Here is a 143,307-nt window from a genome sequence, read left to right as displayed (position 1 = left end):
ACATTATTATGACTACTTGTTCATCTCACAGCAGGGATATTTCTGGTTTTAAGAGCAGCAAAAGGACAGCGGCCGGATCAGAAATTGTAACAACGCATAAAACTGCAATATAAATTTAAGGAAAGGAACAGAAATATGTTCAGTACAAACTGAAGGTAATACTAGAAAAACACTCTACACTCGGAAATCTGACATTATGTACAGATAAATTCAGTAAATACAAAAACAACTTAAATAGTGTGACAGAAAACAAATTGAACATTATTTTTAAGATTTAATTTAATTTATACATGGGAAGCAACAGACACAGAGACAACAACAACATCGGGTTAGAGCCCATTTCTGTTTCAGGGCCCATATTTGATGTTTTTTTCTTGTTTGTTCACAGTTCTTTTGGTATGCATGGTGCATCTGTCATGCCTCAGTATTACGCCTCAGAGACGCGTTGCCCAGTCGGTGGTTCCACCTGTGTGTGTGTGTGTGTGTGTGTGTGTGTGTGTGTGTGTGTGTGTGTGTGTGTGTGTGGAGGAAATTGTTCACTTGTCTATTTAAGCTCTATGCTTCCAGTGATTATCAGGTGTGTTTGGTATCGGCGGAGCATCCTAGCTTTGACCGTCAGGTGGGATCATTTGGACAGGAAGAACCGTTTTGGATTGTCTGAATTAAGTCGTTGTGTAAATAATCACACATTTCATTGCAAACGGACGTTGTGGAAGTGGATTCTTTGTCTAACAAGTTGGCTGCATGGACGCGTCAGGCTCCTGCTGAGCCGGATCAGCCTGAGCTTGTTGGTTGGGTTTTGGTTTGTAGCCTGCCAAGTCAAGCCATTGCAAAAGGGTTAATTGAGCAAAAGATAAAACTTGCAGCAGTAAAAGTGACGTTCAAGACTGTGGGACGTTTTCATTCTCAGCATTTATAAAAGGTTTCCTCTAACAATATATCTCTTAATATTATTATTATTATTATTATCGTTATTGTTATGAGTTCTGCTTCACCTATGTAGCTGATTGCGCTGATTATCTGTCATCACTTGTTGCATGTAACCGGTGTCGTCACATTAATCTTCATTGGCTGATGTGGCATTCACACGACCGATCAACGTGTCGCTCCACCAGGCCTCGTTCTCTTACAGGTTCTGAGTCCTGCATGAGGGGCCCAGCAGCAGGAGCACACCGATCGCTCTCCCCTACCCTTTGGGCCGGTTTCAGACATTTTCGGCACTTAACTGATCAGGTCTGTTTCTCTTCCAGTGAGATGCAGCTGAACAGGTGAGACTGGAATAAGCGTCAGTTGGAGGCTCCAGGCTACACCTGAGTGGAGGTGGTGGAAACCCCCAGGACTTCACTCTCAGAATTCAGAGGGAGAAATGGAGAGATGGACAAGGACAGAGAGATGGACAGATAGAGATGGATGAGGACAGAGAGATGGACGAGGACAGAGAGAGATGGACAGAGAGAGATGGACGGGACAGAGAGATGGACGAGGACAGAGAGAGATGGACAGAGAGAGATGGACGGGACAGAGAGAGATGGACAGAGAGAGATGGACGGGACAGAGAGATGGACGAGGACAGAGAGAGATGGACAGAGAGATATGGACGGGACAGAGAAATGGATGGGGACAGAAGGACAAGGACAGAGCAAGATGGACGGGGACAGAGAGATGGACGGGGACAGAGAAATGGATGGGGACAGAGAGATGGACGGGGAGAGAGAAATGGATGGGGACAGACGGACAAGGATAGAGCGAGATGGACGGGGACAGAGAAATGGATGGGGACAGAGATGGACAAAGACAGAGACATATGGACGGGGACAGAGAGATGGACGGGGACAGACAGATGGACGGGGACAGAGAGATGGACAGATAGAGATGGATGGGGACAGAGTGATGGGCAGATAGAGATGGACGGGGACAGAGAGACGGACAAGGACATAGAGAGATGGACGGGGACAGAGCGATGGACAGAGTGATGGATGGGGACAGAGAGATGGACAGATAGAGACAGACGGGGACAGAGAGATGGGCAGACAGAGATGGACGGGGACAGAGAGATGGGCAGATAGAGATGGATGGGGACAGAGAGAGATGGACGGGGACAGAGAGATGGAGGGACGAAGAGATGTGGCACACAAAAATAATCTGGCCCAGCCCAAGCGCCACCTCTTTTCTTATCCTCCAATCACAACTGTGCTTGAGGCTGCAGCAGCTCAACAGTGACCCGCCCACTTGGGTTCCAGGAGGTTAATTCCTGGTCATATTCTCCATAGAAGACTTGATCACCACTTGTGATGTCATCACCATCTGACTCAGCACTAGCGAGCAGGGTGATGGGGTCTGCTCCAGCAGGAGACTCATCTTCCTCTGATGTCAACTTGTTATTCAAGAAAAGAAAAAGAGGTACTTCACGAAAGTGTATTGGCAACATCTTTGATTGGTGGAGCAAACTGTTACCATGGAAACAGATACTGAACGAGTGACTGTCCACCATTTTTATTTTCAGGACTTCCTGCCATGATTTGAGAGGAAACTTTGTGTTGAACATCAACTGTTGACTGATGTCAGTCACAAGCTGGCGAGTAGCACCAGAACGGCGAGTGTCCCTGCAGGCTGGTTTTGATCTGCTTGCTGTCCTTGTGGTGTTGAATTTTTTATGTCTTTAATGTTCAACATTGTGATTTCACCAATGTGTGTGAGCTGGACTGGGCGGGACAACTGTGCCACACCTTGAGACATCATCAACCTGAGTGAGGGATAGGTGTGCAGACGCCGGCTTTGATCGGAGTCCCTCAGGACGCAGGAAGCCCGCGAGATAAAGAGGGGCGACGCTCAGCTGCTAGTGTCCACAGACCAGCGGTCAGAGGCAGGCGCCGCCAGTAGGAGGACATGGACATGTGGACACGGACGAGTCACTGGCCCTTAAACGTGAATGGGACTTGAAAAAGTTATTTATATTTGCACTGGTTTTGGAGTTAGGCTCCACCCCCGTGACCATTAACAGGATAAGCAGAAGAAAAGGGATGGAGGGATAGATGGATAGATTTAGGGAGGGATGGATGGAGGGTTGGATGGATGGATGAATTTAGGGATGGAGGCAGGGAGGGATGGATGGAGGGTTGGATGAATGGATGGATTAAGGGAGGGATGGATGGGTGGTTTTAGGGATGGATGGATGGATGGATGGATGGATGGATGACGGAGGGATGGAGGGTTGGATGGATGGATGATGGATGGATGATGGATGGAGGGATGAATTTAGAGATGGAGGGAGGGATGGATGGATGGAGGGTTGGATGGATGGATGGATTAAGGGAGGGATGGATGGGTGGTTTTAGGGATGGATGGATGGATGGATGAGGGAGGGATGGAGGGTTGGATGGATGATGGATGGATGGATGATGGATGGATGATGGATGGAGGGATGGATGGATGGATTAAGGGATGGAGGGAGGGAGGGATGATAGATGGATGGATTTGGGGTTGGAGGGAGGGATGGATGGATGGAGGGTTGGATGGATGGATGGATTAAGAGAGGGATGGATGGATGGTTTTATGGATGGAGGGAGGGATGGATGGATGGATTAAGAGAGGGATGGATGGTTTAAGGGATGGATGGAGGGCTGAGGGAGGGAGGAATGGATGATGGAGGGAGGGATGGATGGAGGAAGGGATGATGGATTGAAGGAGGGATGATGGAGGGAGGGAGGGAGGGAGGGATGGAGGGAGGGAAGATGGATGATAGAGGGAGGGAGGGAGGGAGGAAGGGATGGATGGAGGGATGGAAGATGGATGATGGAGGGAGGGATGGATAATGTAGGGAGGGAGGGAGGAAGGGATGGATGGAGGGATTGTTGATGGAGGGAGGGATGGATGGATGGTTTTAGGGATGGAAGGAGGGAGGGATGGATGGATAGATGAGGGAGGGAAGGATGAGGAAGGGATGGATGATGGATGGAGGGATAGATGATGGAGGGATGGATGATGGATGGATGGAGGGAGGGATGATGGAGTGAGGGAGGGAGGGATGATGGATAATGGAGGGATGGATGATGGAGGGAGAGAGGAAGGGAGGGAGGGATGGATGATGGAGGGAGGGAGGAAGGAAGGGAGGGAGGGATGGAGGGAGGGAGGGATGGATGATGGATAATGGAGGGATGATGGATAATGGAGGGAGGGAGGGAGGAAGGGATGGATGGAAAGAGGGATGATGGAGGGAGGGATGGATGATGGAGGGAGGGATGGATAATGGAGGGATGGAGGGAGGGATGGATGATGGAGGGAGGCAGGGAGGGAGGGATGATGGAGGGAGGGAGGGAGGGATGGATGGAGGGATGGATGATGGATAAATTTAGGGATGGAGGGATGGATGGATGGATGGATGGATTAAGGGAGGGATGGATGGGTGGTTTTAGGGATGATGGATGGATGGATGAGGGAGGGATGGATGGATGGATTAAGAGAGGGTTGGATGGATGGATGGATTAAGGGATGGAGGGAGGGAGGGATGGATGGATGGATGGATTAAGGGAAGGTTGGATGGATGGTTTTAGGGATGGAGGGAGGGATGGATGGATGGATTAAGAGAGGGATGGATGGAGGGTTGGATGGATGGATGGATTAAGGGATGGAGGGAGGGAGGGATGGATGGATGGATTAAGGGAGGGTTGGATGGATGGTTTAAGGGATGGATGGATGGATGAACGGATGAGGGAGGGAGGGATGGATGATGGAGGGAGGGATGATGGAGTGAAGGAGGGATGATGGAGGGAGGGATGGATAATGGAGGGAGGGAGGGAGGGATGGATGGAGGAAGGGAAGATGGATGATGGAGGGAGGGACGGAGGAAGGAAGGGAGGGATGGAGGGAGGGAGGGATGGATGGAGGGATGGATGATGGATGATGGAGGGATGATGGAGGGAGGGATGGATAATGTAGGGAGGGAGGGAGGAAGGGATGGATGGAGGGATTGATGATGGAGGGAGGGATGTATGGAGGGTTGGATGGATGGATGGTTTTTGGGACGGAGAGAGGGATGAATGGATGAGGGAGGGAAGGATGAGGGAGGAATGGATGATGGATGGATAGAGGGAGGGATGATGGAGTGAGGGATGACGGAGGGAGGGAGGGAGGGATGGATGATGGAGGGAGGGAGGAAGGAAGGGAGGAGGGAGGGAGGGAGGGAGGGATGGATGGATGGATGGAGGGTTGAGGTGTGGAGGGTGGTGGAGGGTGGATGGATGGATGGGTGATGGGTGGATGGAGGGATGGATATGGAGGGTGGAGGGTGGTGGGATGGATGATGGAGGGAGGAGGGAGGGAGGGATGATGGAGGGTGGGAGGGTGGATGGATGGAGGGAGGGGAGGGATGGATGATTGATGAATTTAGGGATAGATGGATGGATGGATGAGGGAGGGATGGATGGATGGATTAGAGGAGGGTTGGATGGTGGTTGGATGGTTTTAGGGATGGATGGATGGATGTATGGAGGGATGAGGGAGGGTGGGTGGGATTGGTGTATGGAGGGTTGGATGGATGGGATGGATTAGGGTGGATGGTGGGTGGAGGGATGGTGGATGGATGGATGGTTAGGGAGGGTGGATGGAGGGTTTTAGGGATGGAGGGAGGGATGGATGGATGGATTAAGAGAGGGATGATGGTTTAAGGGATGGATGGATGGATGGATGGAGGGATGAGGGATGGATGATGGAGGGAAGGATGGAAGGAGGGACGGATGATGGAGTGAAGGAGGGATGATGGAGGGATGATGGAGGGAGGGAGGGAGGGAGGAAGGGAGGGATAGATGGAGGGATGGATGATGGAGGGAGGGATGGATAATGGAGGGATGGATGGATGATGGAGGGAGGCAAGGAGGGAGGGATGGAGGGAGGGACGGATGGATGGTGGGAGAGTTGATGGAGGGAGGGAGGGAGGGATGGATGAAGGGATGGATGATGGATGATGGAGGGAGAGATGGATAATGGAGGGAGAGAGGGAGGGAGGGATGGATGATGGAGGGATGGATGATGGATGATGGAGGGAGGGATGGATGATGGAGGAAGGGAGGGAGGGATGGATGATGGAGAGAGGGATGGATGGATGATGGATGAGGGAGGGAGGGATGGATGATGGAAGGAGGGAGGGATGGAGGGTTGGATGGATGGATGGTTTTGGGGATGGAGGGAGGGATGGATGGATGGATGGATGGATGGAAGGATGAGGGAGGGATGGATGATGGATGCATGGAGGGAGGGATGATGAGTGAAGGAGGGATGGATGGAGGGAGGGATTATGGAGGGAGGGATGGATGATGGAGGGAGGGATGGATGATGGACGGAGGCAGGGAGGGAGGGACGGAGGGAGGGAGGGATGGATGGTGGGAGGGATGTATGGAGGGATGGATGATAGATTATGGAGGGAGGGATGGATAATGGAGGGAGGGAGGGAGGAAGGGATGGATGGAGGGAGGGATGATGGAGGGAGGGATGAATGATGGAGGGAGGAGGGAGGGAGGGAGGGATGAATGATGAAGGGAGGGATGGATGGATGATGGAGGAAGGGAAGGATGGAGGGAGGGATGGATGATAAAAGGAGGGATGGATGGATGATGGATGATGGAGAGATGGATGGATGATGGAGTGAGGGAGGGAGGGAGGGATGGATGATGGATGGAGGGATAGATGATGGATGGACAGAGGGAGGGATGATGGATGAAGGGAGGGATGATGGACGGAGGGAGGGAGGGAGGGAGGGATGGATGATGGATGGAGGGATAGATGATGGATGGACAGAGGGAGGGATGATGGATGAAGGGAGGGATGATGGATGGAGGGAGGGAGGGAGGGATGGATGATGGATGGATGGAGGGATGGATGAAGGGATAGATGATGGCGGGACGGAAGGAGGGATAGATGATGGAGGGAGGGATGATGGATGGTGGGAGGGATGGATGGAGGGATGGATGGAGGGATAGATGATGGAGGGATGAAGGAGGGAGGGAGGGAGGGAGGGATGGATGATGGATGGACGGAGGGATGGATCATGATGGGAGGGAGGGATGATGATGGATGGAGAAAGGGATGATGGACGGAGAGAGGGAGGGATGATCGATGTTGGAATGGAGGGAAGGATGGATGGAGGGGGGATGGATTATGAATGGAGGGATAGATGATGGACAGAGAGATAGATGATGGATGAACGGACGGATGGATGATGGATGAGGGGGGATGGATGATGGAGGGAGGGAGGGATGATGATGGATGGAGGGATGATAATGGATGAGGGGGGATGGATGATGGAGGGAGGGAGGGATGATGATGGATGGAGGGATGGATGATGGATGGAGGGATGGATGGAGGGATGGATGGAGTGAAGGATGATGGATGGAGGGATGATGGATGGTGGGAGGGATGGATGGATGGATGGATGGAGGGAGGGAGGGAGGGAGGGAGGGATGGATGATGGAGGGAGGGAGGGAGGGATGATGCACGGAGGGATAGATGATGGAGGGATGGAGGGATGATGGAGGGATAGATGATGGATGGTGGGAAGGATGGATGGAGGGATGGATGGAGGATGGTGGGAGGGATGGATGGAGGGAGGGATGGTGGAAGGAGGGAGGGGGGGAGGGAGGGATGATGAATGGTGGGAGGGTTGGATGGAGGGATGGATGGAGGGAGGGATGATGGATGGTGGGAGGGAGGGAGGTAGGGATGGATGATGGAGGGATGGATGATTGATGGACAGAGGGATAGAGGGAGGGATGGATGATGGAGGGAGGGATGGATGGTTGATGGAGGGATGGGGGTATGATGGAGGGAGGGATGGATGGATGATGGATGCTACACGGAGGGACGGATGATGCACGGATGGTGGCATGGATGATGGAGGGAGGGATGGATGATGGATGGACGGAGGGATGGAGGGATGGATGGAGGAAGGGATGGATGATGGAGGGAGGGAGGGATGGAGGGAGGGATTGAGGGATGGATGGATGAGGGAGGGAAGGATGAGGGAGGGATTGATGGATGAGGGAGGGATGGATGATGGAGGGAGGGATGGATGATGAACGGAGGGAGGGATGGATGATGGAGGGAGGGATGGGGGGATTATGGAGGGAGGGATCGATGATGGAGGGAGGGATGATGGAGGGAGGGAGGGATGGGGGGATTATGGAGGGAGGGATCGATGATGGAGGGAGGGAGGGTGTTTTGTGGTTGGAACTCTTCCTCCATTTCAAAAAGCATGAATCCTGATTTTAAATGTATCCTTTTGTGTCCTGTCAGGTTCTTCACTCTGTTCCTGACTTCAGGGACCTGTGGGCCTGAAGGGTCCCTGGACTCTTGTGGTCTCTTGTGATCTAACAGGTTGGGGTCCCTGAGGTCCAGAGGGACACTGAGTTGGCTCCGTCCCAGCTGGAGGAGGAGGGTTTTGGTCGTGGGTTTGTTCGCGAGCGTTCGGACTAAAGCTCGCCACTGTCATTGATTAGTGAGTGTTTGAACAGTCGTTCCCCCAGAGAGACTTGGGCTCAGCAGAGGGGGCCATGAGGCTGGTCTCCCACCACAAACCTCGTCGCTCTGTCCGCTCACTGAATGTGCAAGTTTCTACGTTGTGTATATGAAGAGATATTTCAAGTCTATTTCGTTAGACGCTGATTGTTTTTGTCCCGGTTAAAAGGGTTTTGGTGGGTTGTTTTTCTCCCCCCCTCCACACAGGGTTCATACCCAACAGACGGGTGGGGGCGGGGCATTCATCCCCTTCTCGACCTCCTGGAAGAGGCACAAACACGTTTCTCCCACTTAAATTTGTAATGAACTTCCAACTTCTCAAACCAGCATCAGTGCTGCTGGTGATGTCAGCCATGTTCAGTCCTGTTCCTGTTTCCAAGCCCCAGGCTGAAGTCTCTCTGCTGACTGGAGATGTGAACTTGAGGCTCAAACTCTTGGTGGGAAGAGGCAGTGACGTGTAAACGGTGGTGAGGCGTGTGGTCGGCCTCCTGTTCTGATTATTGTCTTATGATCTGAGAGAGATTGAAACCCAGGACTGAAGGAAATCAGGGGCTGGACAAACGTGTGGGAACAAAGGCAGGAAGTCACAACTACTAACTTCCTTACTACAGGGAAGAAAAACCTATCAAATGAAGCTGGACGTTCAAGGGAGCATCAGTGTGTTGCTGGTTGCTACATGAATGCTCCTTGACGGAGAGCGAAACACGTCTGCTTTAAATGATTCAAACAAACACTGAAAGTTCTAGAAGAAAGTTCCAGGTGAAGCTGTAGGTTCAGAAGCTTCAGTTTGACCCTGCAACTTTTAAGATGGATGAACTCACTGTGCTGAGGTCACGGGTGTGTCCACGCCTGACAGATGACCTCATCGACTACACAGCCCCTGGTTTCCTGGAGGACACGCTCAAAACGCTCAGAGGAGTTTGGTTGGTCTCCTGATGCCTCTCATTTCACGATGGCAGTTCTGTTGTGTAGCACTGATGCGTGACACGCAGGCACGGAAAGGAGCCTGCACACAAACACACACACACAGACACACACACAGGAACCTTGTCAAGAGACCTATAGTGCCAGCTGGATGATTCTATGTGTGCCACGTGTGTTGGGGCGTGTGCAGCTTCATTCTGGTGTTTAAAGGTGAGAGAGCTAACGGGCCGTCAGACACCTGAGCACTCACAGGTGTGTTCCAGGTGTGACATCACTCAGACCAATCAGAGAGCCTGGTGTCGTCCCCTCCAAAGTCCAGGCTGATCCAGGACCTGGGGGGTTTCTGTTCCACTGGTGCGCACATCTGACCTCAGGAGAAGAGAGCACTCCTCACCTGGAGAACCAGACCTCCTCCTGCTCCAGGTGAAGGAGTGAGCATGTCTGATGTTTATATATGGAAGGAGGAGGAGGTGGAGCAGGTCTGGGAGGAGGAGGAGGAGGAGGTAAAGCAGGTCTGGGGGGAGGAGGAGGAGGAGGAGTTAGAGCAGGTCTGGGAGTAGTCTGGGTGATGAGTCTCCAACATCTCCTCCCTCATGACTCCACTGATCAGAGACCAGCCTCAGGAACACGCTGGAGCAGCTGGAGTAGGAGGAGCAGCTGGAGTAGGTGGAGCACCTGGAGCAGGAGGAGCAGCTGGAGCACCTGGAGTAGGAGGAGCAGCTGGAGTAGGTGGAGCACCTGGAGTAGGTGGAGCACCTGGAGTAGGAGGAGCACCTGGAGCAGGAGGAGCACCTGGAGCAGGAGGAGCAGCTGGAGCACCTGGAGTAGGTGGAGCACCTGGAGTAGGAGGAGCAGCTGGAGCAGGAGGAGCAGCTGGAGCACCTGGAGCACCTGGAGCACCTGGAGTAAGAGGACTACCTGGAGTAGGTGGACCACCTGGAGTAGGTTCATTAGCTGGTTAAAGACGACGACGATGTCGACGATGCCACAGACGATGACGCATGGCGTGATAAAGGAGCCTGACCGAGCGCTGTGATAAAAGTAGGACCCGCACATGTTCACATCTCTCACACACACACACACACACACACACACACACACACACACACACGCCATATGAAACAAGGCCCCACATGCTGCACTTCTACTAGAAGATGCAAATGTTCTTACCATGGGGGAAATAAGTATTGAACGCATTAACTTTTTTTGTCATTACATTTATTTCCAAAGATGCAATTCATGTGACATTTCTTCCAGACACTGGTATGAACTCAAATAATCCACACATGAAAAGAAATCACAACATTCAAATCCATAAAGAATGATTATGTGGAATCATGTGCAACAACACAGGAACAAAGTATTGAACACACTACCTGAGACTGGTTTAAGACTTTGTGGAGAAGCCTTTGTTGGCAATGACAGCTTCCAGACGCCTCTTGTATGTATTAACTACTCGCCAACACTGCTCAGGTGGGATTTTTGCCCATTCCTCCGCACAGATTGTCTTTAAATCTTGAATATTCTTTGGTGCCCTCTGGTGAACATTTTTCTTTAGTTCTTTCCACAAATGTTCAATCGGATTTAAGTCAGGTGATCGACTGGGCCATTCTAACACATTGATTTTCTTATTTTTAAACCATTGGAGAGTCAACTTTGCCCTGTGCTTCGGATTGCTGTCCCGTTGAAAGGTCCAGCCTCGTCTCATCTTCATCATCCTGGTGGATGGCAGCAGGTTCATCTCAAGAATTTGCTGATAGATGTTTCCATTCATTGCTCCTTCAATTATATGAAGTCTGCCAGTACCAGGAGATGAGAAACAACCCCATGCCGTGATGTTTCCACCACCAAACTTCACTGTTCCTATAGTGTTATTTGGGGGATGTGCAGTGCCATCTCTCCTCCAAACATGGTGTGTAGTATGACAGCCAAAAAGTTCAACTTTGGTCTGGTCTGACCAGACAACGTTCTCCCAGTATTCCACAGGCTTATCCAGATGCTGTTTAGCAAACTTTCAACCAGCTTCAACATGCCTTTTTTTGAGGAATGGAGTCTTGCGGGCTGAGCGTCCATAGAGGCCATGGCGGTGGAGTGCATTGCCTATCGTTTTCTCTGTAACACTTGTACCTGCTGCCTCCATGTCTTTCTGGAGCGCTTTCCGGGTGGTCCTTGGCTCTTTGAGAACTCTTCTGACCATCTTTCTGACCCCCTGGTAAGAAATCTTGCGAGGAGCTGCAGTGCGTGGCCTGTTGATGATAAGGTGATGCTTCTTCCACTTGCGGATAATAGCCCCAACGGTGCTTACTGGAATACTCAGATGCTTGGAGATAAGTCTGGAACCAGTTCCATTCTGATGCTGAGCAACAATCAGGTTGCGAAGGTCTTGAGAGAGCTCCTTGCTTTTACCCATCATGAGATGTGTCTTGTTTGACCACTTGGTGAAAAAACAACCTGTTTATAGGGCCATCAATCAGCACTCACCCAGCTGATGTTGGTCTGCACTTATAGGAAGTACAAAGACTACTTACTTTCAGATTTGAGATGGTACGGTGCCTTTCCTTGCCAAACTATGCAGCTTTCCCATGGTGTGTTCAATACTTTTTTCCTGTGTTATTGCACATAATTCCACATAATCATTATTTATGGATTTGAATGTTGTGATTTCTTTTCATGTGTGGATGATTTGAGTTAATACCAGTGTCTGGAAGAAATGTCACATGAATTGCATCTTTGGAAATAAATGTAATGACAAAAAAGATAATGGTAAAATGGACTCAATTTTATAGAGCGCTTTTCTACCTTAGCGGTACTCAAAGCGCTTTACAGTGTCGTCTCATTCACCCGTTCACTCACACACTCACTCACTGATGGTGGAGCTGCCATGCAAGGCACCAACCTGCTCATCAGGAGCAATTATGGGTTCAGTATCTTGCTCAAGGACACTTGGACATGGTCACCGGGGTCCAGGATCGAACGAGCAACCCTTCGGTTGCTAGACGGCCACTCCAACCCTGAGCCATGCCGCCCACAATGCGTTCAATACTTATTTCCCCCATGTATAAACTTTCCAAACAACCTTTGAGGTGTTTGAGCTTCAGCCTGACGCCAGGTCCCAATGACCCAGGCTCCAGCGAGGGTTGGTCCCCGCTGACATCACACCGTCACGGCACTCTTTGACATCCAGCTTTAATAATTCATTCAAACAATGACAATGATTTCACATGATTATTTACCAGTTGAAGTTTGACAAATGTTGTTGACTTGCATCTCATTTACAATTTCATTTAGCAGACGCTTTTGTCCAAAGCATTTAATATGTCAAACATAATCAATTAACAAAGTATATACTTATACAACTTTAGTAATCCCCCAAGGAGCAGATCGGTTACAGCAAACCACAAATATTCAAACTCACATCAACACACAACAGACAAGGAGGTCAGCTGAGGTCTCACTTCAACATCTGGTTCAGGGTCCACCAACTTAAAGGACTTTTGCTCTTCAGCCAGAAGTGGTTTGTTAAGGAACTCTGGCCCTTTAAACCACATCCTGTTGGTAAGTTGTGAGGCAAGATCAGGGGCCTCATGTATCACTACTTGCAAGGATCTCATACTAAAAAACTGTGGTCGCAAGAATCGCGAAAGTTGCGTACGCACAAAAAACTCCGGATGTATCAATATGTGCGAGCACCGGAATCCACGCACGTTTCCTTGATACATCCCGATCAGCGTGGAATTGAGCGCAGATGTTGGAGGATCGGGCCCGCCCTCGTTACGCCCACCTATAAATACTCAATTTCATTTAAATAGGGTCTCCGCTGTCTGCGCTCTCAAAACAATGTCAAAGAAAAAGAGGTTCACGGCGTGGAGCTGGAGGTGCTGGTAGGAGAGGTGGAGGAGAGACAGCAGATTCTGTTGGTCAGCCTGTCCAGTGGTGTCAGGATGAACAATGAAGGTTGAGAGTGGAGAAGAAGTGAGAGGGTGAACCAGGTGGGTTCAGAGCCACGCCCCCCACGAGATGAAAACAGTGGTGGGACCTGTTATTGGCTAAAGTTCCCTTCTCATCAGCAGTGTTGTTGATCGTCATGTTCATACATCTGAACCTCTTCTACTGACGGAAAGAATGAGTCGCTACGTGTTTGAGGTTTGATGACGACGGTAGAAAAGTGTTGGCTCCTCCTTCACTGAACATCAAAGTGATACAAAGCTCAGTTTTCCTCTCTACACCTGCGCCAGCATCACTACGTCATCAGCTTGCACCTCTGCTGGCGCTCTGAAAGATTTCCTCTCTGTTTCTAATGCAGGTCTGCAGTTCTAACTTCCTGAACAATGCAAGCTAAAGTAGGACTACATTCAACACTGCACAATCACTAAATGAACAACTACAATCATCAACTGGCTTCACTTCAACATGGAAAATGGCACTAACAGGACCTCAAGGTGGAGGTCAAGCGGCGTGCAGCTGCCCTCCGGAGGAGTGCGGGCCAGACAGTTGGGGGTCAGGGAGAGGGGCACCTGACGGAGTTTGAGCAGCGGGTGGTGGCAGTCATGGGCAGCACCTCTGTGGGGGGATTGTCGCCCCCACCCACGCTGACTCCGAGAGCCTGGAGGGTCAGTGGCAACTCCATTTCTTAGCAACATTTCCACCTGCTTTGCCACAGACGTGAAGGCAACAAAGACACAGAATCAGACATTAAATAAACCAACATGTTTAACAGAAACTGATCTGTCAGCCATGCCGCCGACGAGCAGCACCCCTGCTGGCTCCCGCGCCAGCCCGTCCACTGGCTCAGAGTCATCCGCCAGGACCAGCGGCATTCGGGCCAGCCCGTCCACCAGCACCAGCACCAGTACCAGGCCAACAAGCGGCGGACGGTCCTCCAGCCAGCAGCAGCGCATCCTCCGACCCACACGGACCCAGTGGGAGGGTCCTCATACAGGCAGTCCTGCAGTCGCAGGAGGACATAACGGGGATCAATGAGCGGCTCGACCGCCTGATAAATGTTCTGGAACGTTTCGTGGACCAAATAAATTAATCTGGCTTCAAGAATCGTGTAGCAGCTTCTCACCCACTCACACTGTGGAAATGAAATTCATGCACGGGCGAGGACGGCTGCCCGGCCGGGATCGGCGTCCATCCCTTCAGCCTCTGCGCATCGATGATCTGCACATTGATGGAGTGGAAACCCTTACGATGAACGTAAGCGTGTTCCTCATGGGACGGTGCTTTTATGGCAACATGAGTGCAGTCATTGGAGAATCAGACATTAGAGAATCCGGCGTTTGCTGCAGATTAATATTGGCCTGTTCAATGATCAGGTCCACCACCAAGGGCCTGGCCCGGCTGAGGGTCGACTGACTCACCCCTGAACGGTCCACTATCTCTCGCTGGAAGGCTTTTTTGTACCTGATGGATGTGCGGTTATCAAATAATGTCAGTTACCAAACACCACCACAGGGTGTCGCCAACGGACCAAAGTGCAGTCAACGCAAGAATCGGCTTTCCGCCAACTTCTACGGCACCTCCAGAGTTGGCGTGAAACAGAGCAAGAATCGACAAACTTTTTGCGTTGATACATCTGAACGTGAGCGCCGATCCTGGCGTACGTACGTTTTTCTTGCGTAAACCACGTTGATACATGAGGCCCCAAGTCTGCAGCCTCCTCCAGCAGCACCAGGATCTGGGATGAGGGGAGAAGAAGAGGAGTTAGTAACACGTATGAGGACAGGAGGAGGAGAGAGAAGCCCAGTGCATCATGGGAGATCCCAGCAGTCTGAGCCTATAGCAGCAGGTCTAAGGGCCAGCCTAAGCAGTCCTGACTATAAGCCTGATCAACAAGGAGGTCTTAAGTCTGCTCTTAAACCTAGAGAGGGGGTCTGGGTCCTGGACTGAAACTGGGAGACGGTTCCACAGGAGGGGAGCCTGATAGCTGAAGGCTCTGGCTCCATTCTACTGTTAGAACTCTAGGAACCAGCAGGAACCCTGCATCCTGGGAGTGAAGGGTTCTAGCTGGATCATAGGGGACTAGGAGCTCTGTCAGGGATGAGGGAGCCTGACTGTTGAGGACTTTGATGGTAGAAGGAGAATTTTAAATTCTGTTCTGAATCTGACAGGGAGCCATGCAGAGAAGCAGTCCAGGAGAGACCTGGTCTCTGCTACCAGTTCTAGTCAACACGTGGCAGCAGCGTTCTGGACCAGCTGGAGAGTCTTTAGGGACTTATTAGTCCAGCCTGGTAGGAGGGAGGTGCAGTAATCCAGCCTGGAAGTGACAAAAGCAGGGACTAGTTTTTCTTTTTTTTAAGTGTGCAAAGATCGTTCAATCATTGGACAAATGGTCGCGGGCAGGATTGAGCGTGCGCGGTAAAAATCAAAAAGCTGGGGAAAGCCAGTGAAAAGAAACTGGAGATCTTGAAGATTGAGTATATTGCATTTGTTGTGCTGATACTGACTTGCTTCATAGAATGACAAACAGAGGGGTTTGGCACAACGTCGATTTTGTGATGTGACGTCAAGCGTTTGGCAACACCGAAGACGATCAAGAAGGCTACAAAGGAGATCTGTGCCCTCATAGCATGCTGACAACTAACCTTTTGTCCAGAAGACAAAAGGTTAGTTGCTAGATGCAAATGTGTGGCTTCAGCAATTAATGGGAATTTGGATGTAATGTAATGTTGGTGTGAAGGAGAGTGTGTGTGTGTGTGTGTGTGTGTGTGTGTGTGTGTGTGTGTGTGTGTGCAAAGAACACATGAGGCCATGCGAGTTGGTTGATGAATGAAATGAAGTAATTTTAAATGTTAATAAAGTTGTGACAGTCATTTGGTTTCTCTGCTGATCAGGAGAGATGCCTGGCTGCTTCTCTGAGGCCAAATCAGAAGTTTATTCGTCCCTGAGAATGTAGAGTGGATGAATGTTATTATATTGTTGTATGCCAGTGGAATTTCTCCCACAGTGGAATCTGTTGCATCTCAATAAATATTACAGATAATACAAGCAAATTTTCACGATCCCTGTCTTGTGTCTCTGGTGTTAGTTTTGTTATTTCCTGTCTTATTTTGTAGTCATGTCCGGTCTTCCTGTCCTCCTTCCTGTGATTACCTTATGTGTCTCACCTGGTTGATTTCCACACCTGTGCCCCATTTACCTCCTTGTATTTAACCTCGGTGTTTTCCCTTGTTCAGGGTTAGGGTCATTGTCTTTTGTCCTCGTCCACTCCACTCCACTCCACTCCACTCCTGTTGATTTGGTCAGATGTTTCACGGTCTTTGTCACGAGTCTCTCTCCGGTCGCAGGTCTCTGGTTGCAGGTCTCCGGTCCTCGGTCTCAAGTTGCCAGCCTCACATCTTCGTTCTCAAGCTGCCTGCCTCAATCATCCAGCCTCAAGTTGCAAGTCTCCACCTGTCTCTTCAATAAACATCCTTTGTGCACCTCCCATACTTAGTCTGCTTCTGGGTCTGCCGTCATCCAACTCATTCCACAACACAAATACCCTTAAGCAGCTGCAGGCTGTTTGTTCACTTACTTGCTAAACGAATCTTCCAACATTTCCTCCAGAAATGTTCATTGACATGAAAACCAAACAAGGTTGGACACCTTTTGGAGAGAGCGACTTCAACCAAACCACCTGGGGAAAAAATGGCCAAGCTACGCCTGCTACACCTGCCAATAAAGCTAACTATGCTACAGTAGTTATGCCAGTTACACAAGCTAAACCTGCTAGCCAAGCTACACCAGCTACACCTGCCATGACAGCTAACCATGCTTTGGTAGTTATGCCTGTTACACCAGCTGAATCTGCTACACCAGCTTATCAAGCAACACACGAGTTATGAGTTATACTGGTTACACTTGCTACAGCAGCCAGCAATGCTACACAAGCTACACCTGCCACCACAGGTAGCCATGCTGCATAAGTTATGCCTGTTACACCAGATACACCTGCTACACCAGCTAACCATGCTGCACTAGTTATGCCTGTTACACCAGCCAAGCCTGTTACACCAGCCAAGCCTTCCACACCAGCTAACCAAGCTACACCAGCTACACCTGCCTAAACAGTTAACCATGCCACACTGTTACACCAGCTAAACGTGCTACAACAGTTAACCATGCTACACCATTTTTTTCTGATTACACTCGCTATAGCTGCTATACCAGCTAACCATGCTACACCAGTTATAATGGTTTCATCTTTTACTCCCTCTGAACTAGCTAACCATGCTACACTTTACATAACAGTTACACTAGCTTCACCCGCTTAACCAGCTTACCATGCTACACCAGTTACACCGGTTACATCTGCTACACCTGCTAAACCAGCAAACAATGTTACACCAGTTATTCTGGTTTCACCATCTACACCTGCTTCACCAGTTACACCTAATACACAAGCTAACCATGCTACACAAGTTATACCAGCTACATTTGATACAATAGCCAGAGCGTGGACATTAATTAAACCAGCTAACCTTGCTCCACCAGGTAAAACTGTTGAACCAGGTTGTGCCTGTATCTGTGTGTATGTGGTTTTTGTTTCTTTCTGTTTTTATGTACATCTGCAGCTAATCAAGCGAATGCAGTAGTTGTGTTGTTGTAGCTGAACATAGGAACTAACTACAATCTGGGAAGATTCCGTTCGCCCAGAGTTTCTTGACATAATGGGACCTATATGGAACTCAGCATACTGAACTTACAACTTCCATTCAACCCTTCACATGCTGATAGTGCAGGTTGCCATGACTCCTCATCAGGAGCACTCATGCTGGGATGCTAGCATCTTGCCCAAGGACCCTTTCTCCAGAGGAAGAAGGGATCAAATCTCTGACCTTTCCTGAACTACACTGCTACCTCCTGAGCCATGTTGCCCCATAACCACAACATCAGCACTGGCAGGCAACCAAAGCATGAAGCAGGTCTTAATCAGTGCCTCTGGGGGGTGAAGATGTAGAGGTACCAGCACAGAGTAGTAGTACTACTTCAAACGCTTTGGGACAACAGTAGTCTGGTTAAACCTGAGGCCCATTGTTCTGCACAGTGAAGCTCAAACATGCTTCTGAGAGGATTAAATCTGAGTCCCACTTTAGATCTCTGCTATGGTTCTACAGGCTGGATCTTTAGGCCACCAGCCTAATGAGGTGGAGGGTCCACTTGGTGTAGAGGCTGATGACAAACCACTGTGACCTTGGGAGACTCCGTGGTAACAGAGTCATTCAGCACAGCTGTTGCTGCCGCATCCACTGTGAATGATGCCTCATCATGCACATTAAACACAAACATGTATTACAAAGACACTTGGTAAGGGGTTGCAGCAGATCTGCTGCCATGGTTACAAATTTTCTTAACACTCAGCTCATGAATATCCCTTATATGAATATTCCACATGTATTTCCATGGAAACAGACATATCAAGCAGAAACGAGACAAACATTTTATATCTGAACATTGTGTCCTATATAAATCATCTCTCGGTCCCACAAATGTAACTCTGGATTTAGTCTATTTATAGGACAGATATCCTGTTTAGGAAGAAGAGCAGTCAATTATATCATTGTACATTGTGTCCTAATCACTGCAGAGCTTTTACTGCACTCAAGCTATCACCAAGAATGATTTTCAGAGGATTTTACACTTGAGGTGAGGTGGCCATGAACATGTTAGCAAGTCTTTTCTGAAATAAACTACTGTCTGTGAAGGTTCAACTCAATATTACATGAATTTGGGTTTATCGAACAGTCTTTGCTCTCGAGATCAACAGTTTCCAGGCAGAGTTAATCTTCAGGGGTTTTGGGGAAGTGCAGTGTTACATGATCTACCTTGAAATCTGGCAGTTTCATGAAGAACATGGGTCAAAATGATGTGAACCACAACTCTCCTCTCAAGCGCCAGGCACTCTAGCAAGGGAACTAGTGGTCAAAACGAAGTCGTATAAAGGCAAAGACATAGACTACAGATGACATCATCAAAACTGGCAATGTTTACATGCATAAATAAGCTGGAGCTGGTTCACCTCTCAGACTTGTCTGCAGGGTCCTGGACAGTGAACGAGTGCAGCAGGATCCCAAATGGCGTCAACAGTTGTTGCGTTCAGTTTGGCTGTTGTTTTTGTTGTTGTTCCAGTACATTCTAACAATGAGAACTTGATAAAGAAATGATAATATTTTGGTGAAGTATCACTTTAAGATGAAGAGAAACAGTGGCATGACACATTGTCAGAAGAAGAGATCTTTTTACCCAAAAGACCCACTAATTTCTTTGAAAATGCCCTCTTGAACTCAGCTGGTAAAATCACCTCTTAGTATGGCAACACAATAAAAAAAAATGGACCACTAGGACAGATGAGAGGGTATAAACCCCCCCAACACACACACACACACACACACACATGCACGTGCGCACACACACATAGAAATACACACGCGCGCGCGCACACACACACACACATAGAAACAGACACACACACAGACACATAGAAACAGACACACACACAGACACACACACACACACACACACACACACACACACAAGCCAGCCGTTTTCCCTCAAAGAATGAACAGAGAAATCATAAATCCAGTAGCCATTCAGTGTGAATTGTAATTATGACTAACGGAGGGAGTCACATGACGTCAAAGACAGGATAATCAGTGTACAGAGGTGGCGGTAGTGCTGGATGGATGGATGACTACAGAAAAGAGACTCATATTGGAAGCTACTGAGTGTTTGGAAAGATATTTGGCAACAGTAGCGCCGTTCATGATGGGTGGGGCAGCTGCACCATGAGATCACCAGTTGTTGATTCATGTTACCAGTGGTGACTGTCGGCATCCTAACCAGGCTGTACTAAAATCAGTTGTATAAGAGAGTCTGCAAAACATGGAGGACTTGTTGACAAGAGCACATAGATCCCATCATTTCTATTCATGTCCATGTTTCTCAGTACTGCTGAGAAACATGGATGTGTCAGAAGCATGTAGGCTAACTACATACATGGTTTTAAAAAGGAATATATAAATGAGTCCCGCGGTGATCCAGACTCACGTTTTCTTCACTCCTTATTTATTTACTCCTTCTGGTACATCTCAGATCCTCAAGTACTTGTTCTGATGTCATCACTCAGTTCTTTTGCTTCTTTGCACATGCGCTGTGTTATAATTATGTTTGGCTGTAATACAACTTGTTAACGCTTTTACTTGAAAAGCACCAATAGACTTTTGTAAAGACCTCAAAGACTCCAGAGCTCCTACAATCACTCCAGCACAGAGTCATGCCTCTACAGGTCCCCTTGTTCTTCATCTGGTCCCGTATGCAAGTCTGAGGTCTGCAGCCTCACTACAAAAACACTAACCACACTCTGTATATAGTTGGGATGCACATGTCCCTGGGGACCTGTACAATTAATCCATCCATCCATTTTCTTCTGCTTATTCCTGTAAAGGGTGGTGGGGGTGGAGCCTATCCCAGCGGCTACGGGCGAGAGGCGGGGTTCACCTTGGACGGGTCGCCAGTCCATCGCGGGGCCAACACATAGAGACAGACAACCATTGGCTCTCCCAGCCACGCCTACGGTCAATTTAGAGTCTGGATTAACCTGGTCCCCTCTTGATGTCTTTGGACTGTGGAGGAAGCTGGAGTACCAGAGACAACCCAGCAGGAACAGGGAGAACATGGAGACTCACACAGAAAGACCCTGTGCCCGAGCCAGGACTCAAACCCGGAACCTTCTTGCTGTGAGGCCAAAGTGCTGACCACTGCACCACCGTGCCGCCTACAATCAATGTCAAACATTCTTTCTAGTTTCCCTTCATACAATTCCCTAAACAACACTTGATCAATCTTCAGCAAACATAGCTAATTTCACTTCTTTGGTACTTTACAAATGTCATCTATATGAGGCAAAATTAACATTGGTCCTATTACTAAACCCTGTGGAACACCACAAGTTACTTTTAAGAATCATGATCCAGTATTACTGATTTTTAGTTACTGGACTCTGTTGAAGCAGTGTCAGAGGAATACATTGGTGTGCTTTTGGTCAGAGGTGCTTGATGTGGGGTTTTTTGTGTTAGCAACACCAGTTAAACCTGCCACACCAGCTAAGCATGGTGGGGTTATATTCAAAGGAATTATTTTCTTTGTAGTAACTTAGCAGTGATACAATACATCGGATTTGCAATGACTGCTGTATCAGTTTGAACCTTTCAAGAAGCCAGTAAAGTTCCCTAAACTGCACGCCGCTTTCTCTGTCCATTTTGTTGATGAGAACACAACAATTGGCGACGAGTCTCGAACCTGACGTGGCGTGGATGTTACATGGAAGTGGAATTTGTCTCCTTTCAACTTTCCACGGTTGTGAAGTGGAGCAAACTACGAGAAAAAAAGTGTCCGGCTCGCGTGAAGGGAGGAGAAGAACAAAGGAGCCGAGGTCTTGAGTGACCTAACGGAAAACGAAAGCAATTTAACATGAAATAAAATTGGACTGTGTTAACTGGTGCAACCGTCAGCATTTCAAGAAAATGGCAGGATTCGTGGGACAGATGGATGCGTTTGATAGTACAGTGGAAGATTGGGCCACGTACATTGAAAGAGTTGAACAGTATATCCTGGCTAACAAGATCGAAAACGATAGGAAAGTGGCAGGAACAAGAACAGTAAACTGCTGTTGATTCAACATAACTGTCTCTGAAGTCTCATTCATAATAAGAATAATAGAAAAAGGATTTTATTTAAAGGTGACACTGACAGCAAAAATTGTACAAGAGGAAACTTACTGGTGGTCTACAAGTCTAGTGGGCTCATTCCTGTCTTCAGTATATCTTGTGTGCTGATCTGAGTTGTGGTTAAAGGTTTGCGTTGACACCAGAGGCCACGGCATGCCAAAGTTTAGGAATGGTTGCTGGTCTACTAACCACTTCTTGACATGTTTATGGCAGGTTTTATATAAATGGTACTGTGACATTATGGACAATAACATTAAACTGCAGCTTGTTGTTGTGTTGTTGTTTTTTTTTGCAGTTATTACATTACATTTTAAACATATATCAGTTTCAGTGACAGCATATAAATAAAGAGTGACCCAAGGAATCTGCTCTAGTGAAGGTTCTGAAATGGTCTCGGACATGTCGTCATGTTAAACTCTGTTTTACAGAAATAGCTCGTTTGTTGTCCCTGTGTTCCTGAATAATTTATTTTGAAGCGTCTTTCCAGTGTGACATTTGCTCACTTGGTCCCCAGGTAAGCATGAATCCCTCACCAGAGCTCTCAAAGGTCAAACCATATTGATCTCACTTTGTAAACACACTCTTTATTGTTAGTATCTCCAAATTTGGGTTAAGGTCCAAAACGATCAGGTCGGCTTGGACTCATGATCACATTAGAGGTTTATGGTCCCTGATACAAGCTGGAATAAGGAAATTAAAAAGATGTGTGGCATGGTGATAAATGGACAGGAACAATGAACAGTTATATATTTAATACTTATTTTATTACAAACAGATATGAAGCTGTATCTTAATCGTAGGTGATAGAAAAATCAAATCATTATAGTGTGGAGGATTTTGTCACGACTCCTCTGTAGCTTGGATCGTTAGGTTACTGCTGATAAATGGTGGATACATTTTTCTCAAAGTATCACACAAAATCACTCATTCACTGTTAGAATATAATCAATTTGGTCCAATCACATTTGGAAATTCCATACAAAGGCAAATTATATTATTACACTGTAACCTACGCTGTAGCCTACGCTGTTACCTACGCTGTAACCTATGCTGTAGCCTACACTGTAACCCGTATTGTAACCAACACTGTAACGTAAACTGTAGCCTACGCAGTAACCCGTATTGTAACCAACACTGTAACGTACACTGTAGCCTATGCTGTAACCTACAATGTAACCCGTATTGTAACCAACACTGTAACGTACACTGTAGCCTATGCTGTAACCTACAATGTAACCCGTATTGTAACCAACACTGTAATGTACACTGTAGCCTACGCTGTAGCATACGATGTAAAAACACTGTAACCTATACTGTAACCTATGCTGTAACCTACGCTGTAACCAACGCTGTAACATATACTGCAACCTATGCTGTAGCCTACACTGTACCCTATGCTGTAACCTACACTGTAGCCTACGCTGTAACCTGTATTGTAACCAACACTGTAACATACACTGTAACCTACGCTGTAACCCGTATTGTAACCAACACTGTAACATACACTGTAACCTACGCTGTAACCCGTATTGTAACCAACACTGTAATGTACACTGTAGCCTACGCTGTAGCATACGATGTAAAAACACTGTAACCTATACTGTACCCTACGCTGTAACCTACACTGTAACCTATGCTGTAACCTACGCTGTAACCTATACTGCAACCTATGCTGTAGCCTACACTGTACCCTATGCTGTAACCTACACTGTAACCTATACTGTAGCCTACACTGTAGCCTACACTGTAACCCGTATTGTAACCAACACTGTAACGTAAACTGTAGCCTACGCAGTAACCCGTATTGTAACCAACACTGTAACGTACACTGTAGCCTATGCTGTAACCTACAATGTAACCCGTATTGTAACCAACACTGTAACGTACACTGTAGCCTATGCTGTAACCTACAATGTAACCCGTATTGTAACCAACACTGTAATGTACACTGTAGCCTACGCTGTAGCATACGATGTAAAAACACTGTAACCTATACTGTACCCTACGCTGTAACCTACACTGTAACCTATGCTGTAACCTACGCTGTAACCAACGCTGTAACCTATACTGCAACCTATGCTGTAGCCTACACTGTACCCTATGCTGTAACCTACACTGTTACCTATACTGTAGCCTACACTGTAGCCTACGCTGTAACCTGTATTGTAACCAACACTGTAACATACACTGTAACCTACGCTGTAACCCGTATTGTAACCAACACTGTAACATACACTGTAACCCAGGCTGTAACCCGTATTGTAATCAACACTGTAACCTACGCTGTAACCCGTATTGTAACCAACACTGTAACGTACACTGTAACCTAGGCTGTAGCCTACGCTGTAACGTACACTGTAACCCGTATTGTAACCAACACTGTAACGTACACTGTGGCCTTGGCTGTAGCCTAGGCTGTAACCCGTATTGTAACCAACACTGTAACGTACACTGTAGCCTATGCTTTAGCCTACACTGTAACCTGTATTGTAACTTACACTGTAACCTACATTGTAACCCGTATTGTAACTTACACTTTAACCTATGCTGTAACCTGTATTGGAACTTACACTGTAACCTACATTATAACCCGTATTGTGATCTACTTTGTATCTAACACTGTAACCTACACTATTCTACACTGTATTGTACACTGAGCCAACAGTGTAAACCACTGCTGCAGCAAAAACTGTTACTTAAACTGTACATGAAATTTAACTACAGTTGAATGGATGTCCATTTGTCAGCTAATAGGAACTCGGGGCTGAGTGCTTCTCTGTAAAGGTAACCAGCTCACCTGGTTCATGCTAACCCTACTGAGCAGGTGTTCAATAGCAGCTGTCCTTATATTGGCATTGGGGGCACATTTCCCTCAGAAACATTTGCAATGAGTTTGACCACACACACACACAAAATTGTGGTCCTGACTGAACAGTTCTTTGCTTGCAGTCTTTTATTAATAATAAGTAAAAGGAAATGTCGTTTGTTAGCATAACCTATAATTTACATCTTTGACTGCCCCAAAATAAGTTTTACCTTTTGGTTTCAACCTGACAACTGGTTCTACTTGCTTCAAATCTACTCTGTGGCATTCAGTTAAAAGCATCAAATCAACTTCAATTTTGGATTAAGTTCATTAGTGAGGTCAGTAACACGGTGATATAAGTAGAGGTAGTAGCTCAACAGGATGGCGGCGCCGCAGCGCCCTCTATCGGCCGGTGGCTGGCTGAGAATGCATCCATGTGGTGGCGGTGCGTAAAAGGCGCGCTCCGCTCCAGCTGGGGGGGCTGGTGCGCGAGTCTTCCACCACAGGTGGCTGCGCGCATCTCATCTTCTTCTCTCACATCCACGCGAGGACCGCAGGAGGAGAATCAGGATCCGGACGCACCAGACCCGCCGGTCCGGGCCACTCCACTGTAGCCGGACTGACAGTCTCGATGAGCGCCGCGCTTCTCCTCTGTCGGGAGCCCACATCAGGACGGGGCGTGTAGTGAGCGAGTGGCATGTCCCCGCTGGTCCCGGACCGCAGCTGCACCGCGGGGACCAGCACCAAGTGATGGCGTCCCGGGCAACCTGCTGCTGCGGCTCCGGATCTCTAAACGAAGACACGGCGCGGTTCCTGCTGCTGGCGCTGCTCATCGTCGCCTACCTGCTGTGCGGAGCCGCCGTGTTCTCCGCGCTGGAGCAGCCCAAGGAGCACGAAGCCAAGGAACGCTGGGCGCAGAGGTTCGAACGGTTCAGCCAGACCCACAATCTGAGCGAGGCGGACCTGAAGGACTTCCTCCGGAACTACGAGGAGGCAAACGTGGCGGGGATCCGCGTGGACGCGGTCAGACCTCGATGGGACTTCCCCGGCGCCTTCTACTTCGTCGGGACGGTGGTTTCCACCATCGGTGAGCAGCTTCAAGTGTAGTTGGGGTGTAGTTTGCACGCGTAGCGCGGAGCAGGTCGCTCCTCCGGGGCGCTCTGCTCGAGCACGTAATTTTCTTTCCGCTTCACTCACAGACTCGCGCTCCACCACCGGCTCACTCTCCGCACAACGACCGAACGTTTCTCTCGAAGGATAGCAGGTGTAGCTGGACAGAGGGTGACGTCGACACAGCAGCCAGAAGCAAACCAGCGTCACCTGCACACACAAAACATCTCTTCTTTTCTGTCTGAACGTCACGTAGTGATGCACGTGAACTTCTCATCAACATGAAGCAAAAGTTCTGCCTAAATGAATAAATCCGCCCATGTTCCACTGCACGCGTGTCACCGGGATGAGAGCGCGTGTACCGATAGTCGGTGCTCTGCACGGTAATCATCCTCTGAGTGCACTCATCTGGCTCATGGTGATTAGCAGAGGGGGGCTCTGATTGGCTGACTGCCTCAGACCTTTAATTAGGACAATCAAGTTCATTTTCTAACTGAAATAATCTTTTTCTTCTTGAAGGTGAGAAGAAAATGGAGGTGACCAAAATACGTGCAGGAAATATTGGCTGATTTTTGTAAAGAATTGTGTTTCTTGTCTATTTGGAACCTAACGTTGTGTTGCCAGCAGGTTCTATGTGTGACTGTTGAGGGTCACGTGTTTCAGGTTCCACTTCAGGGATCTCCAATAGTCCTGCAGAGCTCCCACGTCCATGATGTTTGTCTTGACTTTGATGAGAAAAAGGGAATTTGTTGCTGTGGGAGACCACAACAGCACATTAGCACAAATGAACGAAGCTGCTACGAGTGAGCTAACAGGCTGTTGCTGCATGTCTGCAGCTAACTGTCCCAGTCGCGACACAGATCCCCAACATGCACGGACGGTGCTCGCCAGATGAAGCTGCCATCTTAGATATCCACAGTCTGTGCATCGATAGAACAAGCATACATAAAAGTGTACAGCCGAGCTAGCTACCTGCTAGCATATGATGCACAGTTCAGTCATGGTATTACATTAACAAGTTAGTTCGTGTAATTTCTTGTTGGGGAAATGGGAATTATGGGGTAACAAACTTCTTTTTCAACAACTCAACAAGTACTGTTTGAGTTGTTGAAAAAGTAATGTTTGTTATATCACTCAATAATTCAGGCTTTACAACCAGGATGGTTGGAGTCTGTCTGCTCGTGTGCTGACTGTGGGCGACCAAGATGGCGAGCACTGGCTCACACACATGCATAGACCTTTAGTGTATTGCAGCTGGGAGAGTTTGGGCTCTGACACTCCATGCACCTAGTCCACACACACAAAAGACAAAGATACATTCTCACCCCACAAATCAGCTGGTGTCTCTGTCCAGCAAACAAATGCAATTCGTTGTGTTGAACACTAGGGGGCAATATCCATTGCTATACAGAATCACTATCTGTATTGTCGCTTCATGCAGCCATTATGGCTGGAGAAGAAGGTTTGATTGGGATCTTACTCGGCTGCCAAGGCCTGAAGAATCTAGACATACACCGCCAGGAACAGTTGGTTGCTGCATTTGAGTCAAACAGCAACAGCAAAAACATGGAAATGAAAGTTGTGTCCTTGTTTACAACAGAACGCTGAAAAAGACTTTACAAGTGCGCAGAGCAAAGTGAACGAGTGGCCTGTGCCAAAGACGGTAAAAGGTTTGTGTTACAGTTGAATGACAAAAGAACCATAGTTTGCACATCTGACCTGGAGCTCAGTTGATGTTAAACTCACAGTGAACCAGTCGCTCCCCAACGGATCTCCTGTTCCTCTGTGGACTTTGGTCTGGTTCGATCCTCGACCCCGGTGTCCATGGTGACCATGTCCAAGTGTCCTTGAGCAAGATACTGAACCCATAATTGCTCCTGATGAGCAGGTTGGTGCCTTGCATGGCAGCTCCACCATCAGTGAGTGAACGGGTGAATGAGACGACGCTGTAAAGAGCTTGGAGTGCTGCTAAGGTAGAGAAGCGCTCTATAAAACTGAGTCCATTTAGCATTTACTCTCACCTTTGACCTACAGTGTGTTGGCTACTTCTCCATGAGCCATAACATAGTCATGGCGGGTGCTGATGAACACGCCCACCTCTACACTAAAGTTGGTGTGTGCCTAGAAACCATCATAGAGCAGAATTCCTTGGTGCTGACTTGCCAGTTACAGTCTACCAGCTTATCTTTAGTCATCATCATAGTGTCTACGAGGATCACCATGCTTACAGAGACAGAATGACCAAAGCCGTTGTCCAGCACCTCATCCCTGACAAAGCACTCACCTACACATGTTGGAGTCTGCTGGTGTGACAGACGCTCAGCCGGCCAATTGGGAACCACTGGCAAAGTGTGCATGGTACTTCAAGACGGTGAGGAACCATAGCTATGCCTCAGAGATTTATTCCAAGATGGGAGACCAGCAGGCCCTGGTGCAGCTTCTCACACAAACCCAGCACCAGTATGAGGCTTTGTCACTGGTGGATGAGCATCCCCAGTTAAGAATTTATGTTCTTGTGGCCTATGTCTAGTGGTTGGCTGACATTTTGAGAAGGCACAAAAAGTCCTCTACAAAGCAATGGACCGGCTTCCACACAATGCAGCGGAGTGTCAAAGGTCCAGTGATGCAGTTCTTTCTGGATGCTGTTCATTCAGGGTCTTGCTGTAGAACACCGAGAGCAGAGGGATGAAATGCCAAGGAAGTTTGAACATTTTCAGGATCTTTATGAACTCTACCGTCTCTATCGTGCTGTCTACTGTTACACATATGCACCTTTTAGTTTCCAGCTGCCACATATGAACTTTAACAGTTGCAGGTTCTTTCTGATCAACCTCACATACCACATCCCACAAGGAATCTCTACAGTTCATATCTTACATGCTTCAGCCAAGGAGAGGAGAAACCTGGGTGCCTACGGATTTTGCTACAAGACCCTGCAGAAGCTACAAATATACACTCTCTCTTCTGGGAAGACATCACCTGGCCAAGTGCTCCAAACCCTGCCATAACAGCAAGGACCTGACCAAGGGTATTGGGGGTGGGGTGGGGGTAACGCTGCTGTCAACTGCATTAATTCAGCTTCATCATATGAGGTGGTGCCTGTGGTGCTGTTCTCCCGGCGTCCTCGTGTCATCACACTAACCCCAAATGCCACTTCCTGCAGCTTCAAGAACTGTCATCCTCTGTCACTCTTGCCAACGCAGTGAATTTGACATCTTGAAAAATCTCTGATTGAGGTTGAGTGTGCAAACATTGCACTCCCATTTTTTACTACAACTAGATATGCCCAAAAGTCACATTGTACCAGAGGAGCACATGTGCAGGTAGAAAAATCCAGCCCAATCAAACACAACTTTTCAGGGCATCCCAGTAGCAGCTTGGATTCGCTCAGCGCTTTGGTCTACAGAGAACACGCGACATGGAACAGATTTAGCTGGACTTGAGACTAGAGAAGAAAAAAACAGAGGACATTATGTAACCATGTACTCAGCAATACATGTAGAAAGACATAAACAGAGAAAATGACCAAGTAAACTGAATATGAGCAAGTTAACAAAACCGCCAGGTAAAATGCAACTCATCCTTACATTTTAGAAGTAAGAAGAACGATAGAAATACAGACACATAGCGTGTTTATGTGTTGTTTGCATATAGATTTTACTGATTTATCTGTTCTTATCTCTGTATATTCCTTTACTCAGTAAAAACATACAGTTTTTACCCTATGTTGTAAAATACATGTGCTCCTCTGTTCTCCACCCTCCTCCTCTGCAGCAGATGACCGCTAATGCTAGCTTTGCAGCAGCTAACTTCTAATGCCTGCAGGATTTGAGTATTTGCATTGGTGACGTTATCTTTTTAACACTCAAGGCCTTATTTACTAGCTGAGCTACTGCAGGTGTTGCTGATGATCAGCTGACAGCATTTGTGGGAGTGTAAACAAGACCAAACTTTTCTGGAGTTGAGAGAATTGAAGTGAGGGTTTGCGTGTGTCAGGATAGGCGATGTGTTTGGATTTGTTTGTCTGTCATACAAAAAATGTTAAAAAAAAGGTTTGTTCATGCAGTCTGTCATTTCACCTGTGCCTCTTCCTTCTCCTCCTCCTCCTCCTCCTCACAGTAACAGCAGCCATCTTCCCTCCAATCGTGTCATATACAGGCTTGGTATATTGCAAGAAATAACCAAACGAATCCTTGCCAGGTTACATGTCCATGAGGACGGAACAACTTTAACACAACACACAGCAAAAGCATTGGGCCTTTCAAACCCTCTGTGCTGAGCCCACTGCAACGTTTTTGTCCTGCTGCTGAGGTTCTTTCTGTGGCAATGACTCAGTGCTACAGTGAACGAGCGCAGAGCCAAAGTGTTCTGGTTAATTAGTTTTCATCAGAACAAAATAATATTTCCTTCCAAAAGTGTAATCAGAATATTCCATGTAATCTTCTCAGAATGAAGGCTTAGATTTCAAGCTGGGTATGACTCGTCCTTGGAGGGTGAATCCAGTGTGGAGATGGTTGATGAACCCGTTTGGCCTCTCATGGAAGCCTGTCGGCTGCCTCAACAGGAACCGGGACCTTGATGCCCTGAAAGTGGCCACCATCAGAACCTGGCAGTATGCTACCTCAGCTATCGCGCTTGGTTGTGTGAGAGTGGGGTCTTCCTGTTCTAACAGGAAGTGTGTGAATGGGTCACGACTGTGTAGCGCCGCCCAGCATCCTCATCATAGTCAGACTCACATTTTCCATGTTGCCTCCATCTCATTACGGCTCACAGACATCAGATTCTACTGAGCTCACCAAACAAGCAGGAACACAAACACATCTCCATCTTCCAGACCGTTGGGCTCCACTGTTGTGTTCCCATGTCGTGAGCCAATCAAATCCTGCAGGAGAGCTTCTTGTCCAGCACTGTGGCTGCTAGTCACGCTGCTGTCTGGGCTACAGGATGCAGATACAGTAGTGCCTAGCATGGAGTAGCTAGCTACCTAGCTCCCCCTGCTGGAGGGAGAATATCATCTGTTGTTCTCGTGAATGATCTCAGCAGTATGAGAGCGAGATGGAGAGGGACAAGGGTGGAGAGAAATATGGAGGGGAGGCATGGATGATGGAGAGAGAGAGACATGGATGGAGAGGTAGATGGATGGATGGAGAGATGTGGATGAGAGATGAATGCAGAGAGATGATAGAGAGATGTGGATGAAAGATGGAGAGAGATGGATGGATGATCCTTGATGAGTGCTGGAGGTGTGAATCTGTTCTAACCTTGACAGGACGACGACTCGTATGAATGCTGTTGGTTCCTCTGAGACTGCGCCTGTGGCCAAAACACAAGTTCAGACTTGAGAACATACCGACATCATCCACCCTTCCATCCACTCATTTATCCACCCATCCTCCCATCCATACATCCATCCACCCATTCACCCATCCGTCCACCCATTCATCCACCCATCTGCCCTTCCACCCATCTGTCCACCTATCTATCCACCTGTCCGTCTATCCACCCATCCATCCACCCATTCACCCACCTGTCCACCCATTCTTCCACCCATCCATCCGTCCGCCCATCCATCCACCCATTCACCCACCTGTCCGCCCATCCATCCATCCATCTATCCACCCATTCATCCACCTGTCCACCCATCCATCCACTCATCTATCCACCTGTCCACCCATCCACCCATCCATCCACCCATTCATCCACCTGTCCACCCATCCATCCACCCATTCACCCACTCGTCTACCCACCTGTCCACCCATCCATCCACCTGTCTACCCATCCATCCACCCACCCATTCATCCACCTGTCTACCCATCCATCCATCCTTCCACCCATCCATCCACCTGTCTACCCATCCATCCATCCTTCCACCCATCCTTCCACCCATCCATCCACCCATCCATCCACCTGTCCACCCACCCATCCATCCATCCTTCCACCCGTCCATCCACTCATCTATCCACCTGTCCACCCATCCATCCACCCATTCATCCACCTGTCCACCCATCCATCCACCCATTCACCCACTCGTCTACCCACCTGTCCACCCATCCATCCACCTGTCTACCCATCCATCCACCCACCCATTCATCCACCTGTCTACCCATCCATCCATCCTTCCACCCATCCATCCATCCATCCATCCACCCATTCATCCACCTGTCCACCCATCCATCCATTCACCCACTCATCTACCCACCTGTCCACCCATCCATCCACTCATCTATCCACCTGTCCACCCATCCATCCACTCATCTATCCACCTGTCCACCCATCCATCCATCCTTCCACCCATCCATCCACCTGTCCACCCACCCATCCATCCATCCTTCCACCCATCCATCCACCCATCCATCCACCTGTCCACCCACCCATCCATCCATCCTTCCACCCATCCATCCACCCATTCATCCACCTGTCTACCCATCCATCCATCCTTCCACCCATCCATCCACCCATCCATCCACCTGTCCACCCACCCATCCATCCATCCTTCCACCCATCCATCCACCCATTCATCCACCTGTCTACCCATCCATCCATCCTTCCACCCATCCATCCACCTGTCTACCCATCCATCCATCCTTCCACCCATCCTTCCACCCATCCATCCACCCATCCATCCACCTGTCCACCCACCCATCCATCCATCCTTCCACCCGTCCATCCACTCATCTATCCACCTGTCCACCCATCCATCCACCCATTCATCCACCTGTCCACCCATCCATCCACCCATTCACCCACTCGTCTACCCACCTGTCCACCCATCCATCCACCTGTCAACCCATCCATCCACCCACCCATTCATCCACCTGTCTACCCATCCATCCATCCTTCCACCCATCCATCCATCCATCCATCCACCCATTCATCCACCTGTCCACCCATCCATCCATTCACCCACTCATCTACCCACCTGTCCACCCATCCATCCACTCATCTATCCACCTGTCCACCCATCCATCCATCCTTCCACCCATCCATCCACCTGTCCACCCACCCATCCATCCATCCTTCCACCCATCCATCCACCTGTCCACCCACCCATCCATCCATCCTTCCACCCATCCATCCACCCATTCATCCACCTGTCTACCCATCCATCCATCCTTCCACCCATCCATCCATCCACCCGTCCACCCATCCATCCACCCATTTGTCCACCCACCCACCCATCCACCCATTCGTCCATCCATCCACCCATCCTTCAGACTATCCTTTTTTGGTTTTGGGTGGAGCCTGTACCTGGGTGGGGCAGGTCACCCATCACAGGGCTGACACATGGAGACAGACAACCAAGTCTCCAAGTAGCTGAACATGCATATCCTATTGATGTGTTGGAGGAAGCTGGAGAACCTGGAGGCAACCAATGCAGACATGAACAGAACATATCCCTCTACAGAGACAGTAGTCAGCCAGCCATTGGGTTAGAAAACAGAACCTTCTTGCCCTCCAATGATGCTGCATGCTTCGATCAGCCCCGAACGGGCCTGGTGTTCTGCACATCCTCCATTGGTCCTCAGGCAGTGTTTCCCCCAAAAGTCAAAGAGCAAACAGGTGGCCTGAGCCCCGGTGAGAGATGTGGTTTAATCACACATCTGCAGGGGAGGGGGATGCTTGTTCTCTCCATTTCTTCACAAACATGTTTTGAGCAAGAGAAATTATTCAGCCGGTCATTCAGTCGTTCACCTTCTGGTACCATGAGAACCAGTATAACTGATTGTTTTGTGTACTGAAGGGTTTGGGATGACCACTCCTGCCACCATTGGAGGGAAAGTCTTCCTTATGTTCTACGGCCTGCTCGGTTGTGCAGCCACCATCCTCTTCTTCAACCTCTTCCTGGAACGTGTCATCACTGTCATCGCCATAGTCCTCAAGTCCTGCCACGAACGCCGCCATAACAAGGCTATGCTCCCGCAGAATGGCAGAGGAACCTCTGAAGGCAGAGGACGAGGAAAAGGAGAGGATCTTGCTGGCTGGAAGCCTTCCGTCTACTGCGTCATGCTTATCCTTGGGGCGGCAGCCATCTTGGTGTCCTGCTGTGCCTCGCTCATGTACTCAGCAGCCGAGGGCTGGGGATACTTGGACTCGCTCTACTTCTGCTTTGTGGCCTTCAGCACTATTGGATTTGGAGATATGGTGAGCAGCCAGCGGATCGTCTATGAGGGCCACACCACGGTCGCATACCGACTTGGCAACTTCTTGTTCATCCTGACTGGCGTCTGCTGCATCTACTCGCTCTTCAACGTGATCTCCATCGTCATCAAGCAGGTCCTCAACTGGCTGCTGAGACGACTTGAGGCCCCCTGCCGCTGTTGTTTTCCCAGGCAGGGTCACCACCCACACCGGCACCCCCGTCGGAACGTGGTAGCCCCGGGCCACTTGCGCACCCGCCGAGACCCCTCGATCGAGACAGATGCCATCAATGAGAGTGAGACGGACACTGGGCGCAGGATGTCTGGGGAGATGATCTCCATGAGAGATTTCCTAGCAGCCAATAAGGTGAGAGCATCAGAACATTCTACCTGTGTAACATTAGACGTGCCTGTGCCGGTGTGATATCAGCTCTAGGACGCATGTGAATGTCACAGCGCTGATAGCTGGGTGACCGAGGGTTGAAAATCCTTTTCAGCCCTTCAGCATTTAAGAAAAGTCCTTAATCACATCTTAAAATTGCAGATGTATCAAGTAGCCCTAACCCTACCAAGAAATAACAGTCTCAGCGGTCATGTAATTTATAGCTGATTAATTAGCCACTGATACTGTGTCAGTGCTAATGCAGAGGACACCTGATCAGGCACTGGTGCCTGTTTAAATCTCTTGTGCATTTATAAGAGGCAGCTTCCATCTTCCTCTGCTGTTAACCCTTCGCTGGCACTTGCCCTGGTCAGCTGTCCATACACGTTCTGCTCCACTCCTGGAGTGAACAGCGAGCTGTCGATCAGCTACATAGAGCTCAGTCCCACATTCACCTTTTGAATGATCATTGAAAATGAGCAACACGAATGTTTGGATTGAAAGAACCAGAAGATGATTGATGGATAACAGATCTTCTCCCTTAGGATGCAGCTGAATAGGACTAGGATAGTGATGGACACCGACACATCAGACAGGTCTTTGACGCTGTCTAGGTAAAGCACTCTTCTGTTCAAGGCCGCGCCCCCTCCAGTTTACTATCTAGACACAGACACCTCACTGGGCTCAAGTTCAGGTGTGAGTGCAGACTGCAAACATGTGATTATTATTTTATGTTGAAGTCCAGAATCCAAATGCTTTATGAGGACCAAAATGATTTGGCTTGAGCCAGAACACTGGGACGTCACACCACAACGGCTGCAACATGGCCAGTAATGTTGGGTGTGGATGCAGGCCAAGGCAGCTCTGGTGGAATGTGCATTTGATAAAATTTGACAGATCAATGCTAACACTTCTGGCCCAGAACTCTTAATTGTGCTGAGCTAACTATTGTGGGTCTCAGCCCCTGAAAACAGCAGAGAGGACCAAAGGTCTGTGTCTGTGGGGGTGGTGGATAACATGTATGTGTCATGGATATGTGATGAGATCTGGATGCAGGTAGAGGGTTTACTGGCCCTAGACTGCAAAAGAAGCAGCTGTAGAACCAAATGATCTTTTTCTTTACAGCCTTGCAAAATGACTCATAAACTATCAAAATTTGATCCATTTGGTCCAATAATTTGGACAGTCTGGAAGAACCTTGAGAGTAAATCATTCACAGAGGGTTAAGAGATCGGGCAGCTGACACCTCCAGTCCCTTGGGGTGTTCTCCTGAGTGTCCCATAGAGCAGTGTGCTGGTGTTTCCTTCAAACCTGTAGCTGAGCATGTGACAGAGAGCAGCACTCATAGGAATGTTCTCTTCACACACACACACACACACACACACACACACACACACACACACACGCGCGCGCGCGCGCGATAACAAACCATTACAACATTCTTTTCTATGAAACAACACTGAAATACCCTCCCCAGGCTTGTGGTGCTGTTGGAGCAGGAGACACTTTTGGTTTGAACTGTGTTTAAACAGCTCTGGCCACTTGATTTAAAATGGCTCCACACATCTGCTGGGTGGATGTTGTGCTCTGGGCCTTGTGGAGAAAGAAAAGAAAGGCTTGTAGTGAATGAGTGGGGAGGAGAATACTTCTTCATGGCTTTCACACTTCGCATTTGTCATCTTGTTCACTCGACTCAACAAACAAAAGCAGAATAAAACAGAGCATCTTCTTGTATTTGTGACACCTGTTCAGTCTCCTTCTGCAAGGTGGCACCTCCACACACAGACGGGTAATATGGGCTCAGCTGTCCATGTCTTTATCTCCGGTCTGCTGCAGGTGAACTTGGCGATTATGCAGAAGCAGCTGTCGGAGATGGCCATTGGGAACACGCGGCAGTCCACCTCCTGCTCACGTCAAAATGGTTTCTCAGGAGGAGTGGGCGCCCTCGGCATCATGAACAACCGGCTGGCTGAGACCAGTGTGGACAGATAGGAGGGCAAGCGGGGATCATTGTTGGAAGACACCAAAGTGAGGACACTGATGACTGACGTCCTGGAGACGGGTGGGTGGTGCAGCTGCGTGAATGAGTGACGAGCATGGCCGACCTGCAGCAGTGTAGAAACCATCACTGCACTTTACCCTCAAATTCTCGTAGTTTCGCACGAGAATCAAGCTCCATCTGCTGGAATGTTCCACTTATGAGGACCTCAGTTTCCATGGTGATAGAAAAGCCTGCCTAGTGCCCTTGTATCAGAGCTTCGCAGACCCAGTTTGCTGTAGGCTACTTGACTATCTGTCTCCAGCGCCAACAGCTCACGGCCTCTCTGCACACATGCATCTGTCACAGGAGAGAAATGAGAGAACGAAGCTTTAATAAAATGACTTTCTTTCCTTGGTTTTGTCTTCTTATTATATAACACAGGGAAAATGACTGTCATCACACAGACATGACTCTCTTCCTGCAGAATCATCAGAGGTGTGTGTGGGTGGGTGTGTGTGTGCGTGTGCAGATCCAGCTCATGAGGTTGCCCGTGGTGACAAAGGTCAGCATGGCGTCATGAGAGACAGAGTCAGAGAACATGTGCGATGACACAGCAGCTGCCTGCAGACGTCTGTGGACGACGTTGGTGAACTTGCAGAGGTTTGAAGCCTCTTTTTTACATCACGTTTCAGAGCCACGACGGCTCTCATAGGGTGAGCGCCGCCACCGTGTCCACTGCTTTGCGGGATACACAACAGACAATGCCTACAGGGATGATTGCTTTGACTTGGTTGAGTTTACGTAGCTGCAGTCATCACTGACAGGCAGTTTGGTGTGAAGGGCGGAGTCAGCCGCGATGAGAGGAGGATTGACGAAAGAGGAAAATAATGAGCACGTCAGCTTGTAGGTTCCTCAGGACTCCCATCATGGATCCGACCATGTGACTGCAGCTACAACAGTCGAAGGGTCAAATGTCCAACATGGCTGTCTCCTTGCCACGGTGACCTCTGTGGTCACCATAACACACCGCCAGGTTGTTAAGGAGGCTCTGACCACATCTGAGAGGATCTAGGTGAAATACCAGGAGTCACACGGTAAAATAATAAATAATATGTGAGCCCCTGTTGCCAGCAGGAGGCGCTGTGACTCATCTGAGATGAACAACCAGATGACAGTCACATCTGGAGTCTGTCCAGGACAACCACTGCTCTGCTCCGGCACAGCCGTCGGGTGAGGGGCCTCACTCAACTCCCATCCATCTATCCGTCTATCTATCTATCCATCCATCTATCTATCTATCTATCTATCTATCTATCTATCAAACTATCTATCTATCTATCTATCATCTATGTATCTATCTATCTATCATCTATCTATCTATCTATCTATCTATCTATCTATCTATCTATCTATTCATCTATCTATCTATCTATCTATCTATCCATCCATTAATCCATCCAAAATGACCAGAATCTCTCGCACTGATCGCTACTGGATACAACACTCCCTGTATTTCTTACACTTCACCACGATTGTTTTAACCTGCTCAGATGTTTATGGAGGCTTTGAATTAATATTCTACTAGGCCCAGCCTAGGCAACACCACCACCTGGAGAAGCAGGCCAGCTACTAGGCCCAGCCTAGGCACCACCACCACCTGGAGAAGCAGGCTAGCTACTAGGCCCAGCCTAGGCACCACCACCACCTGGAGTAGCAGGCTAGCTACTAGGCCCAGCCTAGGCACCACCACCACCTGGAGTAGCAGGCTAGCTACTAGCCCAGCCAAGGCACCACCACCACCTGGAGTTGCAGGCTAGCTACTAGGCCCAGCCTAGGCACCACCACCACCTGGAGTAGCAGGCTAGCTACTAGGCCCAGCCTAGGCACCACCACCACCTGGAGTAGCAGGCTAGCTACTAGCCCAGCCAAGGCACCACCACCACCTGGAGTAGCAGGCTAGCTACTAGCCCAGCCAAGGCACCACCACCACCTGGAGTAGCAGGCTAGCTACTAGGCCCAGCCTAGGCACCACCACCACCTGGAGTAGCAGGCTAGCTACTAGGCCCAGCCTAGGCACCACCACCACCTGGAGTAGCAGGCTAGCTACTAGCCCAGCCAAGGCACCACCACCACCTGGAGTTGCAGGCTAGCTACTAGGCCCAGCCTAGGCACCACCACCACCTGGAGTTGCAGGCTAGCTACTAGGCCCAGCCTAGGCACCACCACCACCTGGAGTAGCAGGCTAGCTACTAGGCCCAGCCAAGGCACCACCACCACCTGGAGTAGCAGGCCAGCTACTAGCCCAGCCAAGGCACCACCACCACCTGGAGTTGCAGGCTAGCTACTAGGCCCAGCCTAGGCACCACCACCACCTGGAGTAGCAGGCTAGCTACTAGGCCCAGCCAAGGCACCACCACCACCTGGAGTAGCAGGCCAGGTACTAGCCCAGCCAAGGCACCGGCACCACCTGGAGTTGCAGGCCAGCTACTAGGCCCAGCCAAGGGACCACCACCACCTGGAGTAGCAGGCTAGCTACTAGGCCCAGCCAAGGCACCACCACCACCTAGAGTAGCAGGCCAGGTATTAGCCCAGCCCAGGCACCGGCACCACCTGGAGTGGCAGGCCAGCTTCTAGCCCAGCCAAGGCACCACCACCACCTGGAGTAGCAGGCCAGGTACTAGCCCAGCCAAGGCACCGGCACCACCTGGAGTGGCAGGCCAGCTTCTAGCCCAGCCAAGGCACCACCACCACCTGGAGTAGCAGGCTAGCTACTAGCCCAGCCAAGGCACCACCACCACCTGGAGTAGCAGGCTAGCTTCTAGCCCAGCCAAGGCACCACCACCACCTGGAGTAGCAGGCCAGCTACGAGGCCCAGCCAAGGGACCACCACCACCTGGAGTAGCAGGCTAGCTTCTAGCCCAGCCAAGGCACCACCACCACCTGGAGTAGCAGGCCAGCTACGAGGCCCAGCCAAGGGACCACCACCACCTGGAGTAGCAGGCTAGCTACTGGGCCCAGCCAAGGCACCACCACCACCTAGAGTAGCAGGCCAGGTATTAGCCCAGCCCAGGCACCGGCACCACCTGGAGTGGCAGGCCAGCTACTAGCCCAGCCAAGGCACCACCACCACCTGGAGTAGCAGGCCAGCTACTAGGCCCAGCCAAGGCACCACCACCTGGAGTAGCAGGCTAGCTACTAGCCCAGCCAAGGCACCACCACCACCTGGAGAAGCAGGCCAGCTACTAGGCCCAGCCAAGGCACCACCACCACCTGGAGTAGCAGGCTAGCTACTAGCCCAGCCAAGGCACCATCACCACCACCTGGAGAAGCAGGCCAGCTACTAGGACCAGCCCAGGCACCACTACCGGCAGAATCAGGTGCAGCAGCAGGTAGGAGCTGCTCTCCTCACTCCTGACAATGCTGCCCAAAAAGCCTGAAACTAAACAAGAGGACGAGCAAGTCTCACTGGAGCAGGTAAGTGATCTACTTTCTAAACAGAAAGAAATGTTCACAGCTCTGCTCCAGCAGCAACAAGACAGTTTTCAATGCTTTGTCAAAATGATCCTGGACTCATTAACAAGAGAAGTGCAGGATATTAAAACCAGCATTCAGTTTACACAAAAGGAGGTTGATTGCAGCAATGCCCTACGAGCAGATATCATGAAAATCTGTGACAGCCCCCTAATGCTCACAGATAAAGTCGAGTATTTAGAAGGGCAATCAAGAAGAAACAATCTGGTGATCAATGGCATTGTAGAGTCACAAGGTAAATCTTGGACTGAGTCTGAGGAGAAAGTGAAATAAATCTTCTCAGAAAAGCTGCAGTTGCAGAGAGAAACTGAGGTAGAGAGGGCACATCGCACTGGGAAACCAGCGATGGGAGAGCGGCCCAGGCCCATCCTGGTGAAATTCTTCTTCTTCCTCAGGCATGATAAACGGATCATCTCCCCTCGCAGCAGCACTCCCAAGCCCACCATGACCACTTCATGACTGAGCAGAGATTCTTGCTCCGGTCTCTCTTTCACATTCCATGGCTGTAACTTCTACAAAAAAACACAAATTACTGAGCAAAGGACTAAAGATTGCACATGTAAACATAAATAGCATCCATCTGTCCATCTATCTATCTGTCCATCTATCTATCATCTATCTATCATCCATCCATCTATCTATCATCTATCTATCTATCTATCTATCTATCCATCTATCTATCTATCTATCTAGCTAGCTAGCTAGCTAGCTATCATCCATCCATCCATCTATGCATCCATCTATCTATCTATCTGTCTATCATCTATCTGTCTATCATCTATCTATCTATCTATCATCTATCTAGCTAGCTAGCTAGCTAGCTATCATCCATCCATCCATCTATGCATCCATCTATCTATCTGTCCATCTATCTATCTTTCTATCTGTCCATCTATCTATCTATCTATTCATCTATCTATCTATCCATCTATCTATCTATCTGTCTATCATCTATCTATCTATCTATCTATCTATCTATCTAGCTAGCTAGCTAGCTATCATCCATCCATCCATCTATGCATCCATCTATCTATCTGTCCATCTATCTATCTTTCTATCTGTCCATCTATCCATCTATCTATCTATCTATCTATCTATCTATCTATCCATCTATCTATCTATCTTTGTATCATTCATCATTGTATCATTTCCCGCCGGAAAAAAGAAGATGGCGGTAATGTTCTAATACTGTACTGTTCCAATCCCTTCTACCTCAGAAGAAGAAGATGTTTGTCCTCCGGACTTGCCGTACCCTCTGACGTCACTACAGAGCGTCAAGCAACAATGGTAAGTGAGCAAGCAGTTTTCTCTGCGCCTCATGTCTTTCTTATTCTGGATATTTTCTCAATGGAATTAACACCGGTTAGAACACTCGGTGGGTTTAACTCGGCGCCGCCATGTCGCTCCTCACGGCCTGTTCTTTCTGGATAACCATTCGATGGTCCTCGACCCTAGCGTCAGCCCGGGGCGAGCCGCCGTAGCTTTGGCTTCTGCGACGTCGTCCCTTCCACACTTTTGGCCAGTTTGGCGATGTTTCCTCTTTTAAACGCATACTGTTGCTTTTCTGGACATTTTTTTACATTTAAAATCTTCTTGAATTTTACTAATCAGACGGTTGTCGAGGCCGCGTTAGCTAACTGAACATTAGCTAACCAGTTAACTTCAAAGCAGGATGCCATGAGTCGATGACATGTACCGATAAGCGTGACCGTACAGATGTTCCATGCTGTTGTTGTAGGGTCAAAGCCAGAGTGGAGGTCACGGCCCGGGGGGAGGCAAGAAGGATGACAAGGTAAGAATGACACAGCGCCTGCTAGCTGTCCAGCTAGCCGCTTGTTTTGGTCAGCGAGCCGACCTCCATCATGTTTGCCTTCTTATCAAACCGCGCTGACTTCAGATATTGTAGCAAATCATCGGCCATCAAAAAGCCTCAGGTAATGTTGAGGTTCTGTATTTGGAGTCGTTGATGATCAGGTGCCAGGTGAACCTTTCATGTAAGTCTACATCCTGCAAGAGTTTGACATTTGGACATTTGCAGGACAAGAAAAAGAAATATGAGCCTCCGATTCCCACCAGAGTTGGCAAAAAAAAGAAGAAGACCAAGGGACCAGATGCTGCCAGCAAACTTCCCCTGGGTGAGAACCAGCTCCACATCTGTTAGTTGCCTATTTTGGCAGCTTGGTGAGCAGCTACTGGACTGCAGCCCACTGACCTCGATGGAGGTCTGAGGAGGGTTACACCCAACAGCCCCCCTCCCCCCCAGTGTAATTGCTGAATATTTCTGTAAGAGTCACTTTTCCATCTTTTCTTCACTTGTGACTCCTTTACCTCCATTGCAGTTTTGTGAGTTTTTGATGTGATTGTCCAACTGTGTGGACATGTGATTGGGGGCGGGGGGGGGGCAGTCTGAGTAAGTGGCGTGTTAATGTGCTTCCCATCTGTCCTGCAGTCACCCCTCACACTCAGTGCCGCCTGAAGCTGCTGAAGCAGGAGCGGATCAAAGACTACCTGCTGATGGAGGAGGAGTTCATCAGGAACCAGGAGCAGATGAAACCCCTGGAGGAAAAACAGGAGGTCAGCCATTCTTGCATATTTGGGAAAAGAGAAATGCTGCTATCAGATTTTCATACAAAAGTTATTTTGGCAGTCAATATTGTACACAGTACCATTGTAACGCTTGGTTTATGCTTCTGCGTCGCGGCGATGGCGTAGACCCTACGCCATCATTGAGCATTCGAAGTTCTGCATCGAGGGAACGCGTTGCTCTGCAATTCACTGCCAATCAGCTATGGGGTGTAGCTGTGTCTTTGTATGGTTTCAGGGGCTCTTGTCGGATTCCAAAACAAAACTATTTACAACAGAAAGTCCAGTGCTTTTCTTTGAATGACTGTTGGCTTTCAAGAATCAAAATGTAAACTTTGAACATGACAAACATTAGTTTATTTTGTTTGTTTATTTATTTAGATCCCCATTAGCTACTGCCTTAGCAGCAGCTATTCTTCCTGGGGTCTGCAAAAAAATCAGTACAATACATACATAAAAACATTTTACATGAGTGTAAGAGATAACAAAAAAAATAAGAAGAAAAGAAAAGGTAAATCAGTTAAAATACACCCCACTGGAAAAAAAACCCCCAAAGAACTAGTAATAATAATACTCACAAAAATCAGTCTTAATTTAAAAGATGATTACATCAGTTACCTCACATACATCATTGTATAAGAACTCCTATTAGGTTCGCCAATGCAGTCAACATGATCAAAAGTGATGACTGCTGAGTGAAATCCATCCATCGTCATCTTCTGCTTATTCCTTACTAGTAAGGGTCGTGGGGGGGTGGAGCCTATCCCAGCATCTACGGGCGAGAGGCGGGGTTCACCCTGGACAGGTCACCAGTCCATCGCAGGGCCAACATACAGAGACAGACACTCACTGTCTGTCACTCATTCACACTCACATTCATACCTACGGTCAATTTAGAGTATCAATCAGCCTCGTCCCCAAATTGATGTCTTTGGACTGTGGAGGAAGCTGGAGTACCAGAGAGAACCCAGCAGGAACAGGGAGAACATGGAGACTCACCCAGAAAGACCCCGCGCCCGAGCCGGGACTCGAACCCAAAACCTTCTTGCTGTGAGGCCACAGTGCTGACTACTGCACCACCGTGCAGCCCTGCTGAGTGAAATATTTCTTTAATTTCTTTTTTGGATACAATGATGCCTCTGACAAATGACACAAGGGCCGTACGAAGTCTGTCTTCCACCAACGGCCAACCCAAAATGGCATGCATTCTGTTGGTATTTGTCCTTTTTGAGCAGCACAGGGCAATACGTGCTGCTCTACTTTGGACCAATTGAAGTTTCATTAAATCCTTTTTGGCAGCACTAGACCAGACCATTGGACAATAATCCAAATGAGTGAGGGCCAATGTTTGCACAATTTGGGGAATACATTGCTGTGGCATATATTTACTGCATCTCTTGATGACAGCCAGACTTCTTCCCATTGCTGCAACAGTCCTGTCAATCTGTTACATGACTTCTTGTGGCCATTTTCTTCCGGAGACGCACATATTTGTCGCAGAGGTTCTTCCACCTCTTCATGCGTTCGGCAACCTTCTCTGAGCGGACCAATCGCAGTCCTTAACGTTTACGTGACGCGTCGTCAGGATTTTTTTGAGGTGCACGTCAGGCTTCGGCATAGGGTCTGCGTCAATGGCGTAGGTACAGCATCGACGCGACACAGAAGCATAAACCAGGCTTAACAGTAACCAAACTTTTCTGAAATTCTTCAGTTCGTACTACAACATGGGAGTATACTGTATCTCACGCCTACTGCCTTGACTGAAGTAAATGAACAGCAGTCAGACGTAGCAGCATCGTCACCATCAGTCCTTCACTGTGGTGTCCAGTCATGTAGTGGCACGTCTCAGGGCGGAACCTAGTGAGGGAATGGAATTCTGGTCCTTTTTTTTTTTTTTTTTTTTATTCTGGTCCTTTCTTCGTAGGAGGAGAGGTCAAAGGTGGACGATCTGCGAGGAACCCCCATGTCTGTGGGCACTCTGGAAGAAATCATCGATGACAACCACGCAATTGTTTCCACCTCTGTGGGGTCGGAGCACTATGTCAGCATCCTGTCCTTCGTGGATAAAGATCTGCTGGAGCCAGGCTGCTCGGTCCTGCTCAACCACAAGGTGACGATGCCTAATGACCAGATGAATATTTGAGAACGATACACGACTTCATCAACATGCTGTCTGTGTGTGTGTCCATCCGTCCAACAGGTCCATGCTGTTATTGGGGTGCTGATGGATGACACCGATCCTTTGGTGACAGTGATGAAGGTGGAGAAAGCGCCACAAGAAACCTACGCTGACATCGGTGGACTTGACAATCAGATCCAGGAGATCAAGGTACACAAGACCTGAAATCAGCCTTGACTGACTCATCGGGATGCACAGTAAGTTTAAAGTCCAGCACAGGGGGCCTGGGGGGCTCCCGAGGCCAGAACTTCCCTCCTCGCACCTGAAACCTGATGTGTAGAGGTTTCTCTGAAGGTCTTGGAAGAAGGTTGAATAAAAGTGCCAGGAAGGTTCAAGCAGTAATTCCATGGATGCCCTAGCCAGACCCCAGTGGGCAGACAGGTAGCAGTTGTGTTGTATTGATGTGTGCATGTGTTTGTGTGTGTGTTCTACCAGGAGTCTGTGGAGCTACCTCTCACACATCCAGAGTATTACGAGGAGATGGGCATCAAACCTCCCAAAGGTGTTATCCTGTACGGCCCACCTGGCACAGGTGAGTCCTGCCATTCATGTCTTGGTAAACCTTCTCTTGATCTCCACTAAATAACTAACTGTGACAAAATCCTCCCATGCTGGTCCCAGATCAGCTTGATTCCATTTATATTGATGATCTGTCACCTACTGGAGCCAGAGCTCCAGATTTGCCTCCGACCTGTGACAGACTGGCAGAGGCAGAGACTGAAGCCTGCTGCTGTTCCATTTCACAACTTTTATAGCAAATCGTCATCTTCGTTGTCTTCCTCCTCTTATCCGGTGGGTCCAGGTCGCGGGGGCAGCAGCCTCAGCAAGGAAGCCCAGACTGTCCTCTCCCCAGCCGCTTCTACTAGCTCTTCTGGGGGAATCCCGAGGCGTTCCCAGGCCAGTGGAGAGATATATCCCTCCAGCGTGTCCTGGGTCAGTCCTTAGGCCTCCTCCTGGTTGGACATGCCTGGAACACCTCCTGAGGGTGGCGTCCTCACCAGATACCCGAACCACCTCCACTGACTCCTCTACCTGGAGGAGCAGCAGCTCTATTCTGAGTCCCTCCTGAAGGACGGAGCTTCTCACCCTGTCTCTGAGGGAGAGCCCAGCCTCCCTGAGGAGGAAACTCATTTCGGCCGCTTGTATTCAGGATCTTGTTCTTTCAGTCATTACTCAGAGCTCATGACCACAGGTGAGGGTTGGAACCTAGATTGACCCGTAAATCGAGAGCCTCTCCTTCTGGTTTAGCTCCCTCTTTACCACAAAGGACTGGTTTAGCACCCGCATCACTGCAGACGCCGCCCCAATCCACCTGTCAATCTCCCGCTCCATCCTACCCTCACTCATGAACAAGACCCCGAGATACTTAAACTCCTCCACCTCCCCCCTGACCTGAAGTGGGCAGGCCACCCTTTTCCAGCTGAGGACCATGGCCTCAGACTTGGAGAGGCTGATTCTCATCCCAGCCGCTTCACCTTCGGCTGCGAACTGTCCCAGCAAGAGCTGAAGGCCATGACCTGATGGAGCTAAGAGGACCACATCCTCCCGCCACCAAACTCGACCCCCTCCACCACCCGGCTGTGCCTAGAAATTCTGTCCATAAAAGTTATGAACAGAACCGGTGACAAAGGGCAGCCTTGGTGGAGTCCAACCCTCACCAGGAACGAGTCCGACTTACAGCCGGCAACGCGAACCAGACTCTCACTCCTCTTGTAGAAAGACTGAACGGCCCTTTGTAAGGGGCCATCCACCCCATACTCCTGGAGTACCCCCCCCCCCCCCCCCAACAAAGCACATGTGGACTGGTTGGGCAAACTTCTATGCCCCCTCCAGCACCCTAGCAAGAGTGAAGAGCTGATCCACGGTTCCACGGCCGGGATGAAAACCACACTGTTCCTCCTGGATCTGAGGGTGGACTATCGCCCTGACCCTCCTCTCCAGTACCCTGGCGTAGACCTTTCCAGGGAGGCTGAGGAGTGTGATCCCCCCAATAGTTGGAATACACCCTCTGGTCCCCTTTCTTAAAGATGGGGACCACCAATCCGGTCTGCCACTCCAAAGGCCCCCGATGTCCACGCAATGTTGCAGAGAAGTGTCCACCAGGACAGCCCCACAACATTCCGAGCCTTGAGATACCCAGGGAGGATCTCATCCACCCCCGGAGTTCTGCCACTGCAGAGTTGCTTCATGGCCTTGGCTGCAGTGAGCGTGAGGACAGGACTCAGAGAATCATTTGTTCAGGGAGCCCCTGTCTGTCAGCGGCAGAGTCACATGCTTTGACTGCTGCTGACATGAAGATGGACCAGAGCAGCACTTGTCCATCATAACGGAATAGGGGACAGCAGCTGCCCCCCCCCCCCCCCACACACACACACACACCAGCTACAGGAGAGCTTGACAGAACCTGCAAGTAATGATCAACACATGAGTAAAACTAGCATTTATCTACTAGTGTAGCTAGTACAGGTGAGCCCACCATTACCTTTACCTGGGCAGCCCAGTACCGACTCAGGAAATTGAGCAGTAGTTCCCTGGTGTGACGCCACAGCTCTTGAGCTCCCATCTTCCTCTGTGGTTGCACCTCATTGACATCGCACCAAAGCTGTTTTCTGACTGAACCCTCCAGGGAAGACGCTGCTGGCCAAGGCCGTAGCCAATCAGACGTCTGCCACCTTCCTGCGGGTGGTGGGCTCCGAGCTGATCCAGAAGTACCTGGGAGACGGGCCCAAGCTGGTCCGGGAGCTCTTCAGGGTGGCAGAAGAACACGCCCCCTCCATCGTCTTCATTGATGAAATCGACGCCATCGGCACTAAGAGGTGCGCGTGTGCGTGCGTGCGTGTGTGTTTGTGTGTGTGTGTGAGAGACGTCCTGCCTCATCCTCTCTGTGCTGCTGCGATTCAGACTCAATGTCAGTCTTTAACTATTCAGCATATGTGGCTGGCATGGCTCAGAGGTAGAGTGGCTGTCCAGCAACTGAAAGGTCACTGGTTCGATCCTGGACCCCGGTGACCGTGTCCATGTACCCTTGAGCAAGATACTGAACCCCTGATTGCTCCTGATAAGCAGGTTGGTGCTTGCATGGCAGCTCCACCATCAGTGTGTTTTTGTGAGTGAACGGGTGACTGAGACGAGACTGTGAAGCACCTTGAGTGCCGCTAAGGTAGAAAGGCGCTGTATAAACATGAGTCCATTTACCGTATCTGTCTTGTTAGCACTGATCCTGGATCAGATATGATACTGCACCTTCAAATCACTTCCTGTGCTGTGATCTGGCCTTCAAAATAAAAGCAGGAAGCTTTTCTAAAATATTTTTGTCAGGCCTGGGTTTCCAAGCAGATGTCAAGTAATTTTGCTGATAGTTGGGCTGAGTGGTTTACTACCGTCGTGCTTGTCCCCCATCAGAGAGCTGGATCCACCCACTTGTTTGAGGGTTACTGAACCAAAGGTCGACTCAGATAAACGTGTCATATTGTGGTGTAGTCCCCGTCTCATTGATAGCAAACACACGTTCTTGGTTTGGTCAGCACTGGTTGAGTAGCACTACACCTCCTCCTGCTTGTAGTGGGCGGGGATTGTGGGGCCTTCATTCGTGACAACCTTCTAATTCTCTCTGGTGAAGAACATTTCTCAATGTTCTATTTCAAATCCTCCTGGTTCTCTGATCTGCTTCTGGGTTCTTGGACCCCGCAGCAGGTTTTCCTCTGCTGGTCTTGTTTTTCCCACCTAAAGTTGGTGCTAGCCATTCTTGCTTCCTCTGCCTCCACCTGAACTGAGACCTGCCCTCTGACTGGCTTATGCCTTTAGAGTCTTCAGATAAATGTCTGTCCTCTGTAGGTATGACTCCAACTCTGGTGGTGAGAGGGAGATCCAGAGGACCATGCTGGAGCTGCTCAACCAGCTGGACGGCTTTGACTCACGGGGCGACGTCAAAGTCATCATGGCCACAAATCGGATAGAGACGCTGGATCCTGCCCTCATCCGCCCTGGTCAGTTGGCTTCTGACTCCGCTTCCCAAGATGTACCTGACTGATGTGAAGTTAATCCGAGTCAGGGCAGGAAAGAGATTCTCATCTTTCCTTGTAAAACTTGATTTTTACATGTTAATGGATGTTTCACAGCTGATTTTGGTTTGACTTCTAATCTACTGAATAAAATGTTGTCACAGAAATAGTTGATCCAGTGCAGGCAGGCATGCAACAGCAGCAGTTAGTGATATAATTTTTTTTCCTCCATAGGGAGAATTGACCGCAAGATCGAGTTTCCTCTGCCGGACGAGAAGACAAAAAGGAGGATCTTCCAGATTCACACCAGCCGCATGACCGTGGCAGATGACGTCACCCTTGATGACCTCATCCTGGCTAAGGACGACCTGTCAGGGGCGGACATTAAGGTCAGACAGTGATGGTGCTGCTCTGGTCCTGGGCCTGAAGGACCTGAAACGTCAGAGCTCCTTGTTGGCACAAGACTCTGCTGCCTCCATGTGGCAGGTTACAGAATAACACTCAGAGCAGAGTGAAGTCAGTTTGCTGTGCATTTCATTTGAAAACGTTGCGACACTGAGCGGCGTCTGTTGGGAGCAGCTGTCACGCTCCAGCTGACCTGATGGTAGCTCAAATATAGGTGAAATACGACTCACAAGATTTGATGCTGAACCAAGTTTATATGATCATTATAACCTGAGAAGTCTTAGAATGGCACCATGACATCAAACCCAGGCGAGGTTTTATAGAAGATAAATTTGGAAGGCTTTTGAAAAGCTGGGAAAGACACAAATGCTTGTGTAGTTGAAGCTGAGGAACCTGTCCTGGTTCTGTGAAATGAAATTCAGTAAATCTTTATTAAACGGTCACAGAACTGGTACTGATTCTTATGGCCTGTAAATATACTGCAGTGGTCATGTGATCAATGGCATTTGATCGTCATCAAGATTACATAAAAACGTTGCCCATTTTCCCTAAACGTGGTAGAGGTAAAGTTGGCGCCGATCCACTGAACACCAACCCTGAAATGTCCCAACTGCTGTGGTGGAGGGACATGCTGCCCCAGTGGAGAGAGGATGTACTGCAGCTTTGAGGATTATTGTTAAAAACCTGGATAAATGCGTAGTAAACACTGGGCTCTTCTCTGTCCAGTACTCTTGTACTTGTGTGCCACAGGTGTGTAGCAGTGAATTGTGGTTTGCATCACACCTCTGCAATGGTGCCAAACGTGAAGTTGATCTGCTTCCTGTCTCTGGGTCTGTCTCCTGCAGGCCATCTGCACCGAGGCCGGCCTCATGGCCCTACGGGAGCGCCGCATGAAAGTCACCAATGAAGACTTCAAGAAGTCGAAGGAGAACGTCCTGTACAAGAAGCAGGAGGGCACGCCAGAGGGGCTGTACCTCTAACCCCCCGCCGTGTGAAAGTGGGGGGCCAGCAGCTGAGTTTTGATATATTTTGTGCATGTCGTGTGTGCTTCTCCCGCTTGTGTCCTGTTACTTGTTTTAGGCCCTGAATAAAATAACAAAGGTGTGAGGGAGAAAGGGCTGTGTGGTTGTTGATGATGTCACGTGAATCACGCACTCATTCGGGGACTTCACGTCAACTTAGGAGCCAGAAACAGCTTCAGCCTGTGGTGACACCAGCTTATTTCAGGAGGAACCGCCAGTCCTCCCCAACAAGGTTCTTCTCTAATTACACAAATAGTTCATGACTCCCACACGTGTGGTGACTGCTGCAGCTACAGGAGGAGCAGGCCAGGAGGAGGTCCAGGTGAGTGCTGCCTAACAGCAGCAGGGTTACGGGACGCCACCGGCACCCTCGCCGCAGTCTGACATGCTGAGAGCTGCAGCGTTGATTTAACACCTCGATGTGGAACTGTGGGCTCAGCAGAAAGTGGCCATGCAGCAGGGCCATGCCCCCCCCCCCCCCCCCCGGAAACCTCATTAAATCAGTTCAGCCGCAGCTCACGTAGTCGCAGGTCCAGCAAAGATGAGGTGCCGGCCGGTCGGCTCCGGGTTGGGTTCTGCTGCTCCGCACCGTCCGCTGAAGCATCACAAGTGGCTGCGATGCGCTTGGGCTGAAAACCTCCTGAAGATCAGAACACACCTGGAACACCTTCCAATGTTGGCCAGCGACATGGAGCCAGACGTCTTTGAAAGGAACTCAGAAAAGCCAAAGTTGAAGTGAATAGAAATCATTGCTTCATCCTTGGGGTTGGCAGAATAACTTTGTTTATATACTAAAAATTAATAAAACTTCTTTTTTTTTAAGTAACTTGCAAATACCTTTGACCCCATGCATGGCTTCCACCTGTGAAAGGAGAACTGTGGGAAGCAGGTAGCTACTGCTGCTGCTGTGGTTTAGTTCTCCAGTTTTAGTCTTCTTTAGTCCTCATTCACTGACTGTTGAGTTGTACCGAGACCAGGACCCCCGCTGCAGTACCGCGCTAAGCCCGCTGGGGGCGTGCTTGTTTACGAAGGCAAACTCCATGTGAAAGTGAGTGAGAGTGTGAGTTGGCAAAATATTGCGACGCTTCGAGCTCCTCCACATTTTGCGTAGTCACTGTAGTAACGGCAATGACTAAGTAACTACAGTTAAACATAGTAACTGAAGGACTGCAGTAACAATAGTAACTAATAGTCGTAACTACAGTAACAACAGAAACTAGAGTAATTATGTACATATCGTAACAATAACTAAAGTATCTAATGTAACGACAGTAACCATAGTAACAATAACTAAAGTATCTAATGTAACGACAGTAACCATAGTAACAATAACTAAAGTATCTAATGTAACGACAGTCACTGCGGTAACTATGGTATCTACTGCCTATGTGCCGGCGTAAGTGAAAAGGCTCCGGGGCCTCTACACCAGAAGCCAGTAGGGGGTTCGACGCGCTTCCTGAATCATTAACTCGGAACCGAGCCAACCAGGTTCCGTCAGTCCCGACCGGACGTCTCCGGATACTCGGAGACATTAATAAGGCCAGAAAAACACGCCGCGCTGGTGTGTTAAGTTTCCTGTGTTTATATTTTTAATATTTCCAGCAAGCGCCGCTGCCTGGTGCAATGCAGGTCCCAGGCAGCCAATCAGAGGCGCCGACACATGGAGGAGAATATTGCGGGTCTGCAGCAGCCAATCAGAAGCGCCTGCACAAGCCGGCACAGCAGACTCTCCAGTGTCAGCCAGGCTACTTCCAATTCCAGCAGTATCCTTCCGCCCAAGCGAACTAGTGCCGCAGTGGCTGCGACAGGGGGAAAATGAGACGCCACGCGGACAGGCGGAGGTGTGGTTGGAGGTGCGGAGCTTTAACCAGCTTCTGCGGGGATGTGCGTGAAGCTCGGGGCGTCCAGTGACGTCTGCTGCAGCACGTCCATTAGAGTCGTCAGGTGGATGTCACCTGAGCGGGCTGAGGCTGACCCGGGCCAGTGATCCCTGACGTGCGACTCTCCATCACACGTCCGTCCCGCCGCGACGCGGGCGGTACTGGGCCACGAGGGTCCGAACCAGTCACGTGACACTCGCTGCTTTATTGGAGACTCCGTCGATTTGAGGTCAAACTCGAGTTGGACGATATAGTTAGGAACGATCACCCCCCCCCCCCCCCAACACACACACTGCTGCTCCATGGGTCACGTGTTGACTGATACTGGGATGACACTGGGATTCAACAAACTACATTTATATCATGACGAACCAACAAAGGTCGGATCTCGCCGGCGTGAGTCAGGAGCATCGCGCGGGTTGGGGGAGGGGGGGCGTTCACCCCCCCCCCCCCCTCCCGCTGCAGCCCTGAATCGAAATAAGGAAGTGAGTGATGAGTGCGTTGTGGCGGAGGGATACACAAGCAGTGCCCACTCCGGCCGTGGCTAATATACCCAGCTAGCCCGCCGGTGCAGCTCCATCTACGGATCCCGCTCAGTCCTCGTCCGCCGCCGCTGACCGACCAGCTCCGACCCGCCCGCCATGGTACGTATGGTTCTTCATTCTGCTCGCCAGGCGACACGAAAGCTTTTAAATGTGGATCCCAGGTCAGAATGTTCCGGGTTTCCGTCCGTCTGTGTATCCAGCGGCTCCTCTTGCTGTGCGTTTTCGCGGTTTAGCTACTTTACCGGATGACGGCCAGCCCGTTAATGGCGGGACTCGGTTGTTTCTTCACCGTTTGTCTTGCCGTCGCTGCGAGTTTTACAGTTCGCGTCTGCATGGTTTTTCATTCCGGGACCAGGAACGAGTCGCCCGTTATTCCGGGTTATTACAGCGTGACGGTCCACCGGGGCGCTGGCGTGCTGGAAGCCGCCCGGATGCTCATAGGAGGCTCGGACGCTGTTCTTCACACCGTGGACCGCAGGAGTGAACTGGTCCCTGGTCCGGAGGGGAACCAGCAGGTAGTGTTCTGTCTGTACCGTCCCGCTGCCTAGCCGCGCGGCTACCGGGTCTCCTCAGTGTAAACGGGCAAATCCCGCTATTCCCAGGCAGCACCTGGCTGGTGCCGCCTGGCCTGTCGGTCCCCTCCTCAGCCTCCACCTGCTCCTCCTCAGCCTCCACCTGCTCCACGTGACGTCACCTCTGGTCCCCTTCTGCACAGACCAATATGGAACTGCAGCAGGTTCTGGTCAACAGACTGTCTGTCTGGTTCCTCCCCAGAAGTAGAGGATCTTTTCCTTAAAGACCAGTCGGTGGTAGCAAGGCCATTGTATGGTGCTGATAGACTAGAACCAGGAGGGCCCCACCATCATCCTCATCACCGTCATCCTCATCACCACCATCCTCATCAACCACCATCATCATCTACCATCACCGCCACCACCATCATCATCTACCATCCCCGCCACCATCATCATCATCTACCATCACCGCCATCAACATCAACCACCATCACCATCAACTACCATCATCATCTACCATCACCGCCACCACCATCATCATCTACCATCACCGCCACCATCAACATCAACCACCATCACCATCAACTACCATCATCACCAACCACCATCACCATCACCGCCATCAACTACCATCATCACCACCAACCACCATCACCGCCATCAACTACCATCATCATCACCAACCACCATCACCATCACCGCCACCATCGCCATCAGCTACCATCACCGCCATCAACTACCATCACCGCCATCAACTACCATCACCGCCATCAACTACCATCACCGCCATCAACTACCATCACCGCCATCAACTACCATCACCGCCATCAACATCAACCGCCACCACCAACTACCATCACCGCCATCAACATCAACCACCACCATCATCAACTACCATCACCGCCATCAACCACCACTGCCATCAACTACCATCATCACCACCAACCACCATCACCGCCATCAACTACCATCATCATCACCAACCATCATCAACCACCAGAATCTACCATCACCGCCATCAACCACCACTGCCATCGCCGCCATCAACCACCACTACCATCACCGCCACCATCATCATCATCTACCATCACCGCCATCAACATCAACCACAATCATCATCAACCACCATCACCATCATCAACCACCATCACCGCCATCAACTACCATCATCACCACCAACCACCATCACCGCCATCAACTACCATCATCATCACCAACCACCATCATCAACCACCATCACCACCAACCATCATCATCAACCACCATCACCACCAACCATCATCATCAACCACCATCACCACCAACCACCATCACCGCCACCATCACCATCAACTACCATCACCGCCATCAACTACCATCATCATCACCAACCACCATCATCAACCACCATCACCGCCCTAAACATCAAACGCCATCACCAACTACCATCGCCGCCCTCAACATCAAACGCCACCACCAACTACCATCGCCGCCCTCAACATCAACCTCCACCACCAACTACCATCGCCGCCATCAACATCAACCGCCACCACCAACTACCATCGCCGCCCTCAACATCAACCGCCACCACCAACTACCATCGCCGCCCTCAACATCAACCGCCACCACCAACTACCATCGCCGCCCTCAACATCAACCGCCACCACCAACTACCATCGCCGCCCTCAACATCAACCGCCACCACCAACTACCATCGCCGCCATCAACATCAACCGCCACCACCAACTACCATCGCCGCCATCAACATCAACCGCCACCACCAACTACCATCGCCGCCATCAACATCAACCGCCACCACCAACTACCATCGCCGCCATCAACATCAACCGCCACCACCAACTACCATCGCCGCCATCAACATCAACCGCCACCACCAACTACCATCGCCGCCATCAACATCAACCGCCACCACCAACTACCATCGCCGCCATCAACATCAACCGCCACCACCAACTACCATCGCCGCCATCAACATCAACCGCCACCACCAACTACCATCGCCGCCATCAACATCAACCGCCACCACCAACTACCAGCGCCGCCATCAACATCAACCGCCACCACCAACTACCATCGCCGCCCTCAACATCAACCGCCACCGCCACCCACTGCCATCGCCGCCCTCAACATCAACCACCACCGCCACCCACTGCCATCGCCGCCCTCAACATCAACTACCACCGCCACCCACTGCCATCGCCGCCATCATCATCATCATCCACCACCACATCATAGAAGACAGAGAGGTCTTCAGGCTCCTCTAGAGATACACTGTAGTATCAAGACAGACTGATACTACAGTGTATCTGCATTACCCGCCAGCACCTCATCTCTACCATCTGCTCCCCTCCAGGGGGCAGCATGGAAGCTGTGGTGGTACCTGCTAAGATCTGGTGCTGCATGTGCAGAATCAGGAAGGACATCTTATCTGCTAGTATGAATAATTGATGTGCTTGGCAGCGACATGGAGCCACGTCCCGGTTCCCGGTGTCTCAGAGCCATCATGGCTCTGTGAGATTGGTGCGGGGGGTACGCTGCTGCTACTACCAGACCTCCCACCCCACCCCACCCCCTGGGCTTGCTGTCCTTTGTCCAGTTTCAAAGAGACAAAGTGTTTATCACTCTGTTGAGCTCTTTGCCCCCGCTGAAAGAGAGAGAGTCTCACTGACTGTGTCACCCCTCTATCAGAGTGAAAGCTGGATTTGTACTTTTCTCTCTGAACATTCAAACCCTACTTCAGGAATCAGTTGTGTGTCTGGGATATCTGTGGGTGCTGCCAGGCCTCTGGTGACATCATCAGGTGACAGCAGCAGGTTTTCCTCACTGGCCCAGTAAACTGCATCCAGACTCTGACAGTTCTGTTCTGCTGCCCAGGCAACAGTGGGAGTTGTTGACCCACTCATGCCAGCAAACCACTTCCAGCTGAGCATCTCACACAAGCACATGTCTGATTTCTCTGCATGCTGTTCCTGAGCCTGGAAGCCTGGAAGCCTGTCAGCGAGCATCCAGGTCCATAGGACGGTAAATCAGGGGGAGTTTCCTCTCTAGTGTGTGTGTGTGTGTGTGTGTGTGTGTGTGTGTGTGTGTGTGGCATACATGGAGGGAGAAGGAGAGGAGGAGGAACAGGCAGGGATGGGCTTGTAGTGGGCCTGCTGGTGCAGCAGCACTGTGAGGCCCTCACAGCTTTGGTCAAATTCAGGGAAGGATCCAAAGCACTGGGTCACCAAACCCAGAAACACACCATGTTTGAGTCACAGAGACGGTGACTCAGGAAAACAGGAAGGAGACTCATCAACGGAGGGAGCGAGAGAAGGAAAAACCCAACAACCGGGACAAAGGGTTGGTGTGGGTGGAGCCAAGTGGTCTCAGTTCCTGTCCGCACAGATGGTAGTGTGTGTGTGTGTGTGGGGGGGGGGGGGGGGTAATGAATCATGTTAGCTAATCACATGCTTGCTACTCAAGTTCTCCATGAATGTCCTTGCTGGCTCCGCCCACCAGAAGCTTTAGGTTTGATAAGGTTACAGGTCAGCTGGAGTCAGTGGTTCTACATCTACATGCACAGATCCATCTCCTGTCCATGTCCCCGTATATGAGCAGAAGGTGGCACTACAGTCCCTCACAGCTGCTTGAGGTCAGATTGTCCTCTAGGTCATCTTTAGCGCCACATACCACACTAGTTGGATTATAATTCTAAGGGTGGTAAAGAAAAGCGCTCAACAGTCCTTTAGCAGAACGTTTGTCCCGTGTCTGTCCAGAGGTGTTTAGACTGCCACCATGGCATCGCCTTACCTGTCAGCTGGCCTCCAAGTGTGCTACTGAAGATGTGCAGAGCCCAAGCCGATTTGCGCGTTAAGTCTGGTGTATGTCGGTTTAACGTGTTCAGTCATGGTGAAGTGTGTGTTCTGTCAGACACAGTATGTCAACATTTGGTTTATCATGTAGATGTTAAATCTCACCGGTTTAACCAAAACTAGTCATGTTGCAACATGTTTGAAGGGAACTTCAGGTTGTTGTGTTTTACCTGGATGCGATAACCACCTTGATTGGTTGTTTCCATCACTCACTTTGAGAAATGAAGTTAGGAAAATCAGGTCCAACTTCTAAAAAAACAAGCTTCTCCTTGAACTTACTGGCTTGACCACAACAGGAATAACCTCACACCCAGCATGGAGGAGAGCAGAGTTGGGACGCTGGTGGCGTGTGCATGGCCAGTTGCAGGTTCTAACACTGATGAGCTGCAGGTTCTGGTTCTGAGGCAGAACTGGTTGCTTGGATCACTTCACAGGAAGCCTGAGGATGGAAAGCCTCTGTGTGAAGGAAGTCTGGCATTGGGAGGCGGCCAATACGAGCACAACTTTAACTGCTAACGTCTGTGTGTGGTCCTCTCGGCTGCCGAGCTCTGATGTCAGTGTGGTCTGCTAGCATAATTAAAAGCCTTTGGTGGGTGGGTACCAACCTGGGGAGCTGCTGCTTTACTCCCGGTTGATAAGAGTTTGGAAAACCCTCCCATGCTGACATGTCCTTGGTCAACCCTGGTCCAGAGCCAGCACTCCCGCTCTGGTGCACCTCCTTGTTGCCCAGCATCAGTCTGGTGGCATGTCCAGCTTCTCCTTCATTTGAGTTTAAGATTTAATGCTTGAGAAATGGCAACAGTATGTGTGAGCTGTGGTCACGTGGTAGAACACAGCCATAGAACCTTCCAGACTAACAGGAGTGTGAGGCTGCCGTCAGACAGAGGGTGGGCGGTTCATTTGAGGCCTCCTGACGTGGCGTGGCAGACCCCCACGACGGGGAATGTGATGACACGAGTTTTGGATGTGGAATCACCTGCTGAGTTACGTGTGTCTCTAACAACCGCCTCTCCCTCTCCCTCTCCCTCCCTCTCTCTCTCTCCCAACTGCAGGCTGACCAACTAACAGAGGAGCAGATTGCAGGTATGAACAGATTCATTTCCTGCTTCAATGAATCCACACAAACGGTCTCTGGCATGTTCCTCTGGCTCATCACTGCTGGTTGCATCGCTGATGGTGAACGTGTAATCAGACAGAATATTGAGTGATCCACAATGTGGCCTACCCTGACTAGTATTAGCAAGTATTTTGTTTCTCAAGTTAGGACTTGAAGCTGCAATAGGAACTTCAAGTTTTGGTCTCAGGGTTCGAACACACCAGAAACAGAAAGGCCCTGGGAAGATTCTGTTTACTGGGTGACCCCGGCTAAATGCTGGAACAGTAATGAGACGCGCTTGACTAATGCGAACATTGAAGTAGTCCTGGTCCAAGATGGTAAATACAGATTTATTTTATTATTTAGATTTCTATGGTTTAGAATTGTGTTGTTTGTCAGTAATTGTAGTGCAAGGTTTGCTGGTCTTGATGTGGACTTGGGCTCGGTTTCCCTGCATGGACTGGCGTGTAGAACATGTATTCGTTAGTGTGCTGTCTGCACGTGTGTGAGCACTCATGGGAAGGTAATGAGCGCTTGTCTCCTCGTCCACGACTCCCGTTTTCCTGGAGCTGAAAGTCCAGAATGCCATCGCTGCTTTGACTGAGTGTGACGCACAGAAAACGAGAGGGTCCTGAACTCCTGGTCTAGTCGCCATGGAAGTGTGATCGATCAGCCTTCGATGGGGGGTTCAGCTGTATGTGTGTATGGCACCTTGTTCTTCCAGTCTGACGATACTGGATTGAGGAGTCAGGTATTGGTGCTGATACTGGGGGAATCATTTTATCAATGAATTATCAAATGATAAAGTTGAAATTCAGAATCTGAGTCTACCTCAGTGGGTTGAACCCAAATCAGATTCACTTTTACTAATCGAAACATTCTCACCCTTGGCAGCACTTTGCTGCTAGAGTGTAACAGTTCTGTGTCTTTGGAACAATTCAGAGACTAGAACCTGTTCCAGACTGGAGCAGAACCTTAAAGAGTTAGTACATTCAACAGCTGGAGCAGTCAGGTCAGGAGGGAGAACCAAAGGTTGAAGACAGAACCCTTAAATGATCCGGAGCATCCCTGCTCTCTGCAGTACTGTTCTGTGTTCCAGGGTCGAGGGTTAGAAGTCCTGTTGTGCTGCTGTGGTTCTACTTCCATCAGTTATTCCTGGTGACATCATGAATCCTGCAACTGCTGGTTTGCATGTTCACTGCTATTTTTCTGGGTGATTCTGTTTCCTCTCTAAACAAAACAGCAAAATGCCTCGAAAGACTATAAACAGGAGTGATGCTGTTCTTTGTTGTTCCTTCAAAAGTACCATGACTGACAGATCAGTGTGGTTCTATCTGATGTCCCTGATCGATAAATAAATGATGTGGCTGTGCACTGAAATGGGAGGCTGCAGTCTCATCTCCCGCTGTGGCTAATTCGCTTGTGCTAAGGCTCTAAGGCTAATTCTCATTATTGCTGTACTTCCAATTCCCCGGATGAGTGTGTCGCGTGTGTGGATTCCGGTTCAGGCTTCTGAGTTGTCCTATTTCACTCCCCATTAGAGTTCAAGGAGGCGTTCTCCCTATTTGATAAGGATGGTGATGGCACCATCACCACCAAAGAACTTGGCACCGTCATGAGGTCGCTAGGACAGAACCCCACAGAGGCGGAGCTTCAGGATATGATCAACGAGGTGGACGCTGACGGTCAGTACAAGTACTACATCTTCACTGCTACTACATTCCCCACACAACGTTGAAGAAAGTAAGCGTGGATTAATAATTGTGCATGTTGGAGTAGTTCAGCGTTTCTCAAAGAGTGTGGCAGGGGGTGCGAGTCACCTGACGTCCAAACATTATTTCCCCCCTCACCTTTCGCTTTCTTTATGATTCCGCCACGAAAAAAATTCCATCGAAGTTTTGTGGACCCAAAGCGCCCTTCAAACCTCTTTCATAGCAACTGTGGTCAGGTCTGTTTTTAAAATGGAGAGATATTTGACAGGGATGAAACACATTTTTTCATTTTTTCTAGTTCTGAAAAACTAAAGGAATGTTTGTAATTTTTAACAGGTCAATAAAGTTAAACATGGCCTATTTTGTCCAAAAATTAGGTGTGGGGGGGGAATGAAAATTTTTCTTCCTTCAAAGGGGAAATGACGGAAAAGTTTGAGGACCACTGGAGTAGTCAAAGGGGGCGTTTCCACTGGCTCACTTGGGGTCGGATTGGTTTAGCCCCCTTCTCACTGGCCCCAACACGGTACGAACCGTTACCATTTTGGTCCCAAGCGAGCCGAGCGGGACTAACGTGACGTGAACACATAGCGGGACTCTGATTGGGTAACTTACCTGTTACACCGTCTACTTCCTATCATCCTGGCCTCGGTGGAATCCTGGTCATGGCTCGGTGAAGTCTCTTATTCTTTTCTTGGGGGTTCTGTTTCTCCACTTGAAGCCTCGCCTGTCTGTCCTCCCTCACTTTTAGTTGAAGCAAAAACCCCTGACGAGCAGCAGGCGTCACGCCGCCTCCACGTCCTCCATTGTTGTTGTTGTGTCGCACACAAATTACGCTGGGGAACTCTCGGCCGGTGAGTCCACCCACGCTGACGTGGTACCAGTTCTAGTGGAGACTCACCCATACAGAGCTATACCGACCCGACCCGAGCTGAAGTGAGCCGTGGAAACGCGCCCAAAGTTTTAATTTCCTACTCATAACTGCTGTGAGTGGGCTCAGGGGAACCCTTTTCCCCTGCAGGTCATGATGGTACCAGAAAAATCTATTCATCTGACACCTGTGTTGAACTTGATGAGTCACGGGTGTGAATGTGTGGGGTCGCCACAGAATAAGGATGGACCGGGCCGGCCCGACCACTCCGATAAACAGGCTCGGAACTGTGACAGCGACAAAGTTTCTCTGAAAGAACACGTCACTTTGTACCCTCATGGAATGTGTTCTCCTCCACCCACTGAAGGATCTGCAGCCAGTGGTTCTCAGGAACTCTCATTACCAAACCAGTAGAGAAGTGGAACTGGAGCGCCGATCTCCAGCTTTGAAAAACAGGAAAATGGTACTTAGGTTGCTTCGTGTTCCTGATCTGTCGAAGTAGAACCTACATCAGGAGAGCTACAGAGGGAACGCATGTCCGTGGTCGTGTTCAGGATGGAGGTTCGTCCAGCCAAGAGTTGGAGATCTTATTTTTAATCACATAACTAAAGTGTCCATGAGAGCAGCATCCCCCCCCCCATGATGCTGAGAGGAGGAGCTTCGCAGGTGGAGGTACAGGTGTTGACCTCATTCACGATGAGTGGATGAGATGTGTTCCCTCCTGACGGAGCGCATCGGTCGGAAGGAATCGATCTCACCACAGCTTGCTAACCCTTCACTGAATCGTCCTCCCACGTCCTCAGTGGCCTCCCCCACCCGCTCAGCTACACCCAAGAGCAAACACACACACACCGTCACTAACATCCCCTTGCTCTGCCTCTGCTTCCCTTGGCTGATGCAATCTAGGTCAGTCAGCAATGAAGCTAGTAATGGAAAATAAGTGGTTACATAAGGGCTCTCTCACGTCCCACCCACACGGGCGGCCATGGATGTCAGCTGGCCCATTGAAAATCAGCTTTATTTACCAAACCAGGGCGCCATGGCGGCGAGGGAGACTGAAAGGATGAGGAGCTCTAACCAGATGACCAGCTGCTCACAGAGAGTCTCTGGGCTCCAGCTCACCTGAGCCTGTCACATGACCTCAAGCCTGAGCCCAAACACAGGGTACATCCTACTGTGTGTGTGTGGGGGGGGGGGTAATCTCCACGTCTCACCCCCCCACTCATTCTATTCTGTCCTCTTTTAATCTCCACACTCCAGGACTCCTCTGGTCATTGTCCCCCTCACTCAGATGATGTTTTTCCAGATGTTGCCTCCTCAGGCTCCTACACCCCAGTGGCAGTCTCTGCACCCCCCCCCCCCCCCCCGTTAATTAACAGATCCTCAGCCACAAGATCACCATCTGCCTGATCACATTACTGCATCCCTTTTTGTTCCTTCCACTCACTCCTCACTGTCATTGTCCTAATCTGTCCCCCCCCCACGCCATGTCCCCCCCCCCCAGGATTAATCTTCTTTGGTGTTTCTGACGTTAACTGGCATTCTATCACAGTTGTGTGTGTGTGTGTCAGTTTTTCACACTAACACACATGAACGGCTGCAGCCGAGGCTCCAGCGCTGCCCTGCCTCTGGTGGCTGCAGTTGGTACCCCCCCAGGTCTGATCCTGATCATCTCCTCCTGACGACAGCAACATGGATATTGATCCTGATGCAGGCACACGTCTGCCGCAAGCATAGCCCCCTGCCATGATGTGGTTCAGGATGTTCCTCAAACACAGAACACCTGTGAAGGATGGATCCAGGTGGAGGGGTTCCCCATCCCCCACCCCCTCTGCAGTGATCTGAGCGTTTTCCTTAAAAGGAAGCTGAAGCTTGACGTTATTGATTTCATTCAGCAGCTTTCATACGGGGGGTCCCAATGGCTCGACTGACCTGACTTTGCTTCTCGGTCATTGAAACTTTCCCCGTTGGTCCTCTTCCAGGTAACGGAACCATCGACTTCCCAGAGTTTCTGACTATGATGGCCAGAAAAATGAAGGACACGGACAGCGAGGAGGAGATCCGTGAAGCTTTCCGGGTATTTGACAAGGTAAATTCACCATTTCAGAACTGATGTTGGAGGTTGTAGAGGGCTCGTGGAGTTCAACACAGGCTCCTAGTTTCCATTCTGGTTGAGTCTGACAACAGACTTGGTCTCCCCTGGGAATCTTGAAGGGTCTGGTTCCAGGCCTGCTAGAGAACTGTTACTGTAGGGTTTTCTCTGTCAGGGCACGACTGTCAGGCTGGAAGCAAACAGCAGTCTACTTTGACAACAAGGTTCCTGGTGGAATTATAGGTCCCACATCATCATTGACACAAGGATCTGCCGAGAGATTCTAAGGTTTTTTTGTCTGTCTGACCTTTGACCCCTGAGGATGGAAATGGCTACATCAGCGCTGCAGAGCTCCGTCATGTCATGACGAACCTGGGAGAGAAGTTAACAGACGAGGAGGTGGACGAGATGATCAGAGAAGCAGACATCGATGGCGATGGACAGGTCAACTACGAAGGTAACGGGGGGACTGGCTGCCATCGAGGCGGGAGCTTTTTAATCACAGGGTTAATGAGATGAACGTGGAAGCTGTTTGCACTCTAATGAGAATGTGATTCTGAAGCTGCTCAAGTTGATTAGCGACTGAAGTGAGCGGTGCCGCTGTACCAAACCCTGGTGTTCTCTCTCTCTGCAGAGTTTGTACAGATGATGACTGCCAAGTGAAGCCGCCCTGTTCTGCCCCTCTTAGAAGAAAAAGAAAAAGGAAAAAAAAATCCAAATGTTTTACTTACCTCTTGGAAAAAATGTTCATTTATTCATACTGTTTCTGTATAGAAAATAATTGAATGTTGAAATAAACTATCCTTCTGTCCACACAGGAAAATATAAAATATACAAAAATATCTGCATGAAAAAGATGGTTAGTGACCCCCCCCCCCCCAAGAGATCAGTTTATCAGCCCTGAACATGTAACCAACCCAGCCCCCCTGCAACGACGACCGTCAGACTGCAGCGGTTCTGTGTTCTGCTGCTAAAGGTCTGGGTCGGCCATCTCTTCCTTCTGTTTTCTGTTCTTCATGCATGCAGCTTGAGACCGGAGCCCCCACCCCCCACCCGGGCTCCCAGCGCGTGCTGACTCCACTATAAGCTGTCCTCTTGTTGGTTTGGTTCTGTTCTTTTGTATTTGGAGAGGAACCCAGTGCTGTGGAGATGAGCGTACCAGGTTCTGACTCAGCGTCAAGTGGAATGGGACTTAATTGTATGCTAGAGAAAAAAACAATGTACAAAAACTACATTTTCCAATGTTTGGCATGTTCTTCTGTTTGTGTTCTGTTACTTGGACGAGCATCTCTAGTTGTGCGTCCGCCCTGTCAGAGGAGGGTGACCTCGAGAGTCTTACAGTGAGCTTTCTTTTTTTCTGTTACTTTTCTTCTCCGGCTGAGATTGAGTGTCTGTCCTCTTTTCTTGAAGAGAGAATTACTGGCCTTCACTTTTCGTCTTCTTTTTCTCGACTCAGACAAGAGCGTAGTGGGGGTGTCCTGCTGGTGGGCGTGTCAGCGCACCCGTCGTCAACTCTTCATCTGATTCAGTTTACATTCATTCCAAGTTGTACATGCTACTCTTTTTTTTTTTTTTTTTTTTTTTTCAAATAAAAGACCATGAACTTTATCATGTCTTGTGTCATTCTTCATGATGTTGGACGTGTGTAGTGAACAGGCGTGTTGGCGGCGAGCAGTGTGCTGACAGGGGAGGTGGGGGGGCAGAGCTCGACAAACGTGCTCATCTGATTCTTCTCTCGTGAGAGACCCAGCCAGTTGCTCGGCAACAGGGACATGTTGTAACTGGGATGCTGGGGTTTGTTGAGACGGCCAGTGGGAGTCAGATTAACCCTCCGGCTCCTGCCGTGATGGCTCATCCTAGTCCAACAAACCAGGATGGGCTCCGTCCACCTGCATCCCCATCATGATCACCACTAAATCTAGACACACCCGATTCCCTCTGGGGGGCTGCCACTGCCACCTTTCACGTCCCCCTTTTCTACACAGCCATAGCGGCTCCCGTTGAACAGAACTAGAACCATGCTTTGCTGTTTGCCATTGCAGTCCTACCAACAAGCGTGTTAGTTTGAAGAGTAGCAGGCAAACTGCTTGAGCTGTCCTTCTGTCTTTGTTCCTCCAGCAGCAGCTGAACTGAAGACTGGTTTTGGCCTGGTTAGCATCTGGGTTAGGTTGTCAAGCCCTACAGTGGCTGGAGGATGCAACGGCGCATTGTGGCCAATTCACCAGTGTGGTGTCCAGGAAGTGACGTAGCGCCTCTGACGCTGAGAACACATGGACGATCACCTCATTAACGCGCGTTACTCCCAACAGCAGCAACAGTTGTGAGGGTCCATGTTTTTGCGACTTACAACCTGAACCGGGTGGGAACCAAAGCTGACTTAAACCTGTCGGCCAATCCCCAGACAGGAGGGGGCGGTGCCAGCATGGAGGCGCCTCTTCAGGCGTGTGTGTGTGCGTGTGCGTGTGCGTGTGCCGGGGGGGGGGGGGGGTGACACCTGAGCTCTCCGGAGATTAAATGAAAAACATCAATATTTTACATGTAAAGAAGCAGCCACACTGCAGGAGGCCCTAAAGTGAGGAGGACCACAGGGTCGTTTTCACCGTGTTGTGTAAGTGATGACTAATGAGGTGCTGGACAAAATACCAGTTTGTCCCCCCCACCCCCTACCAAAGTTAGTCCAAGTGTCTTCTACTGTGAGCACCAAGGCTCTCTAAATCTATGAGCTCCATCCCTGGCTCTGTCCCAGGCTGGGTCCGTCCCCCTCTCCTGTCCTCTCCTTTGTCCCTCATTTACTTGGCTCTCTTTCGTCTCTGCTTGCTTCATTTGTCTGACAGTGCATTTTCACATCCGTCCCTCTCTCTGTTTCCTCATCAGTGCCGAGCCTCTCTTTACCCAGAAGAATCGAGCTTATACATCTTTGATTGTTGTAAAATATTATGGCAGTGTCATGACAACCAAGCCTCCTCGACCTCATGCAATATTCAGAGACAATGATATAAGATTCCTGCTAATGAAAAAAAAAACACCTGGCAATACAAACAAGCCTTTAATAAAAAACTGGAAGAACAAGTGACTCCCTGTGCACCCTCAGTCAGCTGGTTATGACCTGAGACATCACCAGACCCTCGGGTCCACGTTGGCTCCATGAGGCCCTTGAACTGTCTTGTTTTGAACATTATATACAACATATTCCAGGACGACGACGACGTGCTGTAACGTTAATGCTTTATTTTATGCACAGTGTAAATGTGTGACAACCATGACACACACTTTGTCTGCACTGGCATTGTTTACGTAGCAACCAGGTGACGGTTCATCTGCAAGAGTTCATGGCGATGGTCCCACTGCTCTCCTGTGCTCGGAGGGCACGTTCTCCTCTCGGGCCGTAGGTTTTTTTGGGGGGTCTGAGCCGAGTGTCAGTTTCCATCTCTGCTCTGATGACTCTCAGGCTGGCACCAGTTACGGCTAACTGACTGAATACTGTGTTCTGTCAGACAGTGACTTCCTGGACAGAGTGTCTGTGACAGGAATGTCCTTGTCTGGTCTGGGGAAAGTGGTCAAATCAAAACAGCATATAATTCTCAAGCTGAGCATTACTGCCTTCACTGTCTTAGCGATTTTGATGCCCATTCAAAGAGCCTGCTAGCAGCAGGACTCCACCTAGTCCTTGTCATTTCCCTCAATGCTTTGTCATGCTCTGCATCCCTTACAAACTCAATGGACTCCAACAGGTGATGCATGGGTGCATCAGTGTTTGAGAGCACAGGGGCAAGGATTGTTTCCAGCTCACCCTGGTTTTCAACACCTCCATGTCTTTTACAGCTGTGACTTTGGCTGGATCTTCTTTCGTGATCAGATGCCCAAAGTAGCTGACCTCTGTAGCACTGATTGTGCTCTTTTCTGGGTTGAGCTTGACTCCTGGGCCCCTGGAGCGCAGCAACAAGGTGCAGAGATTGCTGTCATACGCTGCCTTGCTTTTGCCATACATAAGAACATCATTGACTATGGCTGTGACTCGCTGAAGGCCTTCTTAAGTGGCATCAATATTTCATTGAAACTTATCTTAGGCCAATATCAGTCCAAAGGGTTAGGTGACAGAATCAATACCAAGCAAACACTTTGTTAAATGTTGTCTACTAAGGGCACGTTTCCACTGGCTCACTTCGGCTCAGGTGGGGTCGGATTGGTTTAGCCCCCTTCTCACTGGCCCCAACACGGTACGAACCGTTACCATTTTGGTCCCAAGCGAGCCGAGCGGGACTAACGTGACGTGAACACATAGCGGGACTCTGATTGGGTAACTTACCTGTTACACCGTCTACTTCCTATCATCCTGGCCTCGGTGGAATCCTGGTCATGGCTCGGTGAAGTCTCTTATTCTTTTCTTGGGGGTTTTGTTTCTCCACTTGAAGCCTCGCCTGTCTGTCCTCCCTCACTTTTAGTTGAAGCAAAAACCCCTGACGAGCAGCAGGCGTCACGCCGCCTCCACGTCCTCCATTGTTGTTGTTGTGATTGACTGATTCTATCTTTCAATTTCTCATTCCCTCTGTAAAGCACTATGAATTGCCCTGTGTATGAATGGTGCTATACAAATAAATTTGCCTTTTGCCTTTGCCTTTGCATCACACACTAATTACGTGGGGGAACTCTCGGCCGGTGAGTCCACCCACGCTGGTACCCTGTGCTAGTGGAGATGCACCTGTACCGAGCCGTACTGAGCCAAAGTGCGCCTGTGGAAACACGCCCTTGGAAGACTCCTCTGTCGAGTCTGACCTGGCACCCGTGATGCTGAGTTCGCTGGCTCCAGCCAACTGTGATGTGCAGTCATCAAGAGAAGGTAAGGGGTAATGGGGTCATTTGATAACCTTGTTCAAGTTCTTGGGGACCAGACACTTTCGCAGCTTGCCTATGTGTTTTTTCTCTGTTGCCACCATTGAACCCATTCTGTTGGTTCAGTTACTTTCACAACGATGTGTCATTTCTCCATATTCTGCAGCTCCTTGTTTAGGTGGGCACCAGGGCCAGAGGTACACTCTTTGGTGTGTTGACCGCAGGAAGAGTGTTTGGGTCGATGTGGATTGTGCACTCACCAGGGAATAGTCCTAATCCAGTGAAGAAGTCTACATACTTGCCTTGATTGGCACCTGATTGTGCTGGCTACAGACAGTATGAGTTTGATCCCTCCAGAATCTTGGCGTGCTTGCAGTCCAACACTGGAGCTGCATGTGTGTCTCCAATGTCTTTGTTTTGAGTCACAGCATCAGGAAGTAAATCATTCTCTACATTTTTATCTGACTCATTTTCACAGACTGTGTGTACTCTCTTCCTTTTGTGGATTCAGAATTCTGCTCAATGATTCCATTTATTGCATCATATGCACATGTCTCTTAAGTGCTGTGCTGTAGGCAACTGGACTGTTTCAGTTTTCTTGAAGATGTTTTGCCACTCATCCACTAGGCTTCTTCAGTTCTAAGCAACAGCCCAGTTCCCTACGACCCTGCAGTTAAGAGACACCATGACCTGGATGACAGAATCTTCACCCACATAATTGACATCGCTTTCTTTTAGCTGGTAAACTGTCGATCATTCCATGAGCCGCACATTTTTTTTTTGCAGTGCTTTGTCCCCTCCATCTTAAAGTTGTTATCTTAATTTCTTGTTGTTTTCCCTCTGCGTGTTTTCCAAGCTGCTGTCTTTGGAAGCTGGTGACCCACAGCGTGAACAATCTGCCCACATGGGTCAGTTGCCGACATCGCTTGCTTTCTCCGATGTTAGGCCTGAATCAACGTTTAGCAGCTTCTCTCTCACTTGGGATGAATGAATGGCTAGAATATTGTGTCCTCTTATCATGTCTTTAACAAGTAGCCTCAAATCTGCACCAACCAGTTCAAAAGGCTTGCCGACTCTTTTAGAACAAGCCAAAATGTCATTTGTCTTGGGTGTGACATCATCTTTGAAGTGCTAGAAGCTTTCTGTCATTCTTCATGAGTGTCCATGTAAATGTCTTGGCCTTCATCTCCAACCCACAGGAGTGGAAAGCTGCTCTTTTCGTCCTCTCCATCAGTGTACACCATGCTACGACCTGGGGGAGTTCAGTGGCAGTGAATTGCATCAGCATCTACCCACCCCACCCTGTCCCCCCAGACTGGATCCATGCAGAGACAGCAATGCGAAGAGGCAGCAAGACGATGCGGAGAGGAAAAGAAGTGGTGATGAAGAGAAGAAAAGGGGGAGGGGAGAACAATACGTGTGGATGGAAGGAAGGAGGAGAGGAGAATCGCTGCGCTGGGATTCTCCTGCCAGGGATTTCCTCCTCTCATGTGTTTCCTTCTTTTTTCTACTGTAATCTTTTCTGTGCTTATTACATACTCCATGCCAGCACGGCTACCTCGGCTGCTGAAGACCTGGACCCCCCCAGCCCAGAGTGCACTGCTGAGCTGTATACCCTGGCACCAACCTAACACCAGAGAGAGGGATTACCAGAGTCCAGAAAATGAGTTTTATAAGGGTAAAATAAGGGGAATGGTAGGGAGGGGGGCTCATCTTGCAGAGGCAATGCAGAGGCAATATGATGCAAATGCAACATAATGCAGTGGTGCTGCTGGAAGCAATGCAGATAGACAGGACAAGGACATCCCAGCCCCCGCTGGCCTCCACCAGGTTTGGAATGCCCCCCTGACCTTCATGGACATAAACTATGAATATTAGCACCCTGATGTATGATGACATGGAGATGTGGCCACCGTCTCTGTCAGGTGGACACACACACCCATTACCATCCACACAAACTTTCCTCTGGACAGTATTTCAGCAGCGACACACACACCGTCTGAACTCAACACAAAGGGCTGAAATGTACCTCAACACAAGGCTGGGCTTACGAGGCTAATGTGGCTAACATGACTACATCGCCGAGCTCTGTGGACACTGTTTGTGTCATGCAATTTTCACAAGTCATGTTTAAACTCTTGTTAACCTGCAAACAGTCACATCTCCTCTCTTGCTACCAATAAGTCTGCTTTCCTGAAATGTTAATGCCCCCCCTCCCCCATTTAATAATTCAATAAAGCTAAACTTAAAAAAGCTCTGTGCTCTCCACGGGCTGCCAGGAACAATTCCATTAAACAGACAATGTGTTGTGACAGGCGGGTTTGTGCTGAGATCATGTTTGTGTAGCCCCTCAGCTCCAGTTTGCTGTCATCACTTCTTCCTGCATCCACGCTGAACACCAGGAAAGCTGAAGAAACTCGCCGACTCAGACCCTCCCTGTCCTCCTCAGATGGGCTGCAGGCCACATTTTGTATATGGAAGGTGCTGACGGGCTGACAGGCAACGGGGGGGGGGGGGGGGGGTTGCTTTGTTGGTTGATTGACAGGGAGCCAGTCAGCAGGGGTGTGTCCTCCACACCACTCCAGGCGTTTGACAGCCTGTAGGAGACACCAGCTGGGAAGATCCATTGCCCTCAGATCACTTCCTGAGTTCAAGAGTGAGTTACTGTCTCTGACTTCTGGTGTCCTCACACTTGATGCATACGTCAAAAAGCCTTGAGGAGAGCTGAATATTAATTATTGCTGGACTGCTTTTATTCTACTTTGCAGTGCACACAGCCATTTCTATTTTCTGAACCTGTAACTGGTGTTTTTCTAAATGAAGCTGAACCCTAAATATGTGGTAAGAACTCATTTTCTATTCCCATCCTAAAATAAGTCCAGTCAAATCAAGTCAAATTTATTTGTGTGTCACCAAACCCCAACCAAAGTCCTGTCCTGACTCTGTCCAAGTAGAGCAGGTCCAGCACCTCCCTCCTTCAATGAACCTCCACCCAACAATTCTCCATCAGCAGCACATCCTGCAACAGCAGCCACCAGAACCTTCCTTTACCAGCAGGAAGGTGGAGCAGATCCAGGATCAGTGGGGACGGAGAGAGAGCAGGAGAGCAGGACAGAGACAAAGACAGAGAATGGAGGAAGACAGAGACAGAAGGAAAGAGAGGGACAGATAAAGAGAGAGAGAAAGGAGGAGAGACTGATGGACAGAGGGGGACGTGAGCAGGTGGAGCAGATCCAGCATCAGTGGGGACGGAGAGAGGCTTGAGCGTGTCCACTCACCGTGTCCACCCACACACAGGACAAGTCACCAAGTGGGCAGCTGGAAGTCCACTGTCATTGGCGGATGGAGGACGCCTGTCCACTGATTCTCCCAGCCAAGAGAAGAAGATGATATCCATGTCCTCGACTCCCTCCCACAAACAAACCTGTGTTACAGCGGCTGATTCAGACCAGAGAATTACCTCGGTAAAAATAGTCCTCCTCTGATGCCAAGGATAAAAATGATGGTGAAGATTTTTGGGAAGCACACAGAAATTGGCAGCAGTGTTTCAATAATTTATCCTAAGTAGCAGGAGAAATAAATTGCTAATTTCTTCAGCGCATGTACACAGGGTAGATATCCAATGCAGCAGATAAATCAATGAATCAGAGAGAAAGCAGCTTTTGTAGATGAGCCTGTCAAGAACAAATCCTAAAACCTGTAAAAAAGTCAAGTCAGTTTTATTTGTATGGATCAGTCCAGGACCCAGACCCCCTCTCTAGGTTTAAGAGCAGACTTAAGACCTCCTTGTTGATCAGGCTTATAGTCAGGACTGCTTAGGCTGGCCCTTAGATCTGCTGCTATAGGCTCAGACTGCTGGGATCTCCCATGATGCACTGGGCTTCTCTCTCCTCCTCCTGTCCTCATACGTGTTCCTGACTCCTCTTCTTCTCCCCTCATCCCAGATCCTGGTGCTGCTGGAGGAGGCTCCAGACCTGAAGAGGCTCCAGCTGCCACCCGTAGCTCCACCTGCTCACGTCCCCGTCTGTCCCTCAGTCTCTCCTCCTTTCTCTCCCTCTTTATCTCTGTCCCTCTCTTTCCTTCTGTCTCTCTGTCTTCCTCCATTCTCTGTCTTTGTCTCGGTCCTGCTCTCCTGCTCTCTCTCCGTCCCCACTGATCCTGGATCTGCTCTACTTGGAAAGAGTCAGGAGAGAACTTTGGTTGGGATTTGGTGCCACACAAGTAAAACTGACTTGACTTCAGTTCTACTTCAGATCCACCAGTAAACACCAGACCGGTGGATGGTGGAGGTTCAGGTCTACATCAGATCCACCAGTAAACACCAGACCGGTGGATGGTGGAGGTTCAGTTCTACATCAGATCCACCAGTAAACACCAGACCGGTGGATGGTGGAGGTTCAGTTCTACATCAGATCCACCAGTAAACACCAGACCGGTGGATGGTGGAGGTTCAGTTCTACATCAGATCCACCAGTAAACACCAGACCGGTGGATGGTGGAGGTTCAGTTCTACATCAGATCCACCAGTAAACACCAGACTGGAGGATGTTGGAGGTTCAGTTCTACATCAGATCCACCAGTAAACACCAGACTGGTGGATGTTGGAGGTTCAGTTCTACATCAGATCCACCAGTAAACACCAGACCGGTGGATGGTGGAGGTTCAGTTCTACATCAGATCCACCAGTAAACACCAGACCGGTGGATGGTGGAGGTTCAGTTCTACATCAGATCCACCAGTAAACACCAGACTGGTGGATGTTGGAGGTTCAGTTCTACATCAGATCCACCAGTAAACACCAGACTGGTGGATGTTGGAGGTTCAGTTCTACATCAGATCCACCAGTAAACACTAGACTGGTGGATGTTGGAGGTTCAGTTCTACATCAGATCCACCAGTAAACACTAGACTGGTGGATGTTGGAGGTTGGAGGTTGCTAACAAGAGTCTAGAGGAGCCTACAGATGTCATGGAGGTCATTAAAGGTCATCAAAGGAAACAGGAAGCCTGAAGCTTAGTGGTGGTGACCTTGAAGTCATGTGACCCTGGTGTAGCACCAAATTTTTGTCTGTACCATGGGGAACCTGGAGACTACCACTTCCTGTTAGCGTAGGAACCATGGAGTTGACCATTTCCTGTGGGACTACAAAAATACCTCATCCCTTACATACTAATTTCTTCTTGGACTACAAAATTATGTCATTCCTGTGCAGCAATAATGAACTGACTTCATTTGGTGAATCTTGGATCTTTTTGTTGCGTTGAGAACATTTACCAAAAAGGAATTAGATTTGCAAATTATCAAGCTTGATCATACTGGCAGAAATGTTGACTCGGTGTCATCCCTCAGTCAATCAAAATATCAATGATGTTTGGATCCCAACAGGTTCATGAAATGTCATCAAGTCAGTTCTGTTTGCCAGCACATGCAATATGTGGAACTTCCTCTTTGTCTCTGAATAAAATATAAAGTCTAAGGCCCTTTTGGGGGGACCAACATTGTTGTGAACTTTGTGTATCTGAAAATATTTTTGTGATTCTGTGAGAATAAAATATGTCTTTTCTGTACAGCTGGACTGCTTCCTACTCATGAGCCATGTCATCAACACAAATGTCACTTCTGTCGTGAACTCTTGATCAAAAGGTCTCTCTCCTGGACCCTCAGTGATTCCTCTAATAACTGCCTGGCAAGCTAATGACCGGGACTCTGGTTCAACACCAACAGCAGGCACCCTTCATTATCGGCTTCAGTGGCATGTTTGTCAAAAACACAGTGAGGAGAACGTCTCATAAAGTCTTCCCTCTAGCAAACCCTGAAAATGCTGCCACACAACTTTGAGCAGTCTGTCCATGTCCATATATGGATGTGTGTTTGTTAGGTTTGACAAAAACATGAACTCAAAAGAAGTTCATGTTTTACATCACAGTTTCAGAAATGAAATCTGAAGCATCGAAAAGTCCATGTCGTATTTGCAGTTTATTTGTGGTAATGACTCTGGTGTGAAGAGGGTTGGTACCGTTCACATTTGGACCCTTTCTGGTACTGGCACCCAGAGGTAATATATTTTCATTTTCCCAAAATCACAAAAAATGTTGTTTCAGTTGTAAAAAACAAGACCAACATTTTTGGTTCCATTCATGCAGCTAATGATAGCAAATGCCACACACCATCCTGTTGCTATATTTAAATATAGCGCTACAGCAACTTTGCATTTCACACTGGGGTGAACCATCACCTCACAAACTGGATTCTGGACTACCTCACCAACCGTTCACAGTACGTGAGGACCAGGGACTGTCTGTCTGACATGGTCATCTGCAGCACGGGGGCCCCACAGGGGCCTGGCTCTGTTCCTCTTCACCCTCTACACTGCAGACTTCTCCTACAACACACCCACCTGTCACCTGCAGAAGTTCTCTGATGACTCTGCTATCGTTGGACTCATCACAGATGGGGACGAAAGAGAGTACCAAGGACTGACGCAGGACTTTGTGGACTGGTGCCAGAGAAACCGCCTCCAGATTAACGTGGGGAAAACTAAAGAACTGGTGGTGGATTTCTGCAGACGCGCGCCCTGCCCTCCGACACCAGTGAACATCCAGGGGACGGACATTGAGATGGTGACATCTTCTAAGTACCTTGGTTTTCACCTCAACAATAAACTGGACCCATCCATCAACTGGACAACAAACACAACCGCACTCGACAAGAAAGGTCAGAGCAGACTCTATCAGCTCAGGAGGCTGAGGTCTTTTGGGGTGCAGGGGGCACTCCTGAAGACCTTTTATGACACTGTGGTGGCATCAGCCATCTTCTGTGGAGTGGCCTGCTGGGGGAGCAGCATCTTGACTGCTGACAGGAAGAGGCTTGACAAACTGGTCCAGAAGGCCTGCTCTGTCCTGGGATGCCCCCTGGACTCAGTGGGGTTAGTAGGAGAGAGGAGGATGACGGCTAAGCTCTCATCCATGTTGGACAGTGACTCCCACCCCATGCAGGACGTCCTAACAGCACTGAGGAGCTGTGAGAGGAGCGACAGGCTCCTTCACCCAAAGTGTGTGAAGGAGCCTGTCGCTGGTCCTTCCTTCCTGCAGCTGTCAGACTGTAGAACCAGCAGCTGTAGAACCAGCAGCTGTAGAACCAGCAGCTGTAGAACCAGCAGACCACACACCCACCAGAACTTTCTCAAGGGCAGTATCACTGTACATACACATACTGTATATGTAAGACTGTACATACTCCACTGCTGTACATACTTCTTCCTCTTTTACTCTTGTGTATTACTTTTATGTATTACATATTTTTGTACATTTGCACACCCCTCTTATTTATCTTCACATACTATTTATGTTAAATTCTCCTTGTTCTTGCTGCTGTAACGATGTTAAATTTCCCCACTGTGGGACGATTAAAGGGATAGATGGATGGATGGGTGGGTGGGTGGATGGATGGATGGATGGATGGATGGATGGGTGGGTGGGTGGATGGATGGATGGATGGATGGGTGGGTGGATGGATGGATGGATGGATGGATGGATGGGTGGGTGGGTGGATGATGGGTGGATGGATGGATGGATGGATGGATGGATGGGTGGGTGGGTGGATGGATGGGTGGATGGATGGATGGATGGATGGATGGATGGGTGGGTGGGTGGATGATGGGTGGATGGATGGATGGATGGATGGATGGATGATGGATGGATGGATGGATGATGGATGGATGGATGGATAGATGGATGGATGGATGGGTGGGTGGATGATGGGTGGATGGATGGATGGATGGATGGATGGATGGATGGATGGATGGGTGGATGGATGGATGGGTGGGTGGATGGATGGATAGATGGATGATGGATGGATGGATGATGGATGGATGGATGGATAGATGGATGGATGGATGGGTGGGTGGATGATGGGTGGATGGATGGATGGATGGATGGATGGATGGATGGATAGATGGGTGGATGGATGGATGGATGGATGGATGGGTGGGTGGATGATGGATGGATGGGTGGATGGATGGGTGGATGGATGGATGGATGGGTGGATGGATGGATGGATGGGTGGATGGATGGATGGATGGGTGGGTGGATAGATGGATAGATGGGTGGGTGGATGATGGATGGATGGGTGGATGGATGGATGGGTGGGTGGATAGATGGATAGATGGGTGGGTGGATGATGGATGGATGGGTGGATGGATGGATGGGTGGGTGGATAGATGGATAGATGGGTGGGTGGATGATGGATGGATGGGTGGATGGATGAATGTAGCTGTGGGTTGGAGGCACTAACTTTGATGAGGAGATGCTAGGAACGCACACATGGCAGTTTGAACCACAAATAACCTTTGATCCTGCGTTCCTCTGAGATATAGAGAAATACACCCATTCTGATTACTCAATAAAAAACATCATCATTCACCTCATGCTTCAGAGATGTGTGTGTGTGTGTGTGTGTGTGTGTGTGTGTGTGTGTGTGTGTGTGTGTGTGTGTGTGTGTGTGTGTGTGTGTGTGTTGGAAGGGGTTTAATGACAGAAGCAAATTTCATCCACAGTTGCCAAGGAGACCTGCTGTGGACGTTGGAGACGAGAAGCTGAGACGATAGTCACCACCACCAGCTGAGGCATCTTCCTGACCTGCAGTCATGCTCTCAGGCCAGCTGGTCAATGATAGATGGCCAAGGATCAAACAGTTGGATGACAGCCACTTAAGTCACAAAGGCAACATTTAAGGAAGCTAAATGGGCTGCTAGGGAAACATCAGATCCTAAATGAGCAGTGAGCGTTTATGAGAGGTCACCTGAGATGGCGGATGAATAATGTTGGCGGGGCGCTGTGTCCAGTGGTTAGAGCTCAGCTCAGTTTAGAGGCTGACATCTCACTTCAACAAGTGACACACAGAGGCCAGCAGGCATGGTGCCAAGGGCAGCGAGAGGCATCAGGCAGGACGGTGGCAACGACCTCCAACTGAGATGATGAGGCCTGACAGCCTGAAGAGACTGAATATGACTCCAACACATTTATATTTCCTAGTAAAGATGTGAGAATAATGTCCTGCTCATGACTGAAATAGGTTTTACAATTGCACAAATATTTTAATGGCACAAATGGTAACCAGATACAATATAGAGTGATGGTTATATCCCTCCGCCAAGCAGCCGCATCACAGTCTCCATCCTCATTTATCCCAACGCCTGATGTACCTGATGTCACCACGACTTTAAAAAAATCTATCAAAAGGATTTAAGCTGAGGTTTTTTGCCTCGTTCTGTCCGTGATGAACCATGACATCACTGACCTGAATTGAGAATGTCATCATTTTATGTATTTTGTCACAATTAGCATGTGAAATATTAGCCAGAAGAAGTCACAGCAAAGTTGACCTTTGACCTTTATCTGTAGAACCAAATTTTTAAGTATGAGACAGTCTGACATACTGACAAGCATAAAACACAGAGAGTCATTCAAGTTTACACTTGTTGGACCTCGGTGACTGTCTGTAACTACACCTGCACAGGTGAGACAGAGGTGAGATTGCTGAACATCTTGTAAGTGTATCTGTAGAAAGTCATAGACAGTAAAAGAAGAAAAGTACAGATACTGTCTTCCTGTGCTTATGAAGATTTTTCAGGTATCTTTACTTTAAGTGACAATTCATTTTCTGAACAACTTTGTACTTTTACTCCCTAGAGTTAAAAAAACATAAACAAACAATTGACACAGGCCATAGCTGTGTAGAAGGAGTCAGGTAACTTGTTCACTCAGCAACAGAGGTGCTGCTCGTGACCACAGCAGTTGGTCGCCATTCACCTAAACGTGTAAAGGAGGAAGGAGAAGATGCAGAGACGAGTCACAGATGCTCGTCGAGTGCAGCAAAGAACTTCCTTGCGATAAGTCACTATGTTGAATCAGTTCTCATATTTGACCTTTTTTGTCACAAGAGTATTTGTATTTCTACTTTAGTAATTAATGGATGCACTTGTCCACCCTGAGGTCAGCAGGGATCAGCGACTGATGTCTCCTGCTGACTCTGGTGGTGGTGGTGATGATTATGATGAAGACCTTCATAGCTGGAAGTGGAGTGACAGGATCAATGACAAGTTTATTGGCTGAAACTACGTTTAAAAAGTCATATCATTCATTTCTGTGAATCAAGCTATAAAACTGCTGAGCTGTATTTTATTATCTGTCATAAACCTCCGAAGAAAGGACATAAAAGGACCATGTCAATGACTGGATACAGTCTTCAGAGTGTCAGGATTCCAGCTGGTCCACCTTGCCACAACAAATGGAAAAGAAATGGCGTTTACTTGAGAAACCTGTATTAAATCCCACGTTCTTACATTTGTAGTGCAAAATTCTGGTTGAAGTGCAGAGGCACACAACAGCTGCTGAGCTCAAATGTACAGTTTTACATCAAGACGCATTTCTAAAGTTGTCCACCACCGACCAAAGCCACCCAGAGCATCTGGACCTGAGCTGTGAGGGCCCTGTTGATCACCATCAGGGACCATCTTCCATCCATCTTCCATCCATCTTCCATCCATCTTCCATCCATCTTCCATCCATCCATCCATCTTCCATCCATCATTCATACATCATCCATCCATCATCCATCATCCATCATCCATCCATCATCCATCATCCATCATCCATCATCCATCATCAATTCATCCATCATCCATCCATCAATTTATCATCCATCCATCCATTCATCCATCCATTCATCATCTATACATCTTCCATCCATCTTCCATCCATCTTCCATCCATCTTCCATCCATCTTCCATCCATCATTCATACATCATCCATCCATCATCCATCTTCCATCATCCATCATCCATCATCCATCCATCATCCATCATCCATCCATCATCCATCATCCATCATCCATCATCAATTCATCCATCATCCATCCATCATCCATCCATCATCCATCATCCATCCATCATCCATCCATCATCCATCATCCATCCATCATCCATCATCAATTCATCCATCATCCATCCATCATCCATCCATCAATTTATCATCCATCCATCCATTCATCCATCCATTCATCATCTATACATCATCCATCCATCCATCATCCATCCATTCATCATTCATCCATTTATCATCCATCCATCATCCATCCATTCAGCATCCATCCATTTATCATCCATCCATTCATAATCAATCCATTCATCCATCCATCCATCCATCCATACATCATCCATCCATAAATCATCCATCCATTCATCCATCCATTCATCATCCATCCATCATCCATCCATAAATCATCCATCCATTCATCCATCCATTCATCATCCATCCATCATCCATCCATCCATCATCCATCAATCATCCATCCATTCATCATCCATCCATTTATCATCCATCCATTCATCATCCATCCATCAGCCATCCATTCATCCATCCATCATCCATCCATCCATTCATCAACAATCCATTTATCATCCATCCATTCATCATCCATCCATCCATCATCCATCCATCCATCATCCATCCATCATCATCTATCCATCATCCATCATCCATCCATCATCCATCCATCCATCATTCATCCATTTATCATCCATCCATCCATTCATCATCCATCCATTAATCATCTATACATCCATTCATCATCCATCCATTAATCATCTATACATCATCCATCCATCCATCATCCATCCATTCATCATTCAACCATTTATCATCCATCCATCATCCATCCATCCATCATCCATCCATCATCCATCCATCCATCCATCCATCATCCATCATCCATCATCCATCCATCATCCCTCATCCATCCATCATCCATCCATCCATCCATCATCCATCCATCATCCATCCATCCATCCATCCATCCATCCATCCATCCATCCATTCATCCCTCCATCCTTCCATTTTCCATCCATCAATCATCCATCATCCATCCCTTCATCCATCCATCATCCATCCATCCATCCATCCATCCCTTCATCCATCCATCATCCATCCATCCATCCATCCATCCCTTCATCCATCCATCATCCATTCATGGTGAACTCAGCAGCTCCTTGCCTTAACCGTCCTCGATTAAGAGCTTTTAATTACAGAGCAGTTGACGATTGAGTAATAGCAGAGGAAGAGTTTCTCAACTTTCTTGAGGTCCAAATGAAAACAATGACCCAAGATGAACTGGTCCTTTTAGCTTCAAACACCTTAGACTCTGAGTGGATTGAGTCCTCTAAAAAAGTGCTGTTTGAACTCTGTCCTGACACCAGACAAAGGTGCGTGTCCTTTAAAGGCAACCAGAAGGATGTCAATAATATTAAAAGTTGCCTAAAAGTTTTGAACAAATGTGGGGAAAATATTCCCCGGTTTGTTTCTCATTATCTGGATGAGCTGTCGTCTGTGTCATTTAACAACCTGGACGTCTGTAGCCTGCTGGGCTAGAGCGCTTGCACAGTGAGGTCTCTGCACTGAGCCACACGCTGAATCTTCGGGCAGAATTGGGCGAGGATCTACGCGCAGTGACTGCTGTTATTGACAGCAGAATTTCCGCAGTGGACTGCAGGATGGAGCTGTGTTGTGTACTGAGCGTCGCTGGTTCACCCTGTCGCAGTGTGCAGAAGGACGACCCGGCAGGCGTGGATGGTGAGGTGTCGGGAGAGGACGCGTGTGCCACTGGGTCTTTGCTGCAGGAGACTCTACCTCTGCTGACCTGCTTACTGCTCCTGGGATCATAAAGGTCGGCGTGAGCAATGGTCTGTTCACCTAAATGGTCCAAAGTTGTGAAGCTGGGTTGTCCTAAGAGGAATAATGTCAAGGGCCAACCTGTCCCCCAAAAACAGCGTCCCAGCGGAGAATCCAGACGGAGGGCTTCTAAGCCGATCATCGGCACTGCTGTTCATGGCAATATAAAAGTGATCCGTACAAAGCTGGTAAGAGTCTTCGCCACCAGATTTGCACCAGACCTAGATGTCGAGACTTTATCTGACCATCTAACCACACAACTTGGACGTCCCGTGAAGTGTGTGCGGAATGCAACGATGTTATGGAAATGTACAACCCAGAACTCTGGCCTGAAGGCTCTGTCATGAGGTGTTACTTTGAACCGCACCTGCTGGCAGCGCTCGTTTCTGGTGCAAATGTACCGGATGGTGCTACGGCAGCGCAGCCCCATTAAGATCCTATGCAGGTTGGCTCTTACAACTGTCGTGGTCTGCAACTGGGAAATAGTGAAGGTGAAAAGTGCCGACGCTCTGTGGTGGACACCTTGTTGCAAAAATGTGACATTTTATGTTTACAAGAAACTTTTTTTTATCAATACAGGACCTGGGCAAATTGAACTCATTTCATGATAATTTTCACGGGGCTGGTGAATCCACAACTGACCTATCGCCATCCTCTGGCACAGAAGTCTGGACCCAGTGATAAATGTTATCCAGCTTGAAGCTGACTGGTGTGTTGCTGTGCAGATGAAGAGCAGGAACAAGGAGTCTACTATCCTGAATGTATATACACTTTATGAGTCACTAGAAAACGACGATGAATACCTGAATAGACTTGCTTTCATCAGCTCTTTTCTCTCTGAGAATCACACTACCAGTCTTCATGTAGTGGGCGACTTGAATGCTGATATATCAGATAAAAGCTCCTTATTCGCCAAACATTTGTTAAGATTTTGTGATGGTAATAATCTCTTTTTATCCACCCAAATACTCTTACCTGCAGATAGTTTTTCATATGGTAGTGAGGCCTGGCATTCAACATCTTGGCTTGACCGCTGCATGAGTGCTGCTGATGCTCATGACTGATTGTCACTGAGGCATCAATATCTGACCATATTCCATTCATAATGACAATAGATTTTGATAGTCTTCCTGAGTTCTCTCAGGAGGTGAAATGTACTCGCAAGAATAAACTTGATTGGTCGAAACTTACAAAAGAGAATAAGCTAACTTATTATGGAAGAACTGATATCCTGCTGAGTGATGTTTATTTGCAAATAGATGCCATTTTTTGTTCTAATGTAAATTGTGTTGAAAGCTCTCACCGTGAGGATCTTTGTGCCTTGTATGAACATATTGTGGGAGCTATACACGAGGCTAGCACACCACTCTATACATATGCTAACAAACAATCCAGGATTAAGCCGGGTTGGAGCAAGTGTGTGGCTCAGTGTCATGCTGAAGCTAAAAATGCTGTTAGGGCCTGGGTCCATGCAGGAAGGCCCAGAGAGGCGCCTGCAAGTCCACTAATTCCAATTATAAATATGCAGCTCGTCATGTTAACACACATGCACAACAAATCAGAGTGGATTCTTTGGCAGAAAAGCTCCTTAAGAATGATGTTACTGGTTTTTGGAAGGAGGTTCAAGCTCTGAACGCAAACACCACATCTTTACCATCCACCTTAGAGGGGGTCTCTGGTTGTGATAACATAGCTGAACTGTGGAGGAAACATTACTCTGCATTATTTAATTGTGCAAAGAGTGACCCCCATGCTGTGGGTGAGATTGTCAATCCTGACACGTCAGTTCTCACAGCCAAGGATGTTTTTCAAGCCACATCAGAGTTCGCAGAAAACAAAGCATGCGGCCCAGAAGAAACGCCTGCAGAGCAGCTCAAATTAGCAAGCCTGAGGGCAGCAGCTCTCCTTGCTATTTGTTTTACAGGTTTTACGTGTTATGGTGTGTTACCAGACTCCATGCTGTCTGTTACTTTGGTGCCTGTCATCAAGGACAAAGTGGGCACGGTGGGGAGTATTGACATTATAGGCCAGTTGCTCTGGCCAGTGTGTTGTCAAAAGTCTTGGAGAGAATTTTACTAGACAGATTATCTGTTTAGCTTTGCACCTCTGACAACCAGTTTGGCTTTAAGGCTAAACATGGTACTGATTTTTGTATCCATGCTCTGAAGGAGATGGTGGAGAAAAATATGTATCAACTGGTTTCATAGATGCGTCTAAGGCATTTGGCCCGATGAATCATTCTAAGTTGTTTTGTCAGGATCTGGTCTTACTGGTACTCTAACCAGAGCATGCAGATTAAATGGGGAAACTCTGTCTCTGCTCCTTTTGGGACAAGTAATGGCATTCGGCAGGGTTTTTTTTTTTTATTATCACCGCGCCTCTTTAATATTTATGTGAATGATCTTTCAGACCAGTTAAGAAACTGTCAGACAGGTTGCATGGTTGGAAGTGTACTTATTAATCCTCTTATGTATGCAGATGATCTAGCGATTGTCTCACCGAGCAGTGCTGGGTTATAAGAGCTGCTCAACACACGTTCTAGCGATGGTGGAGTAGGGGAATTATAATGCTAAGAAGAGTTCTGTCAGGATTTGTAGAGTAAAAGGGAGAAGGACCTCGTTTTTCCATCATTTACCTGTCAGGACAAGTGCTTCCTGCTTGCTCTAAAATTAAATATCTGGGACACATCATCACCGATGATATGAATAGACAGCGTTGTATTTTATATATGCCGGCAAAGTTGTTGGCCAGAAGATTTTCCTGGTGTTCACAAAAGTGAGTCTTTTTAGGGTTTACTGAACCCCTCATACTGCGCCCTTGTGGACAAACTTTTAAAAAAGCCAGCATCCGCAAACTTCAGGTTGTGTATAACAATTGTCTGCGTAGCTTACTTGGGAAACCAAGAAGGTACAGGGCAAATGAGCTTTTCTGTAATGTACAAGTTATCACTTTTCATGCTCTTTTGAGACGTTTGATGTTCAAATTTATATGTCAGTTTAATAGTTCTTGTAATGCCATTATTGTCAGGATTATGGGGGTTGAGGATGATGGAGACCCAATTGAAGACAGTGAGGGCGGTGCACAAAAGAGGTTTATTGAAAGGTGGGAACGGGAGACAGGGGAACTTGACAACTGGAGACGTGGCGTGAGGCAGGAGGCTTGATGTGAGGCAGGAGGCTTGACGTGAGGCAGGAGGCTTGACGTGAGGCAGGAGGCTTGATGTGAGACAGGGGGCTTGACGTGAGACAGGGGGCTTGATGTGAGGCTGGAGATGTGGCGTGAGGCAGAGGGCTTGACGTGAGGCAGGAGGCTTGACGTGAGGCAGGGGGCTTGACGTGAGGCAGGGGGCTTGACGTGAGGCAGGAGGCTTGACGTGAGGCAGGGGGCTTGACGTGAGACAGGGGGCTTGATGTGAGGCTGGAGATGTGGCGTGAGGCAGAGGGCTTGACGTGAGGCAGGAGGCTTGACGTGAGACAGGAGGCTTGACGTGAGACAGGGGGCTTGACGTGAGACAGGGGGCTTGATGTGAGGCTGGAGACGTGGCGTGAGGCAGAGGGCTTGACGTGAGGCAGGAGGCTTGACGTGAGGCAGGGGGCTTGACGTGAGGCAGGGGGCTTGACGTGAGGCAGGAGGCTTGATGTGAGACAGGGGGCTTGACGTGAGACAGGGGGCTTGATGTGAGGCTGGAGATGTGGCGTGAGGCAGAGGGCTTGACGTGAGGCAGGAGGCTTGACGTGAGGCAGGGGGCTTGACGTGAGGCAGGGGGCTTGACGTGAGGCAGGAGGCTTGACGTGAGGCAGGGGGCTTGACGTGAGACAGGGGGCTTGATGTGAGGCTGGAGATGTGGCGTGAGGCAGAGGGCTTGACGTGAGGCAGGAGGCTTGACGTGAGACAGGAGGCTTGACGTGAGACAGGGGGCTTGACGTGAGACAGGGGGCTTGATGTGAGGCTGGAGACGTGGCGTGAGGCAGAGGGCTTGACGTGAGGCAGGAGGCTTGACGTGAGGCAGGGGGCTTGACGTGAGGCAGGGGGCTTGACGTGAGGCAGGAGGCTTGACTTGACACCGAGGGGACAATGACAACAACAGCAAATGACAGCGACAATGACAACTACAACTACAATGACTTCAATTATGATTACGACTGACAATGACGTAACTGACGAAACACATAGGTTAGATACAAGAGGGGAAACAAGACACAGGTGGTGCAATCACCCAGGTGAGACACACAAGGTAATCACAGGAGGGAGGACAGGAAGACAGGACATGACTACGAAATAAAACAGGAAACACGAGACAGGGATCACCCCCCTAAGGGCTGGCTCCCAGACAGCCCAAAAACAAACAACACCAGGGTGGGTGGAGGGTGGCCAGGAGGCGGGAAAGGACAAGAACACATCAGAGAAAAAAAAAAAAAACCTCTCACTCACCACACCGTGGGCAGAACCATCACACAGTGTCAGGGGGGGCGGCCAGGGGGCCACAGAGACCACAGAGAGTCAGGGGGGCGGCCGGGCTGCCTTGACAATGGCAGAGCGGAACATGGCCCATTCAGACTCAATGTCCCCCACTGTCCCCAGGGTCTGGTCAAAGCTCTGGCGGAGATGGGAGTTGAAGATCATCCTGACAGGTTCCTCTGCCAGGTGTTCCCAGCAAACCCTCACTACTCCTTTGGGCCTGCCAGGTCTGCATGGTGTCTTCCCCTGCCACCTGATCCAACTCACCACCAGATGGTGATCAGTTGACAGCTCAGCTCCTCTCTTCACCTGAGTGTCCAGAACATGCGGTCGCAGGTCAGATGATACGACTATGAAACCGATCATAGACCTACGACCTAGGATGTCCTGGTGCCACGTGCACCAATGGAAATTCTCATATTCAAACATGGTGGTAGTTATGGATTAACTGGGAATCGCACAGAAGTCCGATAACTGTACACCACTCAGGTTCAGGTCGGGCCTGCTGTTCCAGTTGCTGCTCCTCCATGTTGAGAGGAGTCAGTTGAGGTGGTTCGAGCATCTGGTGAGGCTGCCTCCTGGACGCCTCCCAAGGGAGGTCTTCCAGGAATGCCCGAAGGGGAGGAGGCCTTGGGGCCGACCCAGGACACACTGGAGGGGTTATATCTTTTGGCTGGCCAGGGAACCCCTTGGGATTCCCCTGGAAGAGCTGGTGGAAGTGGTTGGGTTGAGGACAGTCTGGGCTTCCTTGCTGAGGCTGCTGCCCCCGCGACCTGGACCAACCGGATAAGAGGAGGAGGACAACGATGACGACGACTTTAAAATTAGAGCAGGTCCAGCATCTCCCTCCTTCAATGAACCTCCACCCAACAATTCTCCATCAGCAAGCACATCCTGCAACAGCAGCCACCAGAACATCCCTTTACCAGGCAGGAAGGTGGAGCAGATCCAGGATCAGTGGGGACGGAGAGAGAGCAGGAGAGCAGGACAGAGACAAAGACAGAGAATGGAGGAAGACAGAGAGACAGAAGGAGAGAGAGGGACAGAGAGAAAGAGAGAGAGAAAGGAGGAGAGACTGATGGACAGACGGGGACGTGAGCAGGTGGAGCTACGGGTGGCAGCTGGAGCCTCTTCAGGTCTGGAGCCTCCTCCAGCAGCACCAGGATCTGGGATGAGGGGAGAAGAAGAGGAGTCAGGAACACGTATGAGGACAGGAGGAGGAGAGAGAAGCCCAGTGCATCATGGGAGATCCCCAGCAGTCTAGACCTGAAGAGGCTCAAGCTGCCACCTGTAGCTCCACCTGCTCAGTCTCTCCTCCTTTCTCTCCCTCTTTATGGCCATCAGACACTTCTGGAACCCATGAGGGAAAGTTCCATCAGACAGGTGTGGGAGCTACGTGACTGGCAGCTATGCTGCAGGGTGATGCTCGTGGCTTCAGACCTGGAGGGAATAACCTAAGGTGAGTGGACCCCCCTGATCTCAGCCACAGTGTTCAAGTTATTCTGGAAACCAAATTGCTGATCATGCCTGTAAAAAGTAATCAAATTACTGCTGTCTTCTTGATGTTGGAAGTATGAGTTTGATTGGTGGTAACATCACTGATTACTCACTTGTCACTTAGTTGAGTGAAATACGTCCCCCGCTTAGGGCAGGTGCTGGACAGGTCCAGCTTGAAGACATCCTCTGGCTCTGGACCCCACAGCAGAAGTATTTCCTCCCCTAGTTTCAACTGTTGCTATTCCAACTTTCAAAGTGTTTGAGCCAACTAGATGTGGGTTTTTTTCTCGGTTGAAACACTCTGGTACCTCATAGTTGAGGACGGACAAGACCATTCTAAAGTCTGCATTCTGTCAGCAACGATGTGTGTACTGATCATGAGTGTATCAATATCAAACTTTTTTAATGAATCTGACCCAGAATGGTTCTTTAAATAACCTGTTTTTGTTTACCAGAACTGAAATTCTCAGACGAAGTAAAGGAGAATACTTTGCATCTAAACCTGGTGAATAATGAAAATGAATCTGTTTTCTGGGATAATCTGGGATTATCACCTCAGGGTGACACCATTTCCACTCACACCTGCCTGTCAGGTTGTGGAGGGAAGCTGAGGTCGGTTAGTTTATGCTACCGTTAGTCCCAAACTGATGAAACATTGATAAGGGCAGGTGTTCTCTTAACAAATCCACTGGAAAATCCGGCACTCAGCTGTTGTGGAGGTGCTCACTCGTATTATGATCCGAGTTCCATCAGCCTGTGTATGCTCATAATCGCCTCAGAAGCAGAAAATGTGTCACTATAAAAAGCTTAAAGGAATTATTTAGACTTAAAAATTATTGGATGATGGTGGCGATTCCATTAGTCCTCTCTCCCTCTTTTCTCTGCCTCCTCCTGCTCATATGGTCTCTCTCCCTCTCTGTCTCTCTCTCTGTCTCCCTCCCTCCCCCTAAGCCATTAAAGGATGCATCCACTTCACAATAAAAGCCCCGTGCATTAGTTCACTGGCAGATAAAGGGAACAGAGCGTTTCCTTATAAAGAGGCGCAGACGCTTCGGCCATTCCGTTCTACTTTAAACATGCATGTGGATGGATGGGTCAGGTGGAAGAGGCTCACGGCGTTCTGGCTTTATGTATGTTCCAGTGAGCAGTCTTCGGGGCTTAACACGCCCCCCTGGGCATCACTGAGGCTCAATGAAGACGAGCAGCGTGCTCCTCGCCTTGTCCTCCTTCTGACTCTTACATAAGAATGAAAGATGCAGGCGTTGCTGCAGGCTGAGGTGAAAGTAGGCCTTTTAAGCCAAAGGGCTACTAGGTGTGTGTGTGTGTGTGTGTGTGTGTGTGTGTGTGTGTGTGTGTGTGTGAGACAGAGAGACAGAGAGAGAGACAGAGACAGAGAGAGAGTGTGTTTCAGTAGCATGTGAGCAAAGAAAAAGAAACAGCCCACAGCAGCAGGCTGGGCAGGGGCCGGTGGAAACGGTGCAGAACAGGAAATTCTGTTTACTTATTCATAAATGGAGAGTTACAGGGCTTATCGCCATGTGTGAGAATCACACACACACACACACACACACACACACACAAACACACACAAAACAGCAACAATCATGGAACAACATGAGGCTTTTACCAATGACAAGAGGAGCTCATGAATATTCATGTTTCCGGCTCGGCTACAGACACAGCAGAATTTGCTGAGATCAGCGCAGAGAAATTCTAGTTATACGAAGACTCACAGGCCTGCCGGTCCTTTATCTCTCTCCCTCTCCCTCCCTCTTTCCCCCTCTCTCTCTCTCTCATTCCAACCTCCCACGCGCACCCAAATGTCAAAACACATGCACACAGCTCCACCTACATGCTTTCATGTGCCTGGCCGTGAAACCCATCTTCAGTCCTTTCACGAGCTCCTGAGCGGACTGATATGCAGCACAAGAGTTCTACTGGATTATTTGAGATTATCTAGATGTGGAAATATTAGCCTATAAAACAACAATCAACCACAATAGAAGTGTGATGACGTTGACCCGATGAAGCTGACTTGGAAAGGCGAAGGTGACAGTTTCACACTCTTCTGTCTCTTGTGTCCATGAGTCAGTGCCTCCCATCATGTCCTCGGATGCTCAGGGAGCCACGTGACCGCCTGCCTCTCGATGGCTACTCTCCTGATTAGACATGGAAATGACAACTATCACGGCTGGCTTCTGGGATCTACTGGCAGCAATGCTCAACTGACAGCTGGGACTTTCATCTGGTGTCAGGAGAGAAATGTGGGTGACAGTCAGGAGTTAAATGCCGCAGCATCCAAATTTTATTGCTTCTGCTTGTTTTGCACAAGCAGAGATTCACCATAGTAACCAGAGAAATAAAGTGATAACGTTTGATATCAAACAGGACATGTCATCATGAAAAACATGAACCAAGAGGATGCACCTTTGTTTAACAGGTTGGGGCACTGGTATTTGCTAACTGGCACTCAGGGCAAAGTTCATGTGGTGTCACAGCAGTTCATCCTGATCACAGATATCTGTTACACATTCCCCACAAATCCATTCCACAGTGGAGACATTTCTTTCACATCAATTGTGTCCCCCTGATGGCAGTGGAACCTGGACATGTCCTCCATTTCCGTCAGGGGTGTTTCTCCATTGCCATGCCTCCAGCAGCATCTGTGAGCCCTGAATCGTTTATGCGCAGCCCGAAAAGGAGACACGGGCACGTCCTCCCTTGGACTCACCACCCATAGGAGGAACTGGAGGGGTCCGGTGCAGTGTGGTTTGGGTGGCAGTTCCAGGCGGGTGCCTCGGCGGTCTGAACCACGGATATGGAAGCTGGCTTTTGGGACATGGAACGTTACCTCTCTGGCAGGGAAGGAGCTGGAGCTGGTGGAAGAGGTTGAGTGTTACCGGCTAGATATAGTTGGCCTCACCTCGACACATAGCTCTGGGTCTGGAACCCGAGTCCTTGAGAGGGGTTGGACTTTCTCTTTTGCTGGAGTTGCTCCAGGTGAGAGGCGGAGGGCGGGGACCTCTGCCCCTGCCCCTGGACTCTCTGCCTGTACGTTGGGGTTTACCCCGGTGGACGAAAGGGTTGCTTCCCTGCGCCTTTGGGTCGGGGAACGGGTCCTGACGGTGGTCTGCGCGTATGCGCCGAACACCAGTTCAGAGTACCCACCCTTTTTGGAGTCCTTGGGAAGGGTACTGGATGGTGCCCCAGCTGGGGACTCCATTGTCCTACTGGGAGACTTCAACACTCACATGGGCAACGACAGCATGACCTGGAGGGGTGTGATTGGGAGGAACAGCAGGCCCGACCTGAACCCGAGTGGTGTTCAGTTATTGGACTTCTGTGCAAGTCGCAGTTTGTCCATAACGAACACCATGTTCGAGCATAAGGATGCACATGAACATCGGTGCACATGGCACCAGGACATCCTAGGTCGCAGGTCTATGATCGATTTTACAGTCGTATCATTTGATTTGCGACCACATGTTCTGGACACTCAGGTGAAGAGAGGAGCTGAGCTGTCAACTGATCACCATCTGGTGGTGAGTCGGGTCAGATGGCAGGGGAAGACGCCGTGCAGACCCGGCAGGCCCAAACGAGTAGTGAGGGTTTGCTGGGAACGCCTGGCAGAAGAACCAGTCAGGATGATCTTCAACTCCCAACTCCGGCAGAGCTTTGATCACATCCCGGGCGTAGTGGGGGACATTGAGTCCGAATGGGCCATGTTCCACTCTGCTATTGTCGAGGCGGCTGCTGTGAGCTGTGGCCGCAAGGCTGCTGGGGCCAGCCGCCGCAGTAATCCCCGAATCCGCTGGTGGACACCAGAGGTGAGGGGAGCCGTCAGGCTGAAGAAGGAGGCTTACAGGGCATGGCTGGCCTGTGGGTCTCCAGAGGCAGCCGACCGGTACTGGCAGGCAAAACGGTGTGCAGCTGGGACAGTTTGCAGCCGAATGTGAAACGGCTGGGATGAGAATCAGCACCTCCACATCTGAGGCCATGGTCCTCAGCCGGAAAAGGGTGCTTTGCCCACTCCAGGTCGGGGGGAAGGTCTTACCTCAGGTGGAGGAGTTTTAGTATCTCGGGGTCTTGTTCATGAGTGAGGGTAGGATGGAGCGGGAGATTGACAGGTGGATTTGGGCGGCGTCTGCAGTGATGCGGGTGCTAAACCAGTCCTTTGTGGTAAAGAGGGAGCTAAACCAGAAGGAGAGGCTCTTGATTTACCGGTCAATCTACGTTCCAACCCTCACCTGTGGTCATGAGCTCTGGGTAATGACCGAAAGAAGAATATCGCGAATACAAGCGGCTGAAATGAGTTTCCTCCGCAGGGTGGCTGGGCTCTCCCTTAGAGACAGGGTGAGAAGCTCAGTCATTCGGGAGGGACTCAGAGTAGAGCCGCTGCTCCTCCTTGTCGAGAGGAGCCAGTTGAGGTGGTTCGAGCATCTGGTGAGGATGCCTCCTGGACGCCTCCCTCTGGAGGTTTTCCAGGCATGTCCAACCGGGAGAAGGCCTCGAGGCCGACCCAGGACACGGTGGAGGGATTATATCTCTCGGCTGGCCTGGGAACGCCTCGGGATCCTCCCGGAAGAGCTGGTTGAAGTGGCTGGGAGAGGACAGTCTGGGCTTCCTTGCTGAGACTGCTGCCCCCACGACCTGGACCCAGCGAATGAAGCGGAGGACGACGAAGACGAGACTACACAATGCAATACCACACGATACAATAAAATACCACACTATTCAATACAATACCACACCATACAACACAATGCAATACCACATTATACAATACAATACCACACGATACAATGTAATACCACACAATACCACACCATACAATACAATACAATACAATACCACAACATGCAATACAATACCACACCATACAATACAATACAATACAATACCACAACATGCAATACAATACCACACCATGCAATACAATACAATACAGTACAATATCATACAATACAATACCACACCATACAATACAATACAATACCACACCATGCAATACAATACCACACCATACAATACAATACCATACAATACAATATCATACAATACAATATCATACAATACAATACCAAAACATGCAATACAATACCACACCATACAATACAATACCACAACATGCAATACAATACCACACCATTCAATACAATACCACAACATGCAATACAATACCACACCATACAATACAATACCACAACATACAATACAATACAGTACAATATCATACAATACAATACCACAACACGCAATACAATACAATACCACAACATGCAATACAATACCACACCATACAATACAATACAATACAATATCATACAATACAATACCACAACATGCAATACAATACAATACCACAACATGCAATACAATACCACACCATACAATACAATACCACAACATGCAATACAATACCACACCATACAATACAATACAATACCACAACATGCAATACAATACCACACCATACAATACAATACAATACAATACCATACAATACAATTCAATACCACACCATACAATACAATACAATACAATACCACAACATGCAATACAATACCACACCATACAATACAATACAATACCACAACATGCAATACAATACCACACCATACAATACAATACAATACAATACCATACAATACTGTCACAGTCTGCTCTGCTCTCTCCTGCTCTGCTGCTCAGCCACACCCTCATCAGCTTAAGAGCCTTCACCTGCTGCTCTCACCTGCTCACCATCGCCAATCAAGCGAGTATGCAGCTTCACTCCACTAACTCTTTGCCAGATTGTCCTCACTCTCATGCCCGACTCTCCAGCACTCGTTCACGTATTTTTTACCTGGTATCGACCCAACTTGTCTCTGACCTTTGCCTCTTGTCTCTGCCCAGGTAAACCCACGAGCCTTCTGTCCTTAAATGTTGCCTGCTTGATCTCTGTTCCTTGTCAGCCTGTGGCTGGTCGGTTCTCAGCTTGTTCATGCTAAACCAAGAGACCCGCCCTCATTCTAAACACTTTCTAGCAAGACCTCTATCATCAATGAGCTTGCACTATTTCCCTTCCACCACACACCTCGAGCCAGTTGAGAACTTTTGGACAACTACCTGCTCACGAGTCCCAAGCACTCAACTCCTCACCAGCCATACTCACCTGAATACAGTCCTCTGCTGCCATCCTCTGGTTTGGTGTGTACCTGCTGAAAAAAGACTGTTTCAGAATGAAAACCCGATTCATTTATGTTTCCCCCAGCTCTCTCTATCAGATGTGTCTGCCCCCTGTTCTGAAACATCGGCTTCAGCTCCCACACCTATAACAGCCTCTTCACCACCTAGTGATGCTCCTGAGCTGCGGTTGGAAACCCTGGAGCATTAAGATGGTGATCGAGAGACTTTTGGCCTCTCCTCACCAATTGCTTTCTTCTGTTTGCCCTGAAGTCGTGCACCTTTGCCATTGAACTGGTTAAGGTCACATTTGTCATCAACTACCTGACAGGTAGAGCTCGACAATGGGGAACAGCTGAGTGGGAGAGATGGTCTCCAGCCTGTGCCTCCTTTGATTTATTATTGTTTTCCTCCCTCCTGGTCCTGACTCTGGATTCTGATCTGAATCCTCAGAGTTTCTATCAGTTTAGTTCTAAATCAGATCAAGTCATGATTGGAGGTGACTTCAGTATTCATGAGGATGTTGATAACCACAGTCTGGTACTGCATTTCTCTCTCTTCTACACTCAACTGGTGTCCATCAGTCTGTCCATGAACCCCCTCACTGTCACAACCACACCTCCACCTCCTCCTAACATGTGGAACTGAAGCTGAACATCTGGTTGTGTTTCCACAGAACGCTTTTATCAGACCACCAATCAATCACTTTGGAATTTGGACTGATCAACTACACTCCACTCAGGAAAACTGTAGTTTCCAGATGTTTGTCTGATCAGGCCACACCTGGATTTAAGGAAGTGGTTCCATTGGTGCTAAATTCAGTGTCATGTCCCACTGACACCAAACACCATCGACCACAGCATGCTGCTACAGAGACTAGACCATGACATTGGGATTAAAGGAACTGCCCTAAAATGGTTTAAGTCCTACTCATCAAACAGGTTTCAGTTTGTTCATGTTAATAATGACTATTCAGAGTACAGCAGAGTCACTTATGGTGGACCACAGGGTTCAGTTTTAGGACCGATTTTCTTCACTCTTTACATGCTCCCATTAGGTGACATAATCCAGAAGCACTCAATCAACTTCCACTGTTATGCAGATGACACACAACTTTACTGGTTGATGGAGCCAGACGACACAAGCCAGTTTACTAATCTGCTAGACAGCCTGAAAGACATTAAATCCTGGATGTCCTCTAACTTCTTAATGCTCAATTCAGATAAAACTGAGGTCATCATGTTTGGACCTAAACACCTCAGGGACACCTCTCGAACCAGATCACTGCTCTAGATGGCATCACCCTGACCCTGAGGACAACCTCAAAGGAACCTTGGGGTCATTTTTGACCAGGACCTTTCCTTCAGCTCCCACATAAATCATGTGACCAGGACCGCCTTCTTCCATCTGCAGTATCACTAAGATTAGGAACATCCTTTCCCAGAGTGATGCTGAAAAACTGGTGCATGCATTCATCACTTCTAGGCTGGACCACTGCAACTCTCTCCTGTCAGGATGTCCTAAATACTCTCTAAAGAGTCTCCAGCTGGTCCAGAACGCTGCAGCGAGGGTTTTGACGGGAGTTAAGAAGAGAGAACACATCTCTCCACTTTAGCTTCTCTCCTTCCTGTAGGATCTAGAATCGACTTCAAAATCCTTCTGCTGACTTATAAGGCTCTCAGTGATGAAGCTCCATCCTATTTGAAAGAGCTCATTAGTCCCTACTGTCCCACCAGAGCACTCCGCTCCCAGAATGCAGGTCTTTTAGTGACTCCCAGTATCTCTAAAACAGACTGGGAGGTAGAGCCTTCAGGTACCGGTTCCTCTACTGTGGAACCAGCATCTCTCCATGGGTCAGAGAGGCAGACACTCTGACTACTTTTAAGTCCAGGCTTAAGACTTTCCTCTATGACAGAGCCTTCAGTCAGGACTGGTTCAGGTAGCTCTGAACCATTGATAGCTATGCTGCTACAGGCTTAGACTGCTGGGGGACACATCAGGTTACATGGAGCCCTCCCCTCCTCTCCTCTCCCCCTCTCTCCTCCTCTCCTCCCTGCACATTTTTGGAACTACCATTACTTGTTGCACTTTGTAGTTTGGCCTTGGTGTCTCGCAGTCTCTCTGTGTTTCCACAGATCCACCAGAGCCCCAACCGCCGGCTGCATCGCCCCCCCCCCCTATTCCCCACTGTTACACCAGCCTGCGCTCCCCTTCCATGAACCTGTCTGCCATCCAGTCCCCCATCAAGCTGGCTTGCTCTCCCTGCCTCCCCTTCCATGAACCAGTCTACCATCCAGTCCCCCATCAAGCTGGCTTGCTCTCCCTGCCTCCCCTTCCATGAACCAGTCTGCCATCCAGTCCCCCATCAAGCTGGCTTGCTCTCCCTGCCTCCCCTCCCATGAACCAGTCTGCCATCCAGTCCCCCATCAAGCTGGCTTGCTCTCCCTGCCTCCCCTCCCATGAACCAGTCTACCATCCAGTCCCCCATCAAGCTGGCTTGCTCTCCCTGCCTCCCCTCCCATGAACCAGTCTACCATCCAGTCCCCCATCAAGCTGGCTTGCTCTCCCTGCCTCCCCTTCCATGAACCAGTCTACCATCCAGTCCCCCATAGAGCTGGCTTGCTCTCCCTGCCTCCCCTTCCATGAACCAGTCTACCATCCAGTCCCCCATCAAGCTGGCTTGCTCTCCCTGCCTCCCCTCCCATGAACCAGTCTACCATCCAGTCCCCCATCAAGCTGGCTTGCTCTCCCTGCCTCCCCTCCCATGAACCAGTCTACCATCCAGTCCCCCATCAAGCTGGCTTGCTCTCCCTGCCTCCCCTTCCATGAACCAGTCTACCATCCAGTCCCCCATCAAGCTGGCTTGCTCTCCCTGCCTCCCCTTCCATGAACCAGTCTACATCCAGTCCCCCATCAAGCTGGCTTGCTCTCCCTGCCTCCCCTTCCAGAAGCTTCCTTCTTCAACTGTTATTAACATTTCCATGTTTCCTCCATTCTGTGTTATAAACTGTTTTCTTGTCTGTACCAACATCTCCTGCACGTCTGTCCCTCCTGGTGAGGGATCCTCCTCCCCTCCTCACCCTGAGGTTTCTCCCATTTTTCCCTGTTAAAGGTTTTCTATGGAGTTTCTCCTCAGTCGATGTGAGGCTCTGAGGGCAGAGGATGTTGTTATGATGCCATGAAGCCTGGAGACAAACTGTTTGTGAAAATGGGCTCTAGAAATAAAATTGCCTTGCCTTGCCTTGCCACTGTAACAGAGGGCGCTGTTGTCCACCTTTGTCCCTCCCAAACTGATCATTTTATCCATAGAGCAGCAGCACCTTAGCAACAACTCTGGACTCTACTGGCCCCCTAAAGTAGAAAACTATGAATCCAAGGAAACAAGCACCTTGGTACGGTTCTGGAACCTGACAGCGTCAACAAGGAACCCAGAAACTGGAGAGAAGATGGTGCTGCTCCAAACTGGAGGAGTCACATGTAGTCTGGCAAGATGGCCTTAGAACCTAGAAGAAAGCCCTTGGTAGAACCAGAGCAGCCGACTACTCAGCACTAATAGAGGAACACAAGAACAACCCAGGTTCCTCTTCAGTCCTGGAGCCAGACTGACAGAGAGCCACAGCTCTACTGAACCAAGTAGTCCTGTTTCCCTGGGCAGCAAAGAGTTCATGGACTTCTTTAATGACAAAATTCTCCTGATTAGAGAGAAACTTCTTCTCCTGCTGCCATCAGCTGACAACATGGCTCCTAGAACCCAGAACCTTAGAGGCAGCTGGAGGACCAGACACACACTTGGATAGTTTTTCTCCCATCAGCCTTCATGAGCTCAGTTCAATAATGTCCTCCTCTAAACCTCCACCTGTCTCCTACACCCCATCCCAACTAAGCTGCTCCAAGACTCTCTCCCCTCGTTAGCCCCTCCCTCTTAGATATGATCAATGTGGCGCTGGTATCTGGTTCTGTCCCTCAGTCCTTTAAAGTAGCAGGAATTAAACCCTCCTCAAAAAACAAGCCTGGATCCAGAAGTTCTACCAACTACAGACCAACATCACATCTTCCTTTTCTCTCCAAGGTTCTGGAGAAAGCAGTTGCTAAACAGCTCTGTGACTTCTCCACAGCAACAGCTGATTGGAGGATTCAGTCAGGTTCCAGGTTCATCCTAGCACAGAAACAGAACTAGTCAAAGGTACCAGTGACCTCCTACTGGTACCAGATGAGGGACAGGTCTCTGTGCTGGTGTGATACCATTGACCACCATATCCTTCTACAGAGACTGGAACCTGTCACTGGTATTAAAGGAACCACACTAAACTGGTTCAGGTCATATTTACTAGGTCATCTCAGTTGGTACTAGTTAATGATGGTTCCTCTGAGACCACTACAGTCAGTTCTGGTGTTCCACAAGGGTCTGTGCTTGGACCAGTCCTCTTCACCCTGTACCTGCTTCCTCTAGGTCACATGATCAGGAAACACTCCATCAGTCTCTCCTCCTTTCTCTCCCTCTTTATCTCTGTCCCTCTCTTTCCTTCTGTCTCTCTGTCTTCATCCATTCTCTGTCTTTGTCTCTGTCCATCAGTCTCTCCTCCTTTCTCTCCCTCTTTACCTCCATCCCTCTCTTTCCTTCTGTCTCTCTGTCTTCCTCCATTTTCTGTCTTTGTCTCTGTCCATCAGTCTCTCCTCCTTTCTCTCCCTCTTTACCTCAGTCCCTCTCTCTCCTTCTGTCTCTCTGTCCTCCTCCATTCTCTGTCTTTGTCTCTGTCCATCAGTCTTTTCCTCCTTTCTCTCCCTCTTTATCTCTGCTCCTCTCTCTCCTTCTGTCTCTCTGTCTTCCTCCATTCTCTGTCTTTGTCTCTGTCCTGCTCTCCTGCTCTCTCTCCGTCCCCACTGATCCTGGATCTGCTCCACCTTCCTGCTGGTAAAGGAAGGTTCTGGTGGCTGCTGTTGCAGGATGTGCTGCTGATGGAGAATTGTTGGGTGGAGGTTCATTGAAGGAGGGAGGTGCTGGACCTGCTCTACTTGGACAGAGTCAGGACAGAACTTTGCTTGGGGTTTGGTGACACACAAATAAATTTGACTTGACCAGTAACAAATGATTGTCATAAACCTGACACACCACATAGGTCATTAAACAGAACCATGGAGGACATGGATGTTAGCAAAAGGACAGACAGATGTTCTAGAAGAACTCAGCAGCTGATTGGATGACGCATCCATCCCTCAGCGCTAACTTCAACCAGTCAGATTAATGAACTTACATTGGAGTCAGTTGGCAGAAGAGTGAAATAATGGTTTCCATGGAGACAAGCCTTCAGTGGTGTGCTCGGCTCTCCGGGTGTGATATAACCGATGCTACATGAGCTGCTAGGCTAACCTCTTCAGGAGCCGCCATTGTTGTTTTGCACCAACATCCAACCTTAACCATGCCCACATCTCCTCAAGGAGTGCTGATAAACAAAACCACTTTTGGTGAGGACACAAGTGCCCAACTGATCCAGCAGCCTTGTTGGTCATCGCTGGTTTCTGAGTCCTGGTCTGCTACTAGGAGCCTGGTACCCTCCAGTCTGGACCAATGGACACACTGATGGACAGGATGCTGACTGGGTGCAGCTTCGACATCTCCTTCGACATCCTGGTGTTGTGATATCGCTTCACATCAAGTGCGCCCCATATAAAAGTCTCCTGGAGGGACGAGTGATTCAGTTCTTGTATTCATGAACAAGAGAAGGAAGAACAAGAAGTGATGTCAGTGTGACCCATCACAATAAAAGCAGCCTCAAGGCTCCTGCTCCTCTGCTACTGCATCCTCCGCTGGCCATGAATGCCCCATGTCAGTATGTGTGCATGTTTGAGTGTCCTTTACAGAGTGTTCATTACTTCTTGATTAAGTAATGCAGTTTTTAATTTTTATTATTTATTTATTATTATTACATATTAAAAAAGGAAGCTTTAAATGATTTCACGGATGGGGAGTCATCTATCTGTTGTGGTGATGTGTGGTTGGACTGTACCTTTTGCACCTGGGGGGCCTACAACCCACTTACAGCCCAGCTACAGCTCAGTGCCCCCTGAGCTCCACCTGCCTAATGTGAAGAGGTAGGAGGCAGCAGCCATTCTGATAGGTCAGCAAGGGGTTAACTAAAGTGAAAGCAGGGACACCAATAGTGGCTGTGTTCCATTTAGGCCGGCCACAAACCTTTTATTGTCGCTGCTGACTCACTGGCAAGGCTGTGAAACAGTAAACAGAGCTGAGCAATTTTAATGTCGCTGTTGTCCTGCTGTGACGTGTAAAATATTTGCAGTAACAAGCGCTGATACAGCAGCACAGGACAGAACTTCGATTGCAACAACAAGAACTTGAAGTTATTTTTCACCTTTGCGAGGTTTAGCATCTCGAGTTTGGGACAGATTATTGAAAATAAAATATGTGAATAAGGTAATAAAAATACAATATTCTGTTTTAAAGTGATGCGGCCCGGTGGAGCAGTGGTCCTCACGGTGGCCCCCATCAAGAAGGTTGTGGGTGGAGCAGTGGTCCTCAAGGTGGCCCCCAGCAAGAAGGTTGTGGGTGGAGCAGTGGTCCTCACGGTGGCCCCCATCAAGAAGGTTGTGGGTGGAGCCCCGGCTGCAGCACGGGGTCTTTCTGGGTGAGTCTCCATGTTCTCCCTGTTCCTGCTGGGTTCTCTCTGGTACTCCAGCTTCCTCCACAGTCCAAAGAAATCAAGAGGGACCAGGTTAATCCAGACTCTAAATTGACCGTAGGCGTGGCTGGGAGAGCCAATGGTTGTCTGTCTCTATGTGTTGGCCCTGCCATGGACTGGTGACCTGTCCAGGGGGAAGGCTGCTGGGATAGGCTCCACCCCCACCACCCTGAACAGGAGGAGAGGGGGAACATGGAGGGAGGGAGGGATGGATGGATGATGGTTGATGGATGGATGGATGGATGGATGGGTGGATGGATGGGTGGATGGATGGGTGGATGATGGATGGATGGGTGGATGAAGGTTCTCACGGTTCCACATCTTATCCAGTGGCAGTGATGACCAGTTTCAAAGCCAAGTAAGTGTCACAATGATAAACTCAGTTCCAAATCATTCCTATAATTCTCCTGATGCTTGATGCAGTGACTCCAGCTGCCCAGTTCACATCTAAGATTTTCATCTTAGACTGGAAAAAGAGTCGAGCTGGAGATTCCTGAGAGGAAACGCTCACAAACGCAGGAGATGAAACAGACGCTGAGAGTGAGGAGCTCCGTCAGCAGCAGTCAACAGCTAATTAGAACCACAACACACACACACACACACACACACACACACACACACACGGAGTGCAGAGACATGAGCACTGTCACGTAACAGCCATCTACACTGTGATTGGCTCCAGTGTCCTGGTGACTCTGGTTCTGGTTCTTCATCAAGCAGAGCCGGATCTGCTTGCGTTGCTCACCCACCAGAACTCCCACACTTCCCTGAATCTTCTAAAAGCTCTGGAAAAGATGGAGGTCAAGCACCATTCACTTTATGGAGGGGGGTTGATGGGGATTTTCTTCTCACTCCCTCCACACATCCCCCCGCCACACCCAGCAAACCATGATCAAACTGCACCCTCATCACCCCTCTTCCCCACCCCCCATCAGTTGAAAGACTTCAGCAGCAGGGTGCCCCGGATTCAGAATGCCCCCCCCCCCTGCTGAGCTTCACTGACACCTACTGGGGAGTAACAGTACTGCAACAGTAGCAGTCTGTAATTGATGCCAATTGTGACTGGATATTCAACGATGCAGCTCCAAATTCAACCAAAAACTGCACTCGTGACACCAACCATTACATTACATAGAACTGCTTTGGTTTCTGATCCGGCACCGGGACTCTGGTCTCAGCCTCAGCCTTGGTTTATGTCTTGGTCCTGGTTTAGATAGTTTTTACTAAAATCTCAGTACTTCTTAAGACAGAACAACTGTGACAAAAGTCCATCCATCCACCCATCCCCCCACCTGCCCACCCATCCATCCATTCATCCATCCATCCATCCATACATCCACCCATCCATACATCCACCCATCCCTCCATCTTCTCCCTCTCCTCCTGTCCAGGGTGGTGGGGCTGGAGCCTATCCCAACAGCCTTCCCCCTGGACAGGTCACCAGTCCATGGCAGGGCCAACACATAGAGACAGACAACCACAACCACAACCACAGTGAGGACCACTGCTCCACAGGCTGCCTACTGTGACAGAAGTATATGAATAAAGAATAAAGTACTTTTTCAAATATAAATACACATTTCAGTTGCAAAGCTTGATGATCAATCGGAGAAACTGCCATGAATGTGGATCCTGCTGCAGCAGCTGATCAATGCTATCAATGCTGCAAATGTTATCAATACTATTAATGCTATTAATGTTGTCAATGCTATCAATGCTAATTTCTGTATACATGGTTGAGAGGCAAGGCAGTTTTCTTTGTAGCCTGTTCTCCCCACCAGTTTGTCTCCAGGCTTCATGGCATCATAACAACATCCTCTGCCCTCAGAGCCTCACATCGACTGAGGAGAAACTCCATAGAAAACCTTTAACAGGGAAAAATGGGAGAAACCTCAGGGTGAGGAGGGGAGGAGGATCCCTCACCAGGAGGGACAGACGTGCAGTAGATGTTGGTACAGACAAGAGAACAGTTTATAACACAGAATGGAGGAAACATGGAAATGTTAATAACAGTTGAAGAAGGAAGCTTCTGGAAGGGGAGGCAGGGAGAGCAAGCCAGCTTGATGGGGGACTGGATGGTAGACTGGTTCATGGGAGGGGAGGCAGGGAGAGCGAGCCAGCTTGATGGGGGACTGGATGGCAGACTGGTTCATGGAAGAGGAGGCAGGGAGAGCGAGCCAGCTTGATGGGGGACTGGATGGTAGACTGGTTCATGGGAGGGGAGGCAGGGAGAGCGAGCCAGCTTGATAGGGGACTGGATGGTAGACTGGTTCATGGGAGGGGAGGCAGGGAGAGCGAGCCAGCTTGATGGGGGACTGGATGGTAGACTGGTTCATGGGAGGGGAGGCAGGGAGAGCGAGCCAGCTTGATGGGGGACTGGATGGTAGACTGGTTCATGGGAGGGGAGGCAGGGAGAGCGAGCCAGCTTGATGGGGGACTGGATGTAGACTGGTTCATGGGAGGGGAGGCAGGGAGAGCGAGCCAGCTTGATGGGGGACTGGATGGTAGACTGGTTCATGGAAGGGGAGGCAGGGAGAGCAAGCCAGCTTGATGGGGGACTGGATGGTAGACTGGTTCATGGGAGGGGAGGCAGGGAGAGCAAGCCAGATTGATGGGGGACTGGATGGTAGACTGGTTCATGGGAGGGGAGGCAGGGAGAGCAAGCCAGCTTGATGGGGGACTGGATGGTAGACTGGTTCATGGGAGGGGAGGCAGGGAGAGCAAGCCAGCTTGATGGGGGACTGGATGGTAGACTGGTTCATGGAAAGGGAGGCAGGGAGAGCGAGCCAGCTTGATGGGGGACTGGATGGCAGACTGGTTCATGGAAGAGGAGGCAGGGAGAGCGAGCCAGCTTGATGGGGGACTGGATGGTAGACTGGTTCATGGGAGGGGAGGCAGGGAGAGCGAGCCAGCTTGATAGGGGACTGGATGGTAGACTGGTTCATGGGAGGGGAGGCAGGGAGAGCGAGCCAGCTTGATGGGGGACTGGATGGTAGACTGGTTCATGGGAGGGGAGGCAGGGAGAGCGAGCCAGCTTGATGGGGGACTGGATGGTAGACTGGTTCATGGGAGGGGAGGCAGGGAGAGCGAGCCAGCTTGATGGGGGACTGGATGTAGACTGGTTCATGGAAGGGGAGGCAGGGAGAGCAAGCCAGCTTGATGGGGGACTGGATGGCAGACTGGGCCAGACTTTGAGGAGCCCTTTAGGGTTAGTGGATTCTATGGGACCATGCTTGGGCCCCTTAGCACCTTGATGGCTGAAATTCCCAGCACATGCTACTCTTGGGCATCACACTATGTGTGTAAAGTTTGGTGTATGTAGCCCAAGTAGAAACACCAGAACCCAGATTTTATCCTCAATTCTGCTCCAAAAGGCTCTCATAGTGCAGCAGGCCCAGACCCTGATATTGTCCAGTTTCACAAGGGGATAGTTTTTTTCTCTTTGAACCCAGGAAGTTGAAATTTTAGTGTGTTGTTCTGTCCTCCATAAGGATCGCATCTGTGCTGGTTTGACCCCCCTAAGTCCTTTCTGCTGTCCGTAAAGGGCGTGGCAAAGTCCAGTAAAGTCTATCAATGAAGCATCATAACTGGTCAAAGTTGCTCCAAATGAGATGAGCTTTCTGGGAGGAGTTCACACCTCTGCCAGAAACCAACATTTAAAACTTTGAAGCCCCACCTCCTTCCTGAAGCTACTTCCTGTTTTGGAGGGGGTTCTAGTATTATCCCACCAGATTATGATTCTATAAATTTTAGAGGCCTCACAGTTCAAGTTTCAGGTCTGTATCCACTGTAGAGGCCAAATGAGAGCAAAAGAGCAACAGGGTCAAAGGTCAACAGGCCTCATGTCTCAGCCAGGCCTCAAAGGGTTAAGTGAGCCTTTTGGAGCTCCGTTGAAAAAAGGCCTGACACCAATCTTGTTCAGGACCAACATGAAGAAGGATCTTTGGAACATTTTCACATCTTTAAGACCGCCTTGACTCCTTTTTACAGCAGGAGGCACTGAACAGCACAAAGCTGCTATTGCAGCCATCAGGCCTCATTTCTGATCAGTTATTATTGTTGAAACAAAGCTGAATATCAATTATTGATTCTTATTGTAATCATTTTGAACACCTGATAAGAGAAACACAATAAAAACATTTGAAAAGGAAGGATCAAGGTGTTGTTGTACTGCAATACTACAGTACAGCGTCAGAGACACTCAGTTATTGATTGCCTGAATGATTGATTTCCCCCAGAAGAGGAACAGCTTTGTTGGAGCAGTAAAAATACACACATCAGAACGACAAAAGTTACACTGGAAAAGAAACTACATGACATTACCAGCACAACATCTGAAGAACAGTTAGGATCAATTTAACTGGCCAGATAGTTAGGATTTCTTTAATGATATCCTTGATGAACCCAGACATCAGTGTGCTTTGTTCCACTCAATAATAAATCTGTAAATATAGCGTGAACTGAAAGGCCACCTCTGAGTGCAGGAGTTCGCCTCTGTGACGGATGTGACGTCAGCAGACCGCCATTAGTTTGAATCATTGTTTATATTCTTAATGCTGATTGGTAGATCTGGAATGGTAACAAATGGACTTTGTAGGTAGAATAAACATCCAGAAATGAATTTGTAGATTATCTTGTTAATCAAAAGATAAAGTATTAAAAATATGTTTGTTTTTTTGTCCTCGGAGTGAGCGACAACTTCTGGATTTTCTCACGGAAGAACGGGGGGCAACTTCCCCGGAAGCAGATGTATGGAATTATTTTTATTGAACAGCTGTAGTCAACAATCACACAAACAACAACAAACAAGCGTAGCTATTTTATATTTTGATGGTGATTCCTGGGCCAATATGTTTTATATTATTTTTAGTAGTCAACAATCCCACAAATACATTAGCAACTCAGATAACGACGCAATGGAACGACAAAATACAACGACATGAACGCCATTTAGGTTTCCGTGGTTTGAACCATAACAACTGCAGAAAACTTGGAATGACGCTTGTAGCGTCCTTAGCAACCACCATAGCAACAGCAGAAAGGTGACACTGTCACGACTCTCTTCCGAGAGGTGAAGGATTCATCGTAATAACCAACAAACCAAAGATTATACACAAGAACTGAGCCAAGATTATGAAAACAAAATGCATATTTCTCACTAGAAATGTCATCAGAATGCTTTATTAAATCAAAACTCTCTTGGAATAAGGCACTTTCCTCCAACAATGACAGGAGCGGCCACCATGTTCTTGTTTTGAGAGGCCCGCATGAGAGAGTCACATGACCTACCAGCGCTCCAATAGAAAAGACTAGGGGGAAAAAACGTACACATTTCACAATTTTTAGGCCTTCATGGTAGAACTGATAGGTTTGGACCTGTGGACAAACGGAGCCTTTTCTTGGTAAATGGACTCAGTTTTATTCAGCTCTTCTCTACCTTAGCAGCACTCCAAGCTCTTTACAGTGTCGTCTCATTCACCCGTTCACTCACTGATGGTGGAGCTGCCATGCAAGGCACCAACCTGCTCATCAGGAGCACTATGGTTCTTGGTTCGCCTGGCCACGGTGCTGAAGAGGAACCTGGGGTGGTTCTTATTCTTGTCTATCAGGGACGAGTAGTAAGCGCTTCTAGCATCACGGAGTTCTTTTTATATATTAATAAACTCTCCTTCCAGGCTTGGTGGACTTCCTCGTGCTGGCTGGAATGTGTCTTCCTTTCCAGTTGTGCAGCTGTAGGGATTTATGTATCTTTTACAGGATCTCTTCAGACCTCTGGTCTACGAGGTCTCTTATTTCTGTAACCTGTTCTTCGCTGTTGTAGTGTTTTTAATGAGCATTTAGATAAATCCCAATCAACAATGTATTGAAATAGCAATATAATTCCTACTACAACTGCTTCTCTTACTACTTCTAATCTGCTCCACCTTCCTGCTGGTAAAGGAAGGTTCTGGTGGCTGCTGTTGCAGGATGTGCTGCTGATGGAGAATTGTTGGGTGGAGGTTCATTGAAGGAGGGAGGTGCTGGACCTGCTCTACTTGGACAGAGTCAGGACAGAACTTTGGTTGGGGTTTGGTGACACACAAATAAACCTGACTTGACTTTTGCTATCAATGCCATCAATCGTGTGCATGTGAACCTTCTGCTGTGGTTTCCATGGGCTGGCCTACCTGTTAGCATGTCGGCTGAATTGCCTTGTGATTGCCTTCACAACCTGCTCATAAACGTTATCGCTCATCATATTTTCTTGGTCTGTTTTAAAATTTGAATCATGAAGTAAAACAGCAAACACGACCACAACTAGAACTCAGACATAAACGTCACAACAGATCCAGAATCAGAACTGACAGTCAGGAAGAAGTGCAGCGACTCCGCAGTGATACAAAGATCATCTTTAATCAGCAGTTCATGCAGTGGCGTAACGTCACGCGTCTCTGATGAATGCATGGGAGGGTCAGGAGGCCTCGGAGGGTCAGGGTATGCTACGAGGCTACACACACACATCAGTACCTCAGATCAGGATCATCCTGTTACAGTTCTGACAACATCACCGAGTGCCATCAGCACACCCCCATTCCCAGAAGAGCACGAGCCTCATGCCAGCCAGAGTTCCACCCCCGACGTGGAGACCCAAGCTGAAACATGCGCAGAAGGAATTTGTTGGCAGGAGCAGCGCCTCCATCCTGGAGTCCGTCATGTTTGACTCATCCTCGCATTTTATTTCCTCGTAATTCTTGACATGAAGATGAATGAAACCACTGATGGCCAAGTCCCCCCCCCCCCCACCCCCCATCCTCCCCCAGGTCAGAGGACACTCAAGAGACTCTTACTGCAGTCATGAAGGGAGGAACCAAGGGTCGTCAACACACACACTACCAGTCAGAAGTGTGGACCCACCCTCTCATTCAAAGTTCCTCTTTGTTTCTGCTACTTGCTACATTGTAGTTTCATCCTGAAGACATCAAATCTCTGAAGCAGCTCAATGGAATCATGGAGGACAGACAGAATTGTTCAGAACTGTGAACCTGTTTTATATTCCAGCTCCTCAAAGTCGCCTCCCTCTGCAGCGCTGCAAACCCTCGTCCTTCTCTCAGGGAGCTTCATGATGTCATCACCTGAAATGGTTTCCCCTCTCAGGTTCACCTTGTCAGGGTTCAGTGGTGGAGTTTCCTGCCTTCTTCCTGGTTGGGAGCATCAGTTGAGCTGAGCAGAAGTCAGGCTGCTCCCCAGCTGACAGCTCTGTTTGACCACTGCTAGAATTCATGTCATGGCAGGAACCATCAGCTCAGTAGAGAGGAGCCACGTCCATCAGTGCTCTAAGACCTGAAGGCCCACTGACCCAACATGGCTGCCACAGCGTCCTGCAGCAACACGCCATCCCATCCTGTCTGCGTTTAGTTGGACCGTCAAGTCAAAGGACCAACAAGTGCTCAGCACCTCTGGAACTCCTTCAAGACTGTTGGAGAACCGTTTCAGGTGATGACCTCATGAAGCTCAAGGAGAGAACGCCAAGAGTGAGCAGAGCAGGGGTCAGAGGGAGGCTGTTTAGAAGAACCTAGAACGTAGAACATGTTGGAGTTCTTTCATGATTTGATGACTACAGAATTCCACGTGTTCATTCATAGTTTTGATGAGAAACCAGTAAATGAGAAGGTGACCCAAAAACCCCCCCCAAAAATACAAAAAAATTATATATATTATATATATAAATATATATATATAAATATATATAAATATATATTTATATATATATTATATATAAAAATATATATATTTATATATTATATATATAAATATATTTATATATATTTATATATATTTATATATATTTATATATATATAAATATATATAAATATATATTTATATATAATATATATATAAATATATATATTTATATATACATATATATTTATATATATATAATATATATAGATATATATATATATAAATATAAATATATAAATAATATACAATATACACACACACACACACACTTGTTTATTGATAAAGGCTCAACTTCAAACGTAGTACAGTAAAAGGAAACCACTCACCACAGGATCCTGCAGTACTGACACCCCTGTGGGTTTTAACTACAACCATCATGAACCCCAATCTGATGGGTCCCTGCTTCCTTGCTGTGGGGTCCCCGGGGACCCGAGGGTCCTGGTGCACAAGTAAACTCCCAGCAGCTGCTTCACCTGGATCACGTTTCTCAGGGTCAGTCTTCACTGCAGCGATATTTCCAGCTGAGGCTTCGTCTGGTCTCAGAAAAGGCACGCAAGCGCTTCACAGTTGCCCTCCTCCTCCTCTTCTTCCTCCTCTTCTTCTTCCTCTTCTTCCTCCTCCTCTTCCTCTAGAGCAGCACTTTTCTTTGATCGCTTCTCCAGAGAAGTGACACTTTGTGACCTTGTCATTAATATCAACATACGTACATATGTACAGAGGCGTCTCCTTGGGAGGGCAGGTGGTGAGGATGCAGGCCTGAACCCCGATGCAGCGTGAAAGGAGACAGCGCCACCTACAGCACCGATGACTCTATGAGTGTTTGATAGTGTATTTGCCTTTCAGCAGCTGGGAAATGTAGAGTTTGGACTTGGTGCCGTCCAGACGTTTGAACCACACCTCTTCATTGTTGATGGTGGTGATGATGGCGCTGAATGGACAAACACAGAAGCGCACAATACAGAAGGTAAACGTGATGTCACTGGACGCCAGCTCTACCTGCACCCCCGAGCAAACACGTATGAGTGAAAGAAGCTGCTTTGTGCACTCACATTAAAAAACAGAAGCTGCAGATGATGAAAGAATTCAGGAAATGTTGTTTCTTACTGTTGCCATCACTGGGCCATGCCCCCAGTACACGACGCATTCGCATGTACACATAGTACACGCATAGTATGCATGCAACTACAAATGCAGCACGCATTTAGTACACACGGGTGCACATAATGTACACACATGTAGTATGAACACGCACACACACATCTGAAACCTTCAACCAAACAATAACCCCTCCACACACACACGACCAGCAGACAGTTACACACACACACACACGACCAGCAGACAGTTACACACACACACACACACGACCAGCAGACAGTTACACACACACACACACACGACCAGCAGACAGTTACACACACACACACACACGACCAGCAGACAGTTACACACACACACACACACACGACCAGCAGACAGTTTTACACACACACACACACACACACACGACCAGCAGACAGTAACACACACACACACACACGACCAGCACAGTTACACACACTCATCTGTAACCTTCAACCAAACAATAACCCCACACACACACACACACATGACCAGCAGACAGTTACACACACACACACACACACACACACACACACGACCAGCAGACAGTAACACACACACACACACACACACACACACACACCTGTAACCTTCAACCAAACAATAACCCCACACACACGACCAGCAGACAGTTACACACACACACACACACGACCAGCAGACAGTTACACACACACACACACACACGACCAGCAGACAGTTTTACACACACACACACACACACACACGACCAGCAGACAGTAACACACACACACACACACGACCAGCACAGTTACACACACTCATCTGTAACCTTCAACCAAACAATAACCCCCCCACACACATGACCAGCAGACAGTTAGACACACACACACACACACGACCAGCAGACAGTAACACACACACACACACACACACGACCAGCAGACAGTTACACACACTCATCTGAAACCTTCAACCAAACAATAACCCCACACACACACACACACACGACCAGCAGACAGTTACACACACACACACACACACACACACACACGACCAGCAGACAGTAACACACACACACACACACACACACACACCTGTAACCTTCAACCAAACAATAACCCCACACACACGATCAGCAGACAGTAACACACACACACACACACACACTCATCTGTAACCTTCAACCAAACAATAACCCCCCACACACACACACGACCAGCAGACAGTTACACACACTCACCTGTAACCTTCAACCAACCAATAACCCCACACACACGCGCGACCAGCAGACAGTTACACACACCCATCTGAAACCTTCAACCAAACAATAACCCCACACACACACACACACATGACCAGCAGACAGTTACACACACACATCTGTAACCTTCAACCAAACAATAACCCCCCCACACACACACACACCCACCATCTCCCCTGAGGAGGGAGTTCAGTGTCGCTGATTCCGATGCTGCTCCATGTGGCTGGCGAGGTGGATGCATGAGCCACACACTCAACTACAAGTGGGCCCAGACATCAGGGGGCTTCTGGGCCGTTGGGCAACTCTTTTGGTGTATTTGTTCTGGTCCTCTGGCACTCGGTGACCTGCCGAGCCAATCAACTGAGTGGCAGAGGTTCAAGATGGGTGGGATTGTTGCTGCAGTGCTTCAGGAGGTCTCTGGTATAACCCCTGTAGCGCCTTTCCTGTCAGCCTGAATGATGGAGAAGACAATGATCTGGCATCCAGTCCAGCACAGGCGGTTTTTGGCACCTGCTGCTTCCATGCAAATGGACTTGGTCAAGGTGGGAATACTGGAGATCTTGACTTCCCAAGACAGTCAGAGGATCTTTTGGAGGCATTAGATGCGGAAAGACTCCACGTATGTGATGTGTTGCCTGTATTAAGAAATAGACTCAGAGGTAGAGAGGCCGTCTCGCAACCAAAGGGCCGCCAGTTTGATCCCCACTTCCCCTGGTGACCATGTCCAGGTGTCCTTGAGCAAGATACTGAACCCCTAACTGCTCCTGATGGCCCTTTGATGGACTGGTGACCCGTACAGTCCAATGTCAGCTGGGATAGGCTCCACCCCCCAACCCTTAACAGATAAGCTGTATAGAAAATGGATGGATGGATGGATGTGCAAGCACCCAAAGTATAATCAGGCTTTTTTTAATGCGGCAGTTTATTTCTGTGTTCAGGGAGCAGTCAGGAAAGTGTATCCTTGGAAGGGGAGCTGTTCTAAAACTTTGGGTAGAAGACCACTGATGCAGAAGCAGATGGGTGAAGGATGCTAGTTGATGAGGTGGCCTTGACTTTAGTCTGAAGGACATGTAGAGGTCAGGGGTTGTGTTGAGGGCATGCTGTGTGGACAGTAATCTACATATTAGAGTTCATGGACATGGCAGGTTCTTGTTCTTGCATAATCCTGGAATCATCAGATGTTAATTAGACTTCTGTCAAGGCTAAACTCCAAGTCAACTCCATCTTTCATTTTACCAGATCCACTGCCTGATCTTGATCTAGATTTCCAGACCTGGACTGTGTTTCTGGGAGGGCTTTTGCATCATGTTCTCCAGCAGTTGGCTGAGCATGATACTTGCCAGTACGCCAGCTGCATTTGAAAGGAGAGGGATTCCCCGGCTCTTCTCAGACTGCTCTGTCCCCCTTCTATTTGTAAATGCCCACAATGTTTGCATGCTTCCAGTCCTGTGAGAGGAAGGACCTCCATGTTTGAAATCAAGAGCTGTAGACAGCGTGAGAGATGGTGCCCCAACAGTTGAAGAATCCAACACTATTGTTGTTTTTCAGCCCTTGGTCGGCTTCAGAGAACTGGGGCCTATTATCGAGGAGCAAGAATGGTGGGAGATGAAGAAGTTTATTAAGGGTACACAGCTCAGCTATGTGGGTGAGAAAGGTTCAAAGTGGTCTGTCCAGTGGCGTAGGGCTTTGTGTTGGTCCCTGAGAAGACTGTCCCCACCTACTGATTGCACTGGGACAATTGTTTCCTTCCCCGGGCCATGTTGGGCCTTGATGGCATCTTAGAACCCCTGGGTGTTTTTGCAGGTGTAGGAGATGGACAGTCAAGTCACTATAATCAGAAGTGAGTGCTAGATCACTATGACCTGGACCAATGCTAAACATGTCAGCCCACTGAGCAAAAACAGGAGACATCTGGGAAATGAGCAAAGTACACAACACACACTGTGCAGAAACACCCAAGTACAGACGGCAAAGGTCCAAGATAAGTGTAATCAGGGAATATCCTATTACTTTGTGGTACTTGAAGGTCGTCTGAAAATCTGTTGAACAGGATGAGATCATCACGCCATACCAACACATACACGCACAGCCAGTCTTCAGTATAAAAAGGTATGTCACGCTCTGGAACATTGGAAGACGTCTCTGACAACGTTGTTAGTAGGAATGTTGTGAATACAGAGACTTCCCCATCTGACACCTGTGTCCCAAACCTCTGATTCCTTTTATCCACCTCTTTCTGCCACAACACAGTCCATTGCCTTTGGGGGTGTGGGTGCAGTGCCCACACTCTCATCATCTTCCCTCCAGTTGCAAGAGGACCTCATGAAGATCTTCATCTGGCTGGAGTTGCAGGAGACTGCTGGTGGTCCTGTCTGTTATACTCCACCTGTGCCTTTCCCCAGCTACAGATCTGAGTTTAGGGGTTACTCCCCTAGCGAATGTTCCGTCCAGGGTTTACCAACGTGGCTGTGGGCCGGTGTTTGTTGAAGTATCTCTAGGGATCACAGCAGCTCTGAGATGCCCAACTACTTCAGGCTGAGGTCTTTGCCATGGGCTGTCCAAGGAGGCATAGTAGCAGTCTTGGTGGGGCTTGAGGCCAATCTGGCCACAGCAGATTACAAACTGTGTCTGGGACCCTCGCTGGGGTGGCAGAAGCTGCAGGCATCCCTCCATCAAAGAGCTCACTTAGCAGTCTGCCCTCGGCCCATCATGGCACCCTGCTGCAACACAAACACACACACACGCACACGCACACGCACACGCACAAATACACTTACCTAGTGGGGTACTCGTCTTTCCTGTTGATGCAGATAGCCTGTCCTCTGGTGTACCACTGGTTGTCATAGAAAAGTCGTCCCTCATCAGAACGAGCGACATGGTGATGTCTTTCAGACTTGACTGCCGGAGCTGGAGGGGGACAGAGAGGGACAGAAGAGGACAGAGTGGGACAGGCAAAAGATGTGACAAAAGAAATAAAGCAGAAGAGAAAACATGAGGACCAGAAGAGGACAGATGTCCCATTCGTGTCTCATGCTAAACTGACAACGTTTGGCTGACTGTAATCATGCCAACTCACCATCAACCTTCACCCTGTGAGGCCCAAGAGACGCCACCGCCTGTGGGAGGAGCAAAAAAACACACAGGAAGTCAAAAGGTGACATAACTGACTTTCACTGGTCCACTGGTGTCTCTGTTGACAGAACCAACCTTTCTTATAGCGGTCCAGTCTTCGAGAATATCCAGATCCTGCAGCATGTAGACGATATAAGGCCGTGCTGGAGACGTTAAAGAAAGACACACCTGATCTTACAAGATAAGAACGTCCTGTAGGTGAAGGATGGCTCAATGGGAAAAGGATATCAGAGACAACAACGGGCTTCTTCTTTTTGACGGGGCAGAAGGGGTCTTTCTTCTTGTTCTTCCGGGAATGCAGTCCATCATTCCATAACTCTGGAGAACAAAGAGGACAGATTAGAACCTACTGACACCGTCCCATCCCGAAGCAATGAGAGCGCCAGGCTGCAGTGGGAGTAGAGGAGGGTAACTGGTCTTCAGGTCAGTACAAGTGTGAATGCACCCTAATTTAGCCCAAGTGATTGACATCAGACTCACCTTACTGGCGAAAGTTTGGCTGGGGTCGTTTGCGTTCATTCACCTTTGGAGAACTAAAATACTCAACTTGCGAGTACTGTACTCCAGAAAATTGAGGAGTACTTCTGCTGTAATTGTACTACTACTTTTAATGTTCATTTTAATCATCTTGAACTATGCTAGCAAGGATTTCTTGGTCACACTAGGTAGAACAAGCTGAAGACAACAGCCCCACACAGGGGGACTAACCCAGGCCCAACATCCCCTGATCATCTATGATCTCCTGCTAACTCCGACATCTCTGAAGTGGTTCAACATACCAGCTGTAGACCGTAGGTAGGTACGTAGAGTGTACAGAACCAGCAGCAATCAGCTTGTCCATCGGCTGACTCAACATCAGGACTTCAAATGGATTTAATTTAGTGAACTTGTACAAAAATGCATAGGGGTGAAAAAGCTTCTTTCACCCCATGATTATCAAGTACATGATGGGAAAGGACATGAATTTACATCTACTTGTGTCTGTACTATCATTAGATGAGTCATTTGCTTTGTGTTTGGTGAGAACAGATGTTTAGAAGCCCACAAGGTACCTGAGGTGATGTCAATACTGTGTCTGTCTTCCTCCAGTCTTCTGATCTTCTCCTCCAGTTCACTCTGCACAGTGTCAAACAGCAGCAGCTTCTCACTCTGGGATGCACACACACGCGCGCGCGCACGCACACACACACACACACACACACACAAAATAAAAGCATTTGATGTCCATAAATAACTTGACAAATATCCTAACATCCAGGCAGAGTGCAACATCTTTCTGAGATGGAAAACACAAATGTGACCCTGATGTGACCCCTGACTCACCTCCCAGTGCTGGCAGGCAGCCTGGATCTCACAGTCGTACTTGTTCTTCACCGACTCCAGACACAGCTCCCGGTAGATGCCTGCGATAGCAGCAGCGGAGTGTCCATGGCAGACACAGAGACACAGCAGCAGCAGCATGGATCACATGAATATTAACCCTCATTGACAGTCATGTCAGGGTACTTGTCAACACAACAGTCTGTCAACAACATGGTCCCACCTGCCACTTTGGTCCTGATCTGCATGTTCTCCTGCAGGTTAGCTAAAGGTTCCAGGTATTCCTGAGCACAGCCAGCCATTACTTCCTGCAGCTTGATGTCCACCTGGCTCAGACGCTCCTTATACAACCTAAAAACAAGTAATACATCAGCTCAGGAGTAGTAGTAGTACTAGATGCCTACTGATCATACAGAAGACGAATACTCAGGTTGTCCATGATGTTGTGGTCAGTGAGCGCGTTTTTACCTGTGGGCCTGGGTTCAAGACCAGGGGGCCCAACCCTCTGCCTTCACTACGAGAAAAGATGAACAGAAATATGCCTGCTGACCACCGTCCTCAGAGACAGACAAGACAGAGACGAATGGTGATGAGTGGGAAGTGTCAGCATAGCTTCGCTTTGCCTGCGTTCATATAATTAGGGTCAGCTGGAACTTCTTTCCTGACTGGACACAGTGATTTGACCAGGACATCCAGAGCTCTGTTGTAACTGTGTGTGTGTGTGTGTGTGTGTGTGTGTGTGTGTGTGTGTGTGTGTGTGTGTAAAACCAGCTGCCCTCCCACCACAACTCTCAATAAAGAAAGCTCTGGTTGCTACAGGGCACTTGTAGTTTTCCTGAGCAGACTCACTGAAACACATTTGGCTCCAAGCTCACAAAAACCTGCGACGGTGGAATTATGGAGCTAAATTCTCAAACCAAACGTTTGTTGAGGACTAGAAGAGCGACTGCTGCTACTGATCATGACAAGGAGGAGGATTCCTGCTGGACACACCAGCATCCTGGACCTGGGCTAGCTGATGCTAACACTTCCCACCCACTACCAGCCATTGAGCTAAGCTATGTAGCATCCTGGACCTGAGCTAGCTGATGCTAACACTTCCCACCCACTACCAGCCATTGAACTAAGCTATGTAGCATCCTGGACCTGAGCTAGCTGATGCTAACACTTCCCACCCACTACCAGCCATTGAGCTAAGCTATGTAGCATCCTGGACCTGAGCTAGCTGATGCTAACACTTCCCACCCACTACCAGCCATTGAGCTAAGCTAACTAGCCTGGCTTGCAGCTTCCTAAAGGGCTCTATCTTCTTGTCTGTCTCTGGAGACGATGGACAATAAGAGACCTAAAAGTGGATGTGTTCCAAAAGAGAGGAGTAGTAAAGAAGGAGAAGATGCTTGTGATGATGGGGGTCACTTACTGCTCCTTCAGGTCTGTGAACTGCTTCTCCAGGGTGGTCATCTCATCCAGACACTCCATCCTCCTCCTCTCACAGTCTTCATCATCCATCTCTGTCCACACATGACATGACATGACATGACTATGACATCACCCTCACTGAAACTGACATCTCAGCCATGGCATGTGTATGTGGCAGACGCTATCAAAGTGCCGAGGCCCGGTGCTCTTACCCGAACTGTCTCCATCCTCAGACACCGACGTGCTGACGGTGTCCTCCTCGTCCGTGCTGCTGCCGTCCTGCTCGGGGAAATCAACCTCCATGTCTTCGTGGTTGTTCTCTTTCTTCTCCCGAGAGTGAACCGGCATCACGACTTGGACACGTCTCGGTCTGACCGGGGCACGAGGCTGTTGGCTGAGTTTAGCCCGAAAAGCCAGCTAGCCGGTTAGCCGCGCCGCATCCAGACAGCTGGAATACAGACATGGCTCCCGTCAGCCAATCAGAGGTGACCTTCCGCCCTCTGACCAATCAGAGCTTGTCGTGTGGACCTGCCGCCTACGAGAAGGTTCTAGGGGTTTGTAGTTTTCTGGATTTACGGTGAGGCGGTACCGCAGGAGGGTCGCTCGTAAAACACACGAACATTTACTTCCTGAAAGTGAATTCACGAATCTTAAACTTTCACCGCTGACAGAAATTAAGAGGCTGCCAATCAAGACAAGAACTCAAATACCTCACAACTCCATCCCTCCATCATCCATCATCCATCCATGTTCCCCCTCTTCTCCTGTTGAGGGTGGTGGGGGTGGAGCCTATCCCAGCAGCCTTCCCCCTGGACAGGTCACCAGTCCATGGCAGGGCCAACACATAGAGACAGACAACCATTGGCTCTCCCAAAAGAGTGTGTCTGTGTATGTGCTTATTCATGTGTATATATATATGTGTATATATATATATATATGTGTGTGTGTATATATATATATATATATATATATATATATATATATATATGTGTGTGTGTGTGTGTGTGTGTGTGTGTGTGTGTATATATACACTTGTATAAGCATATGTATACATATATATATATATACACATGTATAAGCATATGTATATATATATATACACACATATACACATGTATATATATACACATGTATTATATATATATATATAGTCACGATCCCTGTCTTGTGTCCTGTCTTCCTGACCTCCCTCCTGTGATTACCTTCTGTGTCTCACTTGTGTGATTGCACCACCTGTGTCTCGTTTTCCCTGTTTATTTAACCTCCGTGTTTCCCCTTGGCCGTGTCGGGTCATTGTGTCGAATTGCTGTCACTGTCGACGTCAAGTGTTGTTTGTTGTCAGTCACGAGCCTCCAGTCTTGAGCCTCCAGTCTCCAGTCACCGGTTTCCCCCCAGCATCTGTAAATAAACACCTTTTTGTGAACTCTCCTCATTCCTCGTCTGCAATTGGGTCCACCTCCCCCCACTGCAATCCATGACAGAATGATCCGACCAACAGAAAGCCAGCGGACAAGTTCCCCCCCACGCATGATGACCCTCTTCCAGTATCCTGCCTACATGGCACAGCAAATGGAGAAAGAGTCACCGGGTGTGGAGGATTTCACGGGCACCAGGCTGGCCCGGGGGAGTCGTCGCTCAGTGCAGCGAGCCCATGGGTCAGCTCGGCCCTCATCCAGGAGAGCCAGGAGCTCCCGGCCTGCGGGCAAAGGGCAGGCTGGCCGCCCTCGTACTCAACCGTGGTCAGATCCAGAGCTCACCCCAGCTACGCAGCTGCCACCCACGGACGTCATACCTGTCTCGGCGTTGGGGGTCCCGGCAGATGCCATACCTGTCTTGCTGCCAAGGGTCCTGGCGGGCGCCACTCCTGTCTCAGCACTGAGGGTTCTGGCGGGCATCACTCCGGTCCAAGCGGCTGCTACTCCTGCTCCACCGCCAAGGGTCCTGGCAGGCGCCACTCATGTCCCGGCGCCAGGGGTCCTGGCTGGTGTTACTACTGCTTCGCTAAGGGTCCTGGCGGGCGCCATTCCTGTCTCAGCACCGAGGGTTCTGGTGGGCATCACTATGGTCAAGCGGCTGCTACTCCTGCTCTGCCCCCAAGGGTCCTGGCGGGCGCCACTCATGTCCCGGCGCCAAGGGTCCTGGCGGGCGCCACTCCTGTCCCGGCGCCAAGGGTCCTGGCGGGCACCACTCCTGTCCCGGCGCTGAGGGCTCTGGCGGGCATCACTCCGGTCCAAGCGGCTGCTACTCCTGCTCCACCGCCAAGGGTCCTGGCGGGCGCCACTCATGTCCCGGCGCCAGGGGTCCTGGCTGGTGCTACTACTGCTTCGCCGAGGGTCCTGGCGGGCACCACTCCTGTCCCGGCGCTGAGGGCTGTGGCGGGCATCACTCCGGTCCAAGCGGCTGCTACTCCTGCTCCACCGCCAAGGGTCCTGGTGGGCGCCACTCATGTCCCGGCGCCAGGGGTCCTGGCTGGTGTTACTACTGCTTTGCTAAGGGTCCTGGCGGGCGCCACTCCTGTCCAAGCGGCTGCTACTCCTGCTTCGCCATCAAGGGTCCTGGTGGGCGCTACTCCTGTCCCGGCGCCGAAGGTCCTGGCGGGCATCACCCCTGTCCAAGCGGCTGCTACACCTGCTCCGCCGCCGAGGGTCCTGGGGGATGACACTCCTGTCCCGGTGCCAAGGATCCTGGTGAGCATTACTCGTGCTTCGCCGCCAAGGGTCCTGGCGGGCGCCACTCCTGTCCAAGCGGCTGCTACTCCTGCTTCGCCGCCAAGGGTCCTGGCGGGCGCCACTCCTGTCTCAGCGCCAAGGGCTCTGGCGGGCATCACTCCGGTCCAAGCGGCTGCTACTCCTGCTTCGCCATCGAGGGTCCTGGTGGGTGCCACTCCTGTCCCCGCACCGAGGATCCTGGCGAGCAATACTCCTGCTTCGCCACCGAGTGTCCTGGCGGGCGCCACTCCTGCTCTAATGGTCCAGGCGGACGCCTCTCTTCTGTGGCTCTTCAGGGCACCCTGGGTCGCCCCCCTGACTTCCCGTGGTCTATGCGGCCCCCAGCCCACCCCCCTGACTCTGTCTCGTTGCGTGGCCCCTGGGCCTGAAGAGTTATTTTGTTTGGTTGGTTCCTCTTGGGGCTGCACGGTGGTGCAGTGGTTAGCACTGTGGTCTCACAGCAAGAAGGTTCCGGGTTCGAGTTCGAGGTTTGGGATCTTTCTGCACTTTCTGTCTCCATGTCCTCCCCGTTCCTGCGTGTCTCTCTGGTACTCCGGCTTCCTCCACAGTCCAAAGACATCAATTGGGGACTAGGCTGATTGATTCTCTAAATTGACCGTAGGTGTGAATGTGAGTGTGAATGGTTGTTTGTCTCTGTGTGTTGGCCCTGCGATGGACTGACGACCTGTCCAGGGTGAACCCCGCCTCTCGCCGGTAGATGCTGGGATAGGCTCCACCCCCCCGCGACCCTTACTAGTAAGGAATAAGCAGAAGACAACGATGGCTGGATGGCTGGATGGTTCCTCTTGTGTTTTCTTGCCCTTTCCCACCTCCTGGCCACCCTCCACCCACCCTGGTGTGATCAGGATTCACACGTCTCGTGGAACATGACAAGTACATAAAGTGTACTCACACTCCAGTGAAACCAGTGTGAACTCCCCATCACACAGTAGAGGAGGACCAGTCTGTCTCACAAGAATGGAACTGGTCACAATACCTGTCACCAACGTGATCACTGATGTGTCACTGACATGAATGATAGCTCCATCTGCCAATGAGCAGCTGCCTGATGCAATGCAGGAACCTCCTCCACACGTCTGTTGATGACGCCGTGTCAAACGTGTTAACGACAGCTCTGGTGTTCAGGGACGTCTTCCCTGCTGCTGGATCTGACAAAGTGCAAAAACACACCAGTACTTACCAGTAGAATACCCAACAGAGCCGGTCCAGGTGCTGTCCAGCCGGCCCTCCTCCTCCTCGCCAAAGACACTCACCTGGACTGGCGGTGGATTCAAACACCGATGTGCTTGAGAGTTCATACGTTCCATCCAGAAGCCACCGAGATGCCAACTTCCTGGTTTGCCTACAGAAATACATGATAGACGCCTGCAAACAGTCAGGTGAGTGTACTCACACTCCAGTGAAACCAGTGTGAACTCCCCATCACACTGTAGAGGCGTGCTGGGGCCTGCCATGGCGGCTGGGGCATATTTGCCCCCGGACGATGGGAGGAGGGTGGGGAAGGAAGGTTAGGTGGGGTTGGAGAGGGAGGGGGGTCGGGGGGGAGGCGGAGGGTGGTCGGGAGGGAGGTAGGGGCTGGAGAGTGAGGTAGAGGTGGATTGCTTGGCGCCTGGGACTTGCTGGCCTGGGGCCCTGCCGCTCCCCCGGGGGGGGGGTCGCACCCACATCTGGGAGGGGTTTGCTAGCCTCGGCCCATCCTCTGGCGGGCTGGGCCCTGGCGTGGTGTCCTGGACTGCCGCCACTCCGGACAAAGGGAGGATGCTGGGGGACGTCTGAGGGATGGGGGTTGACCTCCTTGATGCTGATCGAACTGGGGGCCCTGACCACGGGCTGCTGGCTGGGGGTTCCGTTGTGCACTGGGGGCCTGGGCCCTCCCTGCCCTCTGACTGCACGGTGGTGGGCCCTCTGCCCGGATCTCCGGACAGTGCCCCTTGGTGCTCCCATCTGACCCCTGAACCAGGGAGGCTAGACTCCCTGTTGGCTGGTTGCATGGTGACGGGGTGGTCAGCGGGGCCAGTCTGGAAGTTGGCCCCCTGCAGGTCTGGCCCATTCCTCAGCCCCTCTCATTGCCTCTCTGTCCCATCACATCACATCTTATGTGTCACTAGGCCTTGAGGGGCTGGACCCCCCAATTTTAATCACATCGTAGACATTTAGGGCTTGGGGGAGTGCATGAGAATGTACTGGGAGACTCTGCCATCTGCAACCGGCGGGGCTCCCATGCCCAGGGTGCCTCCGCCAATTTTAACCACATTCTAGTCATCCACATCATCACATCTACATTCCCATGCACAACACCCACCCTGCACCATGTTGGGATGGGGGGGCAGCTGGGGCGGGGAGTGGGTTCAGTGCTGCCTCCTTTGCTAACTGCACCATTGCAGGCCTGGGGGCCTGGCCGGGGCTCTTTGGGAGGGGTGGTCCTCTTCCCGGCGTGGTGGTTGGGCTGGGGTTGGTCACGGGCCCTGCTGTTGTACGGTGGATCGCTCACTGGTGGTTTCATTACGACCGTATCAGCATCTATGGAGTTCTCAGCCCCTGTATGGAGGAAGATGAGAGTATGATTGTTTTGTCCGGGGGTGGCGGTCCTGGGCGTGCGTGCCTTCAACTCACCCCGGCAGGTGGGCTGGGCCTCTCCGGGGAGTGGGGGGTCCCGGCTGGCTGGCTGGTGGTGCCCTATAGCCTGAAGCCCTCCTGCTCTGGGGGGAGGGGGAGAACAGGGGATGAGTAGAGGGGATGGGGATCGTGGGTTGGGGGGGGGGGATAGCTCTGTTCGGGGGCGGTGGGCCTTGTCATTGTGGTGGGCTGTGGTTGCCCCGCCTGGGTGTGGGGTGTGGGTGGGTGTCAGCCTCGCCGCTGGCGGACCCCTTGGGGGGCTCTGGTCGGGTCTCAGGCCAGAGGGGCCCTGTGCCCCTGGGCTCTGCTCATGCTTTGGGGGGGGGGGGTGCCCGGTGGGACCAGGGTCATCTCTGCCCCGTCTCTCTGTGGGTTGCTTCTGGGTAGGGGTTGCTGCTCCTATGCTTTCCTATGGGTCCTGGCATGGGTTGGACCTGTGGCTGTTTCCAGGAGGGGGAGGGGGGGTGGCATGGGGCTCCCCGTGTCCTGGGGGTTTCTGGGTGCTCTGGTGACCTGGTCCTGACCTACCTGCTGCACCACTGTATACGACATTTTGGTGTAATACAGAGGTTTCTGTCACTTAACTCTTTAGCAGGACTTTGCTCTGAAATTCCTCGTTCTATTTGTTCTATTTGCCACAGGTCCGCTAGCTCACCTTAGCATACTAGCTATGGCCGCCCTCTCTCTTTCCGCCTCTCCCCCACCTCTCCCCACCTCTCCTGCTCCATGTGCCAGATGTTTAGTGACTCTTCTGCCTCCTTTAGTGTAAAAAGTGTAGTTTGTTTGTAGTCCTGGAGGCGAGGCTTAGTGAGTTAGAGACTCGGCTCCGCACCATGGAAGCTAGCGCTAGTCCTTTACCTTCAGGAGCTGCTCAGTCCACCTTAGCGGGTGCGGAGCCACCTAGCCTAGCCACCGCTAGCAGCTCCCGAGCAGCCGGGAACTAGCCAGTCCCGCTGGGTGACATCACGAGGGAAACCTAGACGCAGTAAGCCCGTGTTTGCCCACCAACCCTTCAAGTTTCCAACCGCTTTTCCCCACTCAGCGACACACCCGCTGAGAGTGAAACTCTTCATGTCGGCTCTGTTGCTCGCAGCCCCGCTGTGAAGCCGACATCAGTCATTGGCAGTTCTGTTCTTGGCAACGTGAAGGTGGAGGAGACTCCAGCGAGCATGAAGTGCAGCCCAGGGGCCAGAGCGGGCGACGCTGAGGCTAAAGATGCTGGCAAAACGTGAGGTTAAATACAGTAAGATTGTAATACATGTCGGCGCTAATGACACCCGGCTTCGCCAGTCGGAATTAACTAAAGTTAACATGGCTTCGGTGGGCAACTACGCTAAAACAATGTCGGACTCCGTAATTTTCTCTGGCCCGCTGCCCAATTTAGCGAGTGACGACATGTTTAGCCGCATGCGTTCATTCCATCGCTGGATGTCCAGGTGGTGCTGAGGTAACAACGTGGCTCACAGACAATTGGAGCTCCTTCTGGGGAAAGCCTGGTCTGATTGGGAGAGATGGCGTCCATCCTACTTTGGATGGTGCATCTCTCTTATCTAGGAACAGAGGCCAGTTTGTTAGCCATACTAATCCCTGACAAGCACCCAGAGTTCAGACCAGCAGGCAGAGCTGCAGGTTAGCACGCCCTCTGCTGGTTCCTTGGTGTTGTCACCCACCCAGCCTATAGAAACTGTGTCTGCCCTGAGGCTTTATAAGCCTGCACCCAAATCTGGAGGAGTAACTTATAGCAACTTAGTTAAAATTAAAACCTCTGCTCCAGCAAACCAACCCAGTAAAACTATTAAATGTGCTTTGCTAAATATTCGATCTCTTGCATCCAAGTCTCTCCTAGTGAACGATTTAATTACTAATTATCAGATTGGTGTATTAGCACTCACTGAAACCTGGGTGCAGCAAGATGAGTGTGTTAGTTTAAATGAATCTTCCCCTCCTGGTTACATTCACTACCATGTACCTCGCACCACTGGCAGAGGAGGAGGAGCTGCAATCTATCAGTCAAATTTGCTCATTAACCCTCCACCTAATTGTTCATTAACTCATTTGAGAGCCTGACTGTCAGCTTCTCCCTCCCAGACTGGAAAGCAGAGAAACCACTCTTACTTGCTGGGGTGTACCGTCCTCCTGCACCTGATTCTGAGTTCTTAGAAGAACTCCCTGACTTTCTGTCTAACTTGGCATTGAACTCAGACAAAGTCATTCTAGTGGGTGACTTTAACATCCATGTGGACGTCAATGATGATTCTCTGGCCACTGCGTTTAAGTCGCTTCTTGATTCTGTTGGCTTCTGTCAGAGGGTAAACAAACCCACTCACACTTTTAATCACATCCTTGATTTAGTACTCACTTATGGAATAGAAGCTGACCTCATCACAGTTCTTCCTCAGAACCCCGTCTTGTCTGATCACTCCTTAATTACATTTGAATTTACTTTAACAAATTATATCCTACCTGGGAAAAAGTCCCGCTTCAGTAGATGTCTATCTGACACTGCTGTTTCTAGATTTAGGAGCTTATTCCAGCAGAGCTTGCTGCCACACCTTGTCGTGATATAATGGGCAGTTATGCGGATTCCACCCCACCCAGGGAGACTATCTTGTGGACAGCACTGCAGCAGCACTCCTTGGGACACTTGAAGCCGTAGCTCCCCTGAAAAAGAAGGTTATCAACCAGAAAAAAATAGTTCCCTGGTACAGCCCAGAGCTGCGTGCCTTAAAACAGAAGACCAGACAACTGGAAAGGAAGACACATTCCAGCCAGCACGAGGAAGTCCACCAAGCCTGGAAGGAGAGTTTATTAATATATAAAAAAGAACTCCGTAATGCTAGAAGCGCTTACTACTCGTCCCTGATAGAAAAGAATAAGAACCACCCCAGGTTCCTCTTCAGCACCGTGGGCAGGCTCACCAAGAACCATAGTGCTGTTGAGCCATGCATCCCCCCAACTCTCAGCAGTAACGACTTCCTTTCTTTCTTTACTGAAAAGATTGTGAATATTAGAACGAAGATTGCCAGTAATGGAGGACAGACTACAGTCCCCATAGAAGCACCTCCCAGACTTGGTGCTCACTTGGACAGCTTCTCCCCATCGACCTGTCAGAATTAACTTCTGCAGTCGGTTCCTCCAAGTCAGCCACTTGTCTGCTGGATCCCATCCCAACAAGCCTCCTTAAGGATGCCTTCCCTCTAGTCAACACTTCTATATTAAATCAAATTAATCTTTCCTTAGTCACAGGTTATGTGCCACAGGCCTTTAAGGTGGCTGTCATCAACCCTTTACTTAAAAACCTTCTCTTGACCCAGATGTGTTAGCCAACTATAGGCCGATATCCAACCTCCCTACATCTCCAAGATCCTTGAGAAGGTTGCCCTGGAGCAGCTACATGAACATCTGCACAGCAACGAGCTCTTTGAAGCCTTCCAGTCTGGATTCAGGGAACACCATAGCACTGAACCAGCACTGGTCAGAGTCTCTAATGATCTTCTTATAGCTTCAGACAGAGGTCTTGTCTCTGTGCTTGTCCTTTTGGACCTCAGTGCTGCATTTGACACCATCGACCACAGCATCCTGCAACAGAGACTAGACCATGAAACTGGGATTAAAGGAACTGCCCTAAAATGGTTTAAGTCCTACTTATCTGACAGGTTTCAGTTTGTTAATGTTAATAATGACCATTCAGAGTACAGCAGAGTCACAGATGGTGGACCACAGGGTTCAGTTTTAGGACCGATTCTCTTCACTCTTTACATGCTCCCATTAGGTGACATAATCCAGAAGCACTCGATCAACTTTCACTGTTATGAGGACGACACACAACTCTACTGGTGGATGGAGCCAGACGACACAAGCCAGCTTACTCATCTGCAAGACTGCCTGAAAGACATTAAATCCTGGATGTCTTCTAACTTCTTAATGCTAAATTCAGATCAAACTGAGGTCATCATTTTTGGACCTAAACACCACAGGGACACACTCTTGAATCGGATCTCTACTCTAGATGGCATCACCCTGACCCTGAGGACAACTGCAAGGAACCTTGGGGTCATTTTTGACCAGGACCTTTCCTTCAGCTCCCACATAAATCATGTGACCAGGACCGCCTTCTTCCACCTGCAGTATCACTAAGATTAGGAACATCCTTTCCCAGAGTGATGCTGAGAAACTGGTGCATGCATTCATCACTTCTAGGCTGGACCACTGCAACTCTCTCCTGTCAGGATGTCCCAACAACTCTCTAAAGAGTCTCCAGCTGGTCCAGAACGCTGCAGCGAGGGTTCTGACAGGAGTTAGAAGAGAGAACACATCTCTCCACTTTAGCTTCTCTCCTTCCTGTAGGATCTAGAATCGACTTCAAAATCCTTCTGCTGACTCATCAGGCTCTCAATGATGAAGCTCCATCCTCTCTGAAAGAGCTCATTAGTCCCTACTGTCCCACCAGAGCACTCCGCTCCCAGAATGCAGGTCTGTTAGTGACTCCCAGGATCTCTAAAACAGACTGGGAGGTAAAGCCTTCAGGTACCGGTTCCTCTACTGTGGAACCAGCATCTCTCCATGGGTCAGAGAGGCAGACACTCTGACTACTTTTAAGTCCAGGCTTAAGACTTTCCTTTATGACAGAGCCTTCAGTTAGGACTGGTTCAGGTAGCTCTGAACCACTGATAGCTATGCTGCTACAGGCTTAGACTGCTGGGGGACACATCAGGTTACATGGAGCCCTCCCCTCCTCTCCTCTCCCCCTCTCTCCTCCTCTCCCTCTCACATTTTTGGAACTACCATTACTTGTTGCACTTTGTAGTTTGGCCTTGGTGTCTCGCAGTCTCTCTGTGTTTCCACAGATCCACCAGAGCCCCAACCGCCGCCTGCATCGCCCCCCCCCTTATTCCCTACTGTTACACCGGCCTGCTCTCCCCTTCCATGAACCAGTCTGCCATCCAGTCCCCCATCAAGCTGGCTTGCTCTCCCTGCCTCCCCTTCCATGAACCAGTCTACCATCCAGTCCCCCATCAAGCTGGCTCGCTCTCCCTGCCTCCCCTTCCATGAACCAGTCTACATCCAGTCCCCCATCAAGCTGGCTTGCTCTCCCTGCCTCCCCTTCCATGAACCAGTCTACCATCCAGTCCCCCATCAAGCTGGCTTGCTCTCCCTGCCTCCCCTCCCATGAACCAGTCTACCATCCAGTCCCCCATCAAGCTGGCTCGCTCTCCCTGCCTCCCCTCCCATGAACCAGTCTACATCCAGTCCCCCATCAAGCTGGCTCGCTCTCCCTGCCTCCCCTTCCATGAACCAGTCTACCATCCAGTCCCCCATCAAGCTGGCTCGCTCTCCCTGCCTCCCCTTCCATGAACCAGTCTACCATCCAGTCCTCCATCAAGCTGGCTTGCTCTCCCTGCCTCCCCTCCCATGAACCAGTCTACCATCCAGTCCCCCATCAAGCTGGCTTGCTCTCCCTGCCTCCCCTCCCATGAACCAGTCTACCATCCAGTCCCCCATCAAGCTGGCTTGCTCTCCCTGCCTCCCCTCCCATGAACCAGTCTACCATCCAGTCCCCCATCAAGCTGGCTTGCTCTCCCTGCCTCCCCTTCCATGAACCAGTCTACCATCCAGTCCCCCATCAAGCTGGCTCGCTCTCCCTGCCTCCCCTTCCATGAACCAGTCTACCATCCAGTCCTCCATCAAGCTGGCTTGCTCTCCCTGCCTCCCCTCCCATGAACCAGTCTACCATCCAGTCCCCCATCAAGCTGGCTTGCTCTCCCTGCCTCCCCTTCCATGAACCAGTCTACCATCCAGTCCCCCATCAAGCTGGCTTGCTCTCCCTGCCTCCCCTCCCATGAACCAGTCTACCATCCAGTCCCCCATCAAGCTGGCTTGCTCTCCCTGCCTCCCCTTCCATGAACCAGTCTACCATCCAGTCCCCCATCAAGCTGGCTTGCTCTCCCTGCCTCCCCTTCCAGAAGCTTCCTTCTTCAGCTGTTATTAACATTTCCATGTTTCCTCCATTCTGTGTTATAAACTGTTTTCTTGTCTGTAACAACATCTCCTGTCCGTCTGTCCCTCCTGGTGAGGGATCCTCCTCCCCTCCTCACCCTGAGGTTTCTCCCATTTTTCCCTGTTCAAGGTTTTCTATGGAGTTTCTCCTCAGTCGATGTGAGGCTCTGAGGGCAGAGGATGTTGTTATGATGCCATGAAGCCTGGAGACAAACTGGTGGGGAAAACAGGCTACAAAGAAAACTGCCTTGCCTTGTTGATTTCTGCTGTTGTAGTTGTTGTTTTTGTCTCCCCCCCCCTTGTCTTCGCTGTCCTGTCCCTGTTCTCTCTCCTGTCCTCAGTCCGGTAGCTTCATCAATGAACCAACACCATTCCTAATAAAGTTAAACATAAAAGGTGATAGGAGGAGTTTATCAGGTTCCTCCTTTGCAGAATAAAACTGCTTCAGTACAACAAGGCAGCAGGAACATGGATGCTGCTGAACAGGACGGGAAAAAAAAAGAGTGTGTTTCAGAGTGTGTATATAAGAGTGTGTGTGTATCACAGTGTGTATATAAGAGTGTGTGTATATAAGAGTGTGTATCAGAGTGTGTATATAAGAGTGTGTGTATATAAGAGTGTGTATCAGAGTGTGTATATAAGAGTGTGTGTATATAAGAGTGTGTATCAGAGTGTGTATATAAGAGTGTGTGTATATAAGAGTGTGTATCAGAGTGTGTATATAAGAGTGTGTGTATATAAGAGTGTGTATATAAGAGAGTGTGTATATAAGAGTGTGTGTATATAAGAGTGTGTATCAGAGTGTGTATAAAAGAGTGTGTGTATATAAGAGTGTGTATCAGAGTGTGTATATAAGAGTGTGTGTATATAAGAGTGTGTATCAGAGTGTGTATAAAAGAGTGTGTGTATATAAGAGTGTGTATCAGAGTGTGTATATAAGAGTGTGTGTATATAAGAGTGTATATAAGAGTGTGTGTATATAAGAGTGTGTATCAGAGTGTGTATATAAGAGTGTGTGTATATAAGAGTGTGTATCAGAGTGTGTATAAAAGAGTGTGTGTATATAAGAGTGTGTATCAGAGTGTGTATATAAGAGTGTGTGTATATAAGAGTGTGTATCAGAGTGTGTATATAAGAGTGTGTGTATATAAGAGTGTGTATCAGAGTGTGTATAAAAGAGTGTGTGTCTATAAGAGTGTGTATCAGAGTGTGTATAAAAGAGTGTGTGTATATAAGAGTGTGTATCAGAGTGTGTATATAAGGGTGTGTGTATATAAGAGTGTGTATCAGAGTGTGTATATAAGAGTGTGTGTATATAAGAGTGTGTATCACAGTGTGTATATAAGAGTGTGTGTATATAAGAGTGTGTATCACAGTGTGTACATAAGAGTGTGTATCAGAGTGTGTATATAAGAGTGTGTATATAAGAGTGTGTGTATATGAGTGTGTGTATATAAGTGTGTGTATCAGTGTGTATATAAGAGTGTGTGTATATAAGAGTGTGTGTATCAGAGTGTGTGTATATAAGAGTGTGTGTATCAGAGTGTGTGTATCAGAATGTGTATATGTGAGTGTGTGTGTATCAGAGTGTGTGTGTATCAGAGTGTGTACATAAGAGTGTGTGTGTATCAGAGTGTGTATATAAGAGTGGGTTTGTATCAGAGTGTGTATATAAGAGTGTGTGTATATAAGAGTGTGTGTGTATCAGAGTGTGTGTATATCTCAGTGTGTGTGTATCAGTGTGTTGATATATGAGTGTGTGTGTATCAGAGTGTGTATATAAGAGTGTGTGTTTATCAGAGTGTGCGAGTATCAGACTGTGTACATAAGAATTTGTGTATCAGAGTGTGTGTATCAGAGTGTGTGTGAGTATCAGAGTGTGTCTATATCAGTGTGTGTATCAGAGTGTGTGTGTATCAGATTGTTTGTATCAGAGTGTGTGAGTATCAGAGTGTGTGAGTATCAGAGTGTGTGGATCAGATTGTGTGTATCAGAGTGTGTGTATATCAGAGTGTGTTTGTATCAGAGTGTCTATATAAGAGTGTGTGTGTATCAGAATGTGTATATAAGAGTTTGTGTGTATCAGAGTGTGTGTATATCAGAGTATGTATATAAGAGTGTGTGTATTTCAGTGTGTATATAAGAGTGTGTGTGTATCAGAGTGTGTGTGTTTCAGAGTATGTGACCATCAGAGTGTGTGTGTATCAGAGTGTGTGTGTATCAGAGTGGGTGTGTATCAGAGTGTGTATATAAGAGTGTGTGTATATAAGAGTGTGTGTATCAGAGTGTGTATATCAGAGTGTGTGTGTATCAGAGTGTGTATATCACAGTGTGTGAGCATAAGAGTGTGTGTGTATCAGAGTGTGTATGTAAGAGTGTGTGTGTATCAGAGTGTGTGTGTATCAGAGTGTGTATATCAGAGTGTGTGAGCATAAGAGTGTGTGTGTATCAGAGTGTGAATATAAGAGTGTGTTTGTATCTGAGTGTGTGAGCATAAGAGTGTGTGTGTATCAGAGTGTGTATATAAGAGTGTGTGTATGTAAGAGTGTGTGTGTATCAGAGTGTGTACATAAGAGTGGGTGTGTATCAGAGTGTGTATATAAGAGTGTGTGTATATAAGAGTGTGTGTGTATCAGAGTGTGTGTATATCTCAGTGTGTGTGTATCAGTGTGTTGATATATGAGTGTGTGTGTATCAGAGTGTGTATATAAGAGTGTGTGTTTATCAGAGTGTGCGAGTATCAGAGTGTGTGTATCAGAGTGTGTGTATATCAGAGTGTGTTTGTATCAGAGTGTCTATATAAGAGTGTGTGTGTATCAGAATGTGTATATAAGAGTGTGTGTATCAGAATGTGTATATAAGAGTTTGTGTGTATCAGAGTGTGTGTATATCAGAGTATGTATATAAGAGTGTGTGTATTTCAGTGTGTATATAAGAGTGTGTGTGTATCAGAGTGTGTGTGTTTCAGAGTATGTGACCATCAGAGTGTGTGTGTATCAGAGTGTGTATATAAGAGTGGGTGTGTATCAGAGTGTGTGTAAATAAGAGTGTGTGTATCAGAGTGTGTATATCAGAGTGTGTGTGTATCAGAGTGTGTATATAAGAGTGTGTGAGCATAAGAGTGTGTGTGTATCAGAGTGTGTATGTAAGAGTGTGTGTGTATCAGAGTGTGTGTGTATCAGAGTGTGTATATAAGAGTGTATGAGCATCAGAGTGTGTGTGTATCAGAGTGTGTGAGCATAAGTGTGTGTGTATCAGAGTGTGTATATAAGAGTGTGTTTGTATCAGAGTGTGTATATCAGAGTGTGTGTGTATCAGAGTGTGTATATAAGAGTGTGTGAGCATAAGAGTGTGTGTGTATCAGAGTGTGTATGTAAGAGTGTGTGTGTATCAGAGTGTGTATATGAGAGTGTGTGTGTATCAGAGTGTGTATATCAGAGTGTGTGTGTATCAGAGTGTGTATATAAGAGTGTGTGAGCATAAGAGTGTGTGTGTATCAGAGTGTGTATGTAAGAGTGTATGAGCATCAGAGTGTGTATATAAGAGTGTGTGTGTATCAGAGTGTGTATATAAGAGTGTATGAGCATCAGAGTGTGTGTGTATCAGAGTGTGTGAGCATAAGTGTGTGCATATCAGAGTATGTATATAAGAGTGTGTGTGTATCAGAGTGTGTACATAAGAGTGGGTGTGTATCAGAGTGTGTATAGAAGAGTGTGTGTATATAAGAGTGTGTATCAGAGTGTGTGTATATCTCAGTGTGTGTGTATCAGTGTGTTGATATATGAGTGTGCGAGTATCAGAGTGTGTACATGAGAATTTGTGTATCAGAGTGTGCGAGTATCAGAGTGTGTGTATCAGAGTGTGTGTATCAGAGTGTGTGTGAGTATCAGAATGTGTGTGTATCAGATTGTTTGTATCAGAGTGTGTGAGTATCAGAGTGTGTTTGTATCAGAGTGTCTATATAAGAGTGTGTGTGTATCAGAATGTGTATATAAGAGTGTGTGTATCAGAATGTGTATATAAGAGTTTGTGTGTATCAGAGTGTGTGTATATCAGAGTATGTATATAAGAGTGTGTGTATTTCAGTGTGTATATAAGAGTGTGTGTGTATCAGAGTGTGTGTGTTTCAGAGTTTGTGACCATCAGAGTGTGTGTGTATCAGAGTGTGTGTGTATCAGAGTGTGTATATAAGAGTGGGTGTGTATCAGAGTGTGTATATAAGAGTGTGTGTATCAGAGTGTGTATATCAGAGTGTGTGTGTATCAGAGTGTGTATATAAGAGTGTGTGAGCATAAGAGTGTGTGTGTATCAGAGTGTGTATGTAAGAGTGTGTGTGTATCAGAGTGTGTATATAAGAGTGTGCGTGTATCAGAGTGTGTATATAAGAGTGTATGAGCATCAGAGTGTGTGTGTATCAGAGTGTGTATATAAGAGTGGGTGTGTATCAGAGTGTGTGTATTTCAGAGTATGTATATAATATTGTGTGTATATAAGAGTGTGTGTATCAGAGTGTGTGTGTATCAGAGTGTGTATGTAAGAGTGTGTGTGTATCAGAGTGTGTATATAAGAGTGTGTGTGTATCAGAGTGTGTATATAAGAGTGTGTGTACATAAGTGTGTGTGTGTATCAGAGTGTGTATATAAGAGTGTGTGTGTATCGGAGTGTGTGTGTATCAGAGTGTGTGAGCATCAGAGTGTGTGTGTATCAGAGTGTGTATATAAGAGTGTGTGTGTATCAGAGTGTGTATATAAGAGTGTGTGTGTATCAGAGTGTGTGTGTATCAGAGTGTGTGAGCATCAGAGTGTGTGTGTATCAGAGTGTGTATATAAGAGTGTGTGTGTATCAGAGTGTGTGAGCATCAGAGTGTGTGTGTATCAGAATGTGTATATAAGAGTGTGTGTGTATCAGAGTGTGCATATAAGAGTGTGTGTGTATCAGAGTGTGTGAGCATCAGAGTGTGTGTGTATCAGAGTGTGTATATAAGAGTGTGTGTGTATCAGAGTGTGTATATAAGAGTGTGTGTATATCAGAGTGTGTATATAAGAGTGTGTGTATCAGAGTGTGTGTGTTTCAGAGTGTGTGAGCATCAGAGTGTGTGTGTAGCAGAGTGTGTATATAAGAGTGTGTGTATATAAGAGTGTGTGTGTATCAGAGTGTGTATTTAAGAGTGTGTGTGTATCAGAGTGTGTATATAAGAGTGTGTGTGTATCAGAGTGTGTATATAAGAGTGGGTTTGTATCAGAGTGTGTAAATAAGAGTGTGTGTATATGTGAGTGTGTGTATATCAGAGTGTGTGTGTATCAGAGTGTGTACATAAGAGTGTGTGTGTATCAGAGTGTGTGTATATCTCAGTGTGTGTGTATCAGTGTGTTGATATATGAGTGTGTGTGTATCAGAGTGTGTATATAAGAGTGTGTGTTTATCAGAGTGTGCGAGTATCAGACTGTGTACATAAGAATTTGTGTATCAGAGTGTGTGTATCAGAGTGTGTGTGAGTATCAGAGTGTGTGTATATCAGAGTGTGTGTATCAGAGTGTGTGAGTATCAGAGTGTGTCTATATCAGTGTGTGTATCAGAGTGTGTGTATCAGATTGTTTGTATCAGAGTGTGTGAGTATCAGAGTGTGTGAGTATCAGAGTATGTGAGTATCAGAGTGTGTGGATCAGATTGTGTGTATCAGAGTGTGTGTATATCAGAGTGTGTTTGTATCAGAGTGTCTATATAAGAGTGTGTGTGTATCAGAATGTGTATATAAGAGTTTGTGTGTATCAGAGTGTGTGTATATCAGAGTATGTATATAAGAGTGTGTGTATTTCAGTGTGTATATAAGAGTGTGTGTGTATCAGAGTGTGTGTGTTTCAGAGTATGTGACCATCAGAGTGTGTGTGTATCAGAGTGTGTGTGTATCAGAGTGTGTATATAAGAGTGGGTGTGTATCAGAGTGTGTATATAAGAGTGTGTGTATATAAGAGTGTGTGTATCAGAGTGTGTATATCAGAGTGTGTGTGTATCAGAGTGTGTATATCACAGTGTGTGAGCATAAGAGTGTGTGTGTATCAGAGTGTGTATGTAAGAGTGTGTGTGTATCAGAGTGTGTGTGTATCAGAGTGTGTATATAAGAGTGTGTGTGTATCAGAGTGTGTATATAAGAGTGTATGAGCATCAGAGTGTGTGTGTATCAGAGTGTGTGAGCATAAGAGTGTGTGTGTATCAGAGTGTGAATATAAGAGTGTGTTTGTATCTGAGGGTGTGAGCATAAGAGTGTGTGTGTATCAGAGTGTGTATATAAGAGTGTGTGTATATAAGAGTGTGTGTGTATCAGAGTGTGTACATAAGAGTGGGTGTGTATCAGAGTGTGTATATAAGAGTGTGTGTGTATCAGAGTGTGTGTATATCTCAGTGTGTGTGTATCAGTGTGTTGATATATGAGTGTGTGTGTATCAGAGTGTGTATATAAGAGTGTGTGTTTATCAGAGTGTGCGAGTATCAGACTGTGTACATAAGAATTTGTGTATCAGAGTGTGTGTATCAGAGTGTGTGTGAGTATCAGAGTGTGTGTATATCAGAGTGTGTGTATCAGAGTGCCTATATAAGAGTGTGTGTGTATCAGAATGTGTATATAAGAGTGTGTGTATCAGAGTGCCTATATAAGAGTGTGTGTGTATCAGAATGTGTATATAAGAGTGTGTGTATCAGAATGTGTATATAAGAGTTTGTGTGTATCAGAGTGTGTGTATATCAGAGTATGTATATAAGAGTGTGTGTATTTCAGTGTGTATATAAGAGTGTGTGTGTATCAGAGTGTGTGTGTTTCAGAGTATGTGACCATCAGAGTGTGTGTGTATCAGAGTGTGTGTGTATCAGAGTGTGTATATAAGAGTGGGTGTGTATCAGAGTGTGTATATAAGAGTGTGTGTATATAAGACTGTGTGTATCAGAGTGTGTATATCAGAGTGTGTGTGTATCAGAGTGTGTATATAAGAGTTTGTGAGCATCAGAGTGTGTGTGTATCAGAGTGTGCATATAAGAGTGGGTGTGTATCAGAGTGTGTATGTAAGAGTGTGTGTCTATCAGAGTGTGTGTATTTCAGAGTATGTATATAATAGTGTGTGTATATAAGAGTGTGTGTATCAGAGTGTGTGTGTATCAGAGTGTGTATGTAAGAGTGTGTGTGTATCAGAGTGTGTATATAAGAGTGTGTGTGTATCAGAGTGTGTATATAAGAGTGTGTGTGTATCAGAGTGTGTATATAAGAGTGTGTGTACATAAGTGTGTGTGTGTATCAGAGTGTGTATATAAGAGTGTGTGTGTATCGGAGTGTGTGTGTATCAGAGTGTGTGAGCATCAGAGTGTGTGTGTATCAGAGTGTGTATATAAGAGTGTGTGTGTATCAGAGTGTGTATATAAGAGTGTGTGTGTATCAGAGTGTGTATATAAGAGTGTGTGTATATCAGAGTGTGTGAGCATCAGAGTGTGTGTGTATCAGAGTGTGTATATAAGAGTGTGTGTGTATCAGAGTATGTATATAAGAGTGTGTGTATCAGAGTGTGTGTGTTTCAGAGTGTGTGAGCATCAGAGTGTGTGTGTAGCTGAGTGTGTATATAAGAGTGTGTGTGTATCAGAGTGTGTATTTAAGAGTGGGTGTGTGTCAGAGTGTGTATATAAGAGTGTGTGTATATAAGAGTGTGTGTGTATCAGTGTGTATATAAGAGTGGGTTTGTATCAGAGTGTGTATATAAGAGTGTGTGTATATGTGAGTGTGTGTATATCAGAGTGTGTGTGTATCAGAGTGTGTATATAAGAGTGGGTGTGTATCAGAGTGTGTATATAAGAGTGTGTGTATATAAGAGTGTGTGTGTATCAGAGTGTGTATATAAGATTGTGTGTGTATCAGAGTGTGTATATAAGAGTGTGTGTATCAGACTGTGTATATAAGAGTGTGTATCAGAGTGTGTATATAAGAGTGTGTGTATATATGAGTGTGTATCAGAGTGTTTATATAAGAGTGTGTGTGTGTCAGAGTGTGTGTGTATCAGAGTGTGTATATAAGAGTGTGTGTGTATCAGAGTGTGTATATAAGAGTATGTGTGTTTCACAGTGTGTGAGCATCAGAGTGTGTGTGTATCATAGTGTGTATTAGAGTGTGTGTATACAAGAGTGTGTGTATCAGAGTGTGTATATCAGAGTGCGTGTGTATCAGAGTGTGTATATAAGAGTGTGTGTGTATCAGAGTGTTTATATGAGAGTGTATGAGCATCAGAGTGTGTGTGTATCAGAGTGTGTATATAAGAGTGTGTGTGTATCAGAGTGTGTATATAAGAGTGGGTGTGTATCAGAGTGTTTATATGAGAGTGTATGAGCATCAGAGTGTGTGTGTATCAGAGTGTGTATATAAGAGTGTGTGTGTATCAGAGTGTGTATATAAGAGTGGGTGTGTATCAGAGTGTGTATATAAGAGTGTGTGTGTATCAGACTTTGTGTGTATCAGAGTGTGTATATAACAGTGTGTGTGTATCAGAATGTTTGTATATAAGAGTGTGTGTGTACATAAGAGTGTGTGTATCAGAGTGTTTGAGTATAAGAGTGTGTATATCAGAGTGTGTGTATATAAGAGTGTGTGTGTATCAGTGTGTGAGTATCAGAATGTGTGTGTATCAGAGTGTGTGAGTATCAGAGAGTGTGAGTATCAGAGTGTGTGTGTATCAGAATGTGTGTGTGTCAGAGTGTGTTAGTATCAGAGTGTGTGTATATCTCAGTGTGTGTGTATCAGTGTGTTGATATATGAGTGTGTGTGTATCAGAGTGTGTATATAAGAGTGTGTGTGTATCAGAGTGTGTGTATATCTCAGTGTGTGTGTGTATCAGTGTGTTGATATATGAGTGTGTGTGTATCAGAGCGTGTATATAAGATTGTGTGTTTATCAGAGTGTGCGAGAATCAGAGTGTGTACATAAGAATTTGTGTATCAGGGTGTGCGAGTATCAGAGTGTGTGTATCAGAGTGTGTGTGAGTATCAGAGTGTGTGTATGTCAGAGTGTGTGTATCAGAGTATGTGTGAGTATCAGAGTGTGTGTATCAGAGTGTGTGAGTATCAGAGTGTGTGAGTATCAGAGTGTGTGTATATCAGATTGTGTGGATCAGATTGTGTGGATCAGATTGTGTGGATCAGATTGTGTGGATCAGAGTGTGTGAGTATCAGAGTGTGTGTATATCAGATTGTGTGTATATCAGATTGTGTGGATCAGATTGTGTGGATCAGATTGTGTGGATCAGATTGTGTGGATCAGAGTGTGTGAGTATCAGAGTGTGTGTATATCAGATTGTGTGGATCAGATTGTGTGGATCAGAGTGTGTGTATCAGAGTGTGTGAGTATCAGAGTGTGTGTATATCAGATTGTGTGGATCAGATTGTGTGGATCAGATTGTGTGGATCAGATTGTGTGTATCAGAGTGTGTGTATATCAGATTGTGTGGATCAGATTGTGTGGATCAGAGTGTGTGTATCAGAGTGTGTGAGTATCAGAGTGTGTGTATATCAGATTGTGTGGATCAGATTGTGTGGATCAGATTGTGTGTACATAAGAGCGTGTGTATATCAGAGTGTGTATCAGAGTGTGTACATAAGAGTGTGTGTATCAGATTGTGTGTATCTTCATGAGTGTGTATATCAGAGTGTGTGAATATCAGTGTTTATCTGAGTGTTTGTGTGAGTGTGTATATGTGTGTATGTGTGTGTGTGAGTGTGTGTGTTTCCGTGTATGTGTTTCCGTGTATGTGTTTCCGTGTATGTGTGTGTGTGCGGGTGTGTGTGTGTGGGTGTGTGTGTGTGTGTGTTTGTGTGTGTGTGCAGGAACAGTTTGTCCTGGCCTCGCTGCTGTGCTTCTTGGCAGCGGTGAAGAATGTGTGGAATCTCAAACTGAGACCAGACGAGTGTGTGATGGCGTTCGTGATGTGACTCAGACGGAGGCATCTGTTGTACGCTCGGGTGACATCACAGCTGGTGGGCGTGGCTTGTTGAGGAGTGAATGCCTAGTGACTGTTGCTATGTTTTGACAATGTAAACACAAGCAGTGCTGGGAATTTTACCTGAAATGTAAGAACACTCAGACAGGTAGTACTGTTCGCTATCTACCTGCAGTACACAGTTCTTTCACTGAAGTAAAAGTACAAATACCCAGATTGAATATTACCTTGGCAAAACCCTTACCTAAAATTGAATGGATGTAGAGAAGTATTTGATGTTGAACTTCCTCAAATATCAAAAGTAAAAGTTGTTCATTGAGCCTTCGTGCTGCAGGTTAGCCGCTCTGACTGCATCCTTCTGAAGTTTGCAGGCTTCACGTGTCAAAGTACACGTTGGCCTTCGTCGTCACCTTCATCAGCAGGTTTTGTTGTGCCTCCAGTTCTCAAACGTTCCTGTACTGAACGGCTCTGGTCTGCAACAGGCAGGCTCAGGAAATCATAAATCCTCACATCAAAAGGTGAAGCAAATTTCTCATGGGATCCACCAAGGGGACCTCCAACAGGAGGAATCGCAGTAGTAGTATTCATAGTCGTAGTAGTATAATAGGAGTACAATATGGTTCCATATAGCAGGGCTATCCAACTTCAATAGCAAGTGGGCCAAATGGGAAAATCACTGGGGGTCTGTGGGCCACACAGAAGTGGCTACAAATACCTTGCAGTATGATGTTACTAGATATACTACTACATGGAATGAACTAGTCTTTAGTCAACTTTGATAGAATCATCACAATCGAATCCAGACAGCAGCCAGTCCATGCGAACAGTCGGCGAGCGAAGGTTACGAGCTGAAACAGACGCGCAGAAAGGAACATCTAAAAATCCAAGGAGGTTTTTTTTCTGACAGGTTCAGATCTACAAAGGCAGAAACAAGATGGACGTCACAAAACGGTGGCCTGGTTCATGGTTCGGTCAAAGAGAGGTCCAAGCAGACATACGGCACTGAGAGCAGGGCCATAACCATATTTGGTAAACAGTAGAAGAGTAGAACACTAGAACAGAAGAACAGGAGAACAGGTTAACAGTAAGTAGGCTTGTGTGAACCATCATGAAACAGATCTGTAGTCTGCTTTGTACATAGTACATGTACTACACCACAGCTGGCTCCATTCCAACAGTCTGGCTCATCAGTCGTGAGGGTGACCCTGAGACACTCATGCGACCTCCCATTGGTCAGGGAACAACGTGCCCTGGTTTTGATGGCAGATTTTTCCCTGTTCAAGGTTTTCTATGGAGTTTCTCCTCAGTCGATGTGAGGCTCTGAGGGCAGAGGATGTTGTTATGATGCCATGAAGCCTGGAGACAAACTGGTGGGGAGAACAGGCTACAAAGAAAACTGCCTTGCCGTTTGTGTTTCCACGTGCGAAGGAAAGACACAATCTCCTGGCTGAGTCGACAGAAACGCTCCAGAACCTTTCCTTTGCTGAGCCATCTGACGTCGCTATGTACAAGTGAGTCAGGTGTTCAGCAGAGGTGTCAGCAAGTAGCTGACGGAGAAGGCGATGTTGCAGGCTGGAGGTTGATTGAATAAAACTCACAATGTTCATAACAGCGTCCGTGGTGTTTTTCAGATCACCACTGAGCTTTGCACACGGCAAAGACTGATGAATGCTGCAGTGTAAAAACTGCATATGTGGGGCTGTCGCTGGTAGCCTGGCCACAGCCCTGGCGCTCTACCGACCGTCGTCGGGGCGCCAGCAGTCACCAACAGGCAAACTTTTTGTAAATCCAGTTGACGCTCATTTAAAAATGTGACAATCTTTTGAAAAGTCACTACACCTGTAGTGTGTCCCTCCAACTGAACAACTGGGCCATGGCGGTACCATCAGTTGACTCGTCGACAGCGATAGACATCACCTCTGCTCTTTGAAGGTTTTACAAAAGCTTTCTTGAGACATCCTTTGCAAGTAGTTCCACTCTCGGGAGAACTGATGTGTCCAAGAGAGGCACTTTAATGCTTGAAGTGACGCTTTCTTTAACTTTTTCATCATTGACAACAAGCATGCAATCTCTGACGGTTCCCACCTCAGTCAAAGGCCTCTTCCGTCTGGTTAGTGCAGGGATGCTAGCATGGCCCTCTCTCTTGCTCCGCGCACGCGACAAAGGACTCACTTGGAAAAAAGCTGGCAGTCCCTGTACTTTTCTTCTCCGTTCCGCCAAGTCCTCTGCAACACTGGAAGAAACGAGCTATGATTCGACTTGTCGTGCCTCTTCACCTTTTATTCTTCCGTCACAGCAATGTGTCTGTCGCACAATAAACACACCGGTTTGTTACTTGTTGTGGCGGGCAAAGTCAATGTCAATCCATTTGTTTTGGAATTGGTGATTTTCACAATCAACTCTACATCTCCTTCGCGTTGACATGATTAGCGTTAGCCTTACTTAGCTTCAGCATTGTGTTAATGAGCCCACAATAAGCCGCTATTCAGAACACTAGAAAATGTGGGGATGTCTGCAGTCCTGCACGTGACATGTAGCACATCAGCAAGGGTCCATGCTAGCGCCTCTCGCTGTGCTGTAGTGCTCCATCGAACAGTTGTTGTTGTCATTTATTTATCTCCCCATTATTTTCACAATTAATCATTTACTCAATAAAATGTCAGGAAAACTTAAAATTGGCTCATCGCAATTTTCAAGAACCCAAAGTGTCCACATCTCTTCTTCAGTCCAGGAGTCTCAGACCAGAAGAACCATCACTGACCAAACGTAGAACGCCAATAACTGACATTTGGTCTCAGTCTGAGGCTGGAACCTGCTCAGTTTATAATCCGATCTATAAACCGGGTGTGGAGACCAGTGTGGGCGGCGTGGCTCAGGGGTAGAGTGGCCGTCTGGCAACCGAAGGGTCGCTGGTTCGATCCTGTACCCCTGTGACCATGTCCAAGTGTCCTTGAGCAAGACACTGAACCCATAATTGCTCCTGATGAGCAGGTTGGTGCCTTGCATGGCAGCTCCACCATCAGTGAGTGAACGGGTGAATGAGACGACACTGTAAAGAGCTTGGAGTGCTGCTAAGGTAGAGAAGCGCTCTATAAAACTGAGTCCATTTAGCATTTATAAAATGGCTGGAGAACAGAGGATTTCTCAGTTCATGTCTTCTGATTGCTGAATCAACGACTGGTCAGTTGTTGCAGCTCCAGGCCTTTGGTTGTGAGTTCAGAGCAAAAACCAGAGACACACCAGCTGGTGCTGGTCCACAGTGCATAACGTGTCTTTATTCGTCCTCAGTTATTCAAAAAAGCTTAAAACGGTTTGGCTTGTAACTAATATTAAACCAGTCACACACACACACACACACACACACACACACACACACCACTGTAACACCCCCGTGGTGTCCGAGTGTAGGAGCCTGTGCAGGGAGCCTCCGTGTCCCGGGGATCTCAGCAGCTGCAGCGGCGTTAACTCAAGATGGATGCACCCCCCCAGCTGACGGGTTCTTCAGGTCCCCTCAGCCGCATCACAGGTGAACAGAGGAAACTACAGGTTTTCAGTCTGAGTGTGACTGGGGGGAGGACGGGGGATTTTTCTCTCAAAAGCAGAGCCCGTGTGATTTCCCTGCGACTCGCTTAGATAAATGAAGTGGAAATCCCCGCCGAGGCTCCGCCCAGCCGAGCGCACAAAACCCTGCGCGCCTGCCTAGCTGCGCCAGTCCGCCCTGACCTCTGCCGTGAGAACCAGCCCTGCCTCGTCCCCGACTCGCAAACATGGACGTGCACCGAGTGTCCACCCGCCAGCAGATGGATTATAACCTGGACGACATGGAGCCGAAGCACGGGAAGCTGCTGCCGTGCGCGGAGGAGCGACTGGACAGCGGCTTGGATTCCCTGAAGGAGGATGAGCTGGTCAAAGACCTCGAGGTGCTTAGCGTCAACATGGCCGAGGTGCGCGTTCATGAGTACGAGCCCTGGAGAACCGCGGTCACGGACGACGGTGACACGTAAGTGGGAGTTTTCACGTTTGTACCGGCGGCACACGCGCGCTTAGATTGAACAGCGAGGAGAGTTCGAGTGTTGCAGGACAACAAGAAACTAGAGGGCTTTAACCGTGCGCGCGCGTGTGTGTGAGAGAGCGTGAGTGTGTACTTTGGCCGAGAGCGCGGTGTGGGCGGGGCCTCAGAGGTTCAGGAAAGTCCCTGGCCCGCTGCCAGGAACTGATAAAGCATCAGATGTGTCAAACCACAACTGGTGGAAATAACCTGACAAAACTCCACTGTTGCAACACGGCCTTTGTTCTCGCTCCCTGGGACCACGGCCACGGGGCCGGCGGGTAAAAGCACTATTTTAATGGCCTCTCCCCCCCAGGCTTCTCCACTTGGCCATCATTCATGAAGCGGCTGATGACGCCCTCCAGGTCATCAGGCTGTCCCACCACCACCCCTTCCTGGATGCCCAGAACCACCAGAGACAGGTAAGGCCACTGCATCAGTCACGGCCCTCCCCGCGCTCTGGTTCCTCGGCATCTAACACGTGCTTTGGTTCACAGACGGCGCTCCACCTGGCGGTGATCACCGAGCAGCCGCAGCTGGTGGAGCGGCTCCTGAAGGCCGGCTGTGACCCGCGGCTCGCCGACGATAGCGGTAACACAGCACTGCACATCGCCTGTAAGAAAGGTTCGCTGGCCTGCTTCGGCGTCATCACCCAGAACAGCCAGCGCCACCTCCCCTCCATCATATCCTTCCCCAACTACAGTGGTAAGCCCCCCCCCCCCCCCACACACACACACACACACACACATTCTGAACATGGTTGTTTACACAGCTTTTCTCCTCCCAAGGACAAAACTGTCTCCACTTGGCGACCATTAATGGTTTCATCTCATTGGTGGAGAGTCTCGTCCGTCTTGGTGCCGACGTCAACGCTCAGGTGGGCGCCATGACCTGAAGGGGAATATTCACCCACGGCAGGAGGTCAAAGCTGACTGGGAACTCACGCTGCTCTCGTTCTTTCCTGTAGGAACAGTGCAGCGGGCGGACGGCGCTCCACCTGGCCGTGGATCTCCAGAACCCAACGCTGGTGCGCCAGCTTCTTGACCTCGGTGCAGACGTCAACTGTTTAAACTATGGCGGCTTCACACCATACCACCTGACCTACGGGCGCCAGAATGACGAGATCCGCTGCCAGCTGTATGAGAGGACGGCCCGGGAGCTGAGAGAGCTGCCAGACAGCGGATCAGACGAGAGTGACATGGAGGACCTGGACCTGTCAGAGGTTGAGGTCGGTACCAGAACCTGAGCGGTCCGGTCTGAGATTTCATACGTCAGGTCGACCAGGTGTGTTCACATTTTGAACTCTCTCTCCAACAGCTGTACGATGACATCAAGTTTGGAAAGTAAGCTCCGCCCCCTCTGCTGGTGTGTGAATGACAGTGAAGCTTCTAACGGGCTGCTTCACCAGGGGTCTGACCCCCCACCCCATCCACAGGTGCTGGCCCTGGGATCACAACCAAGAATGAAGACCTGTTCGGTCCAGTCGGGTCCAGAAGTCAGAACCCTGCCAAGAAGCTGAAGGCAGCGAGCGCGTGGAGCTCCTTGCCGTCTGCCTGACCAGCGGCGTAAACGGTGTATAAATACAGTAAATATGTGTAAATACCAGCGCGTGTAGTATATTGTACATACAGAGATCTTATTTTTGTACCTGTGAACCCACCAACAAGTGTTCCAATTAAAAAGAAGTTTATGACTATCAGTCTCTTGAACGTCGTGTCTTCATTGGTCTCCCGCTGACACAAGTGACGAGTCATCAGTCTGCTCCCTGGAACCAGCTGGGGTTTCCTGGTGGGGCGAGGTCACTGAGTCACGCCGCTGAAAGTCCCTGGGCCACTAAAGAGGAACACATTGCGCTGAACATTCCGCCCTAACTGGGGCTCAACACCAGGAAGTGGCACTGGCTGGAAATACCGAGGAAATGTGGCAAGATGGGAAAATCTTCCAGAGCCCTGATGGCTCAGTCATGGTGAGCGGGAACCTCAGCCAGAGTCTGGGAAGTCCAGTGCTTCCCTGTCAGCTGCTGCATGAGTGGGCAGGATTTTGTTCAAAAGGAAATTAATACCTGACGTGAACTTAGACTGTATTTGTACGGAGTCCCAGCGATCAGGGCTGGAAAGATGAACTTACTCTGGAATTCTGGGGGATTTCCAAACAACCCCTGAGATTCCTGCCCTGAACTACTCATCCAGCGACACTTCCCCAATTCCTAACCTGAGAACTTTAATATCAGGGTGCATGGACAGGAAAGGATGTAGTGATCCAGTGTGTGTTAGTGATCAGAAGCTCATCACACCAGGGACAAACCCTGAGTGCCATCGGACTCCAGCACACACGGTGAGCTGTAGTGGCTCAATCAGGACTCTCCACAGGTGTGATACCAGGTCCACCTCAGGTGGTCACATGACTTTAGTGCATTCAGGGGTACAGCGGCAAACTCAGTACCCCCCCCCCCCCGCTTCTTCTCAAAACGGGACACGTAAACTTCCATGAGCTCACACGCCACATTTGCGTCGCTAGACTGATGTCAACAGCCTGCGTGCAACATTTAGGGTCATCAGAGAGAGGAACAAGGATGTGTTTTACTCCAAAAATGTTGTTTTTTATTGTTGAATGAAACGGGGTAAATGTACAGCAAACAAAGAAAACACCAGTCTCCATCTGGGAACTGCATATCCCATCATGCTCTAAGTTAATCCAACAGCTGACAGGTCTCTGCTGGCTCAGTCCCGCTCTGCCAGGGACATCAGGTGAGTGTCCACTTCAGTCTCTGTCAGAATCCTGCAGGTGACATGCCACAAACACATCTCA

General features: G+C 48.8%; 8 protein-coding genes across 10 annotated transcripts in view; 5 read left to right on the top strand and 3 right to left on the bottom strand.

Annotated features, from left to right (window-relative positions):
• Positions 1–22,991: 22,991 nt before the first annotated feature.
• On the bottom strand, positions 22,992–25,644 carry LOC147242141 (uncharacterized). The gene is made up of 3 exons (XM_086190472.1): positions 25,533–25,644; positions 24,278–24,597; positions 22,992–24,230 (listed from the first exon to the last, which is right to left on the bottom strand). The coding sequence occupies exons 1-3, from the start codon at positions 25,642–25,644 to the stop codon at positions 23,700–23,702; spliced, it is 963 nt and encodes a 320-aa protein (XP_086046598.1). The 3' UTR covers positions 22,992–23,699.
• kcnk13b (potassium channel, subfamily K, member 13b) lies at positions 25,383–36,953 on the top strand. Its single transcript, XM_086189995.1, has 3 exons — positions 25,383–26,032; positions 33,797–34,560; positions 36,412–36,953. The coding sequence occupies exons 1-3, from the start codon at positions 25,696–25,698 to the stop codon at positions 36,565–36,567; spliced, it is 1,257 nt and encodes a 418-aa protein (XP_086046121.1). The 5' UTR covers positions 25,383–25,695; the 3' UTR covers positions 36,568–36,953.
• Positions 36,954–40,015: 3,062 nt separating this feature from the next.
• LOC147242139 (26S proteasome regulatory subunit 4) lies at positions 40,016–50,389 on the top strand. Its single transcript, XM_086188987.1, has 12 exons — positions 40,016–40,030; positions 41,305–41,374; positions 41,826–41,879; positions 42,126–42,222; positions 42,537–42,661; positions 44,595–44,780; positions 44,871–44,999; positions 45,285–45,381; positions 47,476–47,665; positions 48,684–48,835; positions 49,085–49,239; positions 50,101–50,389. The coding sequence occupies exons 2-12, from the start codon at positions 41,372–41,374 to the stop codon at positions 50,233–50,235; spliced, it is 1,323 nt and encodes a 440-aa protein (XP_086045113.1). The 5' UTR covers positions 40,016–40,030; positions 41,305–41,371; the 3' UTR covers positions 50,236–50,389.
• A 2,274-nt stretch (positions 50,390–52,663) lies between these two features.
• Positions 52,664–64,444, top strand: LOC147242137 (calmodulin-1). The gene is made up of 6 exons (XM_086190530.1): positions 52,664–52,801; positions 58,121–58,151; positions 59,706–59,849; positions 62,727–62,833; positions 63,158–63,293; positions 63,471–64,444. Exons 1-6 carry the CDS (start codon positions 52,799–52,801, stop codon positions 63,497–63,499), a joined length of 450 nt encoding a protein of 149 aa, XP_086046656.1. The 5' UTR covers positions 52,664–52,798; the 3' UTR covers positions 63,500–64,444.
• LOC147242138 (uncharacterized) lies at positions 53,035–56,586 on the top strand. The gene is made up of 4 exons (XM_086189832.1): positions 53,035–53,217; positions 53,305–53,478; positions 53,546–56,017; positions 56,092–56,586. The coding sequence occupies exons 1-3, from the start codon at positions 53,035–53,037 to the stop codon at positions 55,508–55,510; spliced, it is 2,322 nt and encodes a 773-aa protein (XP_086045958.1). The 3' UTR covers positions 55,511–56,017; positions 56,092–56,586.
• Positions 64,445–107,183: 42,739 nt separating the features above from the next.
• LOC147242136 (breast cancer metastasis-suppressor 1-like protein-A) lies at positions 107,184–115,882 on the bottom strand. 3 transcript variants are annotated; one of them, XM_086189187.1, is made up of 12 exons: positions 115,858–115,882; positions 115,360–115,595; positions 115,149–115,239; positions 113,952–114,079; positions 113,732–113,811; positions 113,461–113,557; positions 112,637–112,726; positions 112,484–112,548; positions 112,353–112,392; positions 112,054–112,183; positions 107,827–107,857; positions 107,184–107,722 (listed from the first exon to the last, which is right to left on the bottom strand). In XM_086189187.1, exons 2-12 carry the CDS (start codon positions 115,493–115,495, stop codon positions 107,624–107,626), a joined length of 987 nt encoding a protein of 328 aa, XP_086045313.1. In that variant the 5' UTR covers positions 115,496–115,595; positions 115,858–115,882; the 3' UTR covers positions 107,184–107,623. The 3 variants fall into 3 exon arrangements, with proteins under 3 accessions (XP_086045313.1, XP_086045312.1, XP_086045314.1); XM_086189186.1 differs by lacking the exon at positions 115,858–115,882 and having other exon boundaries at positions 115,360–115,746; XM_086189188.1 differs by lacking the exon at positions 115,858–115,882 and having other exon boundaries at positions 107,184–107,857; positions 115,360–115,736.
• A 24,266-nt stretch (positions 115,883–140,148) lies between these two features.
• Positions 140,149–142,205, top strand: LOC147242135 (NF-kappa-B inhibitor alpha-like). The gene is made up of 6 exons (XM_086188749.1): positions 140,149–140,451; positions 140,816–140,921; positions 140,997–141,204; positions 141,288–141,376; positions 141,467–141,727; positions 141,817–142,205. Exons 1-6 carry the CDS (start codon positions 140,219–140,221, stop codon positions 141,844–141,846), a joined length of 927 nt encoding a protein of 308 aa, XP_086044875.1. The 5' UTR covers positions 140,149–140,218; the 3' UTR covers positions 141,847–142,205.
• An 875-nt stretch (positions 142,206–143,080) lies between these two features.
• Positions 143,081–143,307, bottom strand: part of LOC147242134 (proteasome subunit alpha type-6) — a 5,243-nt gene continuing 5,016 nt past the window's right edge. Inside the window, exon 7 of the mRNA XM_086188750.1 lies at positions 143,081–143,277. Within this exon, the coding sequence (XP_086044876.1) occupies positions 143,220–143,277 (58 nt within the window). The 3' untranslated portion in view covers positions 143,081–143,219. The remainder of the gene's footprint in view (positions 143,278–143,307) is intronic.

Source organism: Aulostomus chinensis, chromosome 20 (assembly GCF_037954235.1).
Source record: "Aulostomus chinensis isolate RoL2024-O1b breed Wild chromosome 20, RoL_Achi_v1.0, whole genome shotgun sequence".
Taxonomy (NCBI): domain Eukaryota; kingdom Metazoa; phylum Chordata; class Actinopteri; order Syngnathiformes; family Aulostomidae; genus Aulostomus; species Aulostomus chinensis.
The sequence above is the reverse complement of the archived record's forward strand: the minus strand, read 5'-3'. Positions and strand labels throughout refer to the sequence as shown.

Bases quoted from the DNA above. Each gene is read 5' to 3' on its own strand.
- LOC147242136 (XM_086189187.1), bottom strand. From the start codon at position 115,495: ATGCCGGTTCACTCTCGGGAGAAGAAAGAGAACAACCACGAAGACATG. The intron at 112,727-113,460 runs GTACCTTGTGGG...TTTGTTCTCCAG, and splicing joins CAGTATTGACATCACCTCAG to AGTTATGGAATGATGGACTG. The intron at 112,184-112,352 runs GTGAGTTGGCAT...GTCCCCCTCCAG, and splicing joins TCACAGGGTGAAGGTTGATG to CTCCGGCAGTCAAGTCTGAA.
- LOC147242135 (XM_086188749.1), top strand. From the start codon at position 140,219: ATGGACGTGCACCGAGTGTCCACCCGCCAGCAGATGGATTATAACCTG. The intron at 141,377-141,466 runs GTGGGCGCCATG...TCTTTCCTGTAG, and splicing joins GTGCCGACGTCAACGCTCAG to GAACAGTGCAGCGGGCGGAC. The intron at 141,728-141,816 runs GTCGGTACCAGA...TCTCTCCAACAG, and splicing joins TGGACCTGTCAGAGGTTGAG to CTGTACGATGACATCAAGTT.
- LOC147242141 (XM_086190472.1), bottom strand. From the start codon at position 25,644: ATGCCACTCGCTCACTACACGCCCCGTCCTGATGTGGGCTCCCGACAG. The intron at 24,598-25,532 runs GTCTGGTGCGTC...GCTAAAGCATAG, and splicing joins GGAGTGGCCCGGACCGGCGG to GCTACAGTGTACGTTACAGT. The intron at 24,231-24,277 runs GTAGGCTACAGT...CATAGGGTACAG, and splicing joins GTTACAGCGTAGGCTACAGT to TGTAGGCTACAGCATAGGTT.
- LOC147242137 (XM_086190530.1), top strand. The intron at 58,152-59,705 runs GTATGAACAGAT...ACTCCCCATTAG, and splicing joins AACAGAGGAGCAGATTGCAG to AGTTCAAGGAGGCGTTCTCC. The intron at 63,294-63,470 runs GTAACGGGGGGA...CTCTCTCTGCAG, and splicing joins TGGACAGGTCAACTACGAAG to AGTTTGTACAGATGATGACT.
- LOC147242138 (XM_086189832.1), top strand. From the start codon at position 53,035: ATGGTTTTTCATTCCGGGACCAGGAACGAGTCGCCCGTTATTCCGGGT. The intron at 53,218-53,304 runs GTAGTGTTCTGT...CGCTATTCCCAG, and splicing joins GTCCGGAGGGGAACCAGCAG to GCAGCACCTGGCTGGTGCCG. The intron at 53,479-53,545 runs GTAGAGGATCTT...CTGATAGACTAG, and splicing joins TGTCTGGTTCCTCCCCAGAA to AACCAGGAGGGCCCCACCAT.
- LOC147242139 (XM_086188987.1), top strand. The intron at 42,223-42,536 runs GTGAGAACCAGC...TCTGTCCTGCAG, and splicing joins TGCCAGCAAACTTCCCCTGG to TCACCCCTCACACTCAGTGC. The intron at 48,836-49,084 runs GTCAGTTGGCTT...TTTCCTCCATAG, and splicing joins TCCTGCCCTCATCCGCCCTG to GGAGAATTGACCGCAAGATC.
- kcnk13b (XM_086189995.1), top strand. From the start codon at position 25,696: ATGGCGTCCCGGGCAACCTGCTGCTGCGGCTCCGGATCTCTAAACGAA. The intron at 26,033-33,796 runs GTGAGCAGCTTC...TGTGTACTGAAG, and splicing joins GACGGTGGTTTCCACCATCG to GGTTTGGGATGACCACTCCT. The intron at 34,561-36,411 runs GTGAGAGCATCA...GGTCTGCTGCAG, and splicing joins ATTTCCTAGCAGCCAATAAG to GTGAACTTGGCGATTATGCA.